Below are 129,129 nucleotides of genomic sequence, written 5' to 3'. Positions count from 1 at the left end.
CGCAGCGTTTGCTTGCTTAGACTAATTTCGGGAGCGAACTTTCGGATCACGGGGGCCGCACCTCTGGGCCCAGTCTGGACAGCCCTTGTGTCCCTGGCGAAGCCGTTCGAGGGCTCGGGTTTGAGTTCCTGTTAATAGATCTACTCGTCGAGGGCTGGACAGTGGATCCTTCAAATTGGCTACATTTATAAAGCAAAACTTGGTTTTCAGAGAGCTCTCGAGGCATCTCGTCAGTGGAATGGCTGGTCCTAGGGACGGCCACCGACAGGTTGGAAGAACAGAACGGAGACTTCGAAAATAAATCGTATCTGGTGTAAATTCCTGTTCTTAAAACTCAGCCTCCAGGGCCCGTTTGAACCTTCCGTTCCCTGCACCGTTCACAGACAGCCCTCGGCATGACCTCTGGGTTCAACGTGTCCACGTTGCTTGAAGAGATGGTGAAAACTGGGCGACGAATTTTGCAGGAGGAGGGAGACTGGCTTCGGCCCCGCTGACCAGGCCGTGGGCTCGGGCTCCTGGACCCCCCACCGCCAGAGAGTCCCTGCCGCCCCACCACCCCCAACCCCGACTGCAACCCCACTTTTAAATGATAAAGCTCCTTTACCTCTGCTTTCAAATAATTAAAAAGGCTGATGACTGTCCCTCCTTCCCCCTTCACAGAGAAAACGCAGCACGGCTCCCCCAGGCCCTCTGACGGCTGATCCTCCAAAGGCCAGAAGTTAGCAGAAGCCACAGCTCAGCCATGTACCGAAAAGAAAACTGATACTAAAATGCTTCACGCACACCTTAAAGGATGCAGCCTGGGCACCTGCCTGCCTCGGGCGGAGGAGCGTGTGACTCTCCAGGTCCGGGTTGTGGGCTCGAGCCCGACGCTGTGTGTAGAGATTAGTTTAAAAAAATAAAATCTTATAAAACACACACACGTAAAGATCTAATTGATTCTCATTTTAGCTAAAAATCTCCCTGATGGAAAACAAAAATTAGTTAAAAAGAGGGGCCAGTCTCTTGATACTCAGGCTGTGATCCAGAGCTTGGGGAATTCGACGCAGCTGCCTCCGTCCTCCAAACCTCTGCGGAACCCGGAACGAGCCGCCGAAGCCACATGCGGAGCCACAGGCCTGTCCCCCCCTCCCCCCACACACACACACCTCACGGGCTCCTGCAGGGCGCTGCGGGTTTTATGAAAGACCAGGCTGTTGGAACAAGATGGTCCCGTACTTACGAAACAGGAGGATACATTTTAAATAGCAGTTACTCTGAAACTCTGGAGAAAAAAGGTGTTTTTAATCCTTTCTCTGTCCCTTAAAACTACAGATGTTTCAAACGTAAACACGGCTCCGAATCACCCGAGACGGAAAGAGGAGGAGGAAGAGGCCTTTTGGAGCCGACGTCTGCCGCAAGGGCCCGGACTCCAGTCTCTCCGAGCCGGCGGGGGGAACGTGAGATGCCCTCTCTGTGGCTGTGGATTTTCTACCTCCCGCCCCTCCGGGACCCCAGAGAGCCTTTCTTTGAAAGCAAACTTCTAGGAAACGCGTTCCTCTGGAGGAAGAAGAATGGAGGTAGTTGAAAATCGGACCTGCAGTCAGTGTCCTGTACACAAGCCCTAAGGTTTGCGCAGTCTTGTCTAGCTGTGCGGGGCCTGCCCTCGTGGGAGGTGCGTTCTCGGGCGCGCGGGGACGGGGGATTCCCGGCGGAGCGCGCCCGTCCGCCGGCCCGAAGGCAGGTGCGCGGGAAGACGGCACTCGGAAACTCAGAGACTAGGCGGGGTGGTCAAGTTCAAGGGATCCGGGACGAGTCGCTCCTAAAGCGAGTTCAGGGCTGTCAGTTCCACCGAAACAGGCGCGTCTCTGTAATTATCAGCATGAAATGGGCTTTCCTTCTGCTTGTGTCGGCCAGAACTCAAATAAATTCATAATTTATTATGAAATTTGTCAGGGGAATAAAAAGCGGGAATGTATTTTTTTTTGTTTCGGGAGAAGAAAGTGGTCTTGTCCTTAGTGGGGCTGGTTGTTTGGAGCACGAACTCGGTGAGGAGGGAGAAGGGGGGGGCGGCGCCCAGGCCGACACCCCACAAGCCCGGCCCAGCGCCCCCCGGCCGGGGGCCTTGTTTCTCAGGCGCCACTGCCGACCTCAGGCTCCGGGAAGGAAAGACGGTTCCCGCCGAGCGCTTGCAGTCCTGCGAGAGAGGAGTCTCCGTTCAGGTTTGCAGGTTGAGTCAAGAGGGACCCGTCTCTGGAGGTGTCAGCGTTAAAGACTCAAAACTCCTGTTCCGCTGAGGCTGCTGGGGTCGAAGAGGCTCCTGTCGCCTCTGCTGCGATCTGTCTGCAAAATGATGACTTAAAGCGGTCGGTCACGTCTGTGTCTAGTTTTCGGGGGCGATCGTCAGGGCGGCTCTCGAAGTCTTCGCTGACCTGAGACGCCGAGTGCTGCTTGGACGATGATGGATCGAAGTCACTGGGCAGCGGGTCTTCAGCAGCCTGAAGTCCGGAAGCCTGGAGTGCGGGATGCCGGGCTGTGCTTCCGACATCTTGTTGCAGAGAAACGGAAGATATTTGGGTCAGGTTTTGTGCGTAACCAATTCATAAACATGCCACCTAAAGAGTTTTGGGGAAACGGTTCACAATGGGTCACTGTGTAGGTTTCACTGGAGACGAAGGTTTCTGAGAAGCAAAATTCTGCCGAGTGTAATGAAGACCGAGGGGAATGAGGGAAGCAACTCCGTGTGTAGAAAAGCAAGATTTAGGTAAGAAAGATATAAGGAATGGGAACACATTTTTTACTGAAGTTAAAAAAAAGGTGATTTTGTCCTAAATGAGACTGGTTGTTCAGAAAGAAATGGCCTGGGACAAAATCTGGATGCGAAGGAAAGTCATAGAAGGTTTGTGAGGGGAAGACTTTGGAAAGAAATTTTAGGTGTGGCCAGGACAGACTAAGACCAGAAAGAATGGATTTTAAAAGGACACAAGACTGAGACCCTGCCCTGTCCAAATGACAGCGTTCTCTGCGGTTGCTGTTCTGCTCTGTTTTTTTCTCTTTTGTCTGCCCAGAAAACCAGTCTGTATGTTTTGTTGTTATCAGGTCTTTGATCACTTGGTTAAAAACTTCTCAGTTTGGGGGATCCTGGGCGTCTCAGTCGGTTAGGCTCGGGTCCTGACCCAGGCCAGGGTCCTGGGATGGAGCTCTGCGTCGGGCTCCCTGCTTGGCGGGGAGCCTGCTTCTCCCTCTGCTGCTCTCCGCACTAGTGCTCTGTCACTCTCTCGAATAAATAAATAAAATCTTAAAAAAAAAAAAAAAAAACTTCTCAATATTAAAGAGGCTAAGTTTTGCTAACAACTGTATAACCTTGTCTATTTGTCTTTGCAATTTCTTATGTCGCCTTGGTTAAATAAATTCTGAGTTTTGTAATGATCTACAATCCTATTCAGGCATGTGCTGTAACTGTCTAACCTTTTTCTTCTTTTTTTAAAAAAGATTTTATTGATTTACTGGCCAGTGAAAGAGCGAGCACAAGAAGGAGGAAGCAAGTTGACTGAGAAGCAGGTTCCCCACTGAGCAAGGAGCCCGGCGCGGGGCTGGACCCTGGGGTTCTGACCTGAGTGCAGGGCAGAACGCTTGAGGACTGAGCCACCCAGGCATCCCCTGAGTTTGTTTTTTGTTTTTTGTTTTAAACAAACTTCCCAAGATTTAAATTGTAAATGAAATCTCTTTCACTCATTAGGGCTCTTTCTGTGGTCCGTTGGGTTGGCCAGAAGCTCTGTTAAGCAAATAGTGAGCCTTCGGTTGTGTCTGTGTCGCTCAGGAAAGGCTCCAAGTGTTCTAGAGACGATGCACAATCTCAAGGCTTTATCATGTCCCGGGGCAAGCTCCGCACCGGCAATTTGATTATTAAAGCGTTGTGTGTCACCGAAATAACCTGACTTCCTTGCCAGCTGTGTTGTGACCTCTCCTGAGATTTTTAACCTCGTCCTTTCTGAGTTTTTGTCCTTTATAATTCTTCTTACTCTCTTGCAAAATGAGTTTCATCTTCAAGGACATTCATATAAAGGACTTAGGACAGACACAGGTCTTTGACAGCCATAAAATCCTAAAACTGAAATGGGTAAGAACTTCCTAAACTAACTAAAGCTGCATTCAAAATGAACCGGAATTATAACACGGGACTAAATGACCTAAAACGATGATTATAGCTTTGTGACTCTTGCTCAAAACATCGCCGGTTCTCTAACGTTTGCTCTTCCAGATGAGGGAGACCCGCTCTCAAGATACACGTGACTTACAGAAACGTGATAAAGTATTCATTGGTGAACCAACCGAAGCATTTAACTTTTCTCTCACCCGAACCCTCTCATTCAGTAAGGTCTCTCTCTTTCATGGCAACCCTAGTCATTCGCGAAAGTTCGTAACAATCTGTTCTCCCGGAACGGGACACCACTGGAAACGTGGGTCATTTTACCAAGGCTTCGACTGGAATGTCACATCTGAGAGAGACGTGCATGGACTCAGACAGGACCAGACAGCTTTAAGGAACTGAGGTTGACTTTATGAAACCAGGAGCCAGAAAGGCCCTTGGAACTGTCCGGCTGGTGCCTGCTTACAGAGGTCCCAGCAGCCTCACCAAGGGAGGAAAGAGTATCACCTTGTGGCAGGTGCAGGACCCCGCGGAGAGGAATCCGCGCAGCCTACAGGTACGGCAGGCCGGTCTGACGGCAAGTATCTGGCTCGGTTTCTGGTCTGGGAGGCTGCTAGAAGTTCAACCTAGAGAGACCTTATAAAGTTCCAGCACAGCAGATTCTAAAAGATTTGTAGGTTCACTCACTGTTCCGCTGAGCTTACGAAAATGATTAGGCCATGATTATTAAAACTGGACTTGTTTTATAAACCAAGTAGTCCTATCTTGGCTATTTCGGATTAAAAATGAGGGTTTTTATAGAGGGAGGATGTTTCAATAACACGTCTTTGTAAATATTAAATTTCAATACTGTTAATAAACTAGGCTAGATCCTGAATTCTTCTATTTCCTCAAATATCTGGCTATGACTCTCCAATAAGGTTTCCAATCTTTCTCCATTCTCTTGACTTAAAGTCATTAAAAAACTAAAACGGGCCTTTTTCCTAAAGCCCTAAAAACTGACCCTGGACACCTTGAAGTAAACTTCCGAGAAACAGCTTTTCTATTTCTACACAGTAGCTCAGGCATCCATAATCGTCACCCTTTTTGTTCTGTCGGGATAACAACAGGGCCCTGGGACGTATGATTATTTAGAATGAATTCCCCCGTGATCATATCACAGCTGGCACCCTGACCAGTTCTGTGCGGCTGGGATGGTTAAAACTTCCTTAAAAGCCAGAGTGTGTCCTACTCCATGGGGTCGACTATGGGCTTGTGGAGACCATGGGTGACCCCACTTGCTTCGTGACTGGATCAGATGAGGCACTCGGGGATGCGTCTGTCTCTTGAGACAAGTCCTCTCCCACTCGCCGGTGACTCCTCGTGCTTAGGACATTGTAGAGGCTGACCTCAACCAGAAAGGGCTCATGACGGGTGCATCCCATCAGGTCCTGAGTGTCTTAGACACGAAAGGCCACCAATGCATGCCGGGAGGCTGACTTATGAAACACCGGGCCGTGCTCACAGACATGCCTGAAATAATACTTAAAATCCGTCGAACTCTGAACCCAGCGACCCTGTTCCGGGACCTGACCATGGCACTTCTGCAGAGCGTACCTGTTCGGACATGATTAGTCTTGCTTATCCTCACGGACCAGCTGTCAAAGCCGCAGGTGACAGCCGTCCTACCCGCGGCGGTGGTTTCATGGAGAAGGGAGTGAGAGCAGCTGGGTGTGCCTGCCAAGGCCCCCGCTCTGTCACAAACACGTCTGCCCCCAGAGCAGAGTCAATAGCGCCCACCTGTCTTTGCCATCTGCCAAGTCTTAACAATCAGCATCTGTACTGACTCCAGATACGCCTTCCTCATCCCATAGACCCGTAGCCATTCGAAGAAAGGCGGATTATTATCAAGCCAGGACTCCCCCATCAAATGTGGGCCTGGAATTATTACACAAACTCAAAGGATGGTCCTCCCAGACCGAGTAGCCCGTGAAATCCTGCCTGCACTTCGAGGAGACCCAGGAGTAGACGATTGTCTCCTGGCTGGGACCCCACGGCTCTGCGACTCTAACCTGTGGCCCTGGCGTCTCCCAGGCCGGCAGGCCCCTGTTGCCTGTGGTTCGCCTGGACGCATGGACAGACGGATGATTAAAACCGGTACCTGCCCAGCCCACTTCCACAGCCCACTTCCACTTGGAGTCCTCCGCGTCATGAAGTCACCGAATTCCTCTGTCACGCTGTCCTGAGCTCTCACCAGATCTGCGACCGAGGGCACATGTAGGCCCTTCTGTCATTCACAGACTGTCCTACTTCCACTCAGACGCCTCGAGGCAGCCGCCTTCCGCCTTCCGTGGGCGCAGGTTGCTAATCACGGGGATCATAAAGCTGAGCTGGGTAAAAATTTCCAGAAGTGGCGGAAACGCTGTATCCAAGCAGAACGAGAACCAGTGACCCGGGGCTGACGGAACCGAGCAGGACTGCTCTAATTTTTATGACTTTCTGCTGACTTTTAATAAGTGTTTTGTTTTTCCAGATTTAAGATGACTTTTTATCTTCAGCCGACTGACAGCAAGTTGACAACTTTTCCTTTGTGAGCACATGAAACACTTGCCTCTGCGCCGCACCTGCTCCCTCCAGTTCAGCTTCCCTGGGAGCCTGAGGTCACCAAGAACCTGTCCCTTGGCAACAGGACGCGGCTGGGAAACTGGTGACGGGTCACTCCCGGTGCCGCGCCTCCGTCAGTGATCAGGCCAGGTGTCCTCAAACGAGGCTTGTTTTGTCCACAAACTGATGTTAACTGGAATATCGCTGGTGCCGGCGAGGGTTATTGTAGACAGTAGGAATCTGCTTCTGCCGCTGTTGGTCGTGAGCTGGGCGGACCGACCCCCTCCGGCGTGCGCTGCCGCCCGGCTATGCGTCCGCGGCTGTCATCATTTCTCACCGTAAGGACTTAGAGTCATTTCCGAATAAAAGCTGCCCTCTTCCCGGAAGCCTGGCCAGCGGAACACAGGCCACCGCAGTTAACACGGTAATGATGACGGCGCACCGGAACTCAGACCCCTGCAACCGCTCGCATTGTGATGCAGAAGGTGGTAGACGTCTGTGTTAAGCGTGGAAGGTGACTTTTTCACAATTTTTTCGGGGGATGTGGGAGCAGAGAAGTTTGATGACCATGGCTTTAGAAGTGGCCCCGTTTCTGGAGAGGGAAGGGGAGAGCAGGGGTCAGGTGCGCAGTCGGCACATCACCCACCGAGGCCCCTTCCGCTTCCCACTGCACTTTCCTTGGACCCTTGACTCCACCTAGGGGCTTCCAGGAGTAGCCAACCCCACCTCATCTGTGACCATCACGGGCTGGTTTACAGATAGGCCTCTGGCCGCTCTCACGTGGGGGTCCTCCGAGTGATGGCACCTGCTACAAGGTCCCTTGTGGACAGGGAAAACCAGGTTGCGGGGAGAAACATGTTTCCTTAAACATTTCCCAGTAATTGTATATACAGAGTTCAGAAGCTTATTAAAAAAAAAGTGTAAGTTTTGGCGAGATTGCAGGATGTGCCAAGACACAAAAATTGTCCTATTTCTATACTAGCAGTAACAAGTGAAATTTCCTAGCAAGTGCCGTCACAGAGCACAGGACCATTCCGGGATATTTCTGCCCAAAGAAGGGCAAGCCTTGCTTGCTGAAAACTACGGAACTCTTCCAAGAGAAAAAGCATCTAAGTAAAGGTGCACGGGCTGCCTTTGTGGGTCCGAAGCCCGATGGGCAGCTCGTTCTGGGGGTTCCCAGGAAGGGGGCCTGAGGAGCTGTGGGGCGCTCGGGGAGGACAGGTGTGGCCTGGGAACCTGGCCCGGGGCTTTGCAATCGGGGTCTCCGGGGAAGCAGCGCTGCTTGTTCCCTTGTTCCCCACAGGGCCGGCGTGAGGTCAGCACTCGCTGAATAAAGAGAAGGCGAGGCCAGCAGCTCCGCGTCCGGAAGGAGAGCCGGAGGCAGAGCGCGTCTCTCCAGAGCCCGCAGAGCGGGTCCCAGGGCGCTCCCATGCGGCAGGGAGCCAGGCGCAGGGAGGGGAGTGCCCGATGGCACCGTGGGAAGGGGGCTCGGGGTCCTGATGGCGGCTGGGGCGGGGGACCACAGCCGGGGTCCTCAGGGCTGGCGAAGGAGCGCTTGGGTTTGTCGTTGGTCCTGAGCCGGAGGCAGGCACAGGAAGCGGGAGCCCGGGGTGACCGAGCAGGGGCTGGCCCTGTGGGGCTCACTGATGGGGTGACGTGCGGCCTCCTGGACCGGTCGCTCCAGATCCTGGGCTGACTTCCTGGGAGTCTGACTCGTAGCAGGCCGGCGTTCCGACGGGCCGCTGCGGCGAGGGGCGGGGCCGGTGGGCGGGCTCTGCAGGTGAGGGGCGGGGCCGGTGGGCGGTCGCTGCAGGTGAGGGGCGGGGCCGGTGGGCGGGCTCTGCAGGTGAGGGGCGGGGCCGGTGGGCGGTCGCTGCAGGTGAGGGGCGGGGCCGGTGGGCGGTCGCTGCAGGTGAGGGGCGGGGCCGGTGGGCTGGTCACTCCGGCGAGGGGCGGGGCCGGTGGGCGGTCTCTGCAGGTGAGGGGCGGGGCCGGTGGGCGGTCTCTGCAGGTGAGGGGCGGGACCCGTGGGCGGGCTCTGCAGGTGAGGGGCGGGACCCGTGGGCGGTCGCTGCAGGTGAGGGGCGGGACCCGTGGGCCGGTCACTCCGGCGAGGGGCGGGGCCGGTGGGCGGTCTCTGCAGGTGAGGGGCGGGACCCGTGGGCGGGCTCTGCAGGTGAGGGGCGGGACCCGTGGGCGGGCTCTGCAGGTGAGGGGCGGGACCCGTGGGCGGTCGCTGCAGGTGAGGGGCGGGACCCGTGGGCCGGTCACTCCGGCGAGGGGCGGGGCCGGTGGGCGGTCTCCGCAGGTGAAGGGCGGGTACCCAGCGCATCCGCAGTGCTGAAGCGCCCTCGTCGGTCAGTCCCGCAATCCGCTACCAGGATTCCGCAGACCACGCCCCGCCTGCGGCCCCGGCCCGCGCAGGGCGACCCCAGCACCACCTCAGTCCCCGCCCCCCACCGCGCCTGCGCACACGCACCCCGCCCCCCAGGCCCCTCGCCTCACGCCTCACGCACGCGCGTCCTGTTCCTCAGAGCCTGCCCTGCGCACGCGCGCCCCGCTCGGCTGCCCCTGTCCCGCGCACGCGCGCTGCGGTCCTTGGGCGAGGCTTCCACCGCCCTGCGCACGCGTTGCACGCGCCGCACGCGCCCCGCGCGCCCCGCGTTCTCGCGCACGCCCAGGCCCCGCCCCCGACCAGTAGGCGGCGCCGCGGCTGCTGCGCCGTTTATCCGTCGTGCGTCCGGCGGCGCGTCAGTCGGTCGGGCTCGTCGGCCGCCGCCCCGCGTCGTCCGGCCCGCGTGGGAGCTGCGAACCCGCCCGCCCGCCTCCCGGCGCCCCCGAGCCGCCGCCGCAGCGCCGTCCGCCCGGCGCCATGTCGCAGAGCGGGACCCCCGGGCTGCAGGAGGAGAACCTGCAGGGTGAGGCCGGGGGCCGGCGGGGTCGGGGGGGACCGGCGGGGGCCGCGGGCCGGGGGCAGGGCGGGCTCGGGGGCCGCGGGCCGGACGCTGCGGGGTCGAGTGTCAGCCCGGGCGCCGCCCGAGTGCGGGGTCGGCGGACGCAGCGGCGCGGGCCGAGCGGGGCGGCCGCGGGAGTGACCGGCGCTGGCTCCGCCCGCGGGGGGCTCGCGTCCTGCCGCCGGAGGAGGGTCCGCGCGCGGCCGGGGCGAGGAGGGGCTCCGCGCGCGGCCGGCCCGGGCTCGGGGGACGGGGTCCCGGGCCTCGCCGGCGTCCGCAGACCCTCCTGCTCCCGGGAGCGGGGCCCCGGCCCGGCCCGCGCACCCCCGCCGAGTGGGCGGCCTCGCCCGTCGGCCGCCGGCGTCGCGCCTCCGCTGGCTCCCGGGCCGTCGCCCTGCGGCCCGGTGCGGGGGTCCCGCCCGCAGCAGCGCGCTGGCCCGGCCTTTGTGTTCCCGGAGCGGCGCGCGCTGGGGGAAGGGCCGTGCGGGGCTGCGGCGGGTCCGCGGCGCGGCGGGCTGCGGGCCCTGCGGAGGGTCGCGGCGGCCTCGGCCTGAGCGCGGTCTCCCGGGGCCGGACGCGGGCTCGCGGCGCGGCACGTCCCCGAAGGGCGCGGCACGTCCCCGTGCGCTCCGGGACCGGCCGGCGGACCCGGGCTTCCAGTGCGTCCGTCTGTGCGAGCCGCCGAGCGCCGGGCTGGAGGCTCCGCCGGCGCGGCCCTCCCGAGGGCTCTGCCCCCCGCGCGGGACCCCCGGTGCTGAGTCACGCGCCGGCTGCTCGGCCCAGAGCGCGTCTCTGTTCTGCTTATTCTAGACAGACGGGTTACGGGGCGCGGAGACTGCGGTGAGCCTCCCTGGGCCCCGGGCTGGGGCGGACGTGCTGCGGGGCACCGGCCGGCCCGGCCGCGGAGGGTGGAGCCGCTCGCCGCACGTCACGCGGGCCGCGCAGCTGCCCCGAGAAATGGGAATCCAGGCCTGGTTCCCGGCCGAGGCGGTGCTTGTCCCCTGCCTGTCCTGGCGGGGTGACCTCTTGTTTACGTGCGGAGCGTGGGCCGCGCCGGCCCTGGGGAGCCCGCCCCGCGCAGCGGCAGACCTCGGCCCGGCAGGTGCCCGCAGAACTGTTCCTTCTGCCCACGGACGTTCTGCTTGAAGCCGTTGTCCAGCTGGACCGGTCAGTGCCTGCCCCAGGCCCGGGGGAGAGGCGCTCGCGGTGCTGATGGTGACGGCGTCATGGGGAGGGGGTTGCCTCACTGACTTCCCACGGGACCCCTGGACTCGGAGCTGATCTGCTCCCAGCCCGGGGCTTCAGGGAGGTGTAGCCCCCCACGCCGCGCGCTGTGGTCTGCAGCCAGCCGCAGGGCCGCTTGGGCCGGCCGCCCACTGGCCAGAGGGGTCTGTAGAGGAAAAGCTGATCTCTTGAAGGGAAGTTGTAGTGCTGGGAAATTCAAGAGCAAAGGGGGTTCGGCCGCTAGATCCTGGCCCATCCCCCGCATCTCCCGGACGGTCACCGTGAGAGGCCCCGAGGCCCAGTGGAAAAGAGGGCAGGTGACCCCGCGTAGAGGGAGGGGGGCTGCAGGGAAGGGCCGTGGGGTGCGGGGAGCCGGAATGGCGCCGGCCCAGCCAGCAGGGAGCGGGCGCCCTACCTGGGGAGGAAACGGGCTTACCCCGAGTGCTCCAGCCCGGGCCGCTCTTGAGTCAGAGCTGACGGTCCGGCCGGTCTCATTCCGTGTCCCCTAACTCGAGAAGCTTTGGTCTGTCTGGTCTCTGAAGCCCAGTTTTATTACGGTGACCAGTGGCCGTGTTGACAGAGAGCTGTGAGAACCCGCCGCTTCCGGGAGAAAACGCGCCTCTCCCAGGACGAAGCCCGCCCTGCCCCGCCGCGTCCAGCATCCCCGTGGGAGGGCTGCGTCCCAGCGTCCCGAAGGTGACTGGGGTGCCTGCCGCTCCCCTCGTGCGTGCTCGCCCGCCCGGGCTGCCCAGCGTCTCCGCTACAACTGGAGCAAAACGTGCGTGTGCTGGGCTCTGCCTCAGCCGTCCAGACCAGCTTCCAGAGTGCCGGGCGAGGCGTCTAAGCCTCGGGGCTTCCCGCAGCCGCCGGGGCCACGCCGCGGGGTGGCCTTCCTCGTGGGCTCCACCATGGTGGCCGGAAACACTTGCCCTGGGTCATGGAGTGGGCCGTGGGGCTAGGGGTGTCTCCTGGGTCACAGGAGAGGCAGGAGCTGCGCTGGCCACCCCGTCTCTAGCCTGTGGGGAGATGGGACGTGGACTCGCTGTGTGAGCCGGCGTCCCGTTAGCCGCCTGTGTGCTGGGGACCACGAGGAGAGGGGCGTGCAGGGGAAGGCCGGCCGGCCTTGGGCCCTGACACCACGGTCTGGTTTTGTTTTTGATTGTACCGAGTTACTCGATACGTTGTGATTCTGAGGCCGGAAGCTGCCTTAGGCCCCACGTTTCTTGCTCAGAAAGGTGAGGGAGCTTAACACCTGGCTGACGTGGGTGGCGGGTAGCCGCCCCCGGGCCCTGGCCCCGTGCTGTGCTTCCTGCCCAGGAGTTCAGGTTAATAATAAAACCCTCGTCCTGGTCAATCATTCTTGGAGTACAGCTTTTGGACTCCAAGGCATGGACAGTCCAGCATGGGCTTTTTGCTTTCTCGCGGTGCTTAGGGCTTTCTGGGACGTGATTGTGAAAACAGGAGTCTGACTCACTGGGGTCTTCAGTCGGCCCTTGTGGTGTGACAACAACAAAAATACATAACGTGCATCTCGTGGTGTTACGTGTCCGTTATGGATGTTTATTTTTTTGAAGACTAGGTTTGGAAGTCACGTCTGCGCCGGCATGTAGTGTGGCCCGCAGCCCCGGGAGCAGGAGTGGCGCTCCTCCGGCTGAGCCGGCTCGGCGTGGAGGTGTGTCTGCTGGAGAATGTTCGTCTCTGACCTTTCTCCCTGCTTTGTGGCATTGAGCCCCCCAAACCCTTGGAGTTTGAGTGATATTAGTGGCTTATTGATAACGGGCCCCTACCGGGAGGTGCTCTCTTGGAACACAGAGTGTGGTAGTGCGGTGCCTCGGGGGCCGTGGCCGCCACACAGGGGTGGACACCCTCCTCCAGGGATGGCGGGGGCTGCAGGTGGGTTCGACGTCACGCAGCAAGGTTCAGAGACACTTGGTTGGACGAGCGGACGCGCGGGGAGCGGGGCCCCCCCTTCCTCGGACCCAGCGCAGGGGTCTTTCCAGCGGGCGTACCTGAGCTCTGTCTTCCCGATAACGGGGTAAAGGGAAGTGAAGTGGCTTCCTGAGCTCTGGGAGTTGTTTGGGGAGTGACTGCACTGGGCCGGGCGTCGGAGCCCCGAGCTTGGAGTCTGCAGCAGGTGCGTGAGGAGCGGGACGAGCCCATGGCGGCTGCTCGGCCCGAGAATCCGTCTCTGGTTTGTGTGTGCCCCCACGCCCTCCCCACCCCGGTCATGTCAGAAGTGCTGCCACCCGTCAGACTCGGTTGACCTCACGCAGCACAGGCCCCCTGGAGCGCCCCTTCGCCTGCACAGTGAGCCGAGCCAGGCCTGGTGTCTGCGTGACGGGGAAGGAGCCTCAGAGAACGGGACCGTGCCCGGGCTGCTCTGCCAGCCCGCCGAGGGGCTCGGGGGCGGACTCCTACTCTGGAGCTTTCTTCATGACGCGTCAAGGTTGGGGGCACGGAGCTCGGTCGGACGCGTGGTCGCCGGGGTGTGGAATGGCCTGGAGTCACGGCAGCTCCTGGGATGTGCTGGCTGTGGGCCACTCTGCCTCCTCGTGCCTTAGGGACGTGCTGGTGTGGGCCCGGCCAGCGCCAAGCAGTTGAGCGTGAAAGAGATGCGTGTCACTGGAAAGCGTGTGTGATCTTCGTTAGCGAGCTGGGTGCTGGGGTCTTTGCGTTTTTTCTAACGGAGGGGACCTGTTCCACTGCCACGGGCAGGTTAGCCGCGTGTTGGGCTCACTGGGCAGCTAGAGGCCTGCTGGTGCCTTGGTCCACACGGCAGAGGGGAGCGGGTGGGGCCAGGCGATCGCACGGTGTGCGGGGCTGTGCTGTCGTGGGTCACGGTGCCGGCACTGAAGTCCCCTGCGAACCTGGCTCATGGCGTGTGTCTGGTCCCTGCGTTTCTGTCTTCTGGGGTCAGCCTTCACCCTGCCCCTACTGCCCCGTCCTCCTTAGGCCACCAGAGTGCCCTCTAACAGATGGTGCTGGAGACACACAGACCTGTGACACAGAATAGAGAAACTAACCGTCTTGGGCTCAGGAACGGGCCCGTGCATGTGGCCAGCTTGATTTCTCGCAGAGGAAGTAGCGTGGCCGGGGGCAGCGAGGGCGGTCTGGGCAGCGAGTGGTGCCGGGCAGCTCTTCGTCCGCAGGGAGAACCTCACCCGTTTGGGACCACGTGCACAGACGGCAGCCAGGCTCATCAGGCACCAGCCAGGTCTGCAGGCCTCAAGCCTAGAAGGAGATTGAAACTTGGAATTAAAAGCAAAGACTTAACGTTGGAAAGAACGGACGTTAAACCGGACAGGGCAAGACGCAGGGACGTTATTGTGCGTTCGGTGGAGAAAGGCTTGTATCTTACATGTGGACCTTGCACAGGAAGAGGAAGAGGTTTTTGAACCATTGATCGATTTCTTTGTTTTTCAGAGAGAGAGAGAGAGAGAGCGTGCGCACGGAGGGGCGGGGGGCGGGGGCAGGGGAATCTCAGGCAGACCCCTGCAGAGCGCGGAGCCTGACGCAGGGCTCCACCTGAGGACCCCAAGATCATGACCTGAGCCCAGACCAGGGGTCAGACACTCAACCGACGGAGCCACCCAGGTGCCCGTGAGCAGCTAATTTAAAAAGGTGCCGTCCAAGTGGCCAGTAAGCACGGAGAAGACGGCCAGTTCCGTTCGAAATCAGAGAAACGGCAAAGGAGCCCCACAGGACACCGTCCCAGAACGGCCGAACGTCAAGACTGGTTTACTGGGAGGACCGCACCCCCGTTCGGCTGTGTCAGAGGCCTAGGACCACTGAATGTGCACGTGCTGCTGCTGGCCGCGGGCCTGCCCCGGGGTCCGTGCGGACAGAAGCGAGAGTGTGGCTGCCACGAAACGTGAGCAGTCCGGGGGCGCTGAGGTGGCCCAGTCGTCGAGGGGACTGACTCTTGGCTTCAGCTCAGGTCACGATCTGGGTCCCCCCCGGTGCGCACTCGCTCCCTCTTGCAGACAGGTCAGACCTGAAGCACGCAGTTCCGGCAGGCCTCGCGGGTGGACGGTCTGTGGTGGGGCAGTAGGAGCTCGTGAACCACAGCAGCGCGGGGTGCTCAGCCACACACACGCATCCGCCCGCGCTCGGTGGCCCCCACGTCCAGCCCCCCAGGCACTGCTGTCGGGTCCCGGCCCCCCTCCCCGGCGGGGCCGAGCCTGCTGCTTGCCGTGCTTCCAGGACGTGTGTGGGGGGCTCGCGGCCACCCTCTCCGGGCTGGGGCTGCTGCTGGACTCTGCCAGCTGTGGGTTTCCCCAGACACGGGCTGCAGCTGCGCAGCCTGTCCTCGCCGCCCGGACGGCGGTGCTGACATGTCGTCCCTCTGTGCGGCGTGGTGTGCCGGGGACGGAGCTGAGGTCGGAGAGAACTTGCACGGAAGTGCAGCTGCGGGGGTGCCCACAGCCCAGCCTTGCCGAAGACCGTGGCTCGCGTCGGGCGTGGGGGCGGGCCGGGGCGGCAGGTTCTCGGTGCAGGTCGGGCTAGCGGCCGATCGGCGCCCAGACAGCTCTCTGTACCTGCAGAGTCCGGAGCACGGCCGCGCGGGGGTTCACCTGCGGTCATTTCTAGTTCGAGAAGGCAGACTTCTTCCTGCGAAGACGTGGCTAACGGAGCACGTCGGGGATGGCTTGCCCTGGTCAGTCTCGTTCAGGGGGCACCTGCCTTTGTCCTACGCGGAGTGTGTTCCTCTGGCTCTGAGGGGCGTGAACACGGACCAGCAGTCCGGGGTTCCTGGGGCGTCAGGATCCGAATGCGATGCTGCCGTGGAAATAAGTGGCGCAGAGATCGTACAGACCTTCAGAGAACTTAAATCTCTTAAGCTCTTGTCGAGCCCTTTCTCTTCTGAAAGTTGAGTGGAAAGAAAGCGTCGCGGTCTGTTGGCCTCCGCTGGCCCAGTGGGTTGCCAGGCACCTGCCCTGCGTCCGGGGGTGGCAGGAGACCGGCCGGTGCGTGTCCGGGGTCGCCGGGGTGCACTGCGGGAGGTGGGCGCCAGGCGTGTGGGCTCCGCAGTGGGCAGCAGATCCCACTGGGCCCTTCTGTGTGTCCGCCAGGCTCCTGGGTTGAGCTGCACTTCAGCAACGGGAGCGGGAGCAGCGTCCCGGCCTCCGTGTCGGTCTATAACGGCGACCTGGAGAAAATACTGCTGGACGCCCAGCACGAGTCCGGACGGAGTAGCTCCAAGAGCTCCCACTGCGACAGGTGGGTGTGAGGGGGCCCGTCTGCGCGTGCGGGTTACCCCGGCACAGGCCGAGCCCCAGAGTGGCCTCCCCACCCCTGCCTGCATTGCCGGAGCCTTGCCCTCCGCTGGGAAGGATGGGGTCTGGCCTGTGGAGGGACCGCGGTAAAGCCGGGGGCCTGGGGGGCGGCCGGCACGCACGCAGTGCCCCCGGCATGTCCTGGCTCCATCAGCTGGGTCCCTGCGAGCTGCCGGGTGTTAGCACGGCTGAGTCAGAAAGCCAAGGTCAGGGGCCCTCGGGCTGTGCCGCGGAGCACCGACCCGGTGAGAAGGCCGCAGGCGGGCTGCACTGGGGGTCGTGTGGTCCCCGGCTCCTGCCGCCTGCCGAGCTCAGCCGAAGGGACCGGGGACGGTGGGAGGGAGGCCTGGGGGCCGGGCCTGCGGGGGGCTGGGCTCCGTGCAGCAGAAACCGTGCTAACATCCCGGTTTCTCTGCCCTCCTCCCCGCGCCCCCCAAGCCCGCCTCGCTCCCAGACCCCGCAGGATACCACCCGAGCTTCGGAACTCGACACGCACAGCATCGGCGAGAAGAACAGCTCTCAGGTGGGCGGCGCGGGCGGTGGGGCGGAGCAGAGAACGCTGCTCTCGGGGGTGGGGGCTCTTGCCTTGCTCACAGCTGCGCTGGGGGCTTCCCCCAACTCGGTCTCCCGCCGAGCTGACCCGAGCAGGTGTCGAGGTCGTGGGGCCTCCACTGCCCTCAGCTGCCACCCGAGGACGCATGAGGAGCGCGGGTGGCTTCCCTCAGGCCTGGAGCCCAGCTGGACCCATGGGGCTGGCAGGGAGGGCCTCTGGGGGCCCCTCAGCGGTGGCGCTGTGTCGCGGCTGGCAGTCGGGTTGGCCCTGCCGTGCCGAGCCATGCTGGTATTCCGGGTCAGGACCAGGCGGGCCAGTTCGTGAGGCCCCTGCATGCATGTGTGCGGATGCTCTGGGTCTGACGTGCCGGACGGGGCTGTGTCCTGCTGTCGGGGAGACCCGGTCTCGGGAACGCGGGCCTTAGGACTGCTGCCCTGGCGCGCGGTGGGATGTGGGAGAAGCGTCCTCTGGGTGTCCCAGTGGTGGTCATGGAACAGTGGACTTCCCTGTGCTGATTCCAGAATCGCTTAGGAAGCAGGTCTTGTGATCTGTACCGCCGGGACCCTTGATCCCAGGGGGGTCCCCCTGCCGGGCCTCCTCCCACCCAGGCTCCGTCCCTCCCGGGTCCCCCAGGTGGCCATCTCAGGGCAGCTGGCTGGGTGTACCCTGCGTTCCAGAGCGCTTCCAGGATGGGGAGCGGTGGTCTTGCCGACTTTCAGAAGGAATCACAGACTCAGGTTCAGAGTTTTTAAAAGCAAAGCACCAGAAAGTCTCCTGTCGTTAGGGTTTGGCCTTCCGTATTGCAGGTGTGAGATTTTGGTTCTTTCCCTCCCACTGGACGAAACCGCCCTTTCCAAGACCGTGGCGCGCGGCCCTGGGTCGCCCCAGCCGTGTGGGCCTGCGGAGCACTTGGATTTTCTCCTCGGAAAACCTGCCCCGCCCTTGGCGTCGGCGTGTGACGCCCTCGTCCTCCTGCGCCCTGCTTCCTCGGGAGACCGCGTCTGCTGCCCCGTGTTGTCTGGAACGGGGGCGCGCGGTGCGGGCACGGCGGGGCCTGGCGGTGCTGAGTGGCGGCGCATGTTGCTTCTGTCGTAGTCGGAGGAGGATTACCTGGAGCGAAGGAAGGAACTCGAGAGCATCCTGAAGAAGAACTCGGACTGGATCTGGGATTGGTCGAGTCGGCCGGAAAACATCCCCCCCAAGTGAGTGTGTGCGGTGGCGCGGGGGTGTCCCGGGCGCGGGCGGGCGGCTCACCGCGTGTCCCCCCCCAGGGAGCTGCTGTTCAAGCACCCGAAGCGCACGGCCACGCTCAGCATGAGGAACACCAGCGTCATGAAGAAGGGGGGCGTCTTCTCGGCGGAGTTCCTCAAGGTCTTCCTCCCGTCCCTGCTGCTGTCTCACCTGCTGGCCATCGGGCTGGGGTGAGTGGGGCCGCGGGGCCGCCTCTGCGTGCTCCCGAGGGCAGGGGATCTGGAAACCTGGCCTCCACGTGTAGATCGTCCGTCCGCTTCCGTAACGTGGGGCCCGGGTTGTGGGCCCCGGACCCAGGAAGGGCCTCAGCCCCCGCCTCGCTCCTGACCCTGCTGTGGGGTGGCCCGGACGGAGCCCTGAGCGCGTGTCTGCCTGGTGCCTCCGTGACCGTCCCGTGTCCGTGCGGACTCAGCCACACTTGTCCGTTCTCGTACCATGTGGACGGACGCTGCACAGACACGCTGAGCTGTCCCTTGCTGCAGCGGGCTGGGCTTGGGAGCCGCCTCACTTCCACAGCGCAGCCGTGCTCGGGCAGCAGGGAAGCGAGCCCCACTTGGCTCTGGTGTCCCGCGCCGCGGCCGAGCTCCCCTCCAGCCTCTGTCTTGGGGTGCCGCGGTGTTCGGTGCATGCAGCTGGCTGGACAGACCAGACGGTCACTGTGAGCGTCTCACGGAGGCTGGCCTCCCAGGCCCCAGGGAAATGGGACGAGACAGCCCTTGAAGCACTGTCCCCGCATTTTCCCAGATCCCGGGGATGGGGCGCGAGAGACCTGGGGTGTTGGAAGTCTTAGGGCCGGTGGGCGCTTCCTGGTCTTGGAAGGTTCTGTGTCGCCCTCCAGCTCTGTGGGAAGTAAGCAAGCACAGGGCTGCCTTCCCCGCACTCCCAGCAGAGCCCCATACCCTCGTTCCGGGAACTGTGCCTGGGACATGGCTTCCCAGTGGGCCAGAGGCTCCTGGACGTCCGTGTCCGATGTGAAGCCCTCCCCGGTCCTGGGCCAGACTGTGCCCTCTTCCGGCTCGGAGCTCTGGCTCTCAGCACGGCCCCGCTGGCTTCCTCCTGGCCCGTGTGGCTCAGCCGGGCTCGGGTTTTCTCCAGGGCTAGCAGGTTAGGCTCTGTGGGAGCAGGGCCCAGGGCACATTCAGTCCCTGGCTTGGGCCTTCGTTTCGGGGTAGGTCCCTGCAGCCTGCTCCCGCGCACTGTCCCTGCCCCTCCCCGCTCCTGCGAGGCTCGTGGAGCTTCTGGTGCCCGGAGTCCGGCCCTCTCGTTCCTCTGAGGCAGCTCCCGGCAGGCCCTGGGGCCTCTCTCCTGCCCGCGGGTGCGGCGGGTGGTGACTCCCCAGCAGTGTGTCACTGCGCCAACTTCCAGACAGATCACGACGGCCTTTCTGCAGCTGGCCAGTGGCCGCCTCTGTACGGGGACCGAGCGCATCCGTGCAAGAGCACAGCTGGCCCTTTTCTGAGGTCGATGGGAAAACGGGACGCTGAACCCTGACACGCTCACCCGGGAAGAGACCTTTACGGAGATTCAATACCAGCTTCTCAGTAGCAGGTGGAGGGTAGCCCGTCCTCGCCGGCAGGAGCTCTAGGCCGCCTGCGCACCCAGTCTCCGCCGGGAGAGCCATGGGCCCCGTGCTAACAGCTGTTGCTTTTTCTGTGAAGGATCTACATCGGGAGGCGCCTGACCACTTCCACCAGCACCTTCTGATGAAGACTCGGAAGCTGGCCTTTGTCCCGTAGCGGGGGTCGGCGCTGTGAGCCGAAGAGCCGCCTGGGGCCGAGCGGAGCGCGTCTCTCGATCCGGCCGGCTGTTCGGAGAACCGTGCGCTCCTCGTCTGCTAGAACGAAAGACAAGACAGAAAACCCCAACACGCTAAGCTGTAATCAAACCTACGGGATCAATTACTGCGCATGTGCTGCTGAGGAACATCGGTAGTAGTCGGGTAGTGAGTTTTGTTCGGGTACCATAAGTAGCAAAGTGTAAGTAATTTCAACACACTAGATACGACGTGTAGTATTTTAACAAAAATTACCTGTATCCAGTTACTCAGTTAAAATACTTTATATTTGAAAAGAATGAATAATGTTTATTAAAATAAGAATGAATGTTTATTAAAATGACTACATACGGGGTTTGTCCCAAATGAATACTGTGGCCTTACACGCACACTGGTCTAGGAAGCGCTGGGTGTGAGTGGGCAGGTTGTCTCCGCTGCAGACTCCGCCGACCGCCGCTGCCGGTCACACAGCGGGGTCCGGGGAGCAGATGCCGACGCCTGCGTCCGCCTCCGACACGAAGCCGCGGGCGCTGCAGCCGCCCCGGACGGTCGTCGCCTGTCCTGGGCACCTGCTCACGTCTTCCCTCTCTTAGCGCCTGGATTGCTGACGCGAGTCCTTCTCTCTGTGTTCGTGTCTCCTAGAATCAGCTTCGTTCTAAGCAAACCTCTGTCTACAAGAGACTGGAAATAGAAAAAATAAATCTCCGCTAAATCCTTCAGAGATGACTGTGGTCATGTATGGTTTAAATGAAATGTTAAAAAACAATAAAAAAAAATAAAGGTCAGAAAGCTTTCTGATTAAACCAGGCGTCTGCCCCGCTGTCCGTTACCTTCCCGAGGCGTGACCTCCGCAAGGCTGCCTCCTGGGCCCCGTGTGTCCCCGCGTGTATCTGTCCTACATTTCCACCCTCAGCTCAGTTGTGTTAAATAGCATTTTAGTTTTTAACATTTCTGCTTACAGCTGTGGACCGCTGCCTCACTGGGAGAAGAATTGTTCGTGGGACTTCGCCAGCAAAGGTGAGGCTCCCAGTGGCGCGGACGTGCTCCGGCCCAGCCAGTCCCTTGTGACTCACAGCGGCTGGATTTGCCTTTCGCTGGGAACGGGGGCTCGTTCTTCCCACTGCTGGGGTCCGGAGCGCCTGCCTTTGAGGGCCACAGCCAGCAGGGCCGCGCGAGGGCACCCCCGCCCCCGTCTTCAGCGTTGGGCGCTGCCCCGTGGCTTTCCCGAGCCATCGCCTGGGCCACTGGGGCCTCTGCAAGGCAGCCGTTCGCCCCTGTCTCGGTGGCCCTGAGCAGTGGGCAGAACTGGGCAGAAGGCCTCCAGGGCTGTTGGGAAAGTGCTTTTCGGAGTGACGTGGGGATTGAGGCTTAGGCCTTCTCGAGGCCTCTCCCACTCAGCGTGAAGGTGGACATGGGACTCCTCGAAGCGCTGTGTGTGCGTGGATTGTGTGTGTGTGTGTCCTCACGCTGCAGGCCTTGGGGTCTCGCAGATGGCCCTTTGTACTTGCGCTGAATTCGCTGAGGAGCAAGTGCACGTGCTCGGATTATGTTAAGGAATCCGGCCACAGAGCTGGTCATCCTGAACGTGGCTTCTGGTCCAGACACCTGCAGGCTCCAGTGGAGCGCTGGGGCACTGGGAGCACAGGAGGCTACGGCTGGAGAGAAACCAGGCACCTGGAAAGCCACCTGCTCGCTCCTTCTGACCGGTGACCCACTCGTAGGAATCTGTCCTGAAGATGAACCTCTGGAGGCCTGACATCCTACAGGAGCGTGTCCAGTAACACATGCTCCGTGGTGGCGCAGTGTGTGTGCGCAGCTGGTCGGGTGCACATGCCATGGGGCTCCCGTGCTGCAGCCCCGTGAGGCTTCTCAAAAGGACCAAGAGGTCTCAACAAACGGGGATTTCTGGGGTGTGCTGGTTCTCCAAGAAACGGGCAGTGCAGCTGGTGGCCGGCAGCTGGAGCATGGCCGCCACGTTTCGGCGGGTCGGTGTCCCTGAGTTCCCTTCCAGGGACTGGCCTGCTTGGATAGCGGGAGGCGGGGGGCGTGCTCTGGGCCAGCCACGCTCCCAGGGACTCCAAGCGCCTCGGGGAGAGGCTGCCTGGGGAAGGCGGCCCAGCTCGGACACGGGCCTTCTGGCATCAGACGCTGCCCAGTGGATACTAACCACGGAGGAGAAGAGCTGAACCCTAGCTGCAGCCGGTGAACAAAAAGTATTTGAAAAAATAACATCTGGTGTGCTGTTGTTTGTGCAAAACCGCGCGGAAGGGAATAGAACTCACTTGGGAAGAAGGACGGACAGACCTAGAAGTGTGGGAGACCGGCTGCTGCCGGGGGGCAGGGGTGCTGGCAGGTAGGGAGGGGAGGCGGACTAGAAGGCTTAATGCCTTTTCCGTGACTCAGAGCCCCTGCGATGCTTCACAGCCAGAATCCATCGCTGAAACCAACGTTCTCAAAGGGACTCAACCTGGAACGCCAGGAGGGACACTTGACTCCTAAAGGAGGCTACCCTCGTGGGGCACGGGAGATGGACCCGCAGACGGCACAGAGCGGCCAGGAAGGGGCGGGTCCTAGCCGGTGGGGGATGCGGACGGGGCACCTGGAGCCGCTCACGGTCCTGAGTCACGGCCCTCCACGCGCGTGTGCCGGCAAACTCGGATCTAGCTTTGTGTAAAGGGCCTGATGCCCATCAGCGTTGGTGGGCCGGCCGCTTCCCGGGCCGGGAGTCAGGAAGGGCTCAAAGCCAGCACCGAGAAAGGACGGACGCCAAAGCGGAGGAACCCAGCAGTGGGACAACCAGGGCACAAGCTTCAACAGGAATGGACGATGGCCTGAGACTGGTGGGCGTGCCCGGGGCCACAGCGGCAGCAGGCAGGTGGCAGAAAGGCTCGCTCTCCCTCAGGACCGCAGCGACAGGCAGAAGGGCCAACGGGAGGACGGACGCCTGCCGGGTGCGTGGGGGCTGGAGGGGTGGGTAAAGGTGTGAAGACGCCAGGATGTCTTCCCCCGAAGAGTCATCACAAAACGGGAACTTGCGGCGTGACGGTGAGGAAGCCTCGTGCGGCCGGAATCAACCCACGTGCACACGCTCCGCACCCTCGAGGGGCGGCCGGAGCCCGGGGCTGGGGAGTCCGGACCCGTGCCACTGCGCAGTGTGACGCGGGCCGCCGGCTGGCTCTGCGGGTGGAGAGAGTTCAAGCCCCCGCGGGGCGCAGAGATGACATTCACGTCTCGGGGCGCCTGGGGGGCTCCGTCGGTGAAGCCTCCAGCTCTTGATTTCGGCTCAGGTCATGTCAGGGTCGTGAGATGGAGCGCCGCGTAGGGCTCTGCCTCAGTGGGGAGTCTGTTGGAGACTCTCCCTCTCCCACTGCCCCTGCCTGCACGCCCTTTAAAGTACTATTTTTTAAAGATTTTATTTATTTGAGAGAGCACAAGTGAGGGAAGGGGCAGTGGAAGAGGGAGGAGCAGGGACCTGACATGAGCCTTAATCCCACCCAGGACCTGAGCCGCAGACAGACGCTTAACCCACCCAGCCACCCCTGCGCCCCTGATTAAAATACGATAAAATCTTTAGAAAAACTGTTGAAAACACCCAACAATGAATTTAAGACCATTTAAGGTCATGGGCAGTGACCTCCCTGACCCTGATCTTGGGGATGGATTTTTGGATTTGAGACAAATGCAAAAGCAACAAAAGCAAAAATAAACCAGGGGGACTAGAGCAAATGGACAAGCTGGTGCTCACCCGGGAGGCCGCGGGTGTGACGGAGCAGAAACCTGCGTTAGGACAGAATGTCTGCAAAGATTTGTGTGAGAGGGAGCTGACCTTCAGAACAAGCCCCACGACCTCCTCTAACAAGTCGGTTGGGTTAAAAAAGGGCAGAAGACACGAGCAGACCTTTCTCGGACATGCGGACGTGTGGGCGGCCAGCAGACACGGGAAGCCATGCTCCACATCGCGGCCATCAGGCGGACGCACATGCGAACCACAGTGAAGCGTGGCCTCGCGCCGGTCACAATGGCCAACATCAGAACAAGGGTTGGCAAGGGTGTGGGGAGAGGGAGCCTTCGGGCCGGCCGGCGGAGTGCAAGCTGCCGCGGCCGCTGCGCACAGCGGAGGCTCCTCCGACCGGTGAAGACCGATGTGCCGCGGCCCAGGCCCCTGCCCATGCGCAGAAGCAAGCAGAGCTCTGATCGGACGCTACACCCCACCCCGGCTCACAGCGGTGCGTCCAACAGCCCAAATTGGGAAATAGCCTAAGTGTTCACCTTAAATGGATTAAATGTGCGCTCCGTGTCTCGCACACACTCAGAAATACGATGCAGCCGCAGAACAGCAGGAAATCTGGCCATTTCCTTCATTTCCAGCATGGACGGACCTCGATGCCATGACGCCGAGTGGACGAAGTCGGTACCGCCCGAGCTCACCTACATGTGGATCTCCTGTTTGTTCTCTAAGATGTTATCTGAGAGGCAGAGAGCCCGCGCGCAGGGGAGGGGCAGGGGGAGAAGCAGACCCCCTGCTGAGCCGAGAGCCGGCCGCGGGGCTCCCTCCCAGGGCCCTGAGATCAGGACCTGAGCCGAAGCAGACGCTTCACGGACGGAGCCCCCCGGGCGCCCCACCACGTGGGATGTAAGAACAAACCCACCATCAGGCTCACGGACGCAGGCGGGGCTGGTGGCCACCAGAGCGGAGTCGGGCGGCAGAGACGGGGGGAAGGAGGGAGAAGGCGCCGCCGTCCAGCCACACACCAAAGCCGCGGGGACGGAAGTCGGGGCGTGGGGCCTCCAGCACCTGGAAGCTCCGACGGGAGCAGCTCTGAGCGGTTCTCGGCACAGGAACCGGCGTTCCGTGAGCGTCGGGACGGACGCCGACCGGTCGCTGCGGTGCTCGCTCCCCAGCGTGAGCAGACAGCGGTCATGTCCCCCTGAAACTGGTCTCTGTTCACGGTACCTCGATTGAAAAAAAGGGGAAATCACCATTTCTAACAAGAACCATAGAATCACACTGCATTAAAATACTTCGATTTCAGAGAATGTACTTTTCCTCTGAAAGTTCTTGGAATAACGACAAATTCCTGCTCCTCACCCCCACGGAACACACATTTTCAAAGATGTCTCGAGATCTGCAGAGACCCTGACCAAGACCTCTGGGGCAGACAAGCAGACGGTCTCAGGAACTCTCAGAGACGCACCCGACAGCCTGGGGAGGGTGTGAGGCTGCCAGGGAGCACTCCACGGGGGCAGCGCTGTCCCCACACCTCCGGGCCCTGTGCGCTCCAGTGGCCGCCCGCATAGCCACGGACCCAGGCCAGGAGCAGGCTGTCGGCGGTGCCCCCAGGGTGCCGGCGACGTGCCCCGGAGTGTGCGGCCTGGAGGGATCTTCCACAGAACGCGTGTGCAGATCCGCGCGGGTAGGGGCTCTGTCGGGGACTTACCGGGTACGGGGCCATCAGAGAAACGGTGGTGTCACCGGCTCCGCCATCCTCGACGGCAGGGGGCCGAGAATGAACGCAGGCCAGTGTTCGGGGGAGGAGCACCCCCTGAGGCAGGACAGGAAGGACGGGCCGGCTGGTCCCACAAGGCAGCAGCCCAGACTCCCAGCCAAGGGGGCAGCTGCCTGCCCTGGGCCCCCGGTGCTGGGACGCAACCGGCACTCACGCTCTGAGGACAGGGACGCGCTGCCAGACGAGGTGCAGATGGGGCTGGCGGACACCAGGCCCAGCGGACCCCCCTCCACACATTCTTCTGCTCGTCGCCCCGGGGCCTCAGCTCCACCGCATGCACGCGCTCCGCATCCCATACGCACCCGCCCCTCGCCAGCTCCGGGGGCTGCAGTGTGGGGCCCAGAGGCCCAGTGTGCAGGCCAGAGCCCCCACCGTGACCATGTGCCACTGGGTATCCACCTGGACCCCCAGCAGACTGGTGTGGGGGGAACCGCTGGCCGAGGGGAAGGGGTGCACACCCCCGGGATCTGCACCCAGGCTGGCGACACCCCATGGCTGCCTGTAACGGCCCCGTGTCGGGGGGGGGGCTGCCTTTTACCCACGTGTCGTCCTGACCCCAGACCGGGCAGAGACTCCTGGGGTGCTCCCTGCCCTGGGCACAAGGAGCCCCTCTGCACCGAGGGCGGGACCCACGGCAAGCAGGGTGGAGGCCGGCCAGGCAGGTGTGAGCAGAGCATGCGGTCGGTCCGGCCCAGCGAGCTCGGGCTCAGCAGGCTGAGGCCTGGAGGCTGCCGTCTGGGGCCCCGGCGGCCGCCTTCTCTGCCCCGGGAAGGCCAAGGTCTGGGTCTTGGTTGGTTTTCACACCAGCTCGCCGCGAGACTTTTCTGTGACTTGCTACACTAGGCGGCCGGAGCGCCCGAGCCAGGCCGTAAGGGGAATGAATGATGGTTCTGTCGCCGCCTCACACGCCCGGCAGGGTCCTTGGGCAGCCCCCCCTCAGACCGGGGCTCTGCACGAGGACCGACATCCTCCGGACGGCAGGGGCCTGCCGCTCCTTCCCCTCCGGAGCCGAGGCGTCGCCGTCAACCCAGGCCCGACCGTGTCAGGGCTTCCGGCTTCCTCCGTGCACAGGGCACGGGTCTGAGAGAAGTCCAAGTGCGAATTCGGACCCTCTTCAACCCCCTTCAGCAAAGACTTGCAGACGAGTCCTCCTGAGCACACCGTGGACCAGCAGAGCCCCCGGCTCAGCCCGGCTGCCAGGGACGCCCACGGGGGGCTGCCTGGGGTGCGGGGCACACAGCCTCCGACTGCGGACTCGGGGCCGCTTAGCTCCTCCGAGAGCGGGCAGAGCCGTGGCCTTGGCTGTCGTCCCACTGCAAGTGCCGGTGATTTGCGGACAGCTGACCACCAGGCTCCTGAATCTCACACTAGCTTATCAGAAGCTCGATTTTTCTTTAAAACAAAGAAACAAAACAAAAAAAGCGTGTGTAAATCCGCACGCGAATAAAGCGTATTCACCCCGACGCCGGCCCTCAGCCTGGAGAACGTGAAAGCTTCGAGGGAAAGAGCAGCACAGAATTCTAAGAATGAAACCGTTCACACAGCTCACTTCCAGGAACAGAGACGGCGTCTGTAACCGTGACCGAGAATGGGGAGCGCTGTGGCGGCCGCAGGCGCAGCACTGCCCTCCGCGGGGGCCCCCGGGTGACGGCGGGCCCGAACACACAGCCGAATCCGGTTCAACACTGACAACTCGTTACGCCTTTCCGACAGCTGACGCGGATGCGCCGTCCCACCAGCACGGGCGAGTCCTTGCAGAGCTGCGCACCTCGGCTCGGTCACTGTGCCAGCAACGGACACACCGTGAGAATTATGGGGAGTTTCTAACTCAGCGTGTATTAAAGTGTCATTCTGTGAACGTTAACTCAGGGTGTGAGCGCACGCTCACCACGAAGGTCTCTGTCCTTACAGGTGGCGTTCACAATCAAGATACGCCTCAAAACTTCAAGACCAGCGCATGTGGCCGGGCGCTCCTGTCCCCTGGAGGACACTGTGACTAGGGCCGTGTGTGGAATCCCAGTAAGGTCCAGTCACTTGGCCCTGGTACGTGTCTGTATTGTCTTGGGAAATGCTCATTTCTGGTATCAAGATCCTGCTTAAAAAACCCACCCCCAAGGCAGTGATGGCGTCACACACGGGCTTGGGAAGCAGCGAGAAGGCCAGCGTGCGCGGGATCCCGGCAGTTTGGTAGGAAGAACGTCCCTCCACAAGTCCTCTTTGAAAAGGCTTAGAAAACAAAGCACGTCCGCGTCCCCGCTGTGAACGAGGCGCTGTGGGACCCAGACGTGTCCCCTCAGGGCAGCGACGGTGCTGCTCGCGGCTCTCTCCGGGGGCCAGGGCCGGGGCCAGGCTTCGCACAGACCTTACCGGGGGCGTTACCCGCACCATTTCCACAGAAATAAAACAGACTTTGAGTTTGGGACGGACGGGCTCCCAGCCCAAGAGCCGCCATCTGCCAGCGAGGGACAGAAGCTGTGCCCCTTGCTCCAAAGCGCGACTCTGCGGAATCTCATGACGTGCAACGAGCAAAGAAAAGGCCGATACCGATCTCGGATTTAAAACCACTTTTTACAGTGTGTTGTTTTATTCGGCGGTCACACCCGAGGCTGTGATGGCAGGTACAGGTGTGGGGGTAAAAAGCTGCGGGACCTGCTCGGGGAACCACGCCCTCGGCAGGGCCACCCGGGCTCGGAGGACGGGGCGGGGGCACGATGGCACGCGCGTGTGAAGGCCCGAGTGTGACGGGGGAGCCGGGGGGTAAGAGTTTCAGAAAAAGAGATGTTCCGTCAGACAACTTTCCTCTTGGGCGTTAACCTTTCGGCCTGCGAAGCGGAAAGGAAGGCTCAGACTGAATAAATACACGATCTGGAGGAACGGCCTTTACTGAGCACGGTCCACCCGCCGCGCGCTGAGCGGGGCTCCGCGGAGCAGCGGGCCGCCCCTCCAGTCTGCGAAGGGGAGGCGGGCAGCACCGCGTGCTCCTCACGGGGAGGACAGCGCCCCTCCTCGGAGAAGACGGCCGGGCTCAGTCCCCGCGCTGGCTTCCTTAGTTGACCTTGTCCTGGAAGATGTACAGGTTGTTGGTGGCAGCCACGGCGATGACGTTCTCGGCCGGGTGCCAGGCCGTGTGCAGGATCTTCTTGTTGAAGTCCAGACTGTCCACGCTCGTTTCGTCCTTCCTCCTCTTACCGCCCGCGCACACCTTCCGAGGCTTTAAGCTGGCTCGAGGCTTACTGCTCTCCCGGGACGCTTCCAGCGTGACGTCCCTCCGCGTGTTCCGATCGAACATCCTGAAGAAGTTGTTGTAGGACCCCGTCATGATCGCGCTGCTCGAGACAAGAAGAGAGAGCAAGGCCCGTCAAGGAGGAAGCGCTCAGCACCCCGGCCGCGCGCGGGGCCCTCCCCTCACCCCTCCTCCACCGGACAAGACCTTTCTAGAGAAAACGGCTCTACGGATGGGCCGGGGAGACATGCAGGGGAAACGTCCTGCTCAACGGGGAACGCACAATCACGTCGGCAAAAGGAAGTACAGAAGAGAAAAGGAAAAAAAGAACGTCACACTTTTCACGACACCTTTTTGTTTTTTTAGTGATCTCCACACCCGACGTGGGGCTCCAACTCACACCCGGAGACAGGAGTCCCACGCTCTCCTGACGCAGCCAGCCAGGTGCCGCACGCTAATGCGTTTTTAAAAAAGTAAAAGAACAGTCACAGTGTATTTGTTTTCAGGTCTGGAACGTCTGCGACTCTGCCCGCGGGGGACGCCAGTCCAGACTTGTCCCACGCACAACACACGGCCGCTTGAACAGTCCTTGATTCATTCTGATGTCGAAAAGCTATTTCACAGGAAGCAACAGGAACACAACGAGGAGAAGTCCCAGACCTCAGTGCGGGTCTCCGACGCCGCCGTGCTGCCCGCGTTCTTCTCCAGCATTAAACGCTAACGGCTTCCACCGTTTCTATAGTCAAAACATTGTTACACAGGTAGAAACTTCTGGTCTTTTTCTATAAAACCGAGAGGAAAATGGCCCACAGCCCGTGTTGCCATGATCTGACCCACGCTTTAGGACGAGCCCCACTGCAGACCCAGCAGCCTGCCGTCTGATCGAGGCACGGCCAGCAGCTGACCCTGACCGCGGGCGCACCCCCCCGGGGTCCTGACTGAACCGCACGCAGAGAACAGGCTCAACTCCGAGACCACTCTGCTCTCTAGCCCCGGGAGTGCCCAGCCGGGGACACTCGCCAGCTCAGCCTCAGGCCAGAATACCGGCAGGGAAGGGCTGAGTGGGGCGTGCCCACGGGGAGCTGCCGTGCGCGCTCGGGAAGCCGCACTTCCTGGGAACACAGAGGGCGGGAGACTCCCTCAGGGCCCGCTGTCTTGTGCCTGGCAGAACCCACAGCGGACCGACCGCGGCAGACCCCGGACCCCGGCTGCTCTGACCACCGTGCTCGCACGGGAGCAGGAAAGGCGGCGTCCCCAGCCGCACTGGTCTAGTGACCCAAACCACACAGACGACCACCCTCTCGAGCAGTTGGCCAGGTGTCACCCTGTTCGCTGGGACAAAGCAGACTCGGGAACAAGTGGTATATCCATTTCTGCTGCTGGACAACCTGAGCACAGCCAGGCGGTGCCAGGGACAGCACAGCCCCGGGCGGAGGGCAGGTCCCCCCTCGTGCCACAGCATCCCTCCGCAGGGGCTTCCCGGCCAGATGGCAGGGGAGGGTTTGCAGGGATGAAAGAACAGGCAGTGTTCCTGGAAAGCTCTCCGGCGTTCCTGGGGGTGGGAGGCTTAAGGGAACGTTTCAGTGTTTCAGACAGACCAAGAGGCATAAAGAAAAATACACTGACTGTCCACCTACCCATAGGCCACCGCCCGCTTGGTCCAGAAAGACGGGTCCCCACCCGGGGCCCCCAGCAGGACGGTGAGTCCTCAGAGCAGGACAGGATCATTCCGGGACATGTTTACGTGTCAAACAGTTACACATTCTTAACAACACATCCATCTCGTGCGTTCTACGAGACACAGAAGCCATCGGGTCGTCGTCTTCCAACAGCTTTCCCCGGTCTGTACCCTTGTGAGGTCACCTACGGCTCTTCCTGTCGCGGGTTACGAGAAGACGCGCTCCCTGCCCTCACCCGACACGGGCACTGGGGCTCCGTCAGACGCTCGCTCGCTCCTGTCTCGCAACAGCTCTCCCTGCCTGTGCAGCTTTACGGACGCACGCGGGCCCTGCCAGTCTCCAGAGGACCACGGTCATCGGCCTCCGCCCCCCGGCCTGCCCGACATCGCTGTCGTCGTGAGAGCTCTGGGGTGGCATCCCGGTCACTCTGACCTGCTGTCTCCTAATGAAAATGAGCATTTTTATCCATTTTCTTCCCATTTCTATTAACTCCCATTCCTGAGCTATCACTGTCCTACCGACCGGGACTCCTGTGCAGAGTCTGGACGCTTCCCTCTCAAGCAGCCGTAGTTCTCTGCTCGTGCGGGTTTTGCCTTCACCGCCGTGCCCAGCGTGTGTCCATCGGCCCGGGAGACGCCGCTGACGCTCCAACACCGCCGCCACCTGGACCCGGGCTCACGGCGCGCGGCGCTGCCACGGCTCCGGCCCCGTCCCTCAACACTCAGCTTGCTCCCTCCGGCTGAGGGAGAGCCGTACCTGTCCCCCCAACACGGACGACCGAGACTAGTGACTCACTCAGCGTCCACGCTCCTCAGCTTTGCTCACAGGGCTGGGGCCAGCAGCGGCTGCTTTCGATGGCGTCCCTTCCGGGGGGCGCACCCCCGTCTCGTGAGCTCCCCGTGAGGGTGAACTGCTCTCCACCTGAAAGCAGCTTATCGCACACGCGTTCTGAGCGATCCCCATCTCGACACACGCCCCACGTGCTGGCGCGAGCACGAGGGCCGCGGCGCGCCGTCCACCTGCTGCGTCCACCTGCTGCGCGGAGCGGGCCGCTCTCAGCCGGACCGTCTGTTCTCCAAAGTAGCGTGTCAGGCTGTCCACGGCTGTTTTCAAGGTCTCTTTGCATCTGGTACCTGTGGTTTCGTTCTGACACGGGGGTGGGGGCGGTTTCTGCGCCTCCTGAATCCACGCGTTCACTCTCCCATCAGCTACCGAAAATCCTGGATCTGGCTGCGTTACAGGCGCTCCTGGGCACGCGTCTGCAATGTGCCCGGTCCCCCCCCACCCCCGTGCCCCGGGTGCTCCTGACCTTCCACGGGTCCCACTGGCCACACTCCAGAGGCACGTTGGGCCCCTCTGATGCGGCTCAGTTCGAAAACCCAAGGTCTCTCTTCCTACTCTGGGTCTCCTACCAAGTCCACAGCTATTTTCAACGGCTGCACTTTTCGTTTCTAGAAGTCCTGTTTGATTCCTTTACGAACTTCCTACGTCATATTTAGGGCTCTTAGGATTCCTTCCGATGACCTGAAAACATTTCCAGCGTCTCACGCCCTGCAGCTTACGCTCCAGGATCGGACTCCTCAGAGGGGAAGCTCTGTTGCTGTTTCTGACTTGTTCACAGCAGCTCCGTGTGTACTTGGTACTTCTCACCTACATGCTCGCATCTAACGGATTTTCATCGGGGGAAATCCCGAGTCCAGGGGTGCTGGGCGAGGCACACCGCCAGGTCATCAGTGGGTTTGCTGACAGGACAACGCCGGAGTGCTCTCTCCCAGGCCGGGCACCAGGGCCCCGCAGTGTCCGAGCGCAGGCGTGCGGCCTCTCTCTGTCGGAGCTGAGCACGTGCTGGTCGGGACCCCAACCCTACTGCTTGTGCGGCCCTGCCCAGGGCCCTGGTGTTGCTGCCAGGGCCTTGGGAGACGGATGCCCGCACGAGGTGCGCGCCGTTTGCCGGGGCGGGTAGAGCCCGGTGTTCTGCCTCTGCCCCCAGAGGCTCGCGTCTGCCGCAGTGCCCACGCAACACGGAGAGGTGGCGGTCGGCGTGACAAGAAGGCGGGACCTGAAGTGGTTGCCCTTCCCGAAGCCCAGAGCCCTGCCCGCTCTGTAGGGCTTGACTCCTCAGTTAACTTTTCCAGGTCCCGCGGCCGGTCCGGACACAAATGCCCCATCCTGGGAGGGAGGGCCGGCCGACGGTTCCACATCTCCGGGCACTTCCGTGCTGCTCCCAGCCGCCAGGGTCTCGGGCACATTTCCCTCAGGACTCCCATCTGCACGAAGATGGATGATGCCGTTTCCATAATCCCTGAGGGTCTCACTGCCAGCGCACACTGTGCAGACCCAAGGCTTCTTGAAGCCCACCAGCCCTCCACCGTGAAAACCGAGCCAGCAGGGTCCTGGGATCAGATGTCCCCAGGCCCGCCTGGCACCCCAGGATCCCGGACCTCCTGCTTCCCGCCTCCTCTTCATCCGGCCGTCGCGCACTCTCCCTGGCCCACGTGCGCTCCATGGCCCAGTGCAGAGACCTGTGGCGGCCCGGCCAGCAGCACAGGCCTCTGCCGCTCGCGTCCCGGGGAGGCCCCACCTGAGGCCCCACCTGAGGCCCCACCTGTACTACGAGGGACGGTGACGGCCTCCTTCCGGCACCAGCAACGCACCGCGTTGTCGGAGACCGACGACACAGCCCTCGACAGTACTGCCGCCACTGCCCTCCTCAAAGGACGTGCACGAAATAAACGACGACACCAGAGCCACCGCCTCGTCAAGGCCCCTGGGACTTCAGGCCGGCCGCCCCGCCAGTGAACTCGGAGAGCACTTCCCTCCCTCCGTCCCCAAGAAAAGGCGAACTGGAACGTGGCCATCGCACACGCTCAGCGCTAAGTCCTTCTCACTCATCTTGGAAATGAGACAATAAAAATTATTTTGAAATATTTAAAAAGTATTTTAAGTATTTTAAACACAGCCAAAAGGAACTGTAATACTCCGTGCACCGAGTAAGGACGGGGTCGTGAGTGAGGGGACAGCTGTTCAGATGCCCCGTCTCTGCCTTGAACCTGCCGCCCAGCAGGCAGGCGGCCCGGACGGCACAGCCCGGCAGCCCCCAGGCCGCTCCTCCATGACGCGCGCCCCACCTGTCTGAACCGCTCCAGCAGCACTCGAACTTGTCGAAGATGCAGTCGTTTTCGTACAGAGAACAAAGCTTGCTTCGCAGGTACTCGTGCACCTTGAGGAAACCACAGCAAAGTCAGAAAGCGCCGAGCGCAGCTGTGGCGCCCTCCCTGCGCGGCGGCCTCACCTGGTGGGTCTCCACGGGCCGGCTCTCCATGTTGAGGTCCCACACCTTCACCGACAGGTAGTCCCGGGTCATCATGTACCGACCGCTGTGGCTGAATTTTACGTCGGAGATGGAGGAGATGATTTCTGAGAAGAAGGACCTACTGCTGGGGTCTTCAGGCTCTTCAAAAACTGAAAAACAAAGTTTTCAGCTTCTGTTTAAAAACCAGGCAACGCGGGAACGCCGGGGTGGCAGAGCTGGTCAAGTGATTTCAGCTCAGGGTCGTGGGATCAAGCCCCATGTGGGGCTCTGTGCTCAGCGGAGTCCGCTTGGGGCCCTCTCCCCGTCTCCCTCTGCCCCTGGCCCTGCTCACTCGCGCTCTAAAATAAACAACAAAACCAAACCAACACCCCCACCCCCCGCCCCCCAAAACAACAAACCCAGAGAACAAACCCCGTTTCAAGTCCCTAGGCCCTCTCTGGGGAGCCCAGGGAGCTGCAGACCGCACAGCGCTCACGCTTCTCATCTTTCTGGTACGTCAACTGCCGAGCTTAAGAGACTTAGATGCCACGTCCCAGTGCCAGTTACTGCTAAGGGACAGCACCAGACACACGGGCCCTCGGCTGTGGCCTGGAAAAGCCCCTCAGGACAGTCCGACGTGCCTTTTGGTCAAGACCCTGTGCTGACCACGGCGCCAGTGTGTCCGAGCAGCGCAGGCCCTAGCGAGCCTCATGCAGACCTGTCCCGTCCACACCACAGGAAGACAAAAGCAGCGTCACCTAGGAACCCCGGGCCCAGACAGTGACCTCCAGAACGGGTCCCATATACCAAAGCCTGTCAGGAAAGGGATCCGTCTCTGCTGTTCAGGAGTCAAGCTCCGTGTAACCAAACCAAACTACTACTTTCCGGAAGATGCCAGGCGCCTCCTTCGCAGACCTTCCTTCCTCCCACAAGTTTCGCTTTCTCAGAGGAAGCTCAGCGGCCCTCCTCCTGCGCCGTGGTCGGGAGCCCAGAGGCGACACCGGAGCCCTGACTGCACCGTCATGCCTGTGGCTCCAGAGACTCCGCGTGCGTGCGTCCGCCTGCGAAGCTGCATTAGCTTTATTTTCTTTTAAATGCAGGAACCCGGAAATGGCTCCGCATCTCAAGTGAATTTTAAGCCAGCCAGGGGCAACACAAACATTCGCTCAAGTCCATTACTTTGCTGACAAGAACGACTCTGGTATCTAGAATGGTTTACTCAAGAGCATTAAGGGGCGCCCGGCTGGCTCGTTCGGTGGAGCGTCCCAGCCCCCACTGGGTGGACGTCACTAACGACAACAACAGAACGTTCTCTTCAGACACAGGCCGACACCGCACGAGGCTCATCGCGGCCGCGGGAGTCCTAGACGAGGCTCTCTGAAACAGTCGACGGCGGACACCGCGTGGGGCAGAGGGGCAGCTGAGAAGCGGCGAGAGCGACACACGGGCGCCAGGCCTGCTGGTGCCGCTACGCGTCCTGTGGGAGCCACTCTGGACGCCACGACCGCGAATGGATTTCACCAGCGGAACAAGCGTCGTGGGCAATGAAGACAAAGGCACGTCCTCGGACAGGCTGCCGGGACCGGTCAACGGACCGTGAGGACGTGTGAGCAGAGTCCCCGGTCACAGCCTAGTCCCCACCACGGGACCCAAAGCGCGACACGCACACTTCCGGTTTCCTAGAAGGCTGGGCCTGCTCTTTACGGCTAAACATGAAAACGAAACTGTCCTCACCTAGAAGACACTTCAAGGCTCAGAGGATTACAGCTAGAGCTTCGCCTGTGGGAACGGGCTTCGAGGGCAGCAAAGCTCACCGCGAACAGAGCCCGTCCCGACAGCTGAGAACCGTCGCGAGTGAGGTGCGTTCCGGCAGCCCCTGCCGAGGTCCTAATGCACAGAGGTAGAGGCAACAGATGGTTCTCGGCTGGGAGTCCTCGGACGAAGCCCAGAGAGTCTGGACGGGAAGAACACTACAGCCGCGCCCCGGGGACAGCGAAGGGCGGGTCCGTGGGAGCACGGCCTCATGGTCCACGGGTGCCGGCAAGGGCCCACCAGAGGCCACCCGGGGACTCAGGATCAAAGGCCGGTCCTACGCCTGCGCGGGCACGAGGAGCCCAGAAGAGACACGAACTCTGGAGATGGTCTCGCGCCCGGGAAACGGCATCGACGCGGGACGTACGGAGCCTTTCGGGCACTTACACTTGGAGTGTCTGTCACACAGGGCCGAGGAGCGCATGTCGCACAGCCGGATGGTCCCTTTGCTGCTGCTGTACACGAGCACGTTGCACTGCAGCGGGTGGAACTCGGCCGCGGTGATCACCTCCGTCAGCTCCTCCATGTTCACCGGCTTGATGTCCACGATGTCTGCGGGCGCACAGTTAAGGCAGAGCGCTCGGCGGGCTTCGGTCCACGTTCAAGGGAACGTTGGTGCGCATCACCCCGCCGCGAGGGCCGACGCAGACGCACACGGCTCGCGAGCCCAGGAAGAGAAGCTGGGTCCCTGCGCGGCTCGCACCACCGCCCCGCGCCTCGTCGGGCCCGGACCCACGCGCGCACACGCGGAGCCGGCGTCCTGCCCTCCAGCGTCCCGTGGGAGGCCGTTCCCGGCAAGACCGGACATGTCTGATAAAGCAAACAACGAAAGGAAGCAAGCAGCCACTTGTGCAAAAATCCCACACTTCCATCCATAAATCACACACAGAAAAGAACTGTCAGATGGCAAAAATCTGCTTTTTCAAGAATCTTTTCTTGATCTGCCATGAAGAGCCCATTCCAAGCGGTCAGAACACTGCTAACCCTGTAGTCTGCCATCTTTAGACATCATTCAACTAAAAAAAAAAAAAAAAAAGCAGAATCTGGCTTTGGCTTTGGGTCAGGATGGAGCAACAGGGTCCAGATGGACCCCTCCACTGAAACGTGTAAGAACCGGGAACCGGGCCACCATAGCTCGCCGCTGGACATGAGACAGCACAGGCTGTGGCCCTGGAGGGGCTGGAGCCCTGCGGCCGGCCCGGGCACGCTCACGGGCCCTTCTGTGCCCGAGCAGAGGTCCTGGCAGGGTTGGGGAGGAGCAATGAGCAGCAGCCCATGAGGACACCGCCGGGCCAGCGCCTCAGCAGACCGAGCAGGGCCCCCGCTCAGGCCAGGGCACGGCCTGCGGCCCGAGGTGCACTAAGGGGACAGCGGTCAGTGCGCAGACCGGTGCGGCGGCACGGGGCAGGGGAGGGGCCCGGGCCTCGGGGAGCAGAACGACTCGCGGCCAGAGCGCTCACGGGAGCGGAGCGAAAGGCACTCGGAGGGTCACGGTGCTAACAGAAGCGCGTAGTAAAGCGCCGTGTGTTCCATGACCTACGTCGCCACAAGGAAGGGCAACTGAAACATGACCGTGGGACAGAGTCCTGCAGAGACAACGAGAAATGTGACTGCGCACATGAATCATTTATGAGTCAGAGTTCTCACAAAACACAAAGAAAAATGATGAGATTCCAAAAGGAGAAAGCCCACAAAGGGTAGTAAAAAAAAAAGTTCACACTAATGAATAGTAAATTAACAGAATATACTTCAACTCACCTATAATCAAATAAATTAAAGATGGTCTTATTTTGGTTTCATTGATGTAAAGTTATTTTAAGAAGGTCCAGGGTTCTGCTAAAATAGATGCTCAGAGGCGGTGGGAACGCCCGTCTCCAAGCCTGCCCAGAGGCGGCCCCCACGCGGCCCTCTGCGGCTCACGTCCCAGGGACTGAGGCCCACAGGTGCATGCGCGGCTCCGTGTGTACACCCAACCCTGCGGCTGCAAACCCGCATTCTGACTCCGGGGGACAGATGGCTAAGACGGGCCAAGAAACCAAGGAGGCCAGTGGAAGGAACTCTGTGGAGCTTTTGGATGTGCCCCAGGCCCTGTGCACACAGCTCTGCACCCACGGGCTCTCGGGTCCCACAGGACCACAGGCAGCACCCCAGGAGTGCGGGTTTGCAGAGGGAGAGGAAGGCCTGGGCGACGGAGGGACTCCATGCTCATTAAGGTCGCTGAGCTGAACTCGGGCCTCGGCACCCCGAGCGCTTGCAACTTCATCGCCACCGTGTGGAGGAGCCCGTCATTCTTGGACACGAACTCACGCAGACGCCTACGTCCGCCGCCTACAATGGTTACCGGTGCAGGGGGCGACTGGGGGGAAGAACTTCCTCTGAATTATCTGAATTTTGTTCAACGTGGTCACATATTAACAGAAGAAAGGAGGATTTAAAATAGGAGTTTAAGGAGGGAAAGCAGGGAGCATGGGCATGAGCCCTGTGAGACGGGAGGCTGTGCCCGGCGGCAGGAAGAGGAGACCCCGCGGGTAGGCATCGGAGCGCCTCGGTGACCAGCAGCACCTCGGGGCGGACAGAGCCGCCGTGCTCTCTCTTTGCAAACAGGGTCAACAGCCACACCAAGCACAGGGACAACAGGCCATAAAAATCCGGTGTGAAACGCTAGAGTTTAAAACACCACATACAGTTCATCTCGCGGCTCTTCCTGAGTACAAGGGAGCACACACACACGTGCCAAACTGCGGCCCAGGTGACCTGTGGACATCTGTCCCACTGTGGCCGGCCCGACATGGCTCCCAAACGGGGCAAATCCTGACCAGTGCCCCTCGATGTGCACACAGGACAGGGCTCTCACTTCTGCACAAATCGACAACTTCTAACACGCGTGCCCGAGCAGCCGCACGCTGACGGTCACCCTACCAGAAACAGCAGCCCGGCAGCGTTCTGAGGACACGGAAGAGGCTTTCAACAGCTTGTCTTCTCACACAGAGCTCTCCCGCGATCAGTCACTCCTAACCACCCCTCTGACTGAAGCCAGGGTCTTCTATTCTAGTATCTGCGAGCAGGTTTGGGGTGGAGAGCAGGGGACCAGGCAGCAGTGAACCTCCAGACACACACACACTATTTAAAACTGTGTCTCAGGAACCCAGGAAGGCAGGTCGTGCTCACTTCACGGAGAACTCTCCCCAGAGGCGGAAAGCAGTTTCCGGTTTTAAGGACAGGTTAAACCAGAGATCGTACACCACAGGCTGCCATGCAGCAAGCCGTGCTCCGAGGTGCCGACTCAGATGCAGGAGCGGACGTGCATCCAGAACTTTCCTGAAGAACAAACCTATGAACAATGCCAAGACAGCCAACCGATGAAGGATACTAAAGCTTCTGTCTGTGATTTCTAAATGCCATAGATTAATTCTCAGGTCATCTGCAGAAAGATAGGTTTCATGATCACTATTTACTGAAATGGAATTTATATGATACGTGTGAGCATTTGCAAAAATTCGTCGTGGACTTGCTTCTACCATAAGATCCATGGGCTTCAATATTGGAACCTAAAAATGGAAGGAAATAGGAATTCAAAACAAAGATCACCACAGCATAAAAGTACAAGTTACAGTAGAAAACAAAAGGGAGCAAATCTGTATTCCCAGCGAGCTAAGACTTCTGTACAGGCACTCCCCAAAGAACCAAAGAGCAGAGCTGTGAAAACAGGCCGCGGACGGGGTCCTGTCCCTCCCTGCAGCCGCCCCTGCGGCAGATCATCCCGGCACGGAAACTCTGCCACCAGGGCGCGTGCCCCCGAGGACGGGGCTTCTGCCTGCCTGCCCTGCAGCCACCGCGTGCCCCTGCGAGACGCCGTCAAGAACCCCCCTCCCTCTCTTGCCACCGCTGCTCTGCGGGGTGACGGTGTGAACCTCTTCACTGCCCGGGGGGTCTGCTGCTCCGTGCACGTGCTGGGCGCCAGGGAGGGGTGCGGGGAGGGGAGAGCGCACAGGAGGGCCCCAGAGAGCTGATGTGGGGCCACGCTCCCAACAGCTTCTGGCCACGTGGGCTGGTCCGCCTGTCCGTGCTCCTCAGCAGCTCACCGAATCCGGCAGAGACAGTTTCTGGAACGTGTAACGGACTTCAGTGAAAGGGTTTTTAAAAGGAGCACAAAATCCCCATCTCCGTGCTGGGCACTGTGGTCAGGGAACAGGACAGCGACACCATGGTGGCAACAGACAGAGGAGAGCAAGGGGCCGCCTGCGCGTACCAAGGCCCCCACGAGAGGCAGGGGCGCCATCATGGGTGATCGTGTCCACATGTGAACGAGGAGGAGGAAGTCCCCACACCACTGACATCTAGTGAGAAAGAAGGCAGGAGTTTAAAAGCACAATAAAAATTATCAGTAGTAACTCTGCTGCTTTTCTAACTAAAAGCCAAAGGAGTGCCTGGAAAGGACCGGAGGAGAGCCCTCCTCGTCTCGGCCCAAAAGTCTGCAAAAATGAGCTTGGGGGACAAGCATAAATGTCACCCTCATGCTCCAGCAGCTAGGGGCTGACCCCACACCGGTGTTCTCTCGGCAGGAGGCATCTGTCCCGCAGGGCGCACGGCAGACGGCCACCGCCCTCCGACGGGTCTCTCAGTGATCCGAGCACATGGCGACTCTCATGTTAGGACAGAAAGGCTCCTCCTCCTACGTCAGTCCCTTTCCTGGCACTAAAAATCTAAGAGGAAAACAAAATTTAGAAGGAGGAGTATTTGACTCTACTCAGCCAAATTTGGGCAAATAGTCTTTTTAGCTTTTAGAGAGGCAATTAAGAAATCAAATAGAGGCCTAAAGTCACAGAGGTCAGTCAGTTTCCAGCCTGTGAGTCTAAATCGGGGTGCTCACACAGCTGTTTCTGACGGAACGACACTTCGGTCCAGTTACACCACGTGCCTCTGGCAAACGTGCAGCAGAGCCGCTGAGTACAACCGACACGGAGCCCGGCGCGACCGCGGGTTTTCCAACGGGCACGCGAGCGTCTGGTGCGGCAGGGCAGGCTGAGAGCCGGGACAGTGTGCTCGGCGGGAAGCCATAAAGGCGGTGGGGCACACGCAGCGGGGGAGGCAGGACCGCGTCACAGGGCACCCAAAGCCTCCTCCGTTCGGTCACACTCAGAGTTCCACATGATGGGAGCTGGAGCCCGAGAGCCACGGTCACTCCCGTGGCTCATCACCACCGCATGGTCGTGGAAGCAAGGGCACGGCGGGGGAGAAACCCCAGTGTTTACATCGAAACATCCTGGTTCAAATCAGCGTTTTAAAAACTCTCCCTGAGTCAATCACGCTACTTCTCCACGTCACCCCCTGGATGCGTGGTGACACCTCGGTCCCACATGCGCTCCTCCTTGACAATGCTGTGTCCCGCACCCTGGGGAGCACCGGCCCCGTGGCTGGGCTGTGGCTGTCCTGTGCGCCCACCATCCCAGCACCCCGTGTGCGCCCAGCACTGAGAGCTTGGGGAACGGAGCAGAGACAGACCCTGCGTGCTCTGCACCTAGTGTCACTACGGTCTCTCAGCGGGGTGCCCTTCCCTGGAGCACCTTAATAACCCGTGACGTGGTCACTGATAAGGTCTTCATTTGATAAACAATATTCAGCAAAGCTTCAAACCTTGTTAAAAAACAAACCAGCCAACCAGCAATTTTCACGGGCACTGGCCAGTGCTGGTCTTCCTGCCGCTGCCCCACGCACGCGGCACATCCTGGCGCCCCGCCCCCTTCCCATCTCCTTCCGCACACCCTCCAGGGTGGGCACTCCTGGGCAACGACCTGACCCAACTTCACAGCCGTTACAGTGTGAACCCAATCTAGGTGTCAGAACTGAGGAAGACGGTCGTGTCACAGGGTGCCCAGGGATACCAAAAAGGAAGTGAAGGTATTACGGACCGACAGGCGAAGAACCCTGAACGCTCCGAGGGTGCCTCAGCTGACTGCGGAGATGCCACGAGAGCCCCAGGGTTGTGTGGTTCATCTCGCACCCGCGGCCCGTGCGGCTTCACCCGGGGCACCGCTCTGAGTCCCACGGGGACCTCACCACCACCAATGTACGCCTTAAAACCTTCGCAGTGAACGCTGATACACTGAGAGGGATTTCTGCTGCAGGGTCGGCCTTTAGTTTAGACTTTCTTTAGTATCATCAGATCTTTCTGAACGTACTGTGCGGCTTCCTGCTTACGTGAAATCCAGGGAGCCCCACTGTAACACACACGCACACGACGGCTGTGATCACAGACAGCCTCCTCGGGTCGGGAAGGCAGATGTCACCGCAGTCCTGCTCAGGGCTCTACAGCTGACTACACACTGCCCCTGATTACCCAGGAAGAGAACTGGGTAGTCTGAGAAAAAGTGTGTACCCGCAGCGCGGTAATCCGAAATGGGTCTCGAAGCCGTCCGTCTTCATCCTTCAGGTTGTAACCTTCTGCCCGTTTGTCCCGCTCACTTATTTTCCATAATTTAATAGTTTTATCTGAAAATAAAAATCTCAGTGTCCATGTTAAAAGAAAAACTGTATCACACACCACCGTTAGTCGAGTATCACATCAGAGAACCGTACGGCTCTGTGTCGACTGAGAAGCTACGAGACTCTGAAGGTTACTTTCCGGTAGGGACAGCGCGGACGCTCCGTCTGCAGGGTGAGGAGAGACGGGACGCGCTGGGGGGCAGGGCGCACGGGGGCGAGCCAGCTTGCTCGCTTGTGTATGCTTTCCGTTTTCAGCCCACCGCCTGTGCCCTAGCTAGTCATTCACCCTGTCCCCGGAGTTCAAAGCAGAAACGACCTGGAGAACGGGCTAAAGTCACAAGTGAAGTAAAAATCTGCTACACCCGGCAAATTAAAAATAAAATCCTAAATCAAATAATCCCTTAAAAAAAAAGGCTCTTACCATTTGTAGAGAGTAGAAAGTGAGCAGCGTTCTGTTGTGGTAGCCACCTAATTTTATTAATTTTTTCCTCAATTTCTAGACTTTTCAAATAGTCGAACTCTGGCTCGTGACTTTGAAAGGTACTGTAAACATTGTATTCGCCCCTGGAGTGGGGGCGACTCTTGTTCTGCAAGGAGACACGAGCCGGGTTAATGAACAAAGCACAGGACCGAGAAAACTTCAGTACTACCAATTTGGATATAAAATGACTACACACATTTTTAAAAATTAAAGAAAACCCTGGGTCAAAAATTATCAAGGAGAGGACACTCTGAAATAACTTACTTGGAAAAAACAAGTATCCGATAATTTCGCAGACCTTCTACCCCACCCCGGGGCACACGTGTTAGAGCGGGTCTGCGGAACATGCCTGCCGCCCGCAGGGGAGCCAGGGGCCCCTTAACACAAGGAAGCTCCTCCACGGACGCACTCTTCGCGGAGAGGCAGGCGGGCCCACGATGGGGGCAGCACGGTGCAGTGTGACCCCGTGTGGTCCACACCGAGCCCCAGAAAGGCCCGCCAAGACAACACCCCCTGCGCGCCACCCCCAGGAAGAGGAGGACGGGGCAGCCACTCAGGCCGTGACCAGCACCAGCAGAGGATCGCCGCGATGGAATTCAACACACGTAAAACAGTTCCATACGTGACAGCGAAAGGAGAAACATGCTTGGGAAGATGCATACTGTCTTCAAAGTGACAACCAGCTCCGGGAAAGCAGAGCGAGAAGGCGGCAGATTTGGGAACCAAGCTGGGAGACAAACTAGGCGGAGCCCGACTGGGGCCGCCTCGACCTGCCAAGGGCTTTTCTTTTAGGAAAGAGGAAAACCTTGGTGGTGGGTCCATAAACGTATTTACATTAATCTCTGAAATCTTCTGTAACCAAAGTGACATTTTCTATAAAACAGTAAAAATATCACATAATTACAAACCAAGGACAGCAAGATTTTAATTCTCGCTCTATCACTGGCACCTGAACTCTTACATGTTTACACTCGAGGCTGTGTCGAGGACATCGAATGAGCAGAGAAACCTTTATGTCTGGGCTTGCGTATTACTGAATTAAGATCACATGTTATGAGAAAACACCCCCCAGCTCCCGGAATCTCTCCACTGCATGGCTCTCTGTGCCGCACACCCCTGGAAACCACGTGCAGACCCCAGGGTCTAGGACCCGGTTGCCACGCGTGGCTGCGTTAGGCGCGTTCGCTCTTTCTTCAGGCCTGCGTCCCACCCCTCACGATAAAGCAGAATACACCAGCAGATGCTTCTACCTTGCCCATGAGAAAAAGGAAATTGAAATCTTCAAAGAAGAAAAATCTGTGGCATCAGTCCCTCAAGACCGTAACCAACTCCGAGAAAACAGCAGGATACGAACAACTGGGTGAGGCACCCACACCCGGGGCCACCGGTCCTTCCCGGCCACGGTCTCCAAAAAGACGCGCTGCAGACGTCTTGCTGTCAGAGCCACGTCACCCCCTGCCAGCCCTAAAACCTCTGTCCTACGGGCTAGACCCTGTGTCAGCCTCCGAGGACCCCCAGGCAGGGAGCAGTCTCCATGTGTCTGGGAAGAGAACAGAAAAGCCAGAGGAAGGGCCTCGAGGAAGACCTGCTTGCCCATGGCAGCTGGGTCCCTAGGGGAGAACAGAGCCAGAGCCACCAAGGCTGCCCGCCTGAGGTCCTGGGCACAGGCTGGCGAGGAGGACAGGAAGATGGTGGCAGGTGCACTCTGGTTCCGATAGGCTGCGTGCTGGTGTCAGAACCACTTACACCCGACAGCTGGCCCCGTGAACGGCAGAGCCGAGCCAAGTCCCTCAACCTGCTGGCCTGAGACGGACACACCAGGCCGCTGGGAACGGAGGGCTCTGCCGCTAGGAAGGAAAACAGCTTGAACATCGCGCCGCCAACTCTGCTCCCTGCCTCGCGCCTCGGGCACACCCTGAACTCTCCGACGGCCCCTCTCGCTCCGACCCCCTGGCCGGACACCCGTGCCCCCTTCCGCACTGCAGCACAGCCCTGTACCCGGGGTGTCCGCGGGGAGGGCGGCGGCGGCTGGACTGACAGCCCTGGGAGAAGCCGCGTCCGCGGGGAGCGTTCCGTGCGGCGAGCGCCAAGATCCAAGAGGAGGAACATGAAGGCTTTTCATGTCAACCGAACTATGAAGAAAAAGACAGGAGAAAAGCTGCCCAGGGTTTCTTAAGTTGCAGACAGCCGGGTGTCAAACGTAAGCAATGTCAACAACCCGATTCTGCGTGAACCCGTGGCTTCACATGACTGACCACGACGATACACCTTAACGAGACACTAACCGCAGGCTCTCACGGAGGGGCGCCCAGCACAGTAACAGGACGCTCGAGTACACTATGATCTATCTCCCATGGGAACCTCGTACTTTTTAAGTTTAAACGAGGACTCGCAAAAGGAGAAAAATCTCCTCTTCCACAAGGACACATTTAGACGGCAAACGTACAGGAGCGAAGAGCGAACCGGCCGACGGCTCCGACTCGGCCCGCTGCCGTCCGGCCCCTCCTGCAAGTCGGAGGTGCGGCCGCTCCGTCGCGGCAGCCCGGCCAGCGAGCGACGTCTTTGGGGGATGCAAAGTCATGAACTCACCGAACCGTCTGTGAAGACCTAGGCAGACTAACGACAATATATACACGACCTACGCAAGAATTCTTGCCACCCCAAATCAGAAAAAATAGGATTAAATCTACTGAACTAAGAAATTGTCTTTTTAAAAACTAAAAAATAGTTTTTAAATCTATGTGGACATAACCAAAATCAGAGCTACAGCAAGCACACTTTAATGACGAGACGCTGACCCTCCACAGCGCCCTTCCCACGGACCAGCGCCGTCCTCCGCTTCGGCTGGGGGAGCCCAGGGCCCGCCCTCCCACAGACGCCCCCGAGCGCGCTTCGCTGGTGGCAGGGCCGGCCGCTGCCCGCACACACGTCCGCCGGAAGGAACAAGGGCCCACGAGGTGCTACGGCGAAGCTCCACCACGAAAGTGTAGAGACCAGATTCCGAGGACGAGAAAGTACGTCCCCGTGACCTGCCCCGACACAGACGAGGGCCCTGTGTGTGAAGTTGGCGGCAAAGACCGAGGCCGGGCTGCACCGTGGCTCCCGCCTACAGGGTGTGCGCGCCCGGCCACCGCGCCTCCTTCCTCAGCGCTCCCCACCAGCTCTGCTGAGGCTCCGGGGCAAGGCCTGCTTCCACCTCCCATTCTCTCCTTATGCACTACTGAAAAAGACGGGGTTCTCTGCCCTCTCCCCCAAAGAGAGGGACCTACAAAATGGGTCGTGAGTGTGAGTCCTCTGGGGGGCCCTCCAGGCTCCGTTCTGAGGACTCCTTCCTCTTAGCACGGACAGTGGGGTCCTCAGGGGGCATGGCAGAGGCAGGCAGCTCCCCTCTGACTGAGGAGGAAGAGAGAAATCATGGCCCCCAACACACAATCTTCCCCGGAGCTGGCGCTGCCGCAGCCGTCCAGCGCGCACTGCCCACTGGGCCACGGGGCTGGCAGCCAGCGCCTCCAGGGGCTGCGGGAGTGAAGCTCACCCACGGCCCCGGCGTAGCGACAGGACGAGAGCAAAGCTATGTGGAAGCCCGCCGCCCCACACGGCAGCCTGTGGGCAGAGCAAGGACTCTCCTCTCCCGAAGGCAAGGGCACAGGGGACTCCATCGGAGCTCCGTGGCGGCCGTCGGGGGGCGGAAGCACAGGTCTTCTTGCTCGCCGGGGACAAACGGCTCCCGCACAGGCCGTGTGCTGCGAATGACTAGAAGCGAAGTCACAGACTGAAAAATGCCCGTGTTTCTCTCCCTCCTTCCAAGTGACACGAGAAAGGCTGGCTTTCATTTGGCTTGTGGACTGCGCATCACTGACCTCTTGTTCCCGCTGAAAAATAACAACTCTGCCGCCCTTGTCTCCCGTCGCTAGAAGATCTCCAGAGTAATTGAATTCAACAGTTGAGATGATGTCAGCTGCCAATAAAATACAGAAGCAATTTACCAGATTACGATTTGGAAAGGAGTTATAATCAATAACAAAGGTCAATAAAAAAGGTCCAAGAGACAAACACACACATACACAACTTTGTCAATGGATAAAGCAACATTTTCACAGGAAACTCATCATTACCAAGCAGCTGATTCCGCTTCTGGCACCCAGAGCCCAAGAGCACATACGAGCTCATGGGCTCCGTTCCATGGACTGAATGCTCGGTCCCTGGGGCACCAGGGTTTATTTAGGCTGCATTATCCTGATATAAGGATATGGAATAAAATCTTAAGAAAATTAATTTTGAAAAGAAAACAAAAACACTGGTCCTAGAAGACTGCTGTCTGATTTTACGACGCACGCCTGATAGTAACTCATAAAATAAATCTCGTTCTTACATGACATTAACAGATGTTTTAATATTCTTTGCAATACCTTTTGCTGGCTTCTGTACAAAATAACACCATACACAGCACAAACTCTGTTTCTCTGACTGGACGCAACCACGACCACCAGTAACGACAGCGTCGTTACCCAGTGAGACGTGATGCCGGACGCCTGAGATTTCGGACACTGACGCACAAAGACCTTGGCCATCGGCTCACTACGGGCGAAGGGCACAGGGTACGAGCAATACAGCAAGGGCGGCGTCCCGAGGCCGAGGCCTGGAGGGAACGGATCTGGATTCATGAATGGACCCCTGGACTAAGAAAAACAGAAAGGACCGTTTTCTCCCGGTTGGGCACGCTGCGTGCGGGCCGAATGAAGACAAGGCCATGGGTTGATCCCCCAGGAGCCGCTGTCCCCTTGCTCCGTCCAGCACAGGGACTCGGCGCCCGCGTCAGCTGCCCCAGACAATCTCCGCTCTGGCTGCCCTGAGGACGAGCGGGGCTGGATCAGTACAGCCTGCCCGGCTGCTGGGGCACGGACGCCGACGGCCTGTCCCGGTGGAGGACAGACTGCGCGCTCTGCACAGGGGGACCCCATGGCCGCGGTGGGAGTGTTTAAGGACACGACTGCTGCGCAGCTCCTCGTCCAACACCAGGAAACAGACACTGAAAGTACTTGGAGAACCCGGCCCGTAACGGGGCTCTCAGAGATGTGCGCAAACCCGCAAGTCACACGGTTGACACGGGACTGCCGTACGAGCTCTCACCTCCTGCACTGTGCTCCGCGTTCTGTTTTTAATTTTTAAAGAGATTTTATTTAGAGCGAGAAAGAGCGAGAGAGAGAGCGAGAGAGAGAGCAGGAGAAGGGGTATGGTCGTGGGAGACGCAGACTCCCTGCCCAGCAGGCGCCTTAAGACCCACACCAGGATCAGGACCTGAGCCTAAGGCAGCCACTTAATGCACAATGAGCCACCCGGGCGCCCCCTGGGCACAACTTTTAAACACACACGAATTCTCCTGCCTGGGATGTCCTGCCTTCCTTTTTTTTTTTTTAAAGAAACAAAAACACCCCTTCAGTCACAGCCGGGAAAAGGACAAGGCTTCTTGTCAGACGTGTCGCTTTTTAAATTAAATGACTCAAAATAACTCAATTTGCTTAAATGGAATTAAAATGTCCTGTACTGGACTAAATAGGACTCGGCCTCTGTCGTTCACACCCGGGGGTCTATGATATTATATAATTAACGGCATTCTAGCTCTGTCAGTGATTTTTAAACTTAATTAAAATGGACTGAATCTTTTAAAAGAAAAACTCCCATGACTGCCACTGGTGAGAAATTATTTTCATTACGCTGCGCAAATATGTATGAATCTAAAATGAGAAAATCCTGTCCAGAGTTTAAAAGAGCTCGAAAGTCAAAATAAATATACAAACTAAATACCTACAAAATTACAAAACCAACGAAGTTTAAATTACCAACATGAATTTAACATGATGGCCATTACTCTACAGAACTAGTGTGATGCTAAAAGCAAAAACATGGTACTGAGGGCACCCATGGGGCCTTCGCAGCGGCCACGCACGGCACGAGGACTCGGGACGCACTGCTGGGTATGAGCAGCCGGAGGCCCCTGCGCTGGGCCCACACGCACACGGGCCCTGCTGGCCACAAGGGGTGGCACTGCGTCTCTGCAGAGCGGCAGCATGGCCCAGGCGCTGGTGCACACAGCCCACAGTGAGGCACTCTGGTAGGACGGGTCATCTGGCTGGTGCAGAGCTTACTCAGTCTATGTTTTAAGTCATACTCAGCAACCATGACGCATGCCTGGCAGTGCCCAGGGACCCAGCTCCGACCTTCTGTCCAGTGCGGCCCACTGCTGGGAGAGGCCTTTCCCCACCACCAGCACCACGGTGCCGGCGAGGACTGGAAAACTGTCCGACCACGAAGCAACAGTGGTGGGCAGGCTCTGACGTGCAGGTGACAGCAAAGGGACAGGAGGCGCGGCAGGCTCTGACGTGCAGGTGATAGCAAAGGGACAGGAGGCGCGGCAGGCTCTGACGTGCAGGTGACAGCAAAGGGACAGGAGGCGCGGCAGGTGACAGTCTAAGTACGCACAGGGGGGCGAAGTCTCAACCTGCCCGGGGCCTCGGCCACGCTGCACATCAGGAGCTGGGCACGGAGCTAGAAGGCCATTTCCTGAACTGCTAGGTCCCCCGGGTGGGCCCCATCCTGTCAGGTGGGTGCACAGTTACTCCCCCTTCCTGTTTCCCAAACGCCGGCTGCCGCGAGCGAAAGACTCCTCCCCAAAAGGAAAAATCTCGGAAGAAAAGGTTCAAGATTCTAACACATGGGGTCCTTACGAAGTGACCGACCTCAGGGAAGCCCTCCAGCTGGAAGGCCCACCTGCCCACGGAACTGCCTGCCGGCTCCAGATGGTTGCGTCTTAGACACGAACCCATGGCTCCCGATCTGCAGACGGCTGAGCGAAAACCCCGAAACAAGGCAGCTGGAGCAAAGAGGGACAGCGCATCGACAAAATGTCGAAGAAATGACAATTAATGTCCTCAAGGGAGCTAATGCCTGCCAACTGGAATGACATCACCAATGCTGGCTGGGCGCCTGCCAGGGGCCAGGGGCTACTGTAACCGAATGGGGCCCCAGGTGAAGCGGGCGCCCCTCCAACAGCCCGGAAGCAGGCCCTGGGCACGGCGCCCGGCGCACCTGCGTGGCACCCCAGCCAGGCAGTGGGGCGCAGGGCGGGGTCCCTGGAGGATGGCGACATGCTGCCCCAGAGAAAGAAAAACAAGGAGATGCGCTTTGGAATTCAATGGTGGTAATTTCAAAACTCAACACCTCTTCCAAAGGGTAGAGCCAGGAGACAGAGATGGACAAGAGGAGAGACAAGGTCATTAGAGGACCGGGTATGTGGCCCAGCACCAGGTAACAAGCTCCGGAAAGGAGAAGAGAAAGCGACACGAACATCGAAGGACTAAGAGGAGCGCGTCCCGCAGCAGGAGCCCAGGAGCCTCCAGGCTGACGAGGTCCTCGGAGGGCTGGGCCGGGCCCAGGAGCAGACCCTCGCCCACGGTGCCTCACTGTGGAAACCACACCCCTGGGGACAAAGGTGGATTCTAAAATTCTCTCGAGAAAACGAACAGGTCACACAGCAAAGGAATCAGGGGGCAGCAGACAGGACGCAGGAAGACGGTGGCCGAAACGCCAACTGTCCTCACAGTTCCGAGAAAAACCCGTTTTTGACCCATAATTCTACACCTGGCCAAATTTTCAACTGCATTTAAAAGGGCAGAGTAAAGATATTTCAAACACGAACGGAAAAAAAGCAAAGACCACAACAAAAGCCCCTTTCTCAGCAAATACTGGATGATGCAATTTGGCAAAATGAGAACAAAGCCAGGGGAAGGCGGACGGGGGGCGTGCGGACGTCCCCGCAGCGGCGAGGACAGGCCAGGAGGCCACGGCGCCGGGAGCAGTGGTCCCAGCGGGGCAGACGCGCGCTGAGGGGCCAGCCGTGCCTGGGACGGCCTGGGGACGCGGTGGCAGAGCTGCCGCAGCCCGTTCCCACCGCAGCAGACACGGGAGCAAGCGTGCGGAGCCGCCAGGCAGTGGTCAGCTCTGCGGAAGACGAAGTGTGTAGGAGAAAGAGAACAGGGACCGCAGCGTGGGACCGACCCGTGTCTGCAGCCGGCGCGGCGTGGAGGGCACGGGGACGCCCCACGGAGTCCTCCCGACTCTCCTTCCTGTCCCGTGTCTGCCCTTTTTCAGGGAGGCGGGTGCATGTGGGCGGAAGGTGATGTCTGCAAAGAAGCTAACTCGTCAGTCCCCAGAACAGGAAGTCAGTACTTACCGTTCAAAACACAGTCCGGAAAGTGGAAGTTAGCGGTGGGAGACGCCCGGCCGTGGGGCTGCTTCACGGCCGGAGGGGGCAGGCGGAAGAGGCACTGGATGTAAGAGGACGGGCCGCGTGGACATAAGGAAGCGGGAACAGGACGTGTGGAGGGGCAGGCGCCCCCGAGGGGAAACGTCGTCAACAAGGCGTTAGAAGACGGAGAACATGAGGTCACGCTCATGTGCCCATGGCCTGGCGCAGCCGCAGGGGCTGAGGACACACGAGAGCTGGGTTAGCACAGACAGGCAGGGACGGGGCACCTGCACTGGGGGTGGGGGTGTGGGGGTCAGGGGGTGCACGGCACAGGAGAGACAGGAGCAGACCTGGGCGGACATGCGGTGTCCCGAGACGGCAGCTCTTTCTTCTAGGAGGCAGGACAGAAGAGTCACCTGCTTGGAGCACAGGTCACATGGGAGCGAGTGAAGGGAGTGTTCTCAGGGCAGGAGCCAACCGCAGCAGAGAAATGCAGGGTTGGGTCAATGCCCATGTGAGATCTGAGGGCTGCAGCTTATTTTCTAAAATTCAGCAAACACGTGAGTAGCTACTATAAGCCAGGCAGTGCCCTGGGCGCTGGGGACACAGCACAGGCCGAGTCCCTGCCGCCATCTCCACAAACGGAGGAACTTTGAACGACCCCTTCACTGCAGCTTGCAGAGTTGCTCGCGCGGGCAACAGGGGACCAGACCAGGTCTGGGCTTCTGCCCGCGGTGTGAGGACAAGGGCTGAGACAGACAAGGAGGGTCAGAGAGAGGAGGGGGACTTGGAGTCAGGCCCGGGGTCCCACCCAGGTGGCAGGGGGGAGCCGACTCCAAGGGCCGCTCCCCGTTCTGCGTGCACAGACGCCACGGTCTCTCCCTCCCCAGACTCTGAGCTTTTCAAAACCAAACATGTGAGCAAGCCTCAAGCTTCCTCTACTTCGTGCCCTACGTGCAACCTGACCGTCACCTGCGGCAAAATCCTGGGACCCCTTCTGAGTGGCGGCAGCGGCCGCCCTGTCACCGCCCTGTCACCGCTGCGAGTTGGAACTTCGCACCCAAACTGCCGAGTCACGTCAACACAGAACGAAGAAGCCACGACGACCACGACGCCGTTTCCGTCCAGGCAGTCTCTCTCTCTCTCTGTCCCCGGGCGCTGGGGGTGCTGGAACCACCCTTCCCGCCAGGCCCCCTGTTCCCGGGGCGGCCGCCCGCACCCGCACTGGTGGGACATGGGGGAGACCCAGGCTTGTGCGCCACCTCCTGACCCCACTGTCCCCTTCCGGACCCCTCCGCTCACCGACTCACCAGGACGCCCCAGCCCCGCCCCAGTGGGCAGGAAAAGCGGGGCAGGAAGCGGCCCCACCCCGAAGGCTGTGTCCCCCGTGGTGGCAGCCGAGACCGCCATGCGTCCGCCCAACAACGGAGTGGTCTCCCCAGAAGACACCGAAGGCACCTGCCAAGGGACCCCATCCATGCTGAGCCCCAGAGCAGGCGCACGCCCCCAGACCCGGGAGTCCTCCATGGGTCACCCCCGCCGGCCCCCGGCACTGCGGACGCCGCTCCTCTGCGCACCCCGCGCTCTGCCCGCCCCACCTCGCCCGTGCACTCGGAGCCTCGAGCTCCCAGGACAGTCCGCCCCACGGCCACCGACGCTCCCGAGGCCGGCGCTCTAAAGGCAACCCTCCTGCCCTCTGCGGCCCAGCCATCTCCTCCCTCCAACAGAGGGGCCCGACTTCACGCAGAAACACTGTCCCCCTCATCCTCGAAAGTTGGCAGACCTGCCCCTCAGGCTCCCACAGCAAAGCGGGTGGCGCTCTGCCCCCACCTCTGCCAAGGCGACCTGCTTGCGCCCGGCCAGCTCCTCATCCCCTCCCCGAACTGGGACACACTGACCCCGGATCCCCGGACCGCCTGGACACACACCGCCCTGGCCACATCCCTCACCGCGTGCTCCGCAGCACCCGTCAGAGGGCGGGCATACACTGCAGGCACCCCCACGGTGACAAGACGCTTCGGGAAAGGGGTGGCCGGAGGGGGGCGTCAGTCCTTAAGCGTCCGCCTTCCGTCAGGTCATGATCCCGGGGTCCTGGGACGGAGCCTCGCACGGGGCTCCCTGCTGAGCGGGCAGCCCGTGTCTCCCTCTGCGGCTGCCCTCCGCGCCCCTTGTGCGCCCCCCCCGTGTCAAATAAATAAATAAATAAATAAATAAAATCTTAAAAAAAAAAAAAGGGGGGGGGGGCTTTGGGAAAATCACACTCAAAAGTACTGAAGATGCTTTACTTACATCCAGACTTAGAAGTACTGTCTACTCTCTAAGGACAAAAAGTCCAGTGAGGATGTCCGGTAAGTCAGAACATTTCTACTCACTGAGGTGAACACAAGCGTAGAACACGCTGAAACAGCACACGTTTCCATCAAAAAGGGGACAATTTTCTACTAACAGGCACAAGGAAACACGATGCACGTGTCTGCAGCGTTTCTCGCGGTCTCTCTAAAGCTGATCACCAACGGCGGCCAAAGTTCTCCTTCAGAAACCAGCCTCGAACGGGTAGGCGTGAATCAGAAGCCTCCACCAGACAGAAGAAACGGAAAACCACCTGTACGAGCGGCAGTGAGGTTCCAAACTAGAGACACTATCATCTCAGAAGCACTCAAAACTGAGTTTCTCCAAATTGTGAGGACTGAGTAACGTGTGACAAAGGAGAAAGATCTGAATATCGCTTTCTAGTCGGTCACTAGCCGCCCCCCCCAAAAAGCCCCCCAAAACCCAGTTTGTGTCAAATTAAATAAACTGGAAAAGCCAGAAGGGAGAAATGAAAGTCATTTTCTCTGCTACTAGAATAAACAGGGTTTCAATAAAAGGAAGCGTGAACCGTATTTTAGGAACACAAGGGCAGTTTCCAGGTCTGAAAGCGAACCGGCGCGCTGCTGCACCGCGTTACCAGAACGCACACGGGAACCACACGCTCTCTCCTGTCCAGACGCAGCACCGACAAAACGCAACACCGGACCACGATGAGCGCACCCAACGCACGGAGGACAGAGCGGCCTTCCTCAACCGGACAGCGAGGACCCACAGAACAATCCAGAGCTCACGCCAGTTTCACTGCACGGTGAGAACGCGGACGCTCCCCCCGGGCCAGTTCTGGGACGTTTTCTTCTGAAGGGCCCAGTCAGGGCCATCAGACGAGGAAAACGAAAGGCGTCCGGATGGAAAGGACGAAGCAGAACTCTGCGCAGACGGCATTACCCTGTATGCAGGAAATCCTAAGCAATCCACGAACCCCTCCCGACCGGTGCTAATGAACACGCGCAGAGAGGACTCAGGACACAAGGACAAACAAAGACCGACTGTTTCTATACACCAGCAGTGAACAATCCAAAATGACATTAAGGAACAATTCCACTTACGGTATCATCAGAATAAGGTATTTACGAATAAATTTAACGAAAGACTGCAAGATTTATGAAGTAAAAATTATAAAACATTGTTGAAAGAAATTAAAGAAACCCTCAAGAAATGGAAAGATTTCATGTAAAGATAGAAGTATTCTCCAAATTGATGTACAGAGAGAACAGGCAACACCCCTTTAAGGCCCCAGCAGTCTCCCCCACACCCCCACCCCTGGCACAGAGTGATCAGCTAAATCTAAAAATGCATGTGGGACTGCAAGGGACCCAGAACAGTCAAAACAATTTCTAAAAATAACGAAGTTGGAGGACGCACACTTCTTGATCTCAAACTTCACGGCAAAGCTACCATAATTAAGACAGAGCGGTACCAGCATAAAGACTGACATACAGACCAAGGGGAGAGAATCCAGAGTCCACGCACGTACCCTTACATCTACGGCCAATTCCCTTTTAACAGAGCTGTCAAGACAGCTCAAGGGGGAGCAACCAGTACGTTCAGCAGCTGGCGTCTGGGACAACTAAGCATCCACGTGCAAAAGAGACGTTGGATCCTTACCTAATGCCACACACCAAATTAACTCAAAATGAGACAAAGACCTAAATATAAGAGCTAACTCCATAAAACTCTCAGAAGAACGCAGGAGCAAATCTTTGGGGTCTTAGACAAGACGCCAAGAGCACCGCAGACAAAAGAGCAGAACAGAGAAGCCTTACATCTTGTGCTCCGAGGACACGGGCAGAGCGAGGAGGGCGGGCACAGAGTGAGGGGGACCCTCGCAAACCGTGCCTCAGGCCGGAGTCTGGCACCCGAATACACACAGAACTCAGTAATTTAGAAAGAAAGCCAACTAAAACAAGGGGAAAGGACTTGAGGGGACGTTTCCTCCCAAGGAGCACACACCGATGTCGAAGACACGCGGGAAGAGACGCTCAGCATCGCTCGTCTCCGGGAAAAGGCAAATCAGAAAGCACAGAGCGACGCACTGCACGGCTCCACTACCACGGCTGAGCGCACCCCCCGACGCCCCACAACTGCCGAGCGGGAGGCAGAGACACGGGGACCCGCCCACACTGCTGCTGAGCCTGCGACACGGGGCAGCCCCTCCCGAGAACAGCTTGATGTCCTCCAAAAGGCCCAGAGACTGAGCCGGCGGCCGCGCCGTCCCGCTCCGCGTCCCACGCCTGGAGCCGGCAGCGCGCGGCCGCGTGAAGAGCGGAGCGAGCCCGGCCACGGCAGCGTCACCCAAACAGCCGCACACTGGGATCAGCCCCAAGTGCTCGCAACGACCTGAGAAACGCAACGGGGTCCGTCGTCACACGACGGGACACCTTCCCGCCGGACGGGGCACGGGCACGGACGTGGGCGAGACCACGGGTGAGCCTCGAAGACACTCTGCTGAGGGGAAAAAGCCCGACATAAAGTCGCCTACCACACGGTTTCCTTCCTTTCTACGGAACGTCCGCAACAGGCAAATCCACAGCGACGGAGGGGAGGAGGGAATGAGGGCGGACTGCCAAGGAGGGGTCTTCTGGGGGCATGAACACGTTCTAGAACGAGACCGGGGTAAGCGGCTCACGCCGGCGAGCGCGGTAAACCTCACTGCAAACTGCACGAGCGAGTCTCACGCTGAGGCCGTCGGCATCTCAACAGAGCGGTCGCGGTCACGGTCACGTCTCCACGCGCCCGACAGAGAGGATCGGGCCGGGCCCCGGGAGGGCCCTCACACCCCGTCCCCGTGCCCGCCCGCGGCCTGAAAGGAGACCGGGCTGCGGCCAGGCGCCGGGGGGTCCGGAGCAGGGGTGCGTCGCCCCAGCCCCCGCCGCGTGGTGCCGCTGGGCGTCCGAGCCCAGGACAGCCCGTCTCTGCCCTCCCGGCCCGTCACAGGCTTCGCCGCGCTCCCGGCAAACCTGCCACAGCGCTCGCGCCCTCTCCTCCGCCCCGGCCTCGGCACGGAGGAGTTCTCACCCCCGGAGGCGTCCGGCGGAGCGCGCGGGCACCGCACCGGCGCGACCAAGAGGGGACCGCGACCACGAGGGGACCGCGCTCACTCTCACAGCCACGCCTCTGGGAAACGGCCGCTGGCCTGAGTCTGACCCGAGACAAGTCAGAGCGCTCCGGAAGGGACAAAGGCAGGGCAGCACCTCTGTAACACAATCATCCAAGGACTAACTAGAAGACTGAAAATACACTCTTCAACGGAACCCCTCGCCCCCAACACGATGCCAGCCCAGCCCCACTCACTGCAGCCAGAGGCACTTCTAGTTGTTTTTGTTTTTTTTTAAAGATTTTATTTATTTGACAGAGAGAGATCACAAGTAGGCCGAGAGGCCGGAGAGAGAGAGGAGGAAGCAGGCTCCCTGCTGAGCAGAGAGCCCGATGCGGAACTCGATCCCAGGACCCTGAGATCATGACCCGAGCCGAAGGCAGCGGCTTAGCCCACTGAGCCACGCAGGCGCCCTCACTTCTAGTTTTGAAACACAAACGTGGTCATGGATTCTCCTACTTCACACGCACCAGGTGAAGTCGCAACTGCCCTCGGCTAAACATCAGAACCCTCCTTCTGTTCTTCCCTCGGCTTTCTGACGTCTGGTCATCCAGGCCGTAGCCTCTCTTTTCTTTTTTTAAAGATTTTATTTATTTATGTCAGAGAGGAGACCAGGACAGCGGGAGTGCACAGGGGTGTGCAGAGGAAGGGAGAAGCAGGCTCCCCACTGCGCACAGAGCCCGATGTGGCTCCATCGCAGGGCCCTGAGCCGCCCAAGCACCCTCTGGAGCCGTCCTCACAGCTGTCACCTCAGCGGTCCTGCGTCTCGGGACCGCGTGTGCCGCAGCGGTGCTCGCGCACGGGGCAGGAGCCGCAGGGACGCGCCGGCAGAAAGATGCACCAAGACGCAAAAGAATGAGGAGCTCAGAGAGTTCATTTGTGAGCCCATCTGTGGGCCCCGGTCACTCACGGTGGGCCCCGGTCACTCACGGTGGGCTCCGGTCACTCACCGTGGGCCAGCAGACTCCCCGCCTGCTGCGCACCTGGACAGGGAACTACCCCACTACTCCCTGGTACTTCAGACTCAAACCAGCAAGAAGACAGCACTGGCACATTCGTCAGAAATGTAAAAAAGACCACTAATTTGAGAAATTGGTACCAAAAGGGGAAGAATCCCTCTTTAAATCTGGGAAATGATCTTTAAGCCGTCTGTCATTAGCAGAACAAGGCCGCTGTCATTTCCCTCCTTATATGCTACCTTTTTTTTTTTTTTTAAAGTGAGCTCTGTGCCCCACATGCGCCTGGACTCGCAATTCTGAGATCGAGTCACACGCTCCACCCGCAGCCACCAGATGCCCACTCAAGTGCCATCTTTTATTAGTGTGGTAGGCACAGGCACAGCCCTGAGTCTTCCTTATGCTAAATAAACCCAATTCAGTATATTTGAACACATGTGGAAGAACTTACACACACTTCCAGGTTAAATAAATCCTGAAATAAAGAAATAATCAAGTAAGTGACATATTCACCAGCTAAATGGTCAAAGAAGTCCACGTTATATCAGATTTTAAGCAAACGATTACTAAACCCAGTTTGTGATTTTATTTTTAAAAATATTTTATTTATTTGTCAGAGACAGAGAACCTGTGCACGAGGGACCACACGCAGGGGGAGCAGCGGGCAGAGGGAGGAACAGACTCCCCGCTGAGCAGGGAGCCCAACGTGGGGCTTGACCCCAGGACCTGAGATTATGACCTGAGCCGAAGAAAGACACTTAACGGACTGAGCCACCCAGGCATTCCCACCAGTTTGTGATTTTAGAAAAATTGTAGCAAGTTATTTTTGACCAGTAAGTTTGCATATAAATAATTCAATTTCCAAACAGCTTTTGAGGAATATATTCTTTAAGAATAAAATTTTTAAAATTTTCAAGGACTAAAAATAAAATTAAAAAAAAATTAGAGATGTTAAAAAAATCCACATTTAACTCTGCCATAAAATGGAATGAAATTCTGGTCCGTTCAAGAGAATGAGAAGATAAGCCACATACCAGGAGAAAATATTTGCAAGAGATACAGCTGATAAAGTACTGTTATCCAAAACAGATGAAGACGTCTTAAAATCAACAATAAGAAAACAGCCCAATTACAAAATGGGCAAAAACCTTAACAGACACTTCAGCAGAAAAGCGCTACGGAAGGCAGATAAGTGTGTGGAAAGAAGCGCACATCACCTCAGGCAAATACAAATTTAAACAAGGTACCACCACACACCTATTAGCACGCCGACACCCCGAGTCCCGGACACCACCGAATGCCGGCAAAGAGGCGGAGCAGCAGGAACTCACTCTCACCGCGGACGGGAACACAAACCGTGCAGGTGCTTTGCAACGAAGTTTGGTCGTTTCTTACAAAATTAAACATTCTCTTCCCATAGGATTCAGCAATTGTGCTCCTTGGCATTTACCCAAAGGAGCTGGAAATTTACATCTACACAAAAACCTGCACACAGATGTTCACAGCAACTTTATTCAATATTTTAAAACATGGACGCAACCAAGATGTTCTTTGTTCTTCTGTAGGTGAACTGTGGTCCAACAGACACGGGGGTGTTATTACTCAGAACTAAAAAGAAATGAGCCATCAAGTCCTGAAAATAACGCCTACAATGAAGTGAGAAAAGCCAGAATGAAAAGGCTGCGTACTGCGTGGCCCCAAAGACAAGGCACTTGGGAAAAGGTCAGACTTCGGAGACAGTGAAGAGATCAGAGGTCGCAGGGGTGAATGCAGGAGAGGAACAGGCAGGCAGAGGGTGTTCGGGGCCGAGAAACAGCCCTGCGTGATACCGCCGGGACAGCCGCGAGCGAGAACACGTGTGCCCACCCACAGAGTATTGAGCGCCCGGAGGGAACTCTCATGTACGCAGCTGACGATGGGACTCGGGCCAGCAAGGATGTGTCGCTGGTTCCCTCCTGTCTGGTGCAGGTCGTTGCTCGGGAGGAAGCGGGGTGTGCGGTACGGAGGGCAGCAGGAAGACACGGAAAATCTCTGTAGCTTCCCTTTAATTTTACACCGAACCTAAAACTGCTCTAACAAAAATAACGTCTTAACAAAACTTCTGATATGTGCTACAACGCAGAGAGACCTTAAAAACATTATGCACGGTGAGAGAAGCCAGATGCAGGTGGACAACGCTGTGTAATCGCATGTCTGTGCGGTCCCTACAGTAGGCCTGTGCTTTTCATAAACGGAAATCAGAATAAAGATCACTGGGGGCTGGGGCTAAGGGGAAAAGGTTTTTTTTGCTTTTTTATTATTTAATGGGGACAGAGTTATTGTTTGGCAGGTTGAAAAAGGTTTAGGTATAGATAGTGCTGATAGTCACACAACATTGTGAATCTAATTAATGTCACTGAATTATATGCTTATGAATGGTTAAAATGATCAATATTAGACTCTGTATAGTTTACCATAATTAAAAAAGAAAATTCCCAGACCTCACAAGAACATCTACTCTCGCCACTTCTATTTAGTAGAGCACGGGAGCTCACAGCCATGGCAATTAGGCAGACAACATAAAGAAATAAAAAGCATCTAAATTGCTAAGTAATAAAACTCCATTTGCAGATGACATGATACTATATACAGAAAATCCTAAAGAATCCACCAAAAAACGGCCAGACCTGATAAATGAATTCAGTAAAGTCATAGGATACAAAAATCAACGTACAGAAATCTGTTGCATTCCCGTAATACTGATAATGAAGTGGCAGAACGGGAGATTAAGAAAAGAATCCCATTTACAACAGCACCGAAACCAATAAAGTATCAGGAATACACTCATCCAAAGAGGTGAATAACCCGTACTCTGAAAACTGAAACACTGACCCAATAATTTCGAGACGGTGAAAAGAAATGGAAAGACATTCCATGCTCATGGGTTGGAAGCTTACTGATAAAATGTGTACACTACACAAAGCAATGTACACATTTAATGCAATTCCTATCAAAATAACACAGCATTTTTCACAGAGCTAGCACAAATAGTCCTAAAATTTATTTGGAACTACAAACGACCTTGAAGAGCCAGAGCAATCTTGAAAAGCAAAACCGGAGGTATCACAATCCCAGACTTCAAGGTAAATCACAAAGAGGTAGTCATCAAAACAGAACGGTACTGGTGTAAGAGCAGACACAGAGATCCGCGCAACAGCAAGAAAACCCAGAATTAAACCTACAACTACACGGTTAATTCATCTTCAACAAAGGAGGAATGAACATCCAATGGGAAAAAGTCTCTTCAACAAATGGTGTTGGGAAAACTGGTCACATGCATAAGAATGAAACCGGACCACTTTCTCACACCACACAAACATTCATTCAAAATGGATTAATAGATGAATTCAGGTCTAAATGTGAGACCTGAAACCATAAAAATCCTGAAGAGACCACAGGCAGTAATCTCTCTGACACCTGCTACCGCAACTTTCTAGGTATGTCTCCTGAGGCACAGGAAACAAAAGCATAAATAAGCTACTGAGACTACATCAAAGTAAAAAGCTTCTGCCCGGCAGAGGAAACTAGCAACAGAACTAAAAGGCAGCCTGCGGAATGGAAGAAGGTATCTGCAAGTGTCTTATCAGATGAAGGACTAGTATCCAAAATACATAAAGAACTTAACTCAACACCCTAAAACACCAAACAATCCAAATTTTAAAATGGGCGTAAGATTTGAGCAGACATTTCTCCAAAGACATCCAGACGACCAACAGACACAGGAAAAGATGCTCAACATCACTGCCATCAGGCCAATGCACATCAAAACCACAATGAGACGTCACCTCACACCTGTCACAATGGCTAAAATCAACAACTTTTAAGATACAACAACAAGAAGGGCAGGGAGAAAAGGGGAACGTCGTGCCCTGCAGGTGGGAAAGCCGGCCCGGGCGGTCGCTGTGGACGGCAGTGTGGAGGCTCCTCAAACAGTGAACGACAGAGCCACCCTACCACCCAGGAATCGCACTACGGGGCACTTACCCCCCAAATGCAGAAACACGAGTTACGAGTATGCACACACCCCCGTGTTTACACAGCATTACCTACAACGGCCAAAGCGTCCATCCACAGATGAATGGGTAAAGGAGATGTGACAGATGAGCAACGGGGGATTACTCAGCCGCCAAAAAGAAGGAAATCTTGCTACTTACAACGACGTGGACGGAGCCAGAGAGTATGATGCTGAGCAAAATAAGTCAGAGAAAGGCACGCACCACGTGATCTCACTCATACGTGGAATGTAAGAGACACAGCAAACCAGCAAAGGAAAAGCAGGGAGAGGCAAACTGAAGAAACAGACTCTGAGAGAACTGGTGGCTACCATCCGGAGGTGTTGCGGGGGACAAGTGAAAAAGGTGATGGGGATTCAAAGAAATAGACCTGGGAGCACCTAGGTGGCTCAGCTGGTTAAGCATCTGACTCCTGATTCTGCCTCAGGTCAAGATCTCAGGGTGGGTGAGATCAAGGCCCGTGCCAGGCTCTGCACTGGGCATGGAGCCTATTTAAGATTCCCTTTCCCTCTCTCTACAGAAATATTAAATAAAAAGAAATTAGAATATAACATAGGAATCTAATACAGATGTCAATTAAAAAAAAAAACAAAAAACCACCACCTCGGGTGCCTGGGTGGCTCAGTCGGTCAAGTGTCTGCCTTCTGCTCAGGTCGTGATCCCGGAGTCCTGCGTCAGGGCTCCCTGCTGGGCTGCGAGTCTGCTTCTCCCTCTCCCTCTGCTGCTCCTCACCCCTCCATGCTCTCTCTCAAATAAGTCAAATCTAAAAAAAATCCCAAAAAACAAAAGAGCCATCACCACCATGACAAAAACCAAACACAAAAAACACAGTCCTCAAAAAACAAGGTCCAAATCAATGAGAGCCGGAGTGTTCTGTGTTTCTCTTTGGATCAGATGACATGAAAAGATGCAGCCCCAGGAGCCGGTTCTCGAGACACAGACAGGCTCTCTGCAAGCCAGCCGGCCCTCCACCAGGACCCCACAGGCCCTCGTGGCCAGCAACCCCAAAGGGAACAGTGGGTGGATTTCTAAATCACCCATTTATGTGATTACGACTTTGCCTACTGACACACTTCACCCCGAGCAGTGGGAAAAAAAGAAAGTCCCAAGTGGTTAATTTCATAATTCAAGTCAAGTCCTCCTTTTACTACTGAATTCCACTGTTCCTCTGTGAACAGTAAGTAAGCTGAGAATGGTTAAACCTTCGCACTCTCTCCAATTTCCAGGTGCAATCAGGATTACTACCTGAACTTAACTGGGCTCTGGGGCAAAAGAGTATTTTTGGTAGGGGCGCCTGGGCGGCTCAGTTGGTTAAGTATCTGCCTTCAGCTCAGGTCAGGATCCTGAGGTCCTGGGACTGAGCCCCCGATCCAGCTCTGCTCAGCAGGAAGCCTGCTTCTCCTCCTCCCTCTGCCCTCTCGGTGGTACTCACGCTCTCGCAGGAGGATTTTTGGTAACTGCTGCTCCTACCCAGACTATGTCTGACATTTCCGAGGACTTCAACAAGTGACAGACACATCCTTTCTGAGACCACAGAGTTGAAGCCTAAGTAGCGTGATCTCTAACACTCAATCCGATCACTGAGGTCTGGCCAGAGCACGCTGGGGAAACCGGCAGCAGGAGCGGGGCTGAGGCGGCCACAGTAATCTTCGCTCGATGAGAAGCTGCAGGTGAGCCGTGCATCTGATCTGGCACAAACTCGTAAGTGGGGACAGCCTAGACGCCAACTTCATGGCAGAAGCTGCCGCTGGCGAGGGAAGGGAATGAGGCAGCTCGTCAGGTTCCAATGGGGTATCTGGAGGTCAGGAATGGGCAAGGTCAGAGGCCTGTCCTGGAAGACCGCGCAAGAAGCTGGATCAAATCAGACAGGCCCAAGATGGTGGGTGCAAGCACAGGACCTCTGCCCAAACAAGGAAGAAAAGGTGCAAACCTCCTTCCAAGAAATCCCTACTCCAAGTGATGGATACTCCTCCCGCTAGTTAACCTGTCCTTAAAAGACAGAAAGCCGAGACCCCCAGGTCGCAGAGCCCCCCTCCCTAGAGCTCCTGGCTCTCCCATCTCCAGAGTGGGTCTTCCCTTTAACAGACTTCCCTGCTTCCCTGCTTGGGCGGCTCTCCTCCCCGTCTGCTGCGCCGCATCTGCCTTTGAATTCCTTCTCAGGACAAGACCAAGAACCTTTGGCAACTCCTTTGGGACAAGCTGGGATGAGGCACCATAGCCCAGGGTCTCCCCAGTTTACTGGGCAACAGAGAGGGGCTAGGGATGTGACTGGGGATTAATGAAAAGGACTTCAATTTGAACTGTGACTTTTTAAAAAAGATTTTATTTGGCAGAGAGCGAGCACAAGCAGGGGAAGCAGCAGGCAAAGGGAGAGGGAGAAGCTGACACCCCACTCAGCGGAGAGCCCAACACGGGACCCTGGAATCATAACCCAAGTTGAAGGCAGATGCTTAACTGAGCCACCCAGGTGCCCCTGTAACTTTTACTTCTTAAAAAAATCTGAAACAAATTAAGACCAGATATTGAAAGCATGACTATGTATTATTATTGTATCATGCTAACGACACGTACGTATGTTATTTTGTTTAAAGCTGACTTACAGGGTCTATCAAAACCGGAGGTATTCTCCTACATGCAAGGTGTGTCCTGGAAACAATGACGTCATAACGTTTCTCCAGAGCACGCAGGCGGCGAAACAAAGCCGGAGGTAACCCGGCTGCTTTACGAAGTTCGGTGTGCTTACCCACACACTGATACCGAAAAGGCATGGAAGCCCCCCCCATCTTCAGTAATTATTAGCTGGGTTATTGTCTGGCTTTGTTTTATAGCGAGTTAACAATACTAGTGCTTTTTAACGGGTGTGCTTTTATGAGTATCTATTTTGCCATTCGAGATGCTCGAAGCAGAACCGTGAAGAGTCAGCAGCAGGGTCTTGGGGTCCGCACACACAGTGAGGGCAGCCCATCACAAGCAGCAGCAAGGGGCGCGCTTCCGGGTTCAGTTCTTCGAGGCTAGTCTTTTCCTTTCCTTCATGGCCCTTTTCTCCTTATCATTACAAAACACAATGCGTCCTTGGTGCAGAACATCTAACCATACAGACGCAATCCAGCATAAAAGCCGATGTCTTTGTAAATGTGAGCCCCCTCTCCACAGGCCCCACTGTGAACCGCTGGGCAGGTCGTCTCCACGCCTACGGATTTACAACTACACTCCGTTTTACAGCCCAGTGCTATTCTGTGAGCTGCTAGTCTTTCTTTCTTTTTTTTTTTTTAATTTTTTATATTATACACACACACACATATTGTATTTTATTATTTGAGAAAGAAAGCATGCGTGTGTGCGCGTACACACACACACACCCCCCCATGAGAGGTGGGCGGACCTGAGGGAGAAGCAGGCTGCCTGCTGAGCAGGGAGCCGGATGCAGGACTCCATCCTGGGACTCCAGGATCATGACCTGAGTTGAAGAAAGTCTCTTCACCAACTGAGCCCCCCAGGCGCCCCAAGCTCCTGTTTTTAACCTCGTGTCCCAGACTGCTCTCTAACAGGCACGGACCCCGTTAACGCACAATACGGCGTACCAGCATGCTTTTAATCACTTCACCACTTTTGGGCATCCCAGTCTTTCCGGATGTCTGCTTGCTGCACAGCGCGCGACTCTGCAAACACGCGGTCCCGCAGAGCTGCGAGCTCCGGCACGTAGAATCACCGGGCTGCAGCCTGGCTTTGAGTGTAACAGACACAAATGCTAAACTGCCCTCCAGAAAACGAGCGTAGAGATACTCTCCAGAAATGTCAAACAAACGTAAAGTCTCACCACTCCTTTAAATTCTTTTTTGCTCAATACCATTTCTTGGATGATTTATATTAACTCTTTCACTTGCCCCTTTTAAAAAATGAATTACATGCTAACAGACAGGACAGACAGGACTAAAGGTGAAGACCTCTCATCTGCTCTTTTCACCCCAAATTTCCCAGTTATCATCCGGGAACTTGCTACCTTTGGGGCAAGAATAAGGACTCACTGAGAACTCACAATTCATTAAGACGCGTCCCGTACGCCCACACTGTGCTCAGCACTGCACAAAACACAGGAAAAGATAAATGCATTTACACCCCCGCATCCCCATTTTAGTTGTGGTTTTCTGATGGATGGAGACCGAACAGGCCACGGTGTGTTCCATGCTCTGAGCCCGAAGCCCTGTCCAGGGTTACTGTTTCCAGGGCTGGTCCCTGCCTCCGAGCTCCCAACTCCAGCTTCTACTTAGGTTCAGCGAATGAGCCGCCCTGTCCCACTCACCCGTTCCCCATGTACGGCACGACGGACCCACAGACAGATCTGACTTTTCCCTTGATTTCCAACAGCAGCAACAGCTGCTGTTTCTTTTTTTTTTTTTTTAAGGGAACTGTAAGTTACACTGTGGTTAAGACTTGTATCTTCACCCTTGAAAAAGCTCACATTCTATCACAGTGATGTATGGTCAGACTTAACAGCCCCAATTGTTAAACACTTGGATCAAGTCATAACCAGTTTTTTTGCAAAAGGACCCTGTACACATTTATCAATTCTAGTACCTTAATAGCTACCCAACAAGTCATTAACATACAAAAACATGCATCATGAGAAGCAAGAAGTATCCCTTTGCAAGGATACGCGTTTAGCAGACGTAACCGAACTCTGGGCAGGAGAGCATACGAACTATGGGGCAGAAGAATTAAAACTCAAGGTTCATAATAAAAAATACTTAGAGGTTAATATTCATATTGTATAAAGAGCTTTTAAAAATCGATCTTTAAAAAGCTCAGGAGAACAGCGGAGTGGCGATGTGCTCTGACACTCGCGAAGAAACAATGTCAGTAGGAAGTGCTGATAGGCAAGCACCGCTCACGGCACTAATCTGCCGCGAAGACTGCCAACTGGGAAAGCCTCCTGTCCTCAGCCAGGGCGTGGGGTGAGGAGAACTTCCACGGAAGGTGTAGGCTGTCATGCCTTTGGGAGGGCAGTTTGGCAGCACCGAGAGGTAAATGACCGGCTTGGCCAGTGCGTCCACTCCTAGGAATGCAGCCACGTCAATGCCTGCATGGGCGGGCGGGTGACCAGACTACTGACCGTGGCATCTTTACTAACAGCAAAAACGGGAAGCCACCAGTGAGACTAGTTACAGACGAGATCATCTGTAGAAGGTGACAGCCATCCAAAAGGACCGCCCCGAGCTTGCAACAGGACAGCGTGCTTAAACTGTTGCAGCTCGGCCCTTGGACCCACGACGCCCGACCGGATGGATCCTGACGCCAGCGCCACGAGCTCTGTGCCCTTGGGCGAAGTGATTTCCTCTTCCCGAGGGCCCACTTTCTCTCTACCCAACAGAAGCAGCTGCTACCTCCAGGGCGGCTCCGACCGTCAAGAGGTCACGTATGCACACAGCCGAGCGCAAAGCCTGGGTCACCGTAGCCCCTCAAGTTACAGACCAGGGGCGCGAGAAGGCCGCGAAGCAGCTTCCAGCAGGACGCGCGGTGTGCGACAAAACAAAACGGCTCCCGGACAAAACGTTTTCCAATGAAAACGAGTAAACAAACGTGTAAGAAACGGCCCTAAAGCGCACGCTGTTAAGAACGGCTGCTTCCGGGGAGGATTCCCGGAGAGCGGTGGGGAGGGGCATTTGGCTTTCACCGCCGCGCCCCTGGCTCTTCCAGATCCTGAGCTCGCGGGGCTCAGCTGGGTGGGACCGCGCCCCGCGTCCGGCTCTCCGCTCAGCGGGACCCCGCGTCCCTCCCCCCTTGCCCGCCTGCGGCCCGCCCGGTCGCCGTCGGTCCAGTAACTAAGACCGCGCTCGGGCTTACGCGCAGACACGGCGCAATCCAGGGGAGGAAGGGCCGTCGGTCCTGAAATCGGCCTCCTCGTCCCCGCTGCTCTGCGGCCCGGAGAACCTTCCAGAGGCCCCTGAGGCCAAATGGTCTTCCCAGTCACAGCGCCGCCCTCCGCCCGGACCGACAAGGGCGCGGCCGGGGAAAGTGCGGCCCTTTGCTTCCCGCGCGGCGGCAGCAGCAGCAGCAGGGCCGGGCGGCGCGCACGCGGACACGCGCACGGCACGCAGGCAGACACGCGCACGCAGGCGGACACGCGCACGCACGCAGGCGCGCCAGTCTCACCCAGGACCGCGCGGATTGCACCGTCGGGCGCATCAGCTTCGCCGGACGCGCGCCCCGACGACCGCGGCGGTGCAACGGCCGCCGCTCCGCCTGCCAGCGCCGAGCCGGGCGCGAGGAGAAGCGCGTGCGGGGTTCGGGCCGGGCGCGGGCCGGACGCTGCCCGAGCGGAGCGCGCGGTTCCTCCGCAGCGCAACGCGGCCGGCGGCAGCGGCCCCGACGGGCCTCGCGGACGCCCCCGGCCCCCGCGGGCTGCCGACCTTCACGGCCCGCCTGCAGGAGGCCCTGGACCTGCGGGGCGCTGGGCGTCGGCTCCGCCACCCCTGACGAAGCCCGTGTGACGGGAACGCGCGACCCGCTCCGACCTTCTGCGGCGGAGACGCGAACAGCCCGGCGCGCCGGTGCTGGGAGCCCGCGGGCGAGAAACCGGCTCAGCACAGGACGGAGCCCGCGGGCTCCGGCGCGCCCCGGCTCGAGCCGACGACAGCGGCGGTCCCAGCGCACCACCGATCCCGGGACGCCGTCGGGCGCCGGCTGGGCCGCGCTGCTACGGACCGGACTCCGTGGAACGGCTGCGCACTCCTCCCTCCGCCTCCTGCCGACAGGGAGCGTGAGGCCAGACCTTCCCCGCGGACCTCAGCGAGGCGGCCGCGAGAGCCTGTGCTCCCCGCCGTCTGCCGACCCCGCCTGGGGGTCCCGAGTTGTGAACACAAGAGGCCTGTCTTCTCTCTAGGACTTTGGCTTGTTTGAGAAAGTTGCTTTTCATGCAAGATGTCTTGTTTCCCACGCATCAGACTCGTTACTACTTTAAAGTGAAATAATAATACCTTAAGTTCCTCCGTTTTAATTCAAATACAGGAAACAGCGACAGATAAAACCCACACAAACAAAAGCGCTCTGATCCTCCCGGAGCCAAAGGCTCAAGAAGCACAGTTTGCGCACCGGGGCGGGCCAAGGGCACCGGCCTCCGCTGTCCGCGCAAGTGCTGCGGGCCGGCCTCCATGGGGTCCGCCAGCCACCCAGGCAGAGCTGAGCTCACTAGCAGCAAGAGACTGCCCGGCCTGCAAAATCTAAAATACTGACTACTTGGCCGTTCACAAAACACCCCTGGAGACCTCTGACTTCGAGTAAGCCCCGTCTCCAGGTTTTATTCCTGCGGTAACTTCCCGCGGGCCTCCATTCTGCCCCCTTCACCAGCCTTGCTCCCAGGGCCAGACTGACCTCCCTAAAAAGAGGTAAAACGGTGTTATCACTCTTCTGCTTGGAACCTTAAAGGCCTGCGCTCAGGAGCACTTGCAGGTACAATCACAAGTCCTCAGCATGGGGGATCAAAGGCTGTTACTGGGCTCTCTTTGGCCACTCAGCCCCTCAACAGGGCCACTACCCTCTCTGCTGAAAGACCTGCCAAGCATGCTGTTTCCCAGAATGCACCATGTTCTCCCCCAATCTCCTCTCCAAGCCTCCTCCTTCCGGAACATTCTTCACCTCTTCCCTTTCCACACCCTGCCACACCCTGATTTCCTCACCTCACTTCCCACCCAAGTCTGCGTGCGAGGTACTTCGCGAGGTACTTCAAGCACGTTCCTCTCCTCCCTCTGCTCTCAGGAGGGGTGTCTGTCCTCACCAGAGGGTTTCTCGAGGCAGGAACAGAGTTCCTCTAATCCAACATCCACACCAGCTGCCCTTGAGGACATGGCTGTGAACTTTCAGATGAGCTAAGCTGAAAGCGGCGCCCGTAACACCCTCCTTTTTTCAGTTGGCTCCGGGGAGCAACCCAGAGTAAGCTCTTCTGTGCAAGAGCATCTCTTAGGACAACATTCCCGCATTCGCCTGTTTGCCAGAGCTTTCCCTGCATTTGTGTGGAATCTTCCTAACAACCTGTCACCGCCATAGGGAACAGTACCCCGGCTGTACAGACGAAAAACCACACGGTAAGTAACTGTCAAGTTAACACGAAGCTAGTAAGGACCGTCGCAATGGGATGTGCCTTTCCATATCCTGAGTAACAGGTTGAAGAGGTAAGACTAACCCATGCACTAAACCGGGGCGAGAAAGCAGACGGTGGGAGGGCCGGCAGGGTGTGCAAGGAAGGCAGGAAACACGGAGAACATTCGCGGCTGGGAAAGAAACGAGCAAGGGTCACAGAGCAGGAGAAAAAGAAGGTACAAACGAGAAAGGAACCCTGCGTAGTGATACAAGAGCCAAGTGGTTAGGCCCAACCGAAGGGACTGAGGAAGAATGAAGAGACTGGGGGGAAATCAGGTAAAAAAAAAAAAAAATCAAGAAACTGTGATTTTTAAGGTCTAAGAACAGCAACAACCAAACCCAAACACCCTAAAATACATGAGAATTAATTAACAGTCGTACCTAGCACTCAAACTTTACAGGAAATAAAAGCACTGCAGACTGTTTAATCTTGACAAAAATAATTTTTTTTTTTTTAAATTAAAGATTTTATGTCTTTATTTGAGAGAGAGAACTCGCATGGGAGGCAGAGGGAGAAGCAGACTCCATGCTGAAGCAGGAAGCTGGACTCAACCAGGGCTCCCATCTCCGGACTCTGGGACCCATGACCTGAGCTGAAGGCAGATGCCCAACCAGCTGAGCCACCAGGGGCCCCTGACAAAAGTCTGTTGATATCTATTCTAGATAAGTGAGTTGAGGGTTCAGAACGGGCCTTCACACCCGATAAACGGCAGACATGAACTAAACCCAGAATTTCCCAACAAAACTCCCCCCCCCCCCCAAGATTTTATTTATTTGAGAGACAGAACAAGCAGGGAGAGCGGCAGGCAGAGAGAGAGGGGAGGGAGAAGTAGCCTCCACCGAGCAGGGAGCCCGATGTGGGGCTCGATCCAGGACTCCGGGATCATGACCTTAGTCAAAGGCAGACGCTTAACCAGCTGAGCCACCCAGGCATCCCAAAACAAGACTTTTAAAATCAAGGAATAAAAAAAATTGAGTATGATTTAATACTACCATAAATCTCATGCTTACATCTGATTATTATAACTACAGTTAGCCCAGGTTCTTGAACATACTACCTGATTTCAGAAGCATCACAATGTAACTGTGCTGCTAAGTATGTGAAATGCCTTAATTTAAGAAAACCGCAAGTATCTGATTTCCTAATGGCACAATCTCCCCATGAAACTCTCTTCTAAATTAAACAGCAAGAATGTTAGTAGATCGTTTTCCTTTGTTTGATGGCTTCCCCCCACAAGATGCTTTCCTGGAGAACTCTCAGGACAGCATAAATACAAATACTAAGTAAATGGGAACCCTACAATGGACTGTAGACAATGTATCAGATTAGGAATACTTCAAATAGCCAGACATCAGGTCCCATCACAATTAAAAAAAAATCAATGATAAATACTGAGTGTTCACTTCCTATATACAGGAAAAAAAAAGAAAGAAACCCACAACACTAAAAATAATATGATTGAAAAGTTTTGCATTCACAAATACTGTTTTTCACTGATTGTAGGGAGCACAGATTCCTACATGTTAACATTTCTGAAATCAGATGTAGCTCAAATTTTATGAAACAGTATCTTCTTAATATTGATACCCAAATGCCCTTAGTTTTTGTTTCTTTCTCCAACTTCAAGGTTTTCCTTTAATAATATATCTACATAACCCCTTTAGAAAGGCTGGACCACATCACTGAGATACCCATAGGATTTATACAACTCCCCAGACTTAAGCTGGAGTTACAGATTAACATTTAGTATTATCTTTTTAGAAAAAGATTAACGTCAAATTCAAGACCACAGACCAGATCGAAACAGATTAAAACAAAACCATCAAGTAAAAAGTCAAGACATGTAAAATTTACTGATGAACCAGCGGTCATCAGGCTACACAAAAGCTATAACACCAGGTCATAGTTGGTTACGAAGCCCTCCTCCAGCCCTCCCCACAGCTTCTCTGGAAAAACAATCCACCGGCAAGAGGCAGCAGGAACCCGAAGCTTTTCCTCAAGAAGCGAGTACATTCGTGCTTTTACGTAACTCACAGAATTACTGCCTCGTCGGCTGGGGTGCGCAGGGGTTCCAGGCTCTCCCCATCAAAACCATCTTTGTGACATCTGCTCTTTGATGGCCACGCTTTAACCCTTGTTCCTAACCTTCCAAACCTGGGATAGACACTTGTCTCTCAAGGCATCTCATTTTCATTTGCTTTCCTACAACTCTGGCCAGTGAGCGCTCTCATGCACTCTCGAAGGAGCCATCCCCAGGCTGCAGCCACATCCCACCTCGAGGGCCGCAGCAGCACTGCCTCTGGAGCCAGCCAGGCTGGCTTCAAACCCTGGCTCTGGACCTTACAGCGGCTGCTGACCAAGTTAATGGCTCTCTGTGCCTCGGCTTTCTGCATCTAGAAACTGGGAAGAACAGTCCCCTCCCTCTTAGGGCCCTGTGACCAGGAACTAACAGAGCCAGATAACGGAGCCAGGTCTGCAGCAGCGAGCACCTCCGTCGTTGGTAGCAGCACTGCAGACTGGGTCCTCTACAAGGTGTGTGTGTGGGGGGACACCCAGCCTTCCAGCTGGATGAGACACACTATCATACGGCATCTGTGAACATCATCTGTTCAGCGCAAGTCGCCCCAGGAAAGGGCCTAGGGCTTAGGGACTGGGCAGGGGTGACTGGGCACCACACACGGAGATCGCACGGACGCCTACCAGCTTCCGCACAGCGCTCACTGCCTGGAGCGTAACGATTTGAAGAAACAAGCTAACAACCACTTCCCTTTTCACTTCCTTTTGGAAGCCTCGCCCTGGTTTTTACTCCCGATTCTTGCTTTCCTGGGCAGAGAAGCGCACCTTGTGCACCTGCAGAGGGTGGTGACGACGGCCACCAGCAGCGAGCTGCAGGGCAGGAGCAGTGACCGTCTCTCCTGCGCCCCGTCCCCAGCAGGAAAACTGCCAGGTTCCCTCCAAGCCCAGCTCTACTGCTACTTGCGAGAAGCGAGAAACCCGGCAGCGCGATGCTGACCCGGCCCACGCCTAAGCAGAACCCCACTCTTGGAAAAGAAAAAACCGTCACATTTTCCATGGTTCCGCACGGTTATGATTCGAGTCCTCCAAACTATCAGTTTCCAAAATAAGGAAATGAGCAGCCTCAGTCCACTGAGTCCCGAACTGCCCGGCGCTGCCCTCGCGCAAGTGCGGCCAGGGCCCCCGCTGCGCCCCAGTCAAGGTCTCGGAGGCAGAGAGACGCGCACCGTGCGCGGGTCCGGGGACGCTCTCCACGGAGCTCAGACCCGGCGAACACTTCGCGGGCCGCCAACCTGCACAAAGACACGGAAGCGCAGGCCAGGGCACGGGAAGCCCCTGCAGGTCCCCGCACCTCCTGTCTCCGGCCAACGTTCCGCCCACGGCCGAGCTCGGGCGGCTCCTCCGCCCCCCGCCCCACACCCCCGGCTGCTGCCGTTCCGTGTCGCTGTCCACGACTTGTCCGGCAGCGGCACAACTGCGCGGGCGCGGCCGCAACCCGGCGACGGACCCGGGGGGCGTCCGGGCGCGCGCCCCGACGGAGCACTGCGGCCGGAGCCCACGCGGGGGACAGCGGACGGTCGGCGCACGCAGCCGCCGAAGACGCCCGAGGGACGACCACAAAGAAACTCCCAGAAGCCGCGAACTCGCACGTCCGTGCAACACCGCGCGGTCGGGACGGGCCCCGCAGAAGTCCCCGTCGGCTGGACTCCAACAGTGACGTCGGCGCGGAGCCCTCCGGACGGACACCGCGCTGGGGCGCCTCGCCCGCGCCGGCACTTCCGTCGGTCCGTCGGTCCGTCCGTGCGCCCAGGCGAGCGCGGAGAGGGGCACGGCCGGCGGGACGGGCTCGGCGGGGCCAGCGGACGCAGCACGGACGCGCAGCTCGCACGAGCGCGGGGAAACCGCGTGTTTGCGCCCAACCCCCGCCCGCACCGGCCCCTCCGGAGCCCCTGCGCGTTTGCCGACCTGCGCGCGCTCCGTCTCGGGGGCCCGGGGATCTGCGGGGTCGCCCTGCCAGGGGCGCGGGGCCGGGGCCACAGGCCGCGGGGGCCGACGCTCGGGAGCGCGGGGACGCCGCTGGGCGCTCCAGGGACCCGGCGCGGGAGCGCGGCAGACGGGGCCTCACGGGCCGCTCCCGCCCACTCGCCGGCGCGGGGTCCCGCACGGCCGCGGTCCGGGGGAGCTGCACGCGGGGTCCCCGCGCTCGGAAGGCCCGAGCGGCGGCCGTCGGAGCCGCAGAGAGCGCCGCCCCCGGCCCGGCCGCCCGCCCCTCCCGCCGCCCGCCCCGGGCCCCGCTTCCCGCCGCTCCGCCCGCCGCCCGCCGCCCGCCGCGGGGAGGAGCCGGGACGCGCCGCCCGAGTCCGCCGCAGGCCGGTGACCTTGGCTCCCTTACGTAACCCTCGGGCCGCCCCGGCCGGGCTGCGCGCTTCCCGGGGGCCGCGGCCGGAGGAGGGAGCGCGCCGCCCCGCCCGGGTGCGCGGCCTTACCTTCCGCCACGTCCTCGTCCACGGCCCCCTTGACCTGCGAGAAGCACCACTGCAAGTCGTTGCCGCCCGCGGGGCAGCCGCCGCCTCCGGCCCCTGCGGGGACACACCGGGCGTCAGGGCCCCGCGCCCGCCCGCCCGCCCGCGCCCCCGCCCGCGGCCCAGCGCCCGCCTCGCCCCGCGCGGGCGCTCACCTGCCATGGCCGGCCGGCGCGGCGGGCGGGCGGGCGGGCGCCGAGGCGGCGGCGCACGAAGGAGGCGGCCGCCGCGCTACTGCCGCCCGAGCACCTCAGCCCGGCCGCCGCCGCCGCCGCCGCCGCCGCCGCCGCCGCCGCCGCCGCCGCGGCTGCCGGGGAGGGATTTTTTTTCCCCCTTTTCAAAATGGCGCCCAATGCCCGTCGCCCCCGCTCGATGGACGTCATCCCCCTCCGCCTCCTTCGCAGGCCCGGGCGGGGGCGGGGCCGCCGGGAGGGCTCCCCTGCGTGGGCGGGGCGGGGCGGGGCGGGGCGGGGCGGGGCTGGGCGCGGCCCGCGGGGGCCGCCGGGGGCTGCGGGACGTGCCGACCCGCGCCTGCGCAAGCCGCCCCCTGCTGCGCAAGCCGCCCCCTGCAGCACCCCCGCCCAGCCCGAGCCCGGCGCGGCCCCGAACCGGACCCGGGCGTCCAGAGCGGCGGGGCTATAGGGGCTCGGGGCAGGCGCGTCCTTGGAGGCCAGCCGCTAGGCGCCGCGACAGAGGCCCCCCACCCAGCGCGCAGCCGGGCCCGCCCCCAGTCTTGATCCCACGGCCAATGGGAGCGCGGCCCGTGGGCGGAGCGGCCCAATGGAGGGCGCGATCGGAGGGCCGGCGGGCGGAGCCCCAGGCCCCCGGCCGCACCTGCGCGCGCCGCACCTGCGCGCGCCGCACCTGCGCGCCGCCGCACCTGCGCGCGCCGCACCTGCGCGCGCCGCACCCTGCGCGCGCCGCACCTGCGCGCGCCGCACCTGCGCGCGCCGCACCTGCGCGCGCCGCACCTGCGCGCGCCGCACCTGCGCGCGCCCGCACCTGCGCGCGCGCGCACCTGCGCGCGCCGCACCTCGGCCCTGCGCGCGTGCTCTGGAGCGGCTGCGGGCTGGACGGTGGCGGCCCTCCGGCACGGGCGGAGCCCCGGCGGTTTCCAAGTCCCGGTTGGGGCCGCAGCCCGCGCGGAGCCCGCGCCGTCCGCCAGGGCGTTAGTGCCGCGGTTCTCTGCGCCCCGGGGACGCCGCCTTAGGGCACGTTTGGCGTTCTCGGCTCGACGGGACCCGTTGCTCCTTCTTTCTGGGCGTCTCGCTCGGGGCGTGCGGACGGGCTCTCCGCACCCGCCCCTTCTTCCCGCGACGCGGTGAATGCGGCCGTGAGCATCGCCCCTGGACGCCGACCGTTCCCCAGCGGGAGCATTTCCCGCCCGCACGTACCCCCTGGCCGCTCCCGCCGCGGGCCCCCGGGACGCGGACGTGTTCCGGGACGCGGACGTCCACGGAGCCAGCCTGCCCTGCGCTCGCGGGGCTCCCGCGTCTGCGGGGGACCGACGGCGACAGGGAAGAACCCCGGTGTGTCGTGAGTCCGGTGGGCCGGAGAGGAAAGCGGAGCGCGGACGAGGGGTGCGAGCGTAGCAGTAGGCGGCGGGGACGACTCGGGAGGAGGCGCGAGCGACCCGTTGGGGCCACGAGCCGAGCGGACCCGTGGGGCCACGAGCCGAGCGACCCGTGGGGCCACGAGCCGAGCCGAAGGTTGTGCCTGGGAGGGGCATGGGCCGCACACGAGACGGGAGGCCACGGGGCCGCGAGCAGAGGGCGGCGGCGATGACGGGGCTCGGACGGGCCAGTGTGGCTGCTCTGCCCAGGAGACACGGGGGTGGGGCGCCGAGAGTCCGATCAGGGAGCCTCCTGACCGGGTCGTTGGGCCATCCGGGCAAGAGCAGGGGGGCTGGTGGTCCTGGATGTGCCGGTGGGGGTCGGACAGGTCCGATTTCAGAGATGAGCACCCGAAAAGCACAGCCCCTGGGATTTACCGGTGCGGTGGACGCGGAGCGAGAGCAGGAAGGCGCTCGGGAACGGCTGCCGGGCGGCTGTGCACCTGCTGGAAGGGAGTTTCTTGACTCGGAGATGGGGGGCTGCAGAGGGGGGCGGCTGGAGCGGAGCCAGGGCTGGCTGGGAGCTGCGGAGCTGCTGCAGAGGCACACACAAGTCTGGCCACACTCGGGGGAGTTGCCGCCTGGCGCCCTACACTCGGAGAAGGAGAGCATCACCGGGCGTCCTCAAACCAGGCGGGACTGGCGAGCTCACCCCAGAAGGGAAGGTGGGTGGGGAAGGGGCCACTACAGACCTCCAGGGGAGGCCCAGGAGGAAGGACCATGAGGTGCGCTTCCGGAGAGCCAGAAGCCCACGGAGTCCCGAGCTGGGTGAAGACCCGGACGGGAGTGGCCGGTTTCCCCAGCGCGGCGTGGTGAACGCGGAGGGTGGCCTGTGTGGTCCAGCCAGTTGGGATGCCATGGCTGACCTTCACAAGAGCGGTGGCTGTGCAGTGCACTGTGCAAATCTGCTGTGAGAGGGTTTCAGAGAAAGGGGTGGGGAGCAGTAACCATGCTTCGCTGTGAAGACGAGCAGGGACCCGGGGCTGTAATCTCCCTTTTCACGTGTACAGTTAGCCCGTCTGCCTCCGAGCGGTTGAAAGAGTAGCTGTCAGGACCCCCACAAACGGGTGCTCTGCTGTGCGTTACAGGTATGTCTTTTGAAGCAATAGCACCATGTTTGGCTTCAGTTTAGGCTGTATTCTTTATTAATTAGCTTTCGTTAAGTTAAAATTAAAAGCAGCAGAAGCCACACAGAGGCGCCGCATCCCGGAGAGCACTGTGCTGCCTGCCTTGCACCCCTGTGCCTCAGCTGGCTGTTCTGTTTTATGACCTAAAGGGGTTTAAATATCTGAGTTACTCCGGGTTCTAATTGGTGTTGGGCAGTTTTCTTATTTTATTATTTTTGGATCTCATGGCCAAATTGTGAAATGCCTGGTGTGTATTAGGATCCAGCCTGCTGTATTCGTGCAAGAGATACGATTCTGTAATAAAAAGGAACGGGGTGCCGGTGCAAACGGGTGACTGTGTTTGTGTCCACGACTCAGAAACATCATGCGAATGAGAGGAGCCGGCGCAAAACCACACACAATGCGTGATTCCACCTGTCTTGTCAGAGTGATGGTCTTGGGTCTGCGCGACGGGGGCGTAGCACCCAGTTACTTAATTGAACGTGAGTAGAGATGTTGCCGTAAAAGTTACTTGGCCGATACAGTTGCCACCTACAGCCAGCTGGGTCTGATGACCGGAGAGTACCCTTGATAGCGGCCGGGGTGGGGGGGTTCATCCAATTCTGCCTCAAGGCCGCATGGCCAACTGCTGCCTGCGTTCTCAGCCCGCCATGCAGACATCACACTTGCCAACCCCCGCAGTCCTGGGAGCCAGTCCCTCGAAATGAGTCTTAATACAGGCACAGGGATGCGGTCGGCTCTGTTTTTCTGGAGAACCCTGAAGTCTGGAAGAGGCTAAGTGGTCCCCCGGGATAGGGGCGAGCATGGCTGTGGGGCAGGGAGGGGACTGACTGGGAGAGAGCAAGGGAGCTTTCTGGGGTGATGGAGACGTTCGGGACCTTGCTGGAGAAATGGTTACGCGGTGTGCGCAGCTGTCGGACCACCCACCAAACTCGAGTCTGAAAGTGTGTCCGTCTTATTTAACGTGAGTTATGTCTCAATACACTGGTTTTTAAGTCTAACATATGTCTAAATTTCCCGCAAGCCTTGTGCGGACTATATGTCTTAATAGTCTGAAGGCAATCACGGAGGAAGCTACCCTGTCCATTGTTCTTCCGTGAACACCTTTATTTTAAAAAATTTCTTTGATTTACTTAGATTTCAGCAACTACCTACCGCTTAGAACACTGCATGTGGATTGCTTTCGAGTTCAGAGGCAGCAGCTACTCAGAGCCATCACAGACGTGCCCTGTTGGCAGGGAGCACCGTGTTCCATCCTAAAACGCGTGGGGCTTAGAGACTTGTTCAAGTGCGGGGAGTCCCAGTCCCCCTCTGTGGGCTGCTTGGGGGCCGCGTGGGCCGGAGGGCGTGGCTGGAGGAAGCCCCCGTGTGTCTGTCCCACGGGCGCTTCACCTGCTTCCCTCGGTGCACAGCTGTGTGGCTGGCAGAATGCAGTGCCTGGGATTGTGTCTCTGATTCTGGTTTTGAAAGACTTAATTTTTTAGGGCAGGTTTTTCAGGTTTACAAAGAGAACGGGACAGAAGGTGCAGAGATTTTCCACACGCCCCGCCCCAGCACATGCACCGCAGCCCCCACTGTCAGTACACTCGTCAGAATGGTACGTGTGTGACCAGACACGAGCCTGCCCTGGGGTTTCGTTCATGCTTGAGGTTCACGCTGCACCTGCGCCGGGTTTTGGACAAACGTCGAGTGCACGTGCCCGTCGCCGTGCTGTCATACGGAGTCGCTTCTCTGCCCTGACCACCCCTGTTCCTCTCTCCCACTCACCCCGCGAACACTCACCTTTCTACCGTCTACCTGATTTTACCTTTTGCAGAATGTTTTATAATTGGCTTTTTTTTTTTTTCATTTCGTAACATGGATTTAAGGTTCTCCCTGTGTTTTCATGGCTTGATAAATAACTTCTTTTTATCATTAATAATACTCCGTAGTCTAGACAGACCACACTGTATTTGACCATTCACCTACCGAAAGACAACTTGGTCATTTCCAAGTTTTGGAAATCACGACTGAAGCTGCTATAAACACCCTCGACTCCGCGTCCTGCCGCGCCCTTCCTGCTGGAGCTCCGCGAGGGATTAAACTTCATCCCACCTTTTTTCTTCACTGTTCCCTGAAGTTTTCCCCAAATGACGAAGGGGAGGAAGGAACAGACAAAGGACTACATCAGGACGGCATTACGTTTCAGGGCAAAAGGACTTTGCCGAAGGAATTAATGTTACAGGATGCCCATAGGAAGATTATCCGGGATTATCTGTGTGGGCCCCATTGAATCACATGAGTACTTTAAAAAGGCAGAGAGCTTCTCCAGCGGGGAGTCAGAGAGACAGAGAAGGGCAAGTCAGAGGGCTTGCGAGCCTGTGAGGGACTCGGCCGGCCCTTGCTGGCACTGACCACATGGAAAGTGCTAGAAGGAATGCAAACAGCCTGTAGGGGAAAGACTAGTATTGGCTGCGAGCCCGCGGGCAAAAGGGACCTGAGCCCTACAACCAAATTTGGCCAAGTGTTTGAAAGGGCTTGGAAGTGCTTGCATTCCCAGGACTCTAGCCAGAGCCCAGCCCAGGCAGAGGGCCACTGACCTGCCCGCAGGGTGACATTCGGCCTCCAGAGGCAGGAGGTACTACACAGGTGTGGTTTTCAGCCATCACATCGGTGGCCATTCATTCTGGCAGCAGAAGAAAACTACCTCCACACCCCACTTCCTTCGTTGCGAGGCTGAGACGTTTGGACCTGAAATTTTATTTTTTAAAGATTTTATTCATTTATTTGACAGAGATCACAAGTACGCAGACAGGCAGAGAGAGAGAGAGAGGAGGAAGCAGGCTCCCCGCTGAGCAGAGAGCCCGATGCGGGACTCGATCCCAGGACCCTGAGATCATGACCTGAGCCGAAGGCAGAGGCTTAACCCACTGAGCCGCCCAGGTGCCCCCGACCCAAATTTGATGAACTACGGAGCTGTAGACATGGGCAGCGCACAGGCTGGCCGGGGCCCTGCAAAGCCAAAGCTGAGGCGCTGAGTCCGGGTGAAAGTGTGGGGTTTCTTGAGTGGTGGCTCTCGGGAGGAGACAGTGAAAAGCAGGCTGGCTGTGGCCATGGGACCCAGCGGCTGCCCTCCTGGAGCTGCAGGGCAGACACGGCCCTGAGGAGCCCTTGTGGGAGCAACGGGCTGTGCCCTGCCTGCCCACCTCCATCCCTGTGCCTCTGCTGGGGAGCTGGCTGGTCCAAGGGAGCCCAGCCATGGGCCTTTCCCAGGGACATCTGAGCAGCTCCGCGGGAACCCTAGGCCACCCGGCCCCACCTGCCCCCCACCCCGCCCCCTGTGTGGCCATGGGATGGGTCACTATCTCCCACGGCCTCGGTGTCCCTGGTGTCAGGTGGTTTTGGGACATTCCACGAGCAGAGGCTGGGAACTGGGTCAGAAAAGCTGCTGGGTAGGATCAGCGCAGCCTGTGCTGCCCACCGCGTCCTCCTGAGCTCCAGGGAGCCGGGGGCGGGGGCGACCACACGGTGCTGGCCGTCGCTGCTCCTGCAATAGCACCTTGTTTCCGATGCGGGAGGGGGCGGAGGCAGAGCGGCTCAGGGCGATGGGCCTGGCACTGCCCACGGGGCCCCACATGGTCCCCTCTGGGTCTATATCCGGGCTCCGGGGTGGCAGAGGGACTTCCCACCGTGGCCCTGCGCAGAAACCCGCGGGCTTCTGTACGCTGTGTGCCCTTGCAGTCGCAGAGTGAGGCCGTGGGCGGGCAGGTGACCAGCTCCCATGTCCCCGAGTGCCCAGGAGCCGCCGGGCCTCCGGGAAATCTGCACATGCCCTCGGACAAAATCTTTCCTCCCCAAACCGATTAGTCCCCCTGCACCTGCGTGTCTCTTGTGGTTTGGGTCACTGTCAACCAGGTGGTGCTTCTTATCTTTAAAGCAGGTGTTTCAAAAGTGGGAAAACACTTGCCCAATTTAAGTGTTTTTTTCTTTAAGAAATAATTCACAGATGGGCATGACTTCGTTTCAAAAATAAAAATGTTAGCTTCACGATACTCCACAGTATGGTTTTTTCCTCCAAATTATAAAAACGAAGGCAGCTCTGAAGCAGGTTGTACCCTCATGTCAGCGAGATCAGGACAGAGGCCCCCGGTTCAGCATAGCTGGTAATTCTCCTTATTGGGAGCGATTGCAGTTAAATTATGCACAAAAAATGTCACATCTTACCCCATTTATCTCCGCAACGTAGGGATTCGGAATACTGAAAAAAGACCTTTGTGCTTCAAAGCCTCCTTGCCAGTAGGCATGGCCCTTCTCCCTGTGGGGGAAGGCGTCGGCTTGATGGATCCCATGGCTTAGATGCTCAGAACGAGCACCTTTGTTCTGCCTCCGGTGGTCAGTCAGGTCTGTTCTGCAGAGCGCTCTGTGCCTGCGGTGAGCCTGCCGCGGTCACGCCGTCACCCAGACTGGTTCATTTTGGGGCACGCTGTGGACCTCACGACCCAAAAACTCGAACACGGGGAGCTCCAGAATCGACGGAAGCACAAAATGCAAGAAAGCGCCCCTCCCCCTCCCCCAGACTGACAGACGCTCGCCTGCGGGAGGGCCTGTGTCGGGTCTGAGCCCCGTGGTCATGAACGTGGGGATCCCACAGCTGGGGTGAGCGCGTGCCCCAGGCGATCCCCGTTTTGGGAGACTGGTCACCGGCGTGCTCAGCCTGAGCAGGTGCTGGGCGGGGGGCCTCGGAGGGCACTCGGGCTCCGCCACCAAGTCCCAGATCCCTCTGCTCTCTCAGCCCAAGGACCTCGCGCGGTCCCCAGCCTGTTTGTTTCTTCTTCCCAGACGATAGGACCCGAGGTTGCCGCTTTGCCGGCCCCCAGGGGCCACCTGGAGATTTAAAGCTCTGGAAACTGTCATGTGTGTCAAAATATATGTGACCTGTCTTTGTCCTTGAGGTTTAGACGGGTGGGGAATTCTGTTCTGCGCCCAGCCTTGCAGATGTCAGGGGAAAACGCAGGCAGATGGGCCATGCTGTCCTGGCACCAGGCCACTGGTGACCCAGGGCCCGGCCCTGTCCCCTGGCAGCTGCTGCCCTCTGCTGGCCAAGCTGGGGCAAGCAGGAGGGCGCTGCGGGACGGGCCCGGTGGAGGTGAGCCGGTTATCTGCCGTCTCTAACAGCTGCCCTGTGCCCAACCATTGCAGCAGAGCAGAAAGGGGACCCCCTTCATCATGGGTCTCCGTGGCCAGAGCTTGCGGCTGCCCTGTCGGGAGGCGTGGCATGTCCTCCAGTCCCCAGTTTCGAAGTGTGGCTCTTGAAACACCACCTCTGCTGACAGGCCCCGTGGGCAATGTCTTGCAAAGTGCTTGTGAGTGTGAGGTTGTTTCGTTAAGATTACTTATTTGAGGGACAGTGAGGGAGAGGGCGCAGAGGCAGAGGGAGAAGCAGGCTCCCCGCTGAGCAGGGAGCCCGATGTGGGGCTTGATCCAGGACCCTGAGATCCTGACCTGGGCCAGGAGCAGACGCTTAGCCCACTGAGCCCCAGGTGCCCTGTGAGTTTGATGTTTTGATGAGTGTGATACACATCCTGGGAGGAGAGGTTGTCTTTAATTTATTCTTATTTAAATTTTAAAAATCAAGCCCAGACTCCAGAAGGAGGAGGTATGAGCTGTGCTGTCCTGGTTAAAGCTTGGGACTTTGGCTGAGAAGGTCGGACATAATCAGGCCCAGTTCCCAGGCAGGAAGCATTGTCTGCCGTGAGACCTGCGCTGGCCCAGGTCACCAGGGCAAAACCACGGGCTGGGTGTGTCTTCCGGGACGACCCCTGGGGGATGGTTCTGCCCACAACTACCCAGAGGCCAGTAATGCCAGCCCTTCCCTTGCCCGGAAGGCTGGGACGCCAGCCCTGTCGCTGGTCAGCCCGGCAGGGGGGACAGCCGGAACCCGGTGCCTTCTCGGGGACCAAGTGAACGAGCCACTCAGGGATGCTGATAGCGACCACGGTTTTGACGCGAGACACACAAATACAGACCAAGGACGGTGAATGGAGACCTGTTGGCCAAGTTACGTCAGTGTGCCGTGGCCTTACACACTCGCTCACACACGCTTCCCAGCTCTGTCCTCAGCACGACCCAGAAGCAGTGACGCTTGAATGGCATGGGCATCTCTGCCTGAATTTTGGTTCCTAAATAGCAGTCTTGGGGCGCCTGGGTGGCTCAGTGGGTTAAGCCTCTGCCTTTAGCTCAGGCCATGATCTCAGGGTCCTGGGATCGAGTCCTGCTTTGGCCTCTCTGCTCAGCAGGGAGCCTGATTCGCCCCCTCTAGCTGCTGCCTCTGTGCCTACTTGTGATCTCTGTCTGTCAAATAAATAAATAAAATCTTAAAAAAAAATAACAGTCTCCCCTGAAAGGAAGCAGGCACTTCCAGATCTGAGGCAGAGAAGCACGAGGGCACCCACAAAGCAGTGAAGATGGAGGTTGGTGTCCTGAGAACCCACATCCCGCCGGGGACAGAGGCTGCTGCCAGCCCACCACCTCCGTGCCTGCTGGCCTCCCCAGGTCCCTGGAAGGAAGCGGGCTGGGGGAGTCTGGGGAAGGGGTGTCCTGAGGGCCCCTTAGAGTTGTTGCTGGGGCTGCCGGGAGCCCCACCTTCCACTGCCTTGAGACCCCAGTGGGCATGGGGCTCCCCTGGGGCAGCGGTGTCCCTGAGTCCTGGCCAGACTCAGCTCCTTAGCACTCGAAGTGGCCCCACAAATAGCTCTGCCTTCCATGTAGAATTTATTTAAAAAAAAAAAGTAACTTAGAAAGGCAGATTTCCCTTTAAAAAAAGATGGTTTGAATAAATCCAACTTGCTTCATCAGTGGCCTGGTGACTTTTCCAGATTAAGGAAAGGCTCGTGAGGCAGAGGGGAGGGGGGGGTGTGGGGGGAGGGGGGCGGTGAGCGGCGGGGGAGGGGGCGGCGAGTGGCGGCCGCGGGGGGGGGGGGGCAGCGGAGGGGGGGCGGCGAGGGAGAGGGCGGGCGGTGTGGGGGAGAGGGCGGGGAGGGGCGGCCGCGGGGGGGCGGCGAGGGAGGGGGGCGGCGAGGGGGAGCAGGGAGGGTGAGGGGTGTTGTGAAGCAACAGGTCAGAGCCTGTGTTGACGGAAGGGCTGGGGAGGGTCCTATGGGCCGAGCTGGCGGGTCCGCCTGGAATGAGGAGTCGAAGGGGTCAGAGCAGGGGCGTCTTCAGGGCAGCACCTGGGGAGAGATGCTTCCTGAAAATTGCCTCCACCACTAATTCTGGGAAATAGCTTCTAAATTGATTGGCAAGACGGGAACTTTTCATATTAACTATTAGTGAATGTTTAGTAAGCGGAACTTCCCCTCTTGTTAAAGGACACCCACAGCCCACACAGCCACATCACGCCCCACTGTGCGAACCTGGGTGCTTTCCCAGCGTCGGGAGCTAGAAGGACGTCCCCTCTGACCACCCCTTCAGCATCACGCTGGGAGTCCTGGTGGAAGCCGTAAGCCAAGAAAAGGAGACGAAGGCATACAGATTGGGAAGGAAGAAACAAAGTTGTCTTTGGTCACAGATGGCAAGGTTGTCCAAAAAATCGACACAGAAACTCCCGAGCTGATACGTAATGTTGGCAACATTTCAGGATACAAGGGGGATGCGCAAGAGTCATTCTTGCTGTCCTATCCGGGAACAAACAGGATTCAGGATTCAAGATAAAACACTATTTACATTAGTGCCAAAAAAAGGAAAGAAAAAAAGAGAAATACTTAGGTAGAAATCTAACAAAATATGCCAGGATCCATCCGAGAAAACAAAACTCTGATGCCAAAATCAAAGAACCAAGTGAGTGGAGAGGAATCCCATGTTCATGGATGGGGAGACCAGAGATTCAACACCGTCCCAGTCAAGATCCCAGCAAGCTGTGCTGCGGCGGTCGACCGCCGATGCTGACGTTTGGATGGAGAGGACACATGGCTCAGAATCACACGGACACTGAAGGGGAGGCACAAGGTCGGAGACTGGCGTTCCCCGGCCTCAAGGCTCCCTGCGAAGTGCGGTAATCAGGACACTGTGGCGTTGGTGAAAAAGTAGACAGACGGGCCAGTGGGTCAGAGAAACAGACCCAGGGAGGGCAGTGACTGACGTTCGACGGAGCGAAGGCGGCGTCTTCAGCAGATGGTGCTGGGACACGTGCGAGACAAGGAGTCGAGAGCCAGACCGCGCACCGTCACGGAAGCTGACCCGAAGCGCATCACAGACCGCAAGGTAAGACGTGAAACGGCAACGCTGGGAAATACAACAGGAGAAAGGGCAGGTGACCTCGGGCTGGCAGGGAGCTTAAAAGTCTCTCCACCTGGTGTGTGCCGAGACTGGAACTCAGGACCCTGAGGCAAGGAGTGCTGCGCCCCACCCGCGGAGCCGGCCAGGAGCCCCGCAGGTGAGATTTGAGAGGTGTCACTGAAGGCACAGTCCGTGAAAGAAAAACGTGTAAGTTTGACTTCATCACGTTCAAGAAACGTGTGCTCTGTGAAGCACGCTCTTAAGAGCATAGAAAGACTAGCCATAGGCGGCTAGAAAGTATGTGCCAAGGAAACGTTGGATAAGGGGTGTGCGTTCAGTGTCCCTGGGGGAGCTCCAGCCGCTGGCTGGCCTGCAGGGTGTGCCAGACACAGGTGTGCCCCGGCCGGGATCCTCTGGGGCACAGTCTCCACCAGCGGCCCGGGAAGGAGCTGCCGGGCTCATATGGCCCGAGTGCAGAGGGCGGGGACGGCCAGGCCCTGGGTTGCTGACCCCGGGGGCTGAGCTGGGCTCCCGGGAGGACTGGGGACACCCTTGCCTGCGGTGCACCTGTGAGATTTCAGGCCCTCTTTCTGGCCTCCGCAGGTGGACCCTGGGCCGGTGGGAGGGTGTGGACGACTGGGGAGCAGCGCAGCCTCCCTCTGGGGCAGTGGGGAGCTGAGGACCACGGCTTTCCCTGGCAGTTTTCTCAGCAGAGCGCTGGCCCCTCGCAGCTACCCCTCTGTCCCTCAGGCTGCTGGTATCCCCGTGCACACCTCTACCGGCCAGCCATTGTCCATCCTGGCTCCTACTCGCCCCAGAGGAGGCCGCTGCGCGGAACGGAGGTGAGTCCCCTCCGGGGACCCTCTCCGGGGTTCTGTGTTCACCTTCGGAACCCACGACGGCAGGACTTCGGGTGATGGTCGTGTTTCTGACGTGCTCGGTGCTTGGGCACTCGGGGCCCAGCTCGGCGCTGGAGACCGCCGCCTCAGGATGAGCCTTCCACTTTCTAGAGTCCACGGAGCAGTGGGGACGGGGCTCGGGGGTACAGTCCCGGGACACCCCGGGGAGGCATTTTGTGGTGCTGAGAAGCCGACAGACTCCCTTAGTGGAAATCATGCCCCTGACCTGGCGCTCAGGGCTGCCGGTCCCGGCCGGGGGTTGCACCGCACAGCCTGGCTGCTTACCGAGAACGTGCCCGCTGTAGTTCGGCTCCAGAAACGATATCCAATCTCACGTGACCTTAAGCGACCATGCATCATGTCAGAAACGAAACATTCATAGTCTAGATCGTTCTCGAGTTCTAGAAACATCTGAGACCACAATGGACCCATTTCCTTTGGAGCAAACTTTTCTTACGAGGACTCCTAAGATCCCCGCACAGGCCCAGAGTCGGCACAGAGGGAAGACTTGCCTCCCCAAGGTCGCAGGGCAGTGGGGTCTGAGTCTGAGGCCTCCGGCCCTCCCCTCCCCCCCCTCCAGGCTGAACCCACCCCCTTCGGTCTTCTGGGGAGGGTGTGGGTCAGTGGGGAGAGACGGTGGGGGTCTGGTCTGCAGGCTCCTCCTTCTCCCAGCCCTAGAGGCAGGGGACCCACTTCTAAGCTCCCTCAGCTCCACGCGTGGGCCTGGGACCCAGGTTCCCAGCCCAGAATCAGCTACCCTGGGACGCTGACTCTCACCCAGAAGTAACCACAAGGGGGTTGGCCCCGCACCTCTGCTCCTGGGGAGTCCGGAGGGGAATGTGCTTCCCAGCCAGGCCCTCTCTGAAGGCTTTGCCCCCCACTTTCTTGGGTCCTCAAGGCCACCAGGGGAGGGAGTCCCTCATCGCTGACCCTGGGGTTGGTAGGGAGGGGACAGTGTCATGGACCAAGGCCCCAGCTCTAGCCACACACGCCTCTGCTGAAGGCTTCGAGCTGAGAGCCACCCCTGCAGGAGGAAGGAGCTGCTGGGTGCTGGGGTGAGCAGGTAGGTCTGGAGGACTGGGACTGGGGTCAGGCCCACAGCCCGTGGGGGATAAAGCCTCGCTTCTGTCACTGGGCCTGGGGCTGCCCCCAAAGAGAGAACACGTGCAAAACCAGGCGAGCAGCCTTTTCTCTCCACAAGGCAGTGGCCGCTGAAGGTGTGAGACGGGCACCCTCTTCTGGCTCAGCGTCCCTAAGACCTCGTGGGAGGGTGTGGGTCTGACCACCTGGGGCCCACCACCGTGTCCTCCTGGGGGAGAGAGGAGCAGGGCTGGCCGGCTGCCCGGGGTGACCAGATCATGATAGAGGCTCGGCCCCAGCCTCTTCCAAGGCGAAGAGAGCCCCTCACCGGGGAGGCCCCACTGTCGGGAGTGAGGATTCCCGGGCTGGGGTGGGTGCGTTCCTTCGGCGCAGAAAGGGGGGAGCCCTGACGGCCTGCGCCACCCCCTGCCTTGCACTCTCCCAGCTGGATGTGGGGCCCGGGGTGCGGCGGGCGGGTGTGGGCCTCCCAGGCCCTCAAATGAACCAGAGAGCAGATGCGAGGGGCCCTGAGTCCAAGCAGGACATTCGCAGCGAGCGTGAGCACGGCTGCCCCGGAGAGGGACGAGCCACAGGGTCCCTGCCACCGGGTGGTGCTCCTGTCCCTTGTCTGGGCTCCGCCCGGCCAAGGCAACCGGGATTTGCCCGCCTTCCGCTGGGGTGAGAAGCCCCGGAGAGCGGGGAAGGAGACAGGTTTGCTGGCGTCCATCCTGGCCCCCGGCTCCGTTTTCCAGGGCCTCCTCGTCCCCCTGCTGGCGTCGTCCCGTCCAGAGCCCGCGGGCCCTGCCTGTCATCCCTGGGAAGGAAAACAAGGATGACGCCCATGTCTCCCGAGTCTTCCCGCCAGGGTGGTCCTGGGCACCCTCTTGGACACCCCTCGGCTGCCTCACTTTACCCAAGGAGCCCCGAGGTCACAGCGCCCTCGCTGCGCCTCAGAGGCCTGTGACTGCAGGTTTGGGGCTTCCTCCCGTTTCGGTGTCACGGAAGCAGCCCCAGGAAACGGCGAGAGGCGACTCTGACAGATTGGGATGCCGGCACCTCCAGGCTGTCGGGGGTCCCCGGGTTTGTAGCTGCCGGGGCCAGGCCCAGCCCTGCCAACGAGGAGCCCTGGGGACGGTCTGGGGATCTTGCAGTGTGACCAGCCACTGAACCATCATTTTTTAGGAAAAATCACACTTGGTTTGTGTTTCAGTTAGATCTCCAGCACCTGAGAGGGAAAAAGCCGCTTCCGAGGACGGAGGAGACGCGCCAAAGAATGTAGGGCGACCGGGTAACGCGTTTCCCTCTGGGGACGCAGGTGCGTGCGGAGTTAGGGTCCCATGCTCCTCTGCTTTCACCTGGGGGAGGGGGCCAAGGGGGACGGGTGATGGTCGGGGCAGGGGGCAGGTGGTCAGCGGTTAGTGGGTGATGGCCGGTGACAGGAAGGGAGGTGGTCGGGGCGGGTTGGAATGGGTGAGCCAGACCCTCTGGGTCCCCCCCGGCGCTGTCAGGGGCCTGGGCCTGAGGGCATCGTTGGAACTGCTAGAAGCCGAGCCCCCCTTTCCGAGGCCCGTTTCTAGGACGGTTCCGTCTCCGTGTCGGAGGACCCTGCCGCCGCGTGTGGGTTGTCCTTTGCTCAGGATAAAGGGCCCCAGCAAGGACGGCCCACCCGCCAGTCTCCTGCGCCGGGACCTGCTCGGTCCGTCCTCCATGTAGCCGGCAGGCGTCCTGCCGGGAGCTGCCCGGGGGCGGGGGGCTTGCTCACGCCCTTCCTGGTGCATGACAGTAGGTGTCACACTCGAGGAAGGGTCCCCGGACCTGCCCTCCTCACCACAAACGGAGCAAGGTGGGGGTGGGAGGAGCGCCCTGCATCCCTGAGTCCCTGGTCCTACGGCAGCGAGTCACCTGTGTGCGAAGGCTGGGAGCCTTTCTGGAGGGCAGCGGTCAGGACTTGGAGCCCTTCCCTCCCGAAGAGGAGCACTGGGGGACCTTGCCGGTTCCGTTCACATCAACGGCAGGAAGGGCCGAAGGCAGCCGACGAAAGGGGAACCTGGTGTCTGGCAGGGACAGTGATGACACTGGGTTTGCTGATGGTCAGTGGGCCAGGAGAGCTGGGGCCGGGGCCCCCATGAACCTGTAGGGCCCTGGGCATCTGGTTTCCAGGGCCACAGGAGACTGCACAGATGGCTAGCGTGGGCCACCGAGACTTATCTCCATAGGACACCAGCTGCAGTGGCCACCAGGGCACATGGCCTCTGAGTTTCCCCAGCGGTCAGCGGGAGGGTGGGCATCCGTGGAGATGCTGGGCTTCGGGGGAGAACCTCTGCACAACTGAAGCATTGTATCGTGTTTCCCGCCAGACCGTGAGCAAGCGGAGGGCCGGGTGGGGTCTTCACTTCCCCTGTTCCGCGGCAGTGAATGTGGGCGAACCCAAAGTAAGCCCCCGCCTGTGAACCCTGGGGCCCCGGTCTCCCCCATGCCGGGTGCACAGGAGGTGCCAGAACACGTGGCAGGGCGGGAGCCGTCCCCACGCACACTGCGGCCTGCTCACCCACCGCCCCCCGCTGCCCCTGTCTGCAAGCGGCAGGTGAGGGGCTTTGACCTGGCAGCGGAAGGAGCGGGCTGCTGGTGCCTGAGAGGTCACCTGGGTTCCTAGGAAGAAGACAGTTCAAGGGACCGTGAGGTGACTCACTCAGTTTCACCATCTTTCTCTAAAATCTCCCAATTGTCTGAGATCCCAAATACACAGATTTCAGATAGGTTTCCAGAAAACTTCTACTGCTAGGCCTGAAGATTCATTTCTTTCTTTTTTTTTTTTTTTTAAAGATTTTATTTATTTATTTAACAGAGAGAGATCACAAGCAGGCAGAGAGGCAGGCAGAGAGAGAGAGAGGAGGAAGCAGGCTCACTGCTGAGCAGAGAGCCCGACGAGGGGCTTGATCCCAGGACCCTAGGATCAGGACCCGAGCCAAAGGCAGAAGGCTTAAACCACTGAGCCACCCAGGCGCCCCCGAAGGTTCATTTCTTTTTAATTTGGAGCTCATTTCATGCTCAACATTTCAACACTTGTCCTTTTAGACCAATATATCAGAGTCGTGAAGAAAAGAATTGAAAATGGGAAAAAAATGAGTCTCCATAAAATACATAAGTAACAATGCATGAGTAATTTCGGTGGCTTTGCAGAATAGCGAGCACTGAGACGCTGGCTCGGAACGGTGCCCTGTCCCTGTTGTTAGCTGGATACACCGGGCAAGGCTGAGGTCGGGCACATCCGCAACGTGCCCAGAAGCCCATGGGACCGCAGTGGCCTCTGCTTCCAGACCTGGTAGGCCCGAGCGAGCAAGAGGGCCCGGTCCCTCAGCCCAAGCCGATGCCACAGCGTGCGCGGAAGAAAGGCTGTGTCTTCGGCCGAGCGTCATCCTGCACGTGCGAACTTCGGTCTCCCCTGCTCGGGCCGGACGGCTTCCCGGCCTTGCAGGGGTCCCGGAAGCCTATGGCGCACCTGGGGGTCAGAAGCGTGCGCTGCTGACCCTGTGGCAGCTAATCAAAACATTGTGTTCCATGGTAAAACGAACGAGTGTCCTACAGACAGAGTGACGTGTGGGAATTTAAAGAAAAATACTGAATAGAACTTGTGGGATCTCTCCTGTGTTGGCAGCTCCAGACCCACCCCAGATCCCTGTGGGGTGAGCTAACCTGCCCCTGCCTTTGGAGAAAGCTCCAGCAGGCCCTGGCGGGGTGGGGGGGGTGTCGCGCTGCAGGGCGGGGTCTTGGGTCCTGTTATCCAGGGCGAATAGCTCGCCTTCCAGAGCCTCAGCCTCCCTGGCTGCTTCCTGGCTCTGACCCCACAGGCGGACGGCTGTGAGACCTGTGCCTGCCCTGCCCACCTCTGTCGCTGCCCCCCGGACTGGACGGCCTCCCCCGGCTGGAACCACTCAGGCCTGCCATCTAAGCCGACTTGTGCTTATTCACGATGTGAGAGTCTGAGTGCATTAGAACGTGATGCCAGGGAATGGATTTAGATTTCAGGCTGAAGGCTCAGTTTTACCTTTTAAAGATGCTCTCCACGTCACGTCTGGGGGCAGAGAGAAGCAGGACCGTGGACACTGAGCCAAGCTGTGGAAAAGTGCCTGGCACCCTGTGTCCTAGAGACCCTCAGGCCCCCGAAGTCTATGCAGACCCCCGCCACCCTGGCTTCCCTCCACGTCTCCCCCGCATGACCGCACGGGGACCTGCGTTCGTGAGAGGGGCCGTGTTTTCAGTGCTGCTCTCCGGCGTCTCCGTGAACACGCACTCGGGAAGCACGTGCCCCTCGGTGCTACCTCTGGTTCACAGCTCCTGCACCCTCCAAGCCCTCCCCGGGTCTCGTGGCGGCCCACCCACTTCCCGTCCTTACCACCCCCAGCAGGGGACTTTGCAGGTAGTGAGCTCACGTGTTTGTTGCCATAAATTAAATATGCTCATTTTGGACCGTATTTAAGTGTTTATCGGTTCTGACTTTTATTTTATTTTTTTAAGGATTTTATTTATTTGTCAGAGAGAGAGCGAGAGCGAGCACAGGCAGAGGCTGAGGGAGAAGCAGGCTCCCCGCCGAGCAAGGAGCCCGATGTGGGACTCGATCCCAGGCCGCTGGGATCATGAACCTGAGCTGAAGGCAAGCTGCTCAACCAGCTGAGCCACCCAGGCATTCCTATCGGTTCTGACTTTTTAAATAGTTGAATTAACAGAAGTTCAATTTCTTCCGTTGAACAGAGTCAGACCCAGTGTTGATTAACTTAGTCTGCTCAACATAATGGCAATGTTGGGTCTTAAATATAGCCTTTTAGCACTTTTAATAGAATGCGAAAGGAAAACTTTCTGGCACAACAGTAAAAGCAGTTAGGAGGGCTTCAGGAGTGTAAATTGAACCCCTTGGCTCTGACGGGTGATCCTAGATCTTTCATCAGTAAACGTGGATTTGTGGCTCTGAGCTTGACCCCCGGCAGGCACGAGCAACGCCACTCTCTTGAGCCAGCTGCCCTCCCAGGACACCAACATGACTCTGAGGTCATCGGCTGCTTACGCACTGGTGGACGTTCTGGAAACATCCCCAAGCACGTGGCAGGGAGGGAGCCCACCCGAGTTTCTCTTGCTTCTGGAGCTGCACACTGCTTTGGGGCCACTGTATAGGTGGGGAGCGATCCGTCCTCGATGTGTCCTCCCTACCCAGACTGGGCGGCTGTGGCCCTGAGGTCAGAATCATGGTTTCACCCCTAAGAGAACTCTGTGAGCAGAACTGCCTGCCAAGGTGGAAAGTTAGGTTTGCATTGTCCAGTCTGGGTGGCCACTGGCTACACGGTGCTATGGAACCTTTGAAATGTGGGTAGTGTGGCTAAAGAGCTGAATTTTAAGTTTTACCTGATGTTAACGAATTTGAATCTAGATGTGAGAGTTACGTGAGGCTATGGTATTGTGTGATGCACCGTAGCGGGCACTTAGCCCTCGACCCTCTTTACAGAAGCCTCTGGCAGTCGGCCTGCAATTCCGCCTCTGGGGAGAGTCCAGCCACCGCTGTGCATGCTGGGAGAATCCCAGGGATGGGGGGGCGACCACCGCTGTGCATGCTGGGAGAATCCCAGGGATTGGGCGGGGACCACCGCTGTGCATGCTGGGAGAATCCCAGGGATTGGGGGGGGGGGACCACCGCTGTGCATGCTGGGAGAACTGGGCCACCTCGAAGGGCCAGCCAGAGATCAGATGGCCACAGGAGGAGCACCGCCGCCCAGTTGGCAAGTTCATCCTTTTTGCAGTGTCCTTCCCTAATCCCCTTAAATCGTTTTTATTTCCGTTAATGTGGGATTAGGGCAAAGTTGGCTGTGGTCATCATTACAGATGCGTGTGTCTCGTATCCCCATTTGTCCTCAAGAAACCTCGAGTCGTCTTGTCCCCCAGCCCCCCGTGGCAGCAACTCTGCTTTGCGGGCAGGCACTGGGAAGTCAGTTCCTCTGCCCGGACTTGAAATGCAAAGGCCTGTTGGGAAAGGCTGTTTGCTGCCTCCGTCTGTTCTTTCCGTGACTTCAAGAGCCCAAACGGGGGTCCCCCTCAGTTCTGGCTGGTGCAGAACCTATTCACCACGCTTAGGCGGAGACCTTCTCAGAAGAGGACTGTGCAGCGGGTGCTTTCTTCTGTCTGAAAGGGCAGAGCGGCCTGGACTGGAGCTGCCAGGCTCAGCTCTTCTCTGTGGCATTAAGGGACACAGCACTGGCCTGAGCCCGACGGAAGCCGTCCGTGTGTTTGGCTATGATCTCAAAACGTGGTGCCGTCCCCAACGTGGACTCGATCCCAGGATCCCAGGATCACAAGATCACAAGCCGAGCCAAAGGCAGTCATCTAACCAGCTGAGCCACCCAGGCACCCTTCTTCAACCATTTGTAAAGATTTATTTATCTGAGAGAGAGAGAGAGAGCGCGGCGCATGTGGAAGCATGAGTAATCTCGAGCAGACTCCGTGCTGAGCACAGAGCCTAATGCAGGGCTCGAACTCATGACCCTGAGATCACGACCTGAGGCTGAAACCTGGAGTTGGACGCTTAACCTGCTGAGCCATCCCGGAGCCCCGATGTTAGCCATGTCACATGAACAGCTCCGTGGGGACCAGCATGTCCCCGAGTCCCGCAGCCAGCCCCAGCCTCTATCCCAGGCCTCTCTCACCCCCCGGAACGAAGCTCTGCCCCGTCCCTGTGGTCCGCCCCGGCGCCCCGCCAGCTCCTCTCTGTCTCGAGACTGTGACGGCTCCCGGCACCTCACGACGGTGGCGGCACGTGCTCCTGGTCCTTCGGTGCCGGCTTCTCTCAGGTCGGCATTAGGCCCTTGGGGCCGCTCCGTGTGGGGGCAGGTACCAGCCCGTCGCTCCTCTCAAGGCTGCAGGACACTCGTCCCTTCATCCTCTCATCTGTGCTGGCGCTCGGGTCCCTGTCCCGTGCCCCTGGGCCACGCTGCTGTGAACACGGGGCAGACACAGGTTGGAGTCCCTGCTCTTGGGTCTTGGGGGTGCGCGCCCACAGGTGGGATTAGGGGTGTGTATATGGCTCTGCTTCTAGTGTTTTGGGGAACCACCACACTCCCGCTGCCGCACCATTGACATCCCCGCGTCTGCGTCCGCAGCCTTCGGGATCTCCATGTCCTCGCCAGCCCTCGTTTTCGGGTTGTCGCTGCTGTTTTGGTAACAGACAACCTGACGGATGTGACGCGACATCTCACTGTGGTTTTGGTTTGTATTTCCTGATGATCGGAGACATGGGGCATCTTCTCACGCGCTTCTGGGCCATTTGTCTGCCTCTTAGAGCAATGTCTCTCCAAGTCCTGCTCATGGTTGACGTGGCTTTTGTGTTTGCCCTTGACCTGCCTCGAACTCAAACCCACTTACAAACCCTGCACAGCAGCATTTGGCCTGTCCAGTCGGGCGTTCGAGGACAAGTCAGCAAATCCGCGTGTGGGGGCGGATGCTTGAGTTCGAGGCTCCTTTGGGTGTTTGCCCACAGGCTAATGAGGTGGCCTCCACCCAGGACAAAAGAAACCCCCTGGAGGAGAGCCTCCCGCCGGCTGTCAGAAAGTCACTCCTCGCCCCCCTCAACCTTCGAGATAAGAGTCTGGCTGACGGAATGGGAGTCGTTAGAGTTCTCTGCTCTTCGCTGCCGGGAAGATCAAATCCCAACCTAATTATTTGTGGAAGTGAGTTTTTCCCCCCTGAAAACTGCAAGCTTTCAATAATTGGTGTGAGACGCACACTCCGTGCACACGTACGGGGACGGTTTCGTGAAGCTCGCCCCGTCCGTCAGCACCAGCAGCCAACGCAGATTCCACCGAAGTGGGGGTGCCTCGGGCTGCTGGGGGGACGAGAATGGGAAACACCGACGTGAGCGACCCTGGGTCGTTACCGAAGCAGGGGAGAGGCGGGGGAGCTAATAACAGCTCCAGGAACAGGATTTAACGAGGAGAGAAAAGGCAAGAATTAATGCCGAGGTCAGCAGGATGATGTGGCGTTGCCGGGCATTTCTGATGAGCACTGGTGTCCCGGTCTGCTCCGCTCAGAAGCACTTTGCAATTACGGAATATGGGTGGTTAATCTGCGAAGTAATAATAATAATAGCCCCAGCATTTGTTTAATTCTTGGGAATTTACAGAGCCCTTGTGAAGGCACCCCCTTGGGTCCTCAGAGTCCTTCACCTGGGGGCGGGCACCCAGGACTGCGTCCTGGAGCAGAGGTCTGACCTCAGCCCCTACTTCTCAGTCCCTCTCTGGTGCACCGGTCCCCAGGCCTTGCAGGACCCAGTGCCAAGTGCAGGGGGTGGGGTCTACTGCAGCCACTCCAGAGTGAGGGGCAGAGCTGTGGGCTCTTCTCAAGTCCCCCCGGCAGCCACGTCCCTGGGCCACTGGCCACTGACTGGTCAGTTTCACCTGGCCGCGCTTCCATGTCCGTTTCAGCCCAGGGCTGGCTGTGGGTCCCCCACTTGGGACATGGGGACAGCAATGTGGTCCCCCATCAGAGCCCCCAGGCCAAGCTGAAAGCCCGGTAGGCAGGCCTGCAGTCTGTCTGTGCTCCCAGCTACAAGGGCAGCCCCTGGCCGGGCATCAGCATCACCCCAGACAGGGAGCGTCTGTTGACACAAGCTTTCCACAAAGGAGGTCCACGGTCCTGGCTGGGGCAGACACCAGCCTGGAAGATCCCAGAAGGGCCCAGAGCAGCCCGGGGCTCAGGCAGAAGGAGGTAATCCCCGCTCCGCCGGCCTAGGTCCAGGAGTTCTGACACTGGGCCTGCTGTGGGGCTCCTGCTCCCTGCCTAGAACAAACCCAGCTGGGACGGGACGTTGAGGGCCTTGATGTGGCCCTTGCGCCCACTCTCGTGACAGCCCCACATTGCCTAAGAAGGGCTGGACCAACCCCTCCGTTTTCCGCTTTGACTCACCTGCAGGCTTTCATCTCTGCACTCGGGGACCGTTAGACATCTAGTTGCAAACCTGACCTTAGGTGCTCGTTCCTGGAGACCCTCTGGGACCTCTGGAGACCCTTGGCAATACCGGGAGACGGAAGCAGCAGAGCCGCTGGACGAGCGGTCTCGCGGAGACGGCGTGCTGCCAGACGCCTGGAGTGGGCCCCCGGCCCAGGGAACCGACAGAGATTTCGGAAAGTCTCCCGCGTAACTCCACGCGCTCATGCAGAAGGACACACACTTCCCGAGGCTGACCCCACGTCGAAGGCAGCTCTCACGCCAGGGGGTAAGGCCGTGCAGGGGCGCTGGGTGAGGGCGGCAGGGGGAGGCCGAGTGGGGCTCACGAACCGAACCCCGAGAACGACTCTGGGCTTTGAGCGTTGACCAGTAAAGTGCAGGGGTTTGCTGCAAACCAGAGCCCGGTTCACAGCAGGGGAGAGGGACGGGGCTGGGGGTGGGGGGAGGCCACTGTCCACATCTGGGCCAGCAAAGGTCAGAGGCCCCGTGACACACTCAGAAGACACCTGGGCTTGGGGCACCTGGGTGGCTCCGTCGGTTGAGATTTCCGCCTCTTGGTTTCAGCTCAGGTCATGATCTTGGGGTCGTGAGATCGAGCCCCGTGTCAGGCTCTGCCTCCGTGGGGCGTCTGCTCCTCTTCCTTCCCCTCTCTGCCCTCTCCCTGCTCATGTTCTCTCTCGAAAAGATGCCTGGGCTTGGAAGGCTCCAGACGGGGCCTGAGGGTTCTTTTCTGAGCTACGCTCACTGGGCGGTGGGGACACAGGCTCCCATGGGAGCAGCTCGGCCGCAAACAGACTCTCCACGGGGACAGGGCCCCGGAGGGCCTCAGCTCTGTCCCGGGGCTTCCTATCTCGTCACTGCTCCGGGGGCGCCCCAGGTGCGGCTGTGCTGAGGAAGCCTGGTGCCGCGTCTGGAGGGGCCTCCTTCTGTTTGCAGGGACAGCTGTTTTGTCCCCCTGCCAGGCCCGGACGCCATCCATGGGACCCCCTCCAGGCGCGGTGTCCCTGTGGGGAGGGTCGCTCCGGGGCTCTGCCCGGGGCCGTTTCAGATTTGCAGGAAAGGAGACCCGTTGGAGATGGTCCCTTTTGTGGTATTCAGGATGAAGCAGGGTGACCCTTGGTGACAAGAATGACTTGAAATTACATTTTCACTGCAAGTTCGCTTATTTGAAAATGCCTTAATTGGACATTAAGCAAATAGAATATTATGAGTGGTTTTTGGTTTGGCAACAGAAGGACTTAAATCAGAGAAGACGATGTCTCGGAGACTCACGCGTGCGAGGGCATGTGCGGTTTTGTGGCAGCTACGTCCCTGCATTCCGGCCGGATCCGAGGTGGGGCTCCCCAGAGCGTCACCGGCGGACGGCTGTGTGCCTGTGCCCAGAGCTGCCTGCGAGCGGCTGGGGGCAGGGAGGCTCACCTGGCGGAGGCCTCGGGCCGACTTTGCTCAGGAGCCGGGGGTCGGGAACACCCCAGTTCCGTCTTCAGGAATCGCTCTGTTCAAAACGCAGTGTTTGCCTTCCCCTCTGCGACTCCAGGAAATTCCACTCTTCAGGGCAGTCGTGAGTGTGTTATTAGTGCGATGTCATTTATCAAGAGTGCGGCGACGGCACCTGCTCGAGCCTCAGCCGGGGGCGGCTTTGTTCCGGAGGAGGACCAGGAGCGCTTGCTGCCCTGAGCTCCTTGGCATCCTGGAAAGGAGGAGGAATTAGCTAACGGGAAGGACGGGCTGTGGCAGATCGTCCACAGATGATCATCATCATCTCCTGACAGAGACGTGCAGAAGTTGGCTCCATCCTCTGGTTTAGCTTTAAAAAAAAAAATCCCCCTATGTTGGGAGAGTGCCAGGTTCCTGGGATGGAACTTGCTGTCAGAAGCGTTTCACCTTGGCTGGCTGACAGGACCGTGTGGAGAGCGGTTGGGGACGGCCCCGCTGACACCGGCTCGCGGGGCACCTGACGGTCCGGAGTTACGGCCCACACGTCGCTGCCCAGATGGAGTCTCAGGACCTTTCTCTTCTTTCTTGATGGGACGGTCTTGGAAATGGGTTCCAGAAACACCCCCCTTTCCTGGGCCGGGGACCCTCTCAGTGAACACCCTAGGGACCCAGACATTTTTCCTTGGGTCACCAGACCCTGACATGGGTAGAGCCCAAGGATGATGACAGTCCCTGTCTCGTGCGCGGTGGTGGGACAGCCCAGCCCAGTGAGGCTGCTGGATCTGTTTCGTCTGGGGTCCCTGACTCTGACTACCAGTCTCTTCTCTGCTCAGCACACCCCGCCCCCCAAAACGCCCGGTCCCCTGGGCTGGCCGGCTGTCAGCCTCCAGGCCCTGGGCACCGCCTGCCCGCCGGGTGGGAGGGCTTCTCCTTGCCTCGTCACCGGCGGCCCACGTCTCCTCGAGGGATGCTCTGCATGCTGTTGCTGGACGTTCTGTCAGTGTGCGAACCGTTCCATGGAAGGGACAGTCACTGTGGCGGAGAAGAAAAGTCTTGTAGCCCACGGGACAGCCCTAATTCCTTTGTGGCTCCTGGACACCTTCCTTCTGGGGGACGGTCTGTCCCCTCCCAGGGATACAGACGGGTTTCTGACCTTTCAGTATTTCCACACTTTACATCTTCATCCTGTAGAGCCCGTTTTTATGTGCGGTGGGACTCAGGGACTGGATTTCCTTTTCCATGGCCAAACCCGCCAGCACCTCCCGCTGACTGTCCCTGCTGTCCCCAGTCCTGCCTGCGTGGCCATAACCACATGGCCAGCCCAGGTGCCCCGCCGGTCAGGATCCCACTGGCCGGTCGGGATTTTCGCGTCGGATCGGCGTGCTTCCATCTCACAGTTAAGAAAACATTCTTGGCTGTTTACAGACATTAGTAATTCTCCGTGTGAATTCAAACACCGCACTGCTTATTCCAGGAAAGAAAACAGATGAGATGTCTCTAGGATTCTGGCTCGAGGGGCACCACGCTCACACATTCCGAGGGAAGGTGTTGATGTGTTTAGCAACATGAGCTGAGTCCCCGAGGATCCCGGTGCCTCCCTCCGCCGCCCGGGTCCTGCTCTGGGTGCCACGTGCAGAAGGTCTGTTTTACCTGGAGATGCGGCTCCCTGTTTCACCCCCTTCCTTGGGAGCTGTACGGACAGTCGCTCTCGGGTGTGGAAGAGTGAGCTCTCGTGTGTGTTCGCGTGGTGCTGTGCTGTTGGGGTCCCCTCTCTCAGGCCTCTGCGGTGCTCACGGTCACAGGCCACAGTACCCGGATACCTGTTCCGATCTATGAATTCTCTGTAAGAGTCTGGCTGTTGCTGTGAAGGTGTTTCTTGGATGAGATTAACATTGAAGTCGGTAAACATTAAGTAGACTCCTTTACATCATGTGGTGGGCCGCATCCTATCAGTTGAAGGTCTTAAGAAAAAGACTGACTTCCTCTGAAGAAGAGGACGTTCTGCCGGCGGATGGCCTTTGAGCCCAGGCTGCAGCCTCCACTGTCCCTGGGTCTTTAACCTGCTTGTCTGTGGCGTCGACTTTGCCGCGCCGGCTTCCAGGATCGCCTGAGTCAATCCCGTACACACTCCCCCTGCCTCTCTCTGCACGTGTGTGTACACACCCGCACAGACGTCCCTCTGGCCTGTTTCTCTGCCTGACGGTCTCAGTGCCGGAAGGCCGCTGGTGCGTTAGCCCCCACAGCTCTGCCGCTCCCGCGCCGGCCGGCCCGTGGTGTCTTCTGCCGGCAGCCTGGGTTTCTGGCTCACCCCCTGGGAGGGCGCCTGGCCGCTGTGCAGAGCCGCGGCGGTCCTCCGTGCCTGTGAGAGGCCTTGTCGGAGCAGCCACGCCGTGAGCAGCACTCGTTAGTTGTGGTGGAAAGTTGACACACGTCAGAAACATTCTTTTAAGAAATTTGCACATGTAGAGACTTTCTTCCTTGGGCTTGAATGGCCGAAGTGAAACCCTCTGAGTTTTGTAGCTTCTCCGCTCTATTTGCTTCTGTGGGGTCAGTCAGTCCCCGGGAGAGAGCGGGGCTCATCTCCCAACATGCAACTGGGTGACATCACGATGGACAGTGTCTTGTCGGTAGGGACGACTTTCTCCCCCTCGCTGGTCTGTCCACGTAAACCTTTCATCTGCTGTCCGGGGAGGATTGGAGGCGGGGACGGTCGTTCCTCAGGTCCGTGTTGCGGGGGTCACGGTGGCTTCCCGGCGGGCCGCTCTTCCTTGTGTGAGGCGGGTCGTGGTGCCTGTCCCCCGAGCGGCAGCGGCTAAGAGAGGCCTGGGTTCTTTGGTGGTGTTGCGGAGCCCACCCGCGACCTGGACAGGGACCCCGACAGCCGCTGCTCACCCCTCCCCGGGGGCTGGCCCTGAGCCCACCATGTCCTCGTGCGGACTCCGGGCCGGTCCTCTGCCTGGTCCAGTGGCCGAGGGTTATCCCGACCGGGTCCCGTGGTCGCAGGTGGTGCGTTCGGAATCGTTTTCCCGCACAAACAGGCCTGACTGAGGGGGCGGCGGGCCTAACCTGGACGAGCATCCGATCACTCAGAAAGATCCGGCGCTGCCTCCGCAGAGCCCCTGACGCCTCTCCTCTCTAGATCCACACCTGCCATCTTGATATGCGGCTTCTGCCCCGGCTGGGCCCGCACCCTGCCCCCGAGGGCGCCCAGGGAGGCTCCGTCTCCACTCCTTCCCTCCCCAACCAGACTGGAGAGCGGCCCTGCGCTTGGTGGAGTGGAGGTCCCAAGGATGCCCACACGTTGCCCCCTGGAAACTGTTAGTCTCCTCGGCAAGTGGGAGGGCTTGAGGTTGTGGAGGGGCTGACGTTAAGAGAGGGACACTGTTCCTGACTGTCCACCTGGGGGTCCCTCCAATGTTACCGACCCCTCTGACCAAGTTCCCAATACCCAAAGACACACCTGGAGGCTCCCACTGCTGCACACACCCCCCACGAGCCTGCAGGGTTGTTTACACCTGGATCCAAGCAAGAGCCCTTTCCTCCCGAGAGTAAAGATGAAGGGACCCCCTCAAGTTACGAGCCAGTAGCTGTTCCAGCTGCCTGACGGTGGGCTTCCCCGCAGAAGGGGAGCGCTTTTCTAACAGAGTGGCTTCAATCACAAGTGTATTTTTCGTACCTCTTGAGCAAGACTGAAAGCACACCAGTGTTTTCAGGGTTTCAGGGAGCCCAGTGAAGCCCATGATTCTCCCCTCCACCCACATCAGCCTGCGGGCAGGTGCGACCCTCCAGATGGGGCTGGAGCGCCTGCAGCCGGAAACTCTCCCTCGGCTCTGGGACTCCGCCGCGGACACGGGGAGCTGTGGAGTGGGGGCTGGAGGGGCGCAACCTCCTCCTGGCCCGTCCGGGGTCCGAGGCAGGCGCCCGTGCCAGGTGGGTGAAAGACTGCCTTGCGCTCTAAGCCTCCAGCGGTGGGTCCTGCTGACCCTGTGTGCCATCCTGACCCGCATCCACAGGGCCAGGGAGAACCCCCCGGTCCTTGTCAGCCTTGGGACCCAAGGGTCACCGTCAAGGTCCTGTGTGTGTATTGGGTGACGACCACCTTCCACAACTCAGAGGCACCTCAGTCTCTTGGGGACACTGAGGACAATCCTGCGGCCCCTCCCTGGAATGAGCGAGGCCCCCCCGGGCTGGTAGCGAAAGGCTGAGTCCAGGCTGCGACCTTCCGGGGGCCACGCGTCCCTGAGGCATTTACTTGCATCCCGTCACGGTCACCGTGACTGGGAGACACGAGGAAAGATGTCACCGTCCTGCCTCCCTAGAGTCATCAGTCAGCTGAGTTTTATATGTAATTTTTACACATTTTGATTAAATTATAGGTACAACATCGTATCCTGGTTTTGATTATTTCAAAATCTTTTGTGTCATTATTTTCAGTGACAGCCTAGTAACCCGCCCCCCAACTTAAGAGGGCAGGCACCTCTGCTGTTTCTGGGTGTCCCTGTCATACATCAGTATAGGGGGTCTTCACGCAAAATGTTGCCCGTATTTAGCGTTGTTTCTTCAGACTTAGTTACGAGACATGCAGTAATGGGTCAACGGATGCTGCCGGTTTCCTCAGTCTTGTTTGAATTGAAAACTCCGCTTTTCTCCAGGGCTGGGTCCTGGGGGAGGGGCTCCCGGGGGCTGGGCATCCTTCCGCTAACTCACGCAGGCTTGCGTTCACCCTGCTCTCGTGGGGCCTTACAGGGCACCATCCGTGGGCTCCTGCTTTCGGGGGAGGCCACGGGGGGCGCTGAGCCAGGACACAAGGGCGAAGCAGAGCCTGTGTGGGACTGGGTGCTGGGATCACAGCCCTGCCTCGTGGCCCACGGGTGTGGGCTCCCCAGGATCCGCGGCAGACCAGTGGGCTGTGGGGACCGCGGCGCTGTTTGCTCGCTGGGCAGCAGAGGGCAGTGTCTGGACGCGGATGGCAGGGGTTCCCACAGACCTGGCCCGGCTTCCTCTGTCAGCTGCTTGGGTTCAAAGCCAGCCCGAGGTTCTCTCGTGTGTTCCCTGAACGTGCCATACCTAAATCAAAAGCCTAACGTGCCGCGGAAAGAAGGGTCTCATATCTGACATTAATGAAGGTTTTCCCTCGGTTATAGCTGTCGCGACGTCCTCCCAGGCCGACAAACTCTCCAGTTAACTTTGAACACCCACGGGAATGGTCTTTTAAAAGGCCCCGTTAAAAACAGGAGAAAATCTTTGCGACCTTGGGTTCGGTAAAGACTTCTCAGGTGGGACACCAAGATCACGAACGGCAGAACACGGGAACTTCCCCAACACGCACGCTCCTGCGTAGGCGGCGGCCCCAAGGAGAGCCAAGCACCGACGGGGGCCATCTGGGCCGGTCCCGTTCCTGGGGAGACGTCTCTTCCGAATCTATAAACAAAGTCTGGAATGAGAGAACGTACCACCCCGTATAACGTGCGGGCCTGAGATCTGAACGGACACCGGGTGCCGGGGAGGGTCATGGTCGCCAGCCATGATCACGCGCGAACACGGTTTGGAGCTGCCAGGAGGTCCCCCGTTGGAAACCGCGGAAGAAGGAGAAAGAGCCAGAAGACACATCTGCTGGGCCCCTGGGGAAGCGTGAGGGAGCCCAGGACCCGGTGCACGCGCCTTTACAAGCAGACACAGGAACCCGGGCCTGGAGAAGCACCCAGGGCAGGAAGAAGTTAGTTCACTTGGAAACCGGTCCACGAACATTCGCAGCGGCTTGGTTGTAACTGGAGGAACCGGGAACGGCTGCGGCCTCCCGCCGGGGACGGGTGAGCGCCCGGGGCTGCCGGCAGCGGGACAGGACACCTGCCGCGTGGGACCGCCAGCGCCCCGTGCGCAGGGAGAACCAGGCCAAAGATGCCGGGCGCCACAATGACGCCCCGGAAAGCGAGATGAGGGGACCAGGGCGCTCGTCCTCTAAGCTCCATGGCCAGAGGCTGAGGCTGGTGAAGCGTTGGGGGGGTTGGGGTGGTGAGGAGGTCCCGTATTTTGACTGCGCTGGGGATCTAACCTACAGAACGGCACACGCAAAAGATACAGTTTTGAAAAGTGAAAAAAATGGGTTAGTTACTGCTCCCTCCCTCTGCTTCCAAAAACCTGGTACCAGGTGTGCCGAGGTCCCAAGAAGCCAGGGGCCTCCCAGGAAGGTGACTCTTCTGGGCAGCGAGGCCTCTTTTCCAGAACATTCCTGGGGGAGGTCCGTGGGGTGCTGGGGCACTTAGCGTACTGCCAGCCACCTTCAGGGAAGGCTCAGGTGACGCTTGCGTGTGACGGCTTCTGGCCGCCCGCAGTGGGGAGGGGCTCGTAGCCCAGCTGTTGTCAGCTGCCTGAGGACCGGACAACCCCGGGGCCATGCGGAGTGCGTGCCGCCCGCAGGGAGTCCGTGGGGGTGGCCTGCGTCGGGGACACCGTCTCAAGAAAGTTCAATGAACACGTTCCCCGAAATCACTTGTATTTTAATTTGAAAGAAACTGCGAAGGTAGGAAAGTACCAAGGGCGACGGAAACGCACCTGCAGGCTCGTCCCAAAGGTCCCTCTCCCGACGCTGCCGTAAGTCCTTTCAGGTTTTCTTGTAAACCTCGATAAGAAGAATCATAGGATAGTAATCTCTGAATATGCCTTTTCCCCACTTAACAATACACTGTGCCCATTTTCCTATCAACCAACGTGGGTCTGCATAATCATTTTTAACGGCCGTATTCCGCAGCACGCAGGAGCCCGGTGGGCCTTACTCCCTTGGGTCTGGGGTGCGCACGCGCTGGACACATGGGTACCACAGCTGTCTCTCGTCATTAAGAGTGAGGTTGGAGCGCCTGGGTGGCTCAGTGGGTTAAAGCCTCTGCCTTCGGCTCAGGTCATGGTCTCAGGGTCCTGGGATCGAGCCCCGCATGGGGCTCTCTGCTCAGAGGGGAGCCTGCTTCCTCCTCTCTCTCTGCCTGCCTCTCTGCCTGCTTGTGATCTCTGTCTGTCAAATAAATAAATAAAATCTTAAAAAAAAAAAGAATGAGGTTGTCCGTGGATGGACCTCGAAGGCGTCATGCTCAGTAAGGGCAGTCAGACAGAAAGACAAACTGTGTGAACTCACTGACACGCAGAATCTAAAAAACCTGAAAAACTCAGAAAAGGAGAGGGACCCGTGGCTGCCAGAGGCAGAGGGTGGGGAGAGGTCAAAGGTGCAGACTTTCATCTGTGAGATAAAAAGGCCTGGGGATGCCAGGTACCGTGGGACACGGCCCAGGGGCCCATGGAGACGCCGCTGAGACACGGAATCCCGAGTTCTAACCACAAGGGGAAGATTTCTTTCTTTCTTTAAAAAATTGGGCCTTTTATATTGTTTCTGGAAGTTTCATCACTCCCTGTTCTCAGGATAAGTCGCTTTTCAGGTTCCATGCTGGACTTTTGCTGGGCTGATTCAATCCAGAAACACGCGTTCTGGGAAATTTTCTTGTGTTAGTTCTTTGGTGATGTCCACCCCCTCTCTCTTTTCCTTTTCTGCTTCCACACTCCGGAATGGACGTCAGTCCGAGGTTCGATCCCCCGAACGGATCACGCTCCGGAATGGACGTCAGTCCGAGGTTCGATCCCCCGAACGGATCACGCTCCGGAATGGACGTCAGTCCGAGGTTCGATCCCCCCAACGGATCACGCTCCGGAATGGACGTCAGCCCGAGGTTCGATCCCCCGAACGGATCACGCTCCGGAATGGACGTCAGCCCGAGGTTCGATCCCCCGAACGGATCACGCTCCGGAATGGACGTCAGCCCGAGGTTCGATCCCCCTAACGGATCACGCTCCGGAATGGACGTCAGCCCGAGGTTCGATCCCCCGAACGGATCACGCTCCGGAATGGACTTCAGCCCGAGGTTCGATCCCCCGAACGGATCACGCTCCACCTCCTCTTCCTCCTGCTTTCCTTCCTGTACCTTCTCACTTTGAAATTACAGAATAATTTAAATCATTCTCTAAATTTGAAAAATAGGAACCTGTTCTTTTCTGTAGGTGAGATAACTTTTCTTATCAACATCAGGTGATTAATTATAATTTTTAAAAATTTTCTCTCGGAGCCCTGTGTTTTCTGTCTCCCCAGCCCTCTGCTCACCCCATTCCTCTGCCCGTCCTAAGGTAGGAAGCTTTTTCCCAGATGTCTTCTGGTCTCTGGGTGACACCCCAGTGTTAAGGCATGAGGCAAGAGGAAAGAGACAGGAAGTCAGGTGCCTGGTGGCTTGCTGAGTGTCGGGCCCCCGATCGGCATGACGGTGGACGGCTGGGTCCTTGCCGAGGGTCTGCAGACCCTTTCTCTGGGGGCTCAAGCCCCACTGCGGCCTCCTACGTCTGGGTGTGGGGTCTGCGCGCCTCCCCGGAAGGACAGCCCCGTCCTCTGCTGGGCCGGCTGTGTGTACCACTGGGGGCTGCGGCGGCACAAGCCATCTGTGTTAGCATCTCCTGAACCACCACTTTCAGGGGCTGGGCCTTTGGTTCTCATGTCTGGGGACCCCCATTGTGGCTCCTGTCCCTAAGCGGGGTGCAGGTTTCCCCCTTTGCCATTTCTCAGTTCCTTCTGTGTCAGGAGGTTATAGGAGAACGTGGCCAGAATGCCTTTGTTTACCTGTCATGGCTCAGCAGAAACCCCCACCAGGGTGTCAAGATAACGTCTCAGAAGGGGGGTTGTTTTTGGAAGAAAACACGAACCTTTCCTAGGCTGTTGGCTTGTCATTCTGTCCCCCACGACCCCCCATTTTCCTCCCCAGGTCAGGGTGTTGGGGCGCTGGTCTGTTTTCTCTGCGTGCTTCTGGGGAATGGGATGTGTGGCTCCATCTGGGTGTGGGGCAGACGGGGAGCTAAGCTGGGGGAGGGTCATGGCGGGACAATGGAACCTCTGATGGGACCCAGGCAGGGCTAAGCGGAAGCCGGGCATGTTACACTCCTGGGGGTGGGTGGCTGGAGTTCACAAGGTCTCTATGGGGTGCGAGGGGCCGAGGCCTGGGCTCTGTCTGTGAGAACCGGCGGGGGTGGGGGGCAGCGGGGCGGGAGTCCAATGGGGACCTAGAGGCATAGCCAGCACGGGGCTTGGTGGCTCAGGACAGTGTGGCCGCCACCACACAGCCAGCAGACGGGGCACGCCGTGAACGTTAGCCACCTCCTCCCGCAGGACCAGCTTGGCCGGGCGTGTTGTGGCCAGGTGTTCCCCGTTAGAGAAGCATCTCCGTGGGGGGATACGTGTTTTCTCTCGTAATAAAGGCCTGTGCGTGGGGCGTGTGGCCAGCAGCCCACCTCTTCCCCAGGCCCGTTTGCTCTCTCTCGTGGGGAGACGGCGCTCACAATCTCTGGAAAAGTAGCGGCTGTCCCGCAGAAGCAGGGTTCGCAGCCAAGTGCTCATTTTCCTGTGTGGTCTGGCCTTTCTCAGCTGTCTCAGACCCACAGGCCGCTCGGACCACCAGATGAGGACCTGCTCTCGGGCTGCCTGGACGGGCTGAACTCCTGCCCCAGAATCCTGGCGGGGTCTCGGGGACATCTGGGGGGCAGCGGCTGGACTCTCAGCAGCTGACCGGGGCTTCTCAGGCGTCTCGTGGGTGGTCGTATGTTGAGCGGCCCAGGAGGACTTGAGGGGGTGGACGGTGGCACCGGCCGGGATCCCGGATGCCTCCCTGGACAGTCCTCACGAGCTCCTCTGTTGGGGCAGCGTGCAGGGCTGGAGGCCCCGCTAGGCACCGTGTGTCTGATGAGGCCCAGGGAAGACCCTGTTTTCTCTCCTTTCATGTTCACTGGTGACTCACGAAACCATCGGCCCCTCTCACTTCCAAGGAAAACGCCTCCCCGCAGCTTCTGCTGGGAACAGCCACCACACTGGGTCCCTTGGGCACAGTCGAGGGTCAAGGGCACCTGGCCGAGGGCACCAGCATCAGGCTGGCCGGTGACCTTGGGCCTCTGGGTCGTAGTAGACCGGCTAGTCAGTCAGACTGTCCAGATCTCATGGGACTTGGAGAGAAGCTAAGGCTGGTCCCTTAGCCGGGAGATCTGGGTAGAAATGAGACCAAGGGCTTGGAGCAGGTGGAACACAGCCCGAGGGGCACCTGGGCAGCTCTCAGGAGGAGTGAGGGTGCCTGGGGCCCTGCCGTGGCATCTCCGAGGGCACCCGTGTCCAGAACTGCCCAACTCAGGCTCTGTGGACCCTCGCTGGGGGAGAGGCTCGAGCGTGACGTCACACTTGAGCAGGCCTGAGTGCACCCCTCCTGTCGCTGCCAGCTGGGTCAGGCTGACGGCGAGAGAAGCGGCTGGCCCCGTGGGACTTCCCGTAGACCCACCCGCGGCCCCAGGTCTGGCATCCTTACCCCCAAGCCCTGTGGTCCGTTGGCCTCCGGCAGCTCTGGGGCTGAGGGCCGAGCAGCCTGAGCCCACAAGGAGTCAGGGCACCCTCCAGGCCTGGGGAGGGGAACGGCTGGGCTTGGGCTCCTGCCTCCTCCCGATCCCTGGTGCCGCTCGTCCTGAATAAGAGTGACCCGCGCGCCCCGCCCCGTGTTCCCAGCACCGGACACATTCCAAACCCATCCCCCACGTTTGCCCGCAGCATGTACTTCTGCAGCCGGGACCTGTGTTCTCTGCTTTACCTAGGCAGGCCTTCCAGAGCGTCCTCGGGAACCCGCCGCGTCTCGGGCACCAGATGGCGCAGGAAGGTGCTGCTGCCTGAGGCAGGCGTCCACACGCTCTCGCCAGAGACAGGCCCCTGGAGACAGCCGCGGAGACCTCTGTGCGTCCCCAAGGGCTAAGGGAGGGTGGCTCTTCCTACCTCCACCCCACTCCATCTCACTGCAGCAAGACAACCTTCCGTGGTTCCACGGTCACCGCCCAGCATCGGGTGCGGACAGCCCCATTGGCAGTGTGAGGCCCACTCCTGGACGGGGGTGGGGTGGGGGCGAGGCGGGAACAGTCTGCTGGGGCTCCAGACGGTGTGCTTTGAAAGCACATGGCTTCCATCCTTTCGTCCCCAGGGGAACACTGGCCTCCCTGTGATGCATCTCGAGGCCTTGGGCCTGGAAAATCTCAGGGAGCAGATGGGGCGGAGAGGCCCTGCGGTGGGGGTGGGCGGTTTTAGGGTGCCTGGTGCTAGGACTGTTTCAGGGAGGAGAGAGGGGCCTGACCGGGGTAGGCAGGCTTGGGGACTCTGCTTCCTCCCTCTGGTGTGGGGCCAATGGGAGCCGCATGGGACTGTCCCCAGACCTCACACTGGCCACTGGGGGCGGGGGGACAGCTGCCGGATCCTGTAGAGCAAGTTCTGGGGTTGGGTTTGGGGTGCCCCTTCCCCTTTCTCCGAGCATCTGGGGGAGTGTTTGGTGCCGCGGTGGGAGGAAGTGGGTTAGACGTGGGTCACTCCCTCCCCTTCCACTGACGCTGACGGGTTTGGGAGTGGCCTGGGCTCCCCCGCTGCCCAGTGGTCTCTGGATCTGGTGAGTCGTAGTTGGACGGACGCGCACACCCACCGTCGGAAGATGCAATGTCTTCGCACGTGGCTCTGGCATCCGCCTGGGTGCCGTTTAGTGCTGCTACCTTCGCTCACGTAGGGTTTGTTACGGTGGGAATAGCACGAATCATAAAATGAGGGAAAGCCATTTAGTTTGTCTTATGATCTCAGATTCAAACTAAACGCCAACTTTGGTGTTTTCCTGCTTTGGGGAAAGCGGGCATCTGGCTGGAATAAATATTTCACTCAGGTTTTCCTGCCTTCACAGTCTGGATTTCAAATCAGAATTACTGTTTTCACGGTGCTAGCGAATATTTACGGAACTCACAGAAGACGTGAAGGAAACACCGTCGGATGGGACGGGCACGGCCTTACCCTCCACGGAAGCCGAACCTCCAGAAACCAGGTGGCACCCGCTCCTCTCGGAGGGAGGACCATCAGGGGCACAGGTGTTGGGTGTCCGGGAGCCCGTGGCGGGGCATGGGGGTGCCAGGTGAAAGCTCCCCTCGGCTGTCCTGGGGTGTTGATCACCGAACAGGCGAGGGGGAGGCCCGGGCCCTGCCAGATTGGGAGGACCCTTCTGGACACGGCCTTCACCAGCCCTCCTGTGGGTTAGCCTAACCACCAAAATTGTGCAGGGTTCAAATAACTGACGCACAGCTGTGGGATTTCACATTTCCTATTCATGCCGCTAAGGAGCGGCTCGGCCGCCGTGTTAATAAGGGCCGTGAACTGGCTCCTTGCTGGTGTCCTGCGCCAATTACCTGGGGTCTGAATTAAGGCCAGGCTTTCCCCTCGTGGCCTGAATCATGGAGATTTGCTTTATCATTGTTGCTGAGCTGCTTCTCCGGGGGATTTTGGAGGACTAGGAGTTGCTGTAAATAACCCGAAACCACTCTTCGACATAAGCCGTAAGTGACGGGAGCAGGACTCAGATGTGGGGCGTGTCTGCCCGCCCAGCCCCGTCTCCCCAGTGACCTTTGTTCTCAGCATCCGCACTCTCTGCTTCCCGTCTTTCTGCTGAGCTGGCCAGATTTAAAAGTCAGCACGGCGCTTAAAGTTGCACACATGCAGTCAATTGGAGTCGGTCTGCAGGGTGCTGGGACGGTGGTGCTGCTGGGGTCACACAGGCCTGGGGGCCGCCCCCGCAGCGTCCTGGGCACTCCGTGGCAGTAAATGGGCCATGCTGGGAATTCTCTGCCGGCTTGAGGATCTGGGGCACCGGGCAGGCTCAGGGATCCTGTCACTTTTGCTGAACAGCCCTGCCCTTGCTGTGGCCACACTCACAGCCCTGCCTGTTCTGTCAAGCTCCAGCTACCCTGGGCTGCTCTCTGCAGTCCCCTTGTGTGCTGGCCCTTTCCCACCTGGAGACTTCCCAGGAAATGGTCTAGCCCTTCTTTCTTCCCCTCTCTTGGGAGGCCTGTCCCCAGCTGGGACACCTGTCCCTCCTCTGTTCAGGGGCCGTCAGCCTCCCCTTTCCAGCTCCTGGCGCACGACAGATCTGTCTGTGTCTGACCATTCCACGCTCAGTGTCTGGCTCAGACTGCCTGTCGTCTGACTGTAGGTAGTGAGATGGGTGGTCCCCCAGGTGGCAGGACCAGCTCTGGGTACCGCTCTGGAAGATGTCAGGTGGCAATCATGGTGAGGTCAGGTGTACAGTGGCCAGATGGAACCTGCCCAGTGGGGGCTCGTCCAGCAAGGCTGGCAGAGCAGGTTTGGCGTTGATGCTGCTGGAGGACACTCACATGGCCGGCGTCCCACGTGTGGGGCAGGGAAGCTGACGGCGCGTGGCGAGAACCAGCCCTGGACGCTGGCGGAGAGCGGGCCGGTGCTTGTAGATTTACTCAGGTTCTGGAATGGCGGCAGACAGAGCTGCCCCCCATTAAGTTGGAGTTTGGACCTTCCATTAAGGGGGCGTTTGGACCTTCCCACATGGAGCTGCCGCTCCCCCCACATGGAGAATTCGCGTCCGGTTGAAAGCGTGACTGGGCAGGGGTGCGCTGCTGGCTCCGCGGCTCCCTCCATGCTCGGCGGCCCGTCTCAACCTAGTGACCATGTTCGTGTGCGCGCCCCCTTCACGGTCATTCTAGAGCATCGCCTCATCTTGCATCCCTGGTATTTCATAATATTGTTTATCGTCATACTTCATGGTAATACTGAAAATACACATGTTCTCCTCATAGGAGACCGTGATTCCAGAAGGACTCGTGTTCTACAACAGTGACCGGAGCCTCATGCACAGACGCCACGCGTGGCACCACCTCGTGTCCAGGGCCCAGGACGCCACAGACCCAGAGGCGGAGCCCTTGATACCAAGACAGGAACGCAGCAGCAGCCGTTGTGTCAGAGTTTGTTAGGAAAGAAAAGCCGATCTCAGAGAAACTTAGGGATCATGTTCTTGTTTTTGCCGAACAAACAAAGGACCCTGGAACTGTGTCTTCGTCTGAGCGTCTGGACACCCGTGTCTCTGTGAGGGGGGAGAACAAACCCGACGTCCGAGATCCTTACACCGCGGGTCTCCTGGAGGCAGGCGGGGGGCCGCCGCCGGTGGAGGGAGACGCGGTCGCCAGGAGGAGCCGGCAGGCAGGTGGGAAGGAGCCAGCCTGGGCTCCCACGCTGTCCGTAGGACGCCGGCACGGGGGTGTCTTCAGGTCCCATCTGTGGTCGTGCGTCCGAGGTTCCCCGAAACTCTCCCTGCCCAGGGAGACCGAGACGGGTCTCGGCGGACGGGGAAAGGCTGGTCCTGCTTCTTGCCCTGGGTCTCCGCGGAGGCTTGGCGGCCCCGCTAGTGCTGGGTGGGGGCTGTTGGCGGCCGCCAGAGACCGTCCTTCAGGTGGTGGCCGCCCGCGCTCCACTGTGGCTGCGCGAGGTGGGTCTGGGCGAGCTGCTGGCGGCGGAGGGTCGGGCTGTGCTCCGCCCGGGGCCCCCCAGGCCGCGTCGTGCTCGCTCTCAGAAAGCCACGGCTTCGGGGAGAGACGCTTAGAAAGTTGGCTCCTGCTCCCACGTGCTTTCCATGAAGACCTATGAAACAATAAGCTACAGAACATAAAACAAAACCTCTCCCATTTGCTAGTAATTAAATGCTTAAACACTTAAATTATCCGTATCTTCTGCTCATCACATTGCTGGTGGCCCCAAGGCTGTAGAAACGCGCGGTTCTCCCGCTCCCCAGATGTCCCGTCTCCTCGCTGCGGCAAATCTCAAGTCGTCAACGAGGCCTCTCGCACAGGGAATGGGCTGCGCAAGCCAGCATTAGCTCCGGCGCGACGAAACCCGCCCACGCCGGGACTCCCATTAGGAAGGAAGGAAATCTTCCGGAGTGAGAGTAAACACCGTGCCTTTGCTAGAAAAGTGCTGTGGGAAGATGGCCTCCCGAGACTGTCTGTCAAACACCCTTGAAGAAATGTATCCCGGTGTGTTTACTGCAACAAACGTTCTCGAGACGGACGCCCGCCGAAGCTCTCCTCGGGGCCGCGTGCGGCGTCCCCTTCCCCTGCCGCAGTACGGGGCACGCGCCGCGGCTGCCCAGGCTCGTCGTCGGAGAACTACCCCCCCTGCCCCCAGGCTCCCGCAGGGCCGAAGGATGAGGACGAGCAGAAATTCGAGGAAACCCAGACGGGGCTTCGTCGTGGCCCGGCAGCCCGTGACCACTGTCCAGAGCAGCCTTCACCTGTGACGCGTCACCACGGCCTCTCGCCGGCAAAGGGACGGTGACGAGCCGAGTCTGGCCAGTGCCCTTAGTGCTTCTCTTTCGGAACAGGGAAGAAGCAAGCCATGGAGCATCTGGCCTAGACTGGGCAAATGGGTCCTTGCGAGCAGGAGAAAGCAGGGCATGTCTGCAAGCACGACTTCTCTGGACCTCCCAGTCTTGTCCAGAGCTTTGGCTCTCTTGTGCATGGTGGACGGTCACGGGCGGTCACAGGCAGCGTCTCAGGTGCTACTGTGCGTAACAAATCACCCTGGAACTCAGCTGTCGTCTTATTGTGCTCACGGATTCAGAGGGTCAGGGGTTGGACGGGGACACTGGGGATGGCTGGTCTCCAACCGTCAGTGTCTGGGCCTTAGCCAGGAGGACTCGGAGGCTGGGGGTGACCTGAAGCTGGGCACTGGACTCATCGGGAGGCGTGGCCACGCGCTCTTGGAGCCTGGCCTGGGAGGACTAGAACCAGGGCTACCCCGGCTGACCTGGCTTTCTCACAGCATGGCGGCCTGAGGCGGCTCAGCATGAGTGTTCCAGTGAGCGAGACGGAGGGACGCGTCTCTTGTGACCCAGCCCTGGAAGTTGCCTGGGTCACTTCTGCCGTCCGTGACTTGCACACATTCTCCTGCGGCCGAATCCAGTCGGGAGCCAGGCAGGGGAAGGGGCTTCTGGGAAATGCAGTTCCAGCCCCTGCAGATGGTTCCGCCGGCCTGACGGGGCAGGGCTGTCTGTTCTCTAGTTCTGTCTTGCCAACGTAGACTTTTTCTTTCCTGGAGCCTCGGGGTTTTATGCGGGTGAGGCCGTGTTGGGTGCCAGTATGACTTAGGCCCCTTGTCTGCTGCTAATTGTCCCTGTGCCATCAGGCCGCAGGGGGCTGGAGGCCTGCAGATCCCGGGGGAAGGGGAGAGAGGGGGACGCTGCACCAGGACGGGATGTGGGGGTCTGGGGTCTACCAAGGGGCTGTCTCCCAGGGCTGCGTGTGCACCCGCAGCGTGCAGGCTGAGACGCACGAGTGTGAAGTCGGGAGACTTAGACAGCCATCGTCCTTCAGCAGGGAACCGTGTTTTACAAACTTGGCCTTCTCGAAGATGCTCTTTACCAAAGCTCATAAATCCAGGTTGTCCGAGAAAAGGCCAAGGAAGAAAATTCCATTTCAGTCTTTTAAGTGAGTCTGCTTAGCTGGCGCGCCGCACGCTGGACCGGCTGTAGATCTTCCTCTTTATGACTGCTGCCGGGGCTTCGCGACCAGCACGGATGTGCAGAGACAGAGGCCGGGGCCCCAGGACACAGAGAGGCCGCACTGGTGTGCGTACCCACGGCCGGTGGCTCTGCACAGCCCCTTCCAGTGAGAGAGCAGGAAAACCATCATTGCTCAGCTGCTTCTCATCTCTGTATCTTCTTTGGAAAAGTATCTGTTGAAATCTTTTGCCATTAAAAAACCCGAGTTTTTATATTTCTATGGTTGAGTTAGACCATTATTTATATCCTCCAGATACAAGTCCTTCATCAGCTTTATGATTTGAAATATTCCCCAGGTCTGTGACTTATCTTTTCTTCTCTCTCTCTATTTTTTAAAAAAAGATTATATTTATTTATGTGAGAGAGAGAGAGAGAGACGGGGAGAGAGGGAACACAAGCAGGGGGAGTGGGAGAGGGAGAAGCAGGCTTCCGGCAGAGTGGGGAGCCCGATGTGAGGCTGGATCCCAGGACCCCGAGATTGTGACCTGAGCTGAAGCAGATGCTAAACGACTGAGGCTTCCAAGTGCCCCGTCTTTCCTCCTCGTAACTGTGCCTTTCAGAGAGCAGACATGCTTCACTTGGATGAAGTCGGTTTGCTTTTCCTTATGGACCATGCTCTTGGTGCCCCACTCGAGAACTCTTTGCCTGGCCCAAAGGGTTGTATTTTCTCCTGTGTTTTCTTTTAGGAGTGTTGGAATTTTGCATGTTACATTTGAGCCTAGGATCTATTTTGAGTTAATTTTTGTATAATGTGTAAAGTATAGGTTGAGCTCTTTTTTTTTTTTTTTTGGCATATGGATGTCCAATTGCTCCAGAAATATTTGTCAAAAAGATAGCCATTCCCCCACTGAACTACCTTTGCTCCTTTGTCAGAGATCAACTGACCGTGTTTGCGTGGGTTTATCCTGGACTCTCAGTTCTGTTCCATGGACAGACGTATTTCTTCTTTCACCAACACGGGGCTGTCTTAATCACTGTGGCTTTAGAATAAGTCAAAATCTGGGAACAGAGCCTGCCAACTTTGTTCTTTTAAAAAATATTTATCTATTATGGTTTCTTTCTACAGATATTTTAGAATAGCATCAGCATGTCTATAAAAAACCCTGCTGTGAATCTGCCTGGGAATGTGTTAAACGTATAGATTGTTTTGGGGAAAATTGACATCTACCTAAACTGAATGTCTCCGTCCATGAACATGGTTTGTCTTCCCATTCATTCATCCCTTTTTTGATTCCTCTCGCCAGTATTTTATAGTTTTCAGCCTATAGATCTTTTACTTACTTTGCTGGATTCATGCCTACATATTTCATTTTTTTTGGAGCTAAAGTAAATGGCATGGTTTTTAAAATTTTCTTTTCTAAGCATTCGTTGCTTGTGTGTAGAATAATAGGGGGTTTTTGTATGTTGACCTTACATTTTGTGAGAAGATTTATAATTCATGCATTGGCACCAGGACTTTTTTTTGGGAGGGGGGAGTGTAGATTCTTCAAAATTTTTTGCAATCCTATTATTTGTGTAGAGGGACAGTTTTATTTCTTCCTTTTTAATCTGCGTGCCCTTATGTTTCTTTTTCTTATGTTATTGCATTGGCTATAATTAGAACAGTATTGATTAGGGATGGCAAAAGAAAGAGAAGCCATTCTTGGCTTGTCACCGATATTATAGCAAAAGCATTTAGTCTTTAACTATTAAATAAGATGATATTCATAGATTTTTTTTGGCCAATGTGCTTTATTAAGATAAGGGTGCACCCAGGTGGCTTAGTTGGTTAAGTGTCTGCCTTTGGCTCAGGTCATGATCTCAGGATCTTGGGATCAAGCCCTGTGTTGGGGTCTCTGCTCATGGGGAGTCTGCTTCTTCCTCTCCCACTCCCTCTGTGATCTCTCTCACTCTCTCTCAAATATAAAAACAAAATAAAATAAAATAAAATAAATAAGGAAGTTCTTTTCTCTCTTTCCTGAGTGAAACGATGTTGAATTGTGTCAAATATGTTCTCTGCTAATTAATCCATAGGTTTATGTGGTTTTATTTTTTAGTCTGTAAGTGTAGTGTGTTCCATTAATTGATTTACAAGTGCTGCATCAACTTGGCATTCCCAGTACAAACCCAAGTTCATTGTGACACATTGTTCTTTTAATGTATTGAGGAATCCAGTTTGCCAATATTCTGCTGAATGTTTTGTTTATGTGTTCATGAGTGTATTGGTCTGTGGTTTTCTTGTACTGTTTTGTCTGATTTTGATATCAAGGTAATGCTGGCCTCACAAAATTAAGGTGGAAAGGATTAACTGTCCTTCTGTTTTCTGGGAAGATTGTGGGTTGTTGTATTACGTCTTCCTCAGGCGTTTGGTGGAATGTCCTGGAGTTTACTTTTCTGGAAGCATTCTCACCCAGCTCTTTCTCTCTTTCTTACAAACACATTTCTTCAATAGGATAATTCCGATGACCTGTTTCTCCTTGAGTCAGTTTTGGTAATCTGTGTTTTTGAAGGAATTGATCTGTGTCATATAAGCTATTGAGTTAGTGCATAAAGTTGTGCGAACGTTACCTTATAATGTCTGCGGGTTGGTAGCAATATTCTCACATCATTCCTTATGATGCTATTTTGTATCTTTGTCTTTGCTTTCTCTTGGTCAAACTGGCTAAAAGTTTATCAATCTTACTGAACTTTTTTTCAAGGGAGCAGGTTATGGTTTCATTTCTTTTTTTTTTTTGGTATTATTTTCCTGTTTTCAAGATAATCAATTTCTATTCTTATCTGATTTTTTTCCTTATGTCTTCTTGCTCTGTGTTTATTTTGTTCTTTCTTTTTCTGGTTTCTTAAGGTGGAAACATAGATTAATGGTTTGAGTGCTTTTTTTCTTTTCTAATATATGCATTTAATGGCATAAATTTTCTTTAAGCGTTGCTTCAGCTCCATCCCATAAATTTTAATATATTTTAATTTTCATTTAATTATAATATTTTCTAATGTTTCTTTGAGGCTTCCTCTTTGACCCATGGGCTACTTAGAATTATTTTGTATAAGTTCTAAGTATAAGAAGATTTTCCAAATATTAATTTCTAATTTAATTCCATTCCTGTTGAAGAACATACATTTTATGATTTCTATTCTTCTAAATGTGTGCTGGCTTGTTTTATGATCCCCGATATGGATCTGGTTTGCCTTGGCAAATGTCCCATGTGCACTTTAATAGAATGTGCCTTCTGCTGCTTTGGGATGGAGTGCTCTATAAACATCAGCTCTGTCCAGTTGTTGAGGAACTTAGGTTTTCCATATCTTTGCTGACTTACTCTCTACTTATTTTTTTATCGGTTGCCGAGAGACAAGTGTTGAAATCCCTAACTATGATAGTCTATTTCTCTTTTCAGTTCAATCAGTTTTTGCCTCATATCTTTTACCGCACTATTATCAGGTTCATATACATTTATGATGTTATGTGTTCTTGGTGAGTTGAGACTTTCATGATCATGCTGTGTCCCCTATTAGCCTGGTAATTTTTCTTGTTCTGAATTCTTTTTTGTCTGATATTAATGTAGCCATTTCAGCCTTTGATTATTTTTAGTTGTGTGTGTGTGTGTGTGTGTAGGTGATCCATTTATTTTAATTCATGCATATCAGTATATTTGAAGTGGGCTTCCAGACCGCATATACTCAGATTTTTAAAAAAAATACACTCTGATAATCTCTGCCTTATAATTTGTATTTTTGACCATTTGCATTTAATATAACTATTGATATGGTTGGATTTAGCTCTACTGTTTTATTATTTATGTCTGTTCCTTTCCACAGGTTTTATTTTGTCTCTTTCCATTTTTTCTGTCTTCTTTTGGGTTATTTGAGCATTCAGTTATATTTATATTTTAACTTATTTATCTTTGCATTATAGCTCTGCACGGAGGTCTCATTCCCCACAAACGTGAGAGCGTGCGGCAGGGACGCTGAGGCAGGCAGGCTGGGCGTTGCTGGAGGCATGGACGCCGCTGGTGTCTTCTTCGTCCCCAGCTCCTCCTTGCAGGCCAGGCCCCACACAGTCTGACAGTTTACTCAGCTTCCCTGCTCTGTTGGCATTTTTCCCTAAGACGCTTCCTAAGACGTTCTTTCTCAGGGAACTCTGCCTTGGGGTCTTCTTCTCAGAGGACCCAGAAACAGGGAAGACATGGTGGAGTGCTGCGTGATGGGCACAAACGGGAGCAAAGAATGAAGCCTGTTGGATGAAGGAGAGATGTGAGATGTAACATAGCCAGAGATGGCCAGTCTGCTGCCTTGTCCATCTGTTGGGGACATACCATCACAGAGTTAAGGACCAGGCTTGGTGACTGCGTATGACAGTGGGATGGGGGTCTGAGTGCAGAGGGTGGACCCCAGAGTTAGAGGTGAGAGAGATCTCATGCACTTGATCCTGGGACTCGTTCACTGTTCTCAGAATTGGTTGAGCGGGATCCGGCCCTTGGTAGGAGATGGCCAGTTCATTGCTTTTCCTTCTACATCCAGAGACTTGTAATGGGGAGAGTCAGACATTTGATTTGCATTCACACATCTGTTTACTTGAAGGTGATTTTGCATTGAAATTCATGAGGCAGCAGAAGCACTGCCTGGATTTTGGGGTGGATGCGGGGATCTGTGTCTGTGGCATCTCTGTGGCATCTCTGGCCATCTGGTCTGTGTCTGCCGAGTACGATGGGCAGCTCTTCTTTCTGGTTCATAATGTCAGCTGACTTATCTACTATCTTAGCCACAGAATTTTCCTGTCTTGCTTATTTCTGTGCTTGTGAAGTAGAAATAACTTACAAGGAGGAGCCCTCTGGCTTCCTATTATTGACCTGCCACGGCTACGGACAGTGCACCTGTCGCTTTCCCTCTCACACTGCAGAGTGAGAACGAACCTCTTCACGATAAGCCCCAAGTGGCAGACACAGGCTCCCTCTGTCTATGGAAGTAGATGGGGTCCTGTCTGTGGTTTCAGGGCGAATGCAGGCATAGACTCAGGCTGGATGCTGGAACTCAGCTGCCCAGTGACCAAGCCAGGATAACAGACATCTGTCTAAGGAACAGACAAATAGTGCTTCCGGTGAGTCGGGACTGCTCTGGGCCCTTCGTCAATGTCCATGATGAGTCACGGCTATTGTCTATTTTACGGAGGAGGGGATGGAGGTGCAGGGAGGTCCGTAACTTGCAGGTGGCAGAACTTAGATCCTAGACCCTCCGTGTGATGGCAGAAGGATGTTTTATGCACTGTCCCAGCTGCCTCTTGGACTCCTTCCTTTTTAGGGGGGATGCCCGAAGTGGGAAAACAGAGCTGCTCAGGTGGTCCAGATGACCAGTCCTCCCAGACAAACCTCTGCTAACGAAGGTGGTCTTGCTGATGGCAATGACGCTGGCGGTAGAAGAGCACTCCTACCAGCTAAGCATGTGTTGGCACAAGTCCAGAGGACAACGTTACGTGACCTGCGGGCTCCCAGCTGTTCTGCTCCTCCCTCTGGGCCCTCCCACCTCGGCATCTCTGTTGCTGTGGCATCTTCGTGAGCTGGGGTCCTGGGGGAGAGAAGGTAGGTGGAGGTGGCTGGGCAGCGTCCTGCTGTCTGTCGCGGTGCTGGCACCCAGCCCACCTGAGACCCCTGCTGGGCTCACACACTTGTCGACTCACCTCTGAACCTTGTCCAAAGAGAGAGATGAGAGGGTCTTCGCGACCCTGCTCTGAAAATCAGTCTTTACTGTGATTCCAGTGCCGTTGCTGCCCAGAAGAGCAGCTCTGTGAGCGACGGTGCAGGAGGCTGCACCCCTGTAGGGCGCCCCTGGGCAGGTGCTTCCGAGGGAAGTGAGGAAGGGAATGCCTCCCTCGGGGGACCCTCGCTTAGAGAGCCCTCATTCGCCTTTTCTCCTGCTTTTCATCTGAGTTTAGCACAAAGCTGCTCTTTCGTGATTCCCACGATCTTGGAAGGGGTTGAGAGTGAGGAAGACAGCGCGCGGCAGGGACCGGCGCTAACGAGTCCCCATCGGGCAGGGCCAGGTGGAGGCGTGGAGCTTCCCCCAGACCCCGTCTCCCCGCCACGTGGGACCACGGATTCCAAGCCCCTCCCCTTGCAGAGAGAATAGACTTGTCATGCTGAGACATTTAAACAAAAGACATCGTACCTTAGAGTGACGTAGGTGACCTTTCCTGTTTTCCAATATCCAGGGTCAGTCTGGATAAATTTGGGAACAGTATTTTGTCGCTGAGGGATGCTTTTCTCTCCTCAGGCTGCTGTGACTTGGAAGCTGTTCTTTCTGGAAATCCATGTTTCTTCACTGTCCCTGATAACACCGCACACAGAAGTAGGGCATCTCTGCTCTCTTATCTCTGCGTGGGGGGTGCGCGGAGGCGCGGGACGAGCACTTCTTGTGGAGGGAGCTGCAAGTCTGGAGAGCTGTCTGGGGCTGCGCTGGTGTGGGGGCCGTTCCAGAGTGTTGGGAACGTTCTGCGGGGCCGCTCCACTGCTCTGGGGTAGCAGCAGGAAGAGATGATAGGCAGCTGACCCAAGGCTAGCGTTTGGAGCAAGATAAAAACGTCTGTGCCAAGGAAATGGACAGAAGACAGAAAAACCAGCAGGATGGGCTGTTTGGGTTTCAAGTGTGGTCTAGAAGAGACGCACAGACCCTGAGTCTGGAGGGGGGCTGGACGCCCTGAGAGGCCACCGTCGGTCCCTCCAGGTCCAGCTGTGGTCACGGGCTCTTGTCTCCTGCACGTACCACATGTCCCTGGTGGGGCATTTGGAGAGCTTGGTGGTGCCGGGCATCCCCATGTGAAGTTATGATGCGGGGTGGTGGGGGTGGTTTCCTGGGAGCAGACGGCGTCTCCCGAGTCCCCCACCCCGGGACGCTCGCCCTCCTCTTCTGGCCAGCTCTGGGCCAGCACCCAGAGGAGGGAGTTTCCAGCACCACTGCAGTCATGGGCGCCGACCGCGGAGGCCCCTGAGGTCCTTCCGGGTGGGTCTGGAAGGTAAGAATGACATTCGTAACCACCCTAAGATGCTGCCTGCGGTTCTCAGTGTTGAGGTCACGCACAGGGGCAGGAGCGCCGCACTCGGTGGGCATTGGGCAGCGGCCTGGGGTCCTGGTGACGGTAGTGCCCCCAGGGTCACAGAACAGACCCAGAGCCTGTGGGAGTGCCCCGGACAGTGCTGTGGAAGGGTTGGGAGCTCTTGTAACCTGTGCCTCCGGTACCCATCCTGGGGCTGCTCTGCAGGAAACGGAACTGCGCGGGGGTGTCTGCGGGACACAAGACGCCCAGGCCCTGCTTCGGGGGCGGGGGGAACCACCGATGTGCGGGAGAGGTTGGGGCAGCTGAAGGCACAAGCGTGAAGGACGTTGAAGCGGGCTCCCGGGCTTCAGTGGGCGCTCAGCAAACTCCCGCTGCTGGACTTTCGGTGGAGGGTGCGCAAGGGGGTCTGCGGTTTTCCGAAAAGGCTTTTGGAACAATCCTCTTTTTCCTACCACATGTTGGTCGTGAGGTTGTGTTTTCTTAAAAAACTGTAAACAAATATCAGGAAAGATTGCACCACAGCAGTTACGAGGCTCTGCCCTCTGTTGCCACACGTTGGACACACATACACGTACATTAAAACATTGACCTTCTCACTATTACTTTTTAATTTGGAAGATCTACTTTTTCATTAAAATAGGTTATTTATGTTAGCATAGAATGAGTTTATAATTGTTATTTTTAAATGAATTGATTGATCAATATTTAACATTTCTTCGCTCATCCGCACTACGGTATACATAGAGCTCAGCCATGTGCACGGAAGCTCTGTGGGGCTCCCCGTAACTTTTAAACTCTTTGGTGTAAAGTCTGCGGGGCAGACAGAGGGGAGGCCTCCCACGCTGTGGGGCTCGTAGCCGGGTTCTGTGGTGCCGCAGAGGGGAGCAGGTGCGTGGACACGGAGGCCCAGCGCCCCTGTGCTCTGTGGTGTGGACGGCAGGTTTCACATCCCCCGGAGCAGACTGCTGCCCTGCTCTTTGCTCCCAGAAGCCCCAGACCACCAGTTCGTGGCCAGCCTCGGGGCGCGGCTCTCGGGGAGGCCACTGCGGGCAATGACTTTCCTTGAAATGGTCTTTCTCCATCCGGGGCTGCACGCTTCTGTTTTTGGGGCAGTTGCTGTAGACAGCTTCCGCTAAAGCCCGAATCTGACCGATGCCCGCTTTAGCTGGACAGGCTTGGTTAACGACCAAACCGTGGGACTAAGAATAAACTAGATCTGCCTCCGCTTCCTCGCTGTGAGTTAGTCGCTCTGGAAGCAGAGGGCTGGTGCTATTTTTTGCTATCTGCGAACCCACTTCCTAACAAGGAAGCTCTCCCCGTAAGTACTTCAAAATATTTGTGATTCGATGGATTTCTTCGGTTAATGCTAACATTAATTTCCCGCGGTGGCTGTCAGCCCGCCGTGGAGCTTTATGTTCTGTTGGATGGGTGCACGGATCAGTGACGTGCTGTGCCTTTTGAGCAGCGGGGTGGTGTGTGTGTGTCATGGAGCAGAAGGTCCCCACCCAGCTCGCCCATAGCCTGGATGCAGGGTTGGGCTCCATGCAGCAGCTTTTGGGGACTCCACCAGGTCCCCAGACCCGATTGTCCTGGAGACAGGAGGCCGGATGTCACTCCTGGCTGTGGGCACGTGTCTTCTCTCCACAACGTGGCGGTTCAAGCTGCGGCGTGCCAGCAGTTTCCGCTGTGCGTCTTTGCTGCTCTGGGGGTCTGGGGGCCTGGCCCCTCTTTCCACTAGAGGCTGAAGCGTGCCCCACTTCTATGCGGGCTCCTGGCCCTCATTCGTGGGGGGCGCTGGAGCTGCGTTTTCCTCGTGGAGCTCTGCTGGTCAGTGCTGTGCGTTCACCCACGGGACCGGCTGTGGAGCAGGGCAGCGGGTGAGACGGACTCTCTTCTCCAGGAACCTCTGTTTGCAGAGGAGATAAGCTTCAGCCCGAAGCGGCTTGCGCTATGGATGCCCAGGCTAACAAAGCAGGTTCTGGCATAGGAGGCAGAGGGGCTCGGCGGGTGATGCAGACAGAGAAAGGCCATGGGTCCTCAAGGAGAACTCGGGAAGAGGCTTAACACGGTGAGTGTGGCCGGAGAGGGCTTTGAGGGTTGTAGAAGAGTCCGGTAGACATGTACGGGGGCGGGGCTGGGGGAGTCAGGTGTACAGAGGCCGGTGCCCATGTCGGGAGCAGGGGGCACAGCCAGTGGGGATGAGGCCACTCGAATGACTTGACATTGACCCCAACGGGTCGGAGACCAGATTGGCTTTGTATCTCCTGCTGACCCTGAGGGAGGGATTTCTTTTCTCTCTCGCCACTCTGGGGTCTTGTCAAGTTTCAGGGCGATGTGTCCCGGGTGAGCTTTGCCAGGTTTATCGTGGTTGGGATTGGTTTGGCTCTGGGTCTGTGGCTCAGTCTTGAATTGCTTCTGGAATTCTCTTCCCTTGGTCAGGAGTGTCCCGGCTGCCCTGTCCTCCGTCCTTTAGTTCAAGGTTGGCCCCAGCGGCTGTGCCGCCTCGCGCTCCCCCTAGCAAGACGAGGGGCTTCGAGCCGCCACGCCTTCTCCTCGACCCCGGGCACGGGCGGTCTTCTCGTCAGGTGCTCCGGTGAGCTCGTCCGCCGGGAGCACGTGGTGGTGGGGTCTCCCCTCCGCTTCCCACCAGCACCTTTCACGGCCTTATTTGCCCCCAGCATATTTCTTGCGTGAATTGTCTGCTCAAAATTTTGCCCATTGAAAACCCCAATTGTTTATCTTCTTAATGTGGAGCTACACGAGTCCCTCGAGCGCTCTGGCTCTAGGTCCTTTGTGCGATGCGTGTCTGGCCAATCTCTGCTGGGTCTGTCTTGCCTATTTCTTTCCTTAAACGTCCCTTTTGAAGAGCAGAGGTTTCTCGTTTTGATGAAATCCACTTTATCGATTTCTGAATGATTCTGAGAAATCACTGGTCAGCCCAGGATCACAGGGATGTTTTCCTGTATTTTCTTCCAGAAGCTTTGTGGTTTATGGTTCTAGGTTGGGAGGCGGGCTTTGCCGTGGCGTGTGGCAAGGGGCGACGGTGTTTTCTGCTGACGGCTGTCCAGCTGCGCCGACACTGTTTCTTGCAAACATACCATTTCCCTTGTTAAACTGCTCTGGTTTGGTGCTGATGCCCAGTGGGCCTGCGGGTGGGTCTGCCTCCGGACTGTCCCGCTCCGCTGATCTACGTGCCCACTCTGATGCCAGCGTTGCCCCACTTGTGTTATGTCGCGCCGCATCCCCAAAACGCACGGGGCACGGCCTCCAACTTCGGGCTTCCTTTCCAGCATTGTTTTGGCTCAAAGGCCGTTTGCCCTCCTGCAGATTTTAGAATCAGCCCGCCCCGGGGCATCTTCTGCCTGGACTGCTGCAGTGGCTTCCAGGAGCCCCCCTCGAGCCGGGCGTTCCCCACACACGGCGTCCGCGTCCCCGGTGCTGCCTGTCAGCTCGACCCCCTTCCAGACGGGGACGGTCTCTTCCCACGAGTGCTCCGGGATTATTCAGTTGTTAAAACATTCTGGTTATTAAAAGGGGCAAATGTTTTCACACTCCCTCATGCTCGGGTCCTAATACTATGCGTGTGATGGTTTTCTCCTAAACCCAATTTTGATTTCTTATGAGGGCTAAACGGAGTCACCACACTGATTTCCCCGAGACTCGTGTTTTTGCTAAAAATGGAGATCATTAAATCTCGGCCGCTAGGCTTGATCTGGGTGACCAGGCAGGTTAATGACGACAAAAATGTCCAGAGGGCTCAAGGCTGCTCTGGCTCCTGCCCGCGGACCGCGAGCGGCTGACCCCAGCGACCTTGCTAATCCCGTCTGCCGCCCCTGCGGGCACAGGCTCCTCCGTCCCGCTGCACGGGAAAGGTCTCCATCCAGCAGGTGACGGGGTCTGTGTGGGCCCAGCGGCCTTGGGTCCGGACGAGCTCCCTGCCAGGCTCGTCAGTGTCCTGTCGGGTGGGAGCCACAGGTCTGGGTCTGTCTGAGGCCTGGGCAGGTGCAAATTCTCTGAGTACGGGCTCAGCTGGCCGTTTCCCGAAGACAGCTCTGGGGGAACCTGCGAGGTGCCCTTTAAACGATTTGGCGCGTGGTTGGGAAATGCTGCGAATTTCCAGCTGTGTCTCTCCTCCCCGCTGCACCTGAACATCCTGGTGGTGGGCTGCTGCGGGGGACCCCGGCTGGCCCTGGGGGGCTCGGGTATTAGCACGGGAATCCTGCCCCCCCAGAAAGCCCTCAGTCTTGGACCCCCCCAGGCCTGGGGCCCACCAGATGGTGTGTGCAGCCCTGCTCGGGGCAGTTCTGTTTTTCCTCCAACACGCTGTAAGCCATTAGTGGTGAACTCACGACCCATGGAGCCCCGAAGCCAGGACCTGGGCTCAGCTCCCCTCTGGGAGATCACTGTGCTCAGTGCAGACCCCAGGAGGCTGCGTACTCGCTTCTTCGCCGGCCCGAGCCCAGAGCACAGACTTTAGTGTCATCTGTGCACCTGCAGGGCCTCGGTCCCAGGATGCCACCCGGGGAAGGCTGCCCAGTGACAGGACAGTCATACACAGACCCCAGGAGGGCGCACGTGGACGTCCTGCGGTGAGGAGCCCTTCCCAGGTGCTGCTGCCCTTTTGGGGAGATCATCCCTCGCCAGAGAAATGTGTTAGTGAGAGGAAGGAAACATTGCTTTAGAAATTAAAGGCAAACACATGGGTCTGAGTGTTGTGGTTGCGGCCCCGGCAGAGGCGGTCTTCATGCATTCATTCACCGCGTGTTCGTGGGGAGCCCGCTGTGGGATGCACCTGGCACTGCCAGACTCCTGCTCTCGCGGAGCTCACAATCTACAAGTAAACAAATACATCAGATAATTCAAAATGCGACAAGTACCCAAGGGACAAAGAGGAAGATTACTCTATAAGGAAAGAGGTGGGAAGACTTTTCCAGGCCGGGAGCCCTTGGCAGGAGCCAGGATCACAATGGTGGCTGGAAGCATCCTCAGGCAGAGGAGGCTGGTGCAAAGGCCCTGAGGCAGTGGAGGCTGGTGCTCGCAAAGACCCAAGAGAAACTGCAGTCGGCAGTCAGGGAGCCAGTGGGGGCAGGAGTAGTGTGTTTATGACTCAGTCTGAATTGTGTTTCTGGAGAATCTCTTGGGCTGCTAGTGGAGAGTGGACTGTGTGCTGGGAGAGGCAGCAGAAGCCCGAGACCGGCTGTGAGGTGGTGGTGGCCCCCGCAGGGGCTGGGGGGGCCGTGAGGGGTTTCTGTGTAGAGTCTGGGGGGACCTGAAGCACAGACTGGGTCTGGAGAGCATGCCTGCATTTCTGCCACGGCTTCAGGGAGCCCGAGGTGCTGGGCCTTCTGGGGCCATCGGTGAGAAGGCTGGGAGCCCCATCCTCCAAGCTGGTGAGGACAGGGGAGTGGATGTAGTTTGGATCACCCCCTCTGGACACACAGTTTTCCTTGGAATGCGGCCTCTAGCTCCCGCGCCCCCGTGTGCTGGTGGGGTGAGCTGGAGGGGGGCGTGCAGTCCACGCTCAGGTGCGCAGGAACGTCCAGGCCCGCAGGCAGGGCAGGGTGGATGCGGGGCGAGGACAGAGTCTGGCACCCAGCCCTGCGTGTTAATCCCTCCCCCGCAGGAGCCGGCATGCAGCTCTGGGAGACTGAGGCTGGCCGGACTCACGATGGCTTTGTTCAGCCGTGGCTGTTGCCAATGCCAAACACAGAGGCTTGATAAACATAATTTTAAAGGATAACATCAAATAAACCATCACTGTTGTCAAATTATGTTTAAATATGCTCTGTTTATAAAACCAATTGTGCTATGCATGAAGCAAATAATGTCCTGAGTGGGCCGAGTGAAAAGTAATCACCTAATCAATTATTAATAAAAAATTTCTGAGTAAAGATTCTCTAAATACGGCCGTCTGGAAACAAACAATGAGGCCTCAGGTTTATAAAGCTCTAGATGTGCTTATATGCGGGTTTATCTGGGGGCACAAGCCCTGTACTTGCCCCCAGGAGGGACTTGGGGGCTGCCCTGTGCCTCCCAGGACGGTCCTTCCTGCCGTCCTTGGGCAGCGGCCAAGACTGGGCGGAAGATGGTCTTCCTCCGAAGCCCCGAAGACTGGGCAGAAGACGGTCTTCCTCCGAACCCCCGAAGACTGGGCGGAAGACGGTCTTCCTCCGAAGCCCCCGAAGACTGGGCGGAAGACGGTCTTCCTCCGAAGCCCCGAAGCCTGCGACGCTGCAGAGATCCTCTGGGATCTCTGCATGGACCCCGCCTGCCATGCAGACTTCTGGGACATGGAGAAGGTGGGGTTTAAAGGTACTGTGGACCGAGCACTGTCCTCGAGTGTCCCCATGTGCCTGGGGATCCTGGCCCCTCTGAGTGTGAAGGCTGTCACAGGCAGAAAGGAGTGCGTGTCGGGGAATGGTGCCGAACAAGTGGCTCTCCAGATGCACAGAAGACAAGAAGCGAGACTCTTCCCGGTCTGCGCGCACCCACGAAACCGGCCGGAGGACGCGGCAGACCCAGACGTGAAGCCGCAGCGAGGCAGGCCCCAGAGCAATGTGGGAGAGAATTTTTGTGAACTTGGGTTGGGCGAGAGTTCTTCGATACGACCCTGAAAGTAAGAGTCGTAAAAATTAATACTATTTCATCACAATTCAGAATTCTGCTTCTCAGATGGATTGCCGAGAGATTGGAAATCACGTAGTTATTCACCGAAGGGATGGTGAGCCGAGTGTGTGAGAAACACTAAGACTCAGCCACAGGAAGATGAAAACCCGATTTAAACAACAGACGGGGAACCTGACCAGCCCCGCACCACAGCGGCATGCCGACGGCGAACCCACCCAGGAAGCGGTGCTCAGCTCGGCCGGTCAGCAGGGACACGGGAGGGGCAGACCCCGCGCCCCCACGACGAAGACTCCGAGGACGGGACCCTGTGCTGACAGGACGCGGAGCTGCTGCAACGCTCATCCGCTGCTGGGGCTGCGGACGGTGCGGCAGACGCCCCGAAACCAGCCTGGGGGTTCTCATGCGGAGAAACCCACTTCGACTTGGTCTGACGATCCCACTACCGGGCCTTTACCCGAGGGAAGGGAAAACTCACGTTAGCACGAACATGTCCGGGAACGACTACCGCAGCTTTACTCACGACTGTTCCCAGTGGGAGTTGACACAATTACCCCCCGCAGGAAAACGGACGCCCTCGGACAGCGGGATCTTCCTCTGCGACGGAAACGGAGCGAACCAGCGGTGCGTCCGGCGTGAATGCCTGTCACAGGCATTGCTCCTAGTGAAGGTGACGTAACTTACAATAATGTCTCATGTTCTAGGGAAGGCAGATCCGCGCGGACCCGGAACAGATGAGTGATGGTGGGGGGTTGGCGTGGCGGGAGGCGCTGACCACGGGGGGCCAGGAGGAGGGATGTTTTGGGGGTGATGGAGCTGTTCTGTACCCTGTGTCGTTGGTGATGTAATATTATGCATTTGTCTAAATTTAGAGAATTGTGCACCAAATACAAGGGATTTTACTGTATTTAAACAGCAGATAGCCCGAGGATTGCCAGAATGGGTTTTCTGCAGCTTTTAGAGTGACGCCGTGTCCCTGATTCACAGGGCTCTGCCCCTGAAGGTGGGGGTGTCCTTCGATTCTGAGGTGAAGCCGTGAGCAGGAGGGAGGCTGACACGTTCTCAGAGCCGCAGGGAAAACGTGTGTCTCCGGCGTCCAGCCTGCGCTCTTGCCCGGTGAGTGTCCCCGTCCGGGACCGGGAGCTCTCGGGGTGGACGGCGTCCCCATGTCTTGCCCATCCCTGAGGCCCTGGGCCCGGACAGAACCCCGGTGATGGGGGCAGGCTTGGGTCGCGGGCGGCTGTGGCGTCCCTGCAGCAGCCCCGAGTTCCCTCAGCACCAGAAGGGCACGGGGACCCGTTTCTAGGCCGGTCAGCGACAGGGCGCAGGACAAGTGCTGGGCACACCCTGGCCCCGGGCACGCTCGGGGAGGCTGTGGTCAGAGGCCCCTCAGTGAAGTGGCACCTGCCCCCCCGGGAGGCCCTTGGGTGGGCCCTGGACTTGCTCAGCAAACGCGAACGTGGTGGTTCGTGGGTCATGATGTGAGCCACGTGCTTGTAGTGTGAAGGCTCAGCAGCGAGGGTCGATGCCCAAGGTCACGGCCGCCCTGGTTCCACACCATCTCAGGGTCTGCGGCCAATGAGGTCAGCCGCTGCAGCGGACAGGAGTGGGGACCCCAGCACACACAGGGGCCACGCAGTCCAGTCCACGTTCTTCTGGGCCGGGTTCTCTGAGAAGCCACCCCGTCCCCCGGTTCCTGACCCAGTCCTCATGTCAGAAGGGCCCCGGCAAGGCCGAGCAGGTCCAGGAATGCCAGGGGCCGTGGGGCTGGGGGTGTCTCAGCCATGGGGACTGACAGGGCTGCGTCGGGCACAGAGGCCAGATCCTTCATTCGGGGTGCCCGGGACTCTGTCCTGTGAGATGTGGCACTTGGGTCCCTCCTTGGTGGCGCAGGTGGGGCCAGCTCCCACATCTCTGTGAGCCACTGGTTGTCCTCTGGGCATGGCTTCTGCGAGGCTGGGAGTCCCAGTGTCCCAGAGAGAGGCCTGTCTCTGGGGGGTTTTAATAGCCATTCAGGCGTCCATGCGTGTAGAGGCGTCTTGGTAACT

The 129,129-nt window shown here is 58.1% G+C and overlaps 3 protein-coding genes across 15 annotated transcripts; 1 reads left to right on the top strand and 2 right to left on the bottom strand.

Moving 5' to 3' along the window:
• Window positions 1-7,583: 7,583 nt before the first annotated feature.
• LOC116573076 (basic proline-rich protein-like) lies at window positions 7,584-9,466 on the bottom strand. The gene is made up of 2 exons (XM_032312734.1): window positions 8,675-9,466; window positions 7,584-8,475 (listed from the first exon to the last, which is right to left on the bottom strand). Exons 1-2 carry the CDS (start codon window positions 9,042-9,044, stop codon window positions 7,793-7,795), a joined length of 1,053 nt encoding a protein of 350 aa, XP_032168625.1. The 5' UTR covers window positions 9,045-9,466; the 3' UTR covers window positions 7,584-7,792.
• Window positions 9,467-9,478: 12 nt separating this feature from the next.
• Window positions 9,479-20,547, top strand: BNIP3 (BCL2 interacting protein 3). Its single transcript, XM_032312735.1, has 6 exons — window positions 9,479-9,630; window positions 15,963-16,110; window positions 16,605-16,689; window positions 17,815-17,921; window positions 17,991-18,140; window positions 19,629-20,547. The coding sequence occupies exons 1-6, from the start codon at window positions 9,585-9,587 to the stop codon at window positions 19,672-19,674; spliced, it is 582 nt and encodes a 193-aa protein (XP_032168626.1). The 5' UTR covers window positions 9,479-9,584; the 3' UTR covers window positions 19,675-20,547.
• Window positions 20,548-24,083: 3,536 nt separating this feature from the next.
• Window positions 24,084-73,873, bottom strand: PPP2R2D (protein phosphatase 2 regulatory subunit Bdelta). 13 transcript variants are annotated; one of them, XM_032312727.1, is made up of 12 exons: window positions 50,817-51,482; window positions 50,452-50,703; window positions 46,082-46,179; window positions 42,162-42,327; window positions 42,027-42,056; window positions 41,634-41,746; window positions 38,628-38,805; window positions 35,645-35,809; window positions 33,446-33,615; window positions 33,282-33,373; window positions 24,540-24,698; window positions 24,154-24,172 (listed from the first exon to the last, which is right to left on the bottom strand). In XM_032312727.1, exons 2-12 carry the CDS (start codon window positions 50,672-50,674, stop codon window positions 24,169-24,171), a joined length of 1,398 nt encoding a protein of 465 aa, XP_032168618.1. In that variant the 5' UTR covers window positions 50,675-50,703; window positions 50,817-51,482; the 3' UTR covers window positions 24,154-24,168. The 13 variants fall into 13 exon arrangements, with proteins under 13 accessions (XP_032168613.1, XP_032168611.1, XP_032168614.1 ...); XM_032312722.1 differs by lacking the exons at window positions 50,452-50,703; window positions 50,817-51,482 and adding exons at window positions 73,575-73,667; window positions 73,766-73,873 and having other exon boundaries at window positions 24,084-24,698; XM_032312720.1 differs by having other exon boundaries at window positions 24,084-24,698; window positions 50,817-51,491.
• Window positions 73,874-129,129: the final 55,256 nt, after the last annotated feature.

The sequence above is a fragment of the Mustela erminea genome, chromosome 14 (genome assembly GCF_009829155.1).
Source record: "Mustela erminea isolate mMusErm1 chromosome 14, mMusErm1.Pri, whole genome shotgun sequence".
Lineage (NCBI taxonomy): Eukaryota > Metazoa > Chordata > Mammalia > Carnivora > Mustelidae > Mustela > Mustela erminea.
This window is presented reverse-complemented; position numbering and strand designations above follow the sequence as displayed.

Coding starts and splice junctions, on each gene's coding strand:
- BNIP3 (XM_032312735.1), top strand. CDS start 9,585: ATGTCGCAGAGCGGGACCCCCGGGCTGCAGGAGGAGAACCTGCAGG. Junction 16,111..16,604: donor AAGAGCTCCCACTGCGACAG/GTGGGTGTGAGG, acceptor GCGCCCCCCAAG/CCCGCCTCGCTCCCAGACCC. Junction 18,141..19,628: donor CTGCTGGCCATCGGGCTGGG/GTGAGTGGGGCC, acceptor TTTTCTGTGAAG/GATCTACATCGGGAGGCGCC.
- LOC116573076 (XM_032312734.1), bottom strand. CDS start 9,044: ATGCGCTGGGTACCCGCCCTTCACCTGCGGAGACCGCCCACCGGCCCC. Junction 8,476..8,674: donor TCACCTGCAGAGACCGCCCA/CCGGCCCCGCCC, acceptor GAGCCCGCCCAC/CGGCCCCGCCCCTCGCCGCA.
- PPP2R2D (XM_032312720.1), bottom strand. CDS start 50,674: ATGAGCGTGACCTCATGTTCTCCGTCTTCTAACGCCTTGTTGACGACG. Junction 33,616..35,644: donor GTGTGACAGACACTCCAAGT/GTAAGTGCCCGA, acceptor TTTGTTTTTCAG/TTTTTGAAGAGCCTGAAGAC. Junction 33,374..33,445: donor GGCCCGTGGAGACCCACCAG/GTGAGGCCGCCG, acceptor GGTTTCCTCAAG/GTGCACGAGTACCTGCGAAG.